The 144179-nt window shown below is 48.3% G+C and overlaps 1 protein-coding gene across 4 annotated transcripts; it reads right to left on the bottom strand.

Moving 5' to 3' along the window:
* Positions 1–69928: 69928 nt before the first annotated feature.
* Positions 69929–141276, bottom strand: NUAK1 (NUAK family kinase 1). Of its 4 annotated transcripts, XM_087868788.1 has the most exons (9): positions 140715–140851; positions 139249–139307; positions 139023–139122; positions 108836–108956; positions 91422–91573; positions 88693–88758; positions 79433–79552; positions 77332–77464; positions 69929–74536 (listed from the first exon to the last, which is right to left on the bottom strand). In XM_087868788.1, the coding sequence occupies exons 4-9, from the start codon at positions 108906–108908 to the stop codon at positions 73383–73385; spliced, it is 1698 nt and encodes a 565-aa protein (XP_087724914.1). In that variant the 5' UTR covers positions 108909–108956; positions 139023–139122; positions 139249–139307; positions 140715–140851; the 3' UTR covers positions 69929–73382. The 4 variants fall into 4 exon arrangements, with proteins under 4 accessions (XP_087724914.1, XP_087724912.1, XP_045635426.1 ...); XM_087868786.1 differs by having other exon boundaries at positions 139023–139307; XM_045779470.2 differs by lacking the exon at positions 139023–139122.
* Positions 141277–144179: the final 2903 nt, after the last annotated feature.

The raw sequence follows: 144179 nt of genomic DNA, 5'->3' as shown, positions 1-144179 counted from the left end.
CATTTAATTTACGTGAATCCACCCATTTGCACTTAGTGAAGAACAAAGAGGAAGAAATAAAAACAACTATTTAAATAGTCCAGAAGATTCTATTTGACAATCCACTCAAAGCACATGTGTCCCTGAATGATCTTAAAACCAAAGATGTGGAACGGCGCTTCTCCCCCTTTCTGGTTGTGAGCAACTTGCTGCATTAAATGAGTAAACAGTTGTACTTTGGGAAATGTACTCTTGCTAAATAACAGGCAATATGTTACTGTCTCCAGCCACGTAATTCATAAGTATTCCACTATTTGGTTGCAATCACCAAACCTTTTAAACTGTACTTTATGGATGATTTATAGGAGTTTCCAGGGAACTTTTGATTACACCCAGTTTTTGCCTTAGACTTAACCTTGAAGCTTACCCCGTAGCATTTGGATTCTCTCACAGGGTTATTGTAAGCCAGCAATGTAAGTACTGTGAACTGGAAGCACCAGACAAAACTAGCTGTTATCCTGTTCTCTGCTCTCTCGGTATGGCTACTCTTCTCGGCCAAGGGCAAGAGACTTGATTACAACCTACACCTCTTTGATTTCCAGGCTTGAGCACTGGCACCTATATTACAACTTAACTCAACAAACACCTGTCGAGTAATTATTAGGTGCTCGCTAAAGTGCTAGACACAAAGGGTGGTATGAGAAAAATAGAAGGCGTGCTGCCCTGACCACCAAGAACTCCGTGATTCACACAGACTCAACAAGCGTTCGGCCGGCCCCAAATTATGGCAAATCTTGGCCTCCTATCACCTCCCAGGAGCATGGGGGGGGCACTCATACATATAGATAGAATCGGCCCCCTGTCCTTGTCGCTAAGGCCCATTTCTTCCCTGTTCCAGACTCTTAACTGTTGTAACTATATTCCCTGATTCAAAGCTGCCTTCTTTCCATTTGATTTCACGGGGTTCCAAACCAGGAAGAGGTACAATGTGATCTCCAGCCCCCATGTTCTACCCACACCCCATCCCATGTCTTCCTTACCAGGAAGGCCCTCTAGTCCCAGTGGGAGAAGCAGAGACGTTAGATAAAATCCCATATTCAACTGTAAAAGTGTTATAAGGGCAAGAGAGGGGGATGTGGTCCGGGATGAACTAGAGCTTGAAAAGCACGTTATGGATTGTTTGTCTGCTGATTTTCCTCGTCCTACATCCATTCAACGCTATTCTCATAATAGGATCCTGATTTCCTTTGGAAATTGGAGTTAGGAAAGACCTAACTCCCTAGTCTTAGGGGAGAGCAAAGGATACAGGCCCGGACAATAATAGGGAAGGCGTCCCCTTGATTATAGTGATTAGTTCATAGGTGAATGTGAATGTGTCTCTAGTAGTCTGATCAGGCCCATCCCCAGGATGGCTGGGAAACATGCAATCTCTCTCCATGCAGGAGCTGATGCGGTAATGTAGAGGACCGGAGCCCATCCCGTGCCTACCTGGAACTGGAGCCAATGTGAGAGAAAACAGAGTCAAGCCTGAAGAAGAAACAGACTAAGACCAGGTCCTGGAAAAATCATTTGAACCCCTGGATCCAGTTATACCTGTCTTTGAAGTGAAGTGTTCCTGGATTTTGACTTACATTACTCAATAAATGTAGTTTTTTGCTTCAAGCAAGTTGGACCGGGCTTCACTTAATTGTGGTGGAAAGAGTCCTCACAAATGAGATAGTCATAACAAAGAGGGGCGGTGCAGACGTGAAGAACGACAGGAGCAGAGACCTCAAAGCAGGGACATAGGCTTTGGGGCATCTCCCTCCTATTCATCAAGAGCCATAGAAGATAAAGAAGGGGGAGCATATAATGAAAAATACTGAGTGATAGAAACAGGCATTCGGACTTCACTTGAACTTCTGAGAACCCAACTCTGGAGCCGAAGGTAGGAAAATACATGCCTGGACCCCAAGACATCTCACGAACTGGCTGGTCCAGTTACAGTTCTCATTCAGGGAAATCCCTACCACATGCCAGATGCTGCCCATCTGTGGCTAGCATTGTTCCTTTAAAGAATAGCACAGATTCTTCCTCGGGCAAGCCACAATTTTCATTAGCTGTGGTCAGGAGGGAACTGTGCTCCTTCAGACAAGTTTCAGCTGACAGACTGCTCTGGGGCACGTCTTTCGGGGAAGCTGATTCATCTTCTCCGTCGGCTGGCCGTGGGGGCTGCACACCTGTGTCCTGGGATGACTTCAGAGAGAGGGGAGACAAAAGACCACGCCGGGCTCCAGCTGCAGAGGCAGACCCTCGTGCGGGGAGCCACGCCTGGTGGGCAGTCACCAGTGGGGCTGTTTATGTTCAGCTCCTGGGAACCCCCACTGGGGACTCTTCCTCTGAGTTCTGGCCCAGCCTCCAGCTTGGGCTGGGGGAGACTGACTGACGTCTGGGCTGGATGTGATCCCCCACTGACCCACCTCTCAGCCATCCACACGCTACTCATTCTTCAGCTATTGCAGAATGCAGGCCGTTCCAACACACTTTGATGGTGGAGCCCCATCCAGGGCTGGAGGATTGAATTCTGCTGGATGGGCTTGGTGAGAGGGAGAAAAGAGAGACCCAAAAAGAACCATGTATCATGGATGTGAGTGACTTGACCTTCTTCCATCCCACTCACAGGGCAGCTGCTCCGAGGTGACTTTGAGAGGGTGTGTGTCACCTGCAGACTCAGTACTCGTAGACCTCTCATCCCATAAAACCTTGCCTTGCTGAATATAGTCGTCAAAGTATGTAGAGCTGCTGTAACAAGCAACATCGAATCTAAGAGGCATCACACGATAGAGGCGGGTGCCTTGCCCACTGTCACAGGGGGGAGTGTGTCTGGACGTATTCCATCCCTGACACCGCCATACTCAGCACTCCAGAAGGGGATGACAGCTGCCCCAGAAGCAGACTCTAGGACTGAGATGCGAAATCAGGACGTTTATCAGGGAGGGCTCCTGGGATCAACACTTGCTGGAAGGGGAGCCAGGATGCAAGATCAGGCAGAGGGAAATGTGAGCTGCAATGCGGCCCCAAAATGGTCTCCATGGGACCAGTGGAAACTTCTGGAGCCAGGTGGCCTCTCAGAGCTGTCCTGAGTTGGGGCAAGGTGGCTATGCTGTTAAACCTCTGAGTTAGGAGTCAGCGAATGCAGATGAGGACCCCCTTCCAGCAGCACACCCCACGGCTGAGGAATTAAGTTTTCACTGCTAAAGGGAGAACTGGGTGGTACCTCCCAGCAAGCAGCCCCACGAGGACTAGAGCAGAGGTCGGCAAACTTTTGGTAAAGGGTTTTTCGCCAGATTTTCCCTTTCCGATTTAAAAATTTTTAATTCCAGTATAGTTACCGTGCAGTGTTATATGAGTTTCGGGTGTACAATATAGCGATTCAACATTTCGCACATCAGGTGCTCGTCACAGCAAGCGCGCTCCGTAATCCCCATCACCTGTTTCCCCCAGCTCCCCGCCCACCTCCCCTCTGGGAACCAGCTCTTTATTCTCTGTACCTGAGTCTATTTCTTAGTCTCTCTCTCTCTTTTTCTCTTGTTCATTTCTTTTGTTAAATTCTACATTGAGTGAATTTACGATGAGTGAAATCATATGGTATTTGTTTTTCTCTGACTTATTTCACTTAGCATGATATTCTCTAGTTCCATGTGTGCCGTTACGAATGGCAAGATTCCATTCTTTTTTATGGCTGAATAGTATTTCTGTGTATATCCCTCTGAATTAGTGTTTTTGTATTTTGGGGGTAAATGTACAGTAGCATGATTATTGGATAATAGGGTAGTTTTAGTTTGAACTTTTCGAGGACTCTCCATACTGTTTTCCACAGTGGCTGCACCAGTTTGCATTCCCACCTACCGTGCAAAAGGGTTCCTTTTTCTCCACATCCTTGCTAACACTTGTTGTTTCTTGTGTTGTTGATTTTAGCCATTCTGACAGGTGTGTGGTGATATCTCATTGTAGTTTTGATTTGCAGTTCCCTGATGATGAGTGATCGTGAGCTTCTTTTCATGTGTCTGCTGGCCATCTGGATGTCTTCTTTGGAGAAATGTTTGTTAGTTTCTCTTGCTTATTTTTTATTTGGATTAGTTGGGGTTTGGGTGTTGATTTGTATAAGTTCTTTATATATTTTGGATACTAACCCTTTATCGGATATGTCATTTGCAAATATCTCCTCCCATTCAGTAGGTTGCCTTTTAGTTTCATTGATTGTTTCCTTCACTGGGCAGAAGATTTTTATTTTGATGTAGCCCCAATAGTTTATTTTTGCCTTTATTTCCCTTGCCTCAGGAGACGTTTCTAGAAAAATGTTGCTATGGCCAATGTCAGAGAACTTACTGCCTATGTCCTCTTCTAGGATTTTTATGGTTTCAGGTTTCGTGTTTAGGTGTTTAATCCATTGTGAATTTATTTTTGCATATGGTGTAAGAAAGTGGCCCATCTTCATTCCTTTGCATGTAGCTGACCAGCTTTCCCAACACCATTTGTTGAAGAGACTGTCATTTTCCCATTGGATATTCTTCCTTTTGGTAAATATTTTAGGTTTTGCAGGCCATGTGGTCTCTGTCACAACTACTTGTGTCTGCTGTTATAGCATGAAAGCAGCCAGAGGCAACGTGTAAACAAATGAGTGTGGCTATGTTCCAATAAAACTTTATTTACAAAAACAGGCAGCAGGCCAGATTGGCTCTGGGCCATAGTTTGCCAACTTCTAAACTAGAGAACGACAAGATGTATTTAAGATCCAACCCCAGCGATGACACAGATCACTCCTGTCCATCTTCCATTGGCCAGCACTCAGTCACACGGCCCAATTTAACGGCAGAAGGCGAGGAAACGGAGTCTTTCTGCGAGTCCCAGAAGAAAAGCAATGGAATTTGTGAGCGCCCAGCCAGACCCTGCCACAGTGTGATTCTTGGGTTGAAAGCCATTTTTTAAACATGATACAGCCCTGAAATATATTATACAGTCCTACATATCTATTACTAAGTAAAGTAGTATACACTTGACTTCAAAGGAGACTTGGAAGGTTTTCAAGAGTATTTTTCACGGTGTGTGAATTTTGCTCCATGCACTAACTTTGGAATCTAATCTCCATGTGAACTGTGACTCCACATCAAGTGAAATTGTGGAGAGCAAAAGAGGAAGGAGTCAGACAGACCCGGGTTTAGAGCTCAGGGCTGCTGCTAACCAGCTCTGGGGAGCCAGCCTCATTTCCTTCTCGATCCTCAGTGTCTCCTTTTCTAAAATGAGATGTTAATAGTGCCCAGTCCATGTGGTTTTGGGGAGGATGAAAGTGATACAGGATAACTAAAGCACTTAGCAGCCGGCACAGAGTAAGCACTCCACAAGTAGCGAAGACTATCGATCCTTTATTAAGTAAAGGCGCATATAATGTAGGTGATTGAAGTCTGCTGGGTTGACCAGTTGTGACTTTCTGCATCTTCCAGACCCTCAATTACATCTGTAGAATAATGACACCGTTCCCTTAGCACGTGGGGCTGGGATAAGAATTTCTGTGACTCTTATAATTAAAAGTAAATAGAAAATGGTAGTAACACTTATCTGACGGGGTTGTTGGCAAGCTAAAGTTTAGATCAATAAAAATACATGGAGGGCAGAAATATGCCAGGCAAGACAGTAGGTTCTGGGGAAACAAACATGATGAGACATCGTATTGGTTGTACTGCCCCAGAGCACCATGATCTAAAACAACAGCTCTAGCGCCAGAATTCTGTGGGTTGGCCGGGTGGTTCTTGGACTAGTTTTACTTGGGCTCACTTGCACAGCTGCAGTTACCTGGTGGCTTGGCTGTGGATTGTGTTCACAGGGACAGCTGGGAAGCCTGTGTTCCATGAGAGTAATCCTCGGTTTACGCCGTGATTGCTGACATCCCATTGGCCACATCAAGTCACATGGTGGAAGGGAACCATACCAGGAGGAGGAATTCATCTGGGGCTATTATTATAACAATTTACCATAAGTATCTTATATGCTCTTAAGAAAGCTTCCATGAAGAGCCCCTGGCTGGCTCAGTCTGTTAAGCATCTGCCTTTAGCTCAGGTCGTGATGCTAGGGTCCAAGGATTGAGCCCCATGTCAGCCTCCCTGCTCAGTGGGGAGTCTGCTACTCCTTCTGCCCCTCCCCCCTGCTCATGCTCTCTCTCGCTCACTCTCTCTTTCTCTCTCTCTCTTTCTCTCAAACAAATAAAATCTTGTAAAAAATAAAGAAAGAAAGAAGAAAGAAAGAAAGAAAGAAAGAAAGAAAGAAAGAAAGAAAGAAGAAAGAAAGCTGCCATGAAATGTCCATCTTTCTTCTTAATTATAATTCTCTTTTTTTTTAACATGAAATGCCCACCTTGCCCCACTAGATTCATTGCTCTCCACAGCTCACCTTCCTTGACATCTCCCAAGGAAGCACTGATAAAAGAACCACCTGGTGAGCTTGCATAAAATTGCATAGGCCCGACTTTCCATCCAGAACATCAGGCATCATAACATCCATCTCACACCATCAAATCACTCCTATTCAGATCCCATTGGTCAGAACCCAGTCACGTGGCCCCAGTATAACTGCAAAGGAGGCTGGGTAATGTGGTCTTCCTGGAAGTCCCAGAACAGAGAAATGGTTCAGCTCTCATGGAGACTCTTACACTGGTATTATTTCTGCCTCCACAGGGTCCTTCACACTCTGGGAAGCTCAGAGTGGGATCTTCCTTTACTCATTGTCATGAGTTGGCTGACAGTGTAGCAACTAGGGGGAGATCGTAGGATCTGTGGAGGCTGGACAGTTGCCCAGGCCTAGAGTAGAATGGGTTCAGAAACATCCAGACATTGTACCATGGTCCCAAAGTCCTGGACATGAGCCCCTCAAATGGACACTGGGTGGTACAGCCCTGTAGAATGTGTCCCTACTTACCTTCTGGGAAAACAATGTAGGGAGAGAATTGGCCTTACTGTTTTCCTAGAAAGGTAGCAGTCCATGGGTTGTTCTGCCTCAACACCAGGAATCAGTTAGGACTTATCTTCTCCTACCATACAAAGGACAAGGCCCCTTGGGTCTTGAGAGTGACCCCTAAGTCTCTATCCCACATGGGGTCTCCCCTCCACCTGTCCTCTACCTCTCTTGTCTTTCCTTGGTCCTACAGTTCTCTCTTTTTAAGCCCCTCCCTGTACAGTATCTCTGCTCTGCTTTTTCCCCCAGACATGCCAACCCTCCTTAAAGAATGGGAGGCGGGTGTCTCACAGAGTGATGGGATTGAAGGATACGAAGGAAGGCAAGAGAATGAAGAGACTGCCAGGCTAATAAGACTCAGGGGACAGAGGAAAAGACATTTAACTGGTAGAACCAACAGAATTTGATGATGTGGGGCTCAACCCATTTCCTTGATGGGACCCAAGGCCAGCTCCATAATTTGCAGGCCCTAGTATAAAATAAAAATGTGGCATCCTGTTCAAAATGGAGGAAGAAAAGTACCATCGAAAGTACTAAAATGTTGGTTTTTTTCTTTTCTTTTCTTCCACCATTTGTCTGATGACTTTTCATGGTACTTTTTATTTGCCATTTATTGTCATTCTACGTATAGAAAATTAAAATTTTAAATCAGTAGCATGAATTTTACCATTCATCTTCATATTGTGCAGCGTCGGTTTTAAATGCGAAGAGAAGAGCATTTACCTCTTGTGCAGAATCACCAAAAGTGCACCATTCTCGTTTCCTGGCTCCTACATGCATATGTATTTCATTTTTACCAGAACAGTGGAAGTGCTGCACTCAACTAATTCAGTTGCTTTCATTCCTTGATTCACCCACATTCTACCCAGAATGATGAGGAAGGAAGGAACGACGGGGAAAGGAACTATGGGTTGTCTGTCTCCCTTTCCTTCTATACCTCCATTCTCAGCCTAAGTAAGGCTATGATAGGCTTCCTTGTTTGTGTTTCTTAGAACACCATTGTCTTCTTTCTGTGTTCTAAGAAAGTTGTTTTAAATGGAGGTATGGCTCCTTGGGGTTGTCAGTGCCCTCACTTGGCCAATCATAGATGTAACCTATCTACCTTATACTCACTTAGAGTCTCACTGAACTCCCACATGTCATGAATCTACTAAAATTTGTGCTCAGGGACGTGACAACTACCATATGTGAGTGGGGTGGTGAGGAATGGCAGGCTACATGCTGGGTGTACTTCTGCTCACACGCATGCTCCATTGTCCAATCCGACTTCACTTAATTATTAAGAATTTCAAGATGGCAATAGGAGAGCATTCAACCAAGCACAAGGCCCATCCTTCTGAGAGAAGAGCCCTGCACAGGCCCATGAAGCTGAAATAGGCATCTGGGATTTTCACCAACACTTCCAACTAAACATATCCCCAACTGATGTTTTGATCCACCTACCATGACCACCATCAAATATTCTCCTCATCTTCTCCTCCCCATCTCAGTAATTGGTTCCACTGTCCACTGTTGTGCACACACCCGGTAGACACCTCCCTCTCCCTCACCATCAGCCCCTTCCCTCTACCACATCCAGTCCACTGCCAAATCCTCTTGGATTTTCACCTCCAGAATACTTGCCCAATCTGTCCACTTGTGTTTATCTCGTGTAAGCCACTAGTGTAAGCCACCATCAACTCTTGTCTGGACAACTGTAATGACCTCTTAATTGGTCTCCCTGCTTCCTTCCCTGCCCCTTATCCATCTGGCTTTCAGACTGATCAACCTAAAATGTGAAAACTCCATTCAACCCTTGTTACTGAAGTCCCTTCGTTAACTGGCTCCTTCTGAGCCTTCAGATCTGAGCTCAAATGCTCCTTCCTCAGAAAGGCCTTCCTGGGCCCCTGAAACAAAGTAGGGCCCACCCCACACTTCCCCCCTTCTTCTCTCTCAGAGAGCCTGTTCTTTCCCTTTGCTATGCTTATCACAAATTCTAAATATATATTTGTGGGTGTTTCTAGAGCCGGCATGTAAGTTCAAAGAAGACAAAGACTGTTTCATTCACCACCTATATGCCCAGCAACTAGTGCAGGGCTTGTTCCTTGATGGGTGCTCAAATTTTTTTAAGGAATGAATGAATGGATTCATGAAGTGGAGGAGAAGGAAGGGTCTAGGCTAACTCTCAGGTCCCTGGCTAAAGACGACAGGGAGCTAGTGGTGGCACACAGAAGAAGGAGCAGTTCTAAGGGGAAAATCATTCATTTGGAAAGAGAAGGAGCTGATGTAGGTGAAATTGCTTTATAAGCTACAGATATTATAAATGTGCAGTAGGAAGTAACAGAAGCCAACTCTAGCTGGTGTAAGTTGATGTGAGTATATCATCAAAACCAGTGTACTTTAAGAGCAAATGGGATACTAGAAATAATCATGCTTGGATAATAGGCATCAACCAGGACTGGCCAAGCAATAGGACATACGGTCACCCTAGGAATAGATTATAAAGACATAAAGATACAGGGTTCTGTCCCAGGGCCCAAGAGCAAGAGTGCCCTGCTTTGGCCACGTGCCAACCCCTAGGTCACTCTACTAGGACCAGGGCACAGAAGACCACTTCACAGACACGGTTTCCAGGTAGTACATGAAGCTGGGCAGATATTGATCTAGAAGAAACCAATCACAAGATATTAAAGTATTCCAACTCAGCTGGCAAGACATGATGAGGCATCAGATAAGTGGTAGTCATGTATTTGCAAGCTCCAAGCCAGGAAAGGTAGTCAGGGAAGACTTCCTAGAGGAGGTGATCCTTGATAGACTGGAAGACTTTGGACAGAGGCAGAGGAACTGGAGAAGTGTTTCAGGAGAAAGGAACAGCAGGAACAAACACCAGGAGGCAGAAAAAACGAAGTTAAATTGGTCATTCTCGTTTGTCCTTTGATATTCCCTGACGCCACCACCATTGAGCTCACAGTTCCTTATTGTGAAGTCATTTTTCTGGTAACATTCTGTTTGAGGATTTGAAGCCTTGCTCCCCATCATCGTCCTGCTCTGTGTGGGTGAGCAGCAATGAGCAGCAGACTATAACTGGCATCGTCGGTGGGGTCCAGGGGACTGGGCCTGGGACTGACTAATTAATGAAGCCATTTTATGAGAAGCTGATGAGATCATTTACAAAGATGTCTATAACAGAGTTTTTCTAATCATGCATGAGTAGGTCAACCAGGTTTTTGTGGGTTTTTTAGTAATATAAAATACAGCAGAAGAGAACATACCAGAATTAAATGCAAAAGTAATGATAAATATTGCTATGTGAAACTTTTGCTTCAGTCACATTTACATGAATGTGTGGGTCATGGTCAAAAATATTTAAGAACGTTGTCTGAGTCAGAATCTTTTTATTAACTTCTACTCCCGAGGAAATGGCTCTTTGGGAGAAAGTAAGCTGGAGGTCCCTGATGTTAATTGGATGCTTTTCTAAGATTCGAAAGCAGACTGAAGAGAATCCTCCAGCTTTTGGATTTTGCACTCTAAAAAGGATCCAGAGATGTACGTCATGCTAAATTATAAAGTGCTGCTCTTACCTTCCTCTCCTTCTCTACTCCTACCCTCCTTCTAGCCATTAATAGGTCCATCCAGAAGGAGCAGACAAAACAGAGACAGCACGGGCTGCTGGGCAGTACTGACGCATGGAGCGGACAAGAATTCGCTGTTCATCAACCTCAACATGGATTCCTCCGATGGGCTGTTCTTGGAAATGCCTTAACAGTGACTGATCGTGACCCTCAACTGTCTCTCTAAGATACCAAAAGACCAGACCTCCCCTCCGTCCATAAACAGATCAGCCCTAATCTTCAGATGGCCATGCCGAGCATTCAGGTTCACCAGGTGGCTCAGGGTGATAAGCAAACTCAGCAAATTCCCAGGGTTCCAGCTACTAGGTCAAGATCCTAAGAGCCAATGGATCCTGCTGTACTCTTCCCCACCCATGGAACATTGCGGCTCGGGTCACTGCATAGGCCACTGAACCAATGCCCAGTTGGCCCGCGAGCCACGCCTTGATCACTTCGCTGTGGGAGGTCAGTTTCCTTTTTCCCTAAGAATCCAACAGTGAATTCCCCAGTCCGTCTTTTCCCATTATAGAAGCCAGCTGTTTCCTGCAGCCTCCTGCTGGGATGAGAGCCCTGGGCCTGGAGACCTGGCCCCGAGACCGGACTCCAGCCCTCTCCAGTCCCAGCTCTTGCAAGTCCTCTGTCCTCTTGGAGCTCCATTTCTTCATCCGCAAAATGGGAAGGCCCTCCCTTGCCTTCCCTCTGGGCCGTGGAGAGGATCTGGCGGCATGATGGCCACTTTGTTCCCCTTCTGCAAGCAGAAGGTGGTGGTAGTGTTAGAAGCCACGGTTCCTGGCTGCAGTCTTGCGGGGGAGCCCGAGGGGTGGGGGCGAAAGAGAGAGGGGGGGGGGCCGGGTTGGTGCTCCCACGAAGCGCTGACCCACTGATACCTTCATTGTACTTGGCCCTTGGCCCACCCACAACTTTCCCAGCAATCTTCCCCTGCCGCACCTTAAAACCACCCAGCAAGCAAAGGGGGAAACTATTGCTCTCAGGAAAGCCCTCAGGTCCTCCCTCTGAAACCAGAGCTTCGGGGAGAGCAGCGAGCGAGCAGTGACTCAGTGTTTAGTCTGTGGCATTTCGCGTGCATACGGACTCCGGAGGGTCTAGCTGAGCTCCCAGCCCGGCCCGGAGGCATCTGTGGAGGAACGGAGCACACTCAAAGGGCCTCAAAGAGCCACCGAGCCCAGGACACCCCCACCGACGTGACACGCTGGTCCAGGATGAGTGAGGATAGAAAGGGTTCCAAGGCTGCCCTGAGTGGGCAAGTTGGGGTCAGGCAGAGGATGGGCTGGTGTCAACCAGGGTGGCCATCCAGGCGGAAGTTTCTGGAGCCAATGGGAGGCAGCTTGGCGGTCGGAGAGCTTCTTTCCCCGACAGCTCCCTGGCTGTGAGAGTAAACAGCGTGCGGTCTGGTCAGGGCCTCCGTGCATGACTGAAGTAGAGGAAGAGCTGCCGGCCCACCTCAGGCTTCTGGTCAGACCCCCCACCTCGAGCCCAGGATGATGTCCCCCCATCTCAGCTACTCCAGACGCGGAAAATACAACATGGGAAACATCTGCTCCTCTTCACGGGAGTAAAATGGCCTCTGTGTGTGATTCTCTGTTTCCTCCTCGTGCCTCCCCTTTCCCATCTCTCTTTCCTCCCGACTTTTATAAACACAAAATGTGGTGCCAGGGCTTGCAAACCAAATCCCAGAGTTATTTGGGTGGGTTTGACGTGAGGCTCGTCTGCTACCACAAAGGCCTGCCTGCCGGGGGTGGGGGGAGACATGTCTGTGAAGAGAGGGAGGGAAGGCCCAGGAGGCAGGGAGCACGTCAGAGGTGTGAAAGGAATCCGGAGAATGGGGGACGAGTTAGACTCACACCTTGGAGATATCACCACCTTCTCAGCCCATATGCTTCGTGAGAACCGTGGAAGCTTTGCCCTGTCCCGTCCGCACATGGAAACCCCCTCAGCCCCAGGCCATGCCTTCCACCTGCACCTTATTTCATCCAAAGCTTACTGGCAGGACTCAGCAAGTCATAAATAACAGTAAAATAAAGAACATCCAGTGGATGTTAAATAGTTCAATAAATCAGGCTAACTAGACTTCTTCCTGCTCTCACTGAAGGGCCCGTCACAGCAAAAGCAGCTGCTCCCTGCTGGCCACTAGCCACTCGCCATGCATCTGGACCAATAATCAGATCAAACTGGAGCACCCGTAATTATTTACTTCTAATGTGATTGCAAAGGCCAGCGACTCTCTCAGGCTTGGGCTTTTATCTCCCAGCCTCCCATGTCCTAGTCGTAGGAGACCAGACATGCTCCTGCTGATGACAGGAGTGTCTTCTGAGCAGTGTCCTGCTGACTCAGAAGCTGAGATATGAAAGGAGAGTGGTGACCTGAACAAAGGGGTCACTTGCTGACTGGTCCGGATATGGGGAGATACGACCGGAACAAAAATAGTCTTTGTGTCGCAGCAAGAGAGAAGATGCTCAGTCCCCTTCCTTCACAGCATATCGCGCTGTCACTGCCTGCCATCAGAGCTGACGTTTACATGTGTCTTCCGGCTGTTCCACTGTAAGATAAGCTCCATGAGGGCAGGGGCCTTGACTTGAGGGCTGATTGCTCACTGCTGTAGGCTAGCGCCCAGGACACGGTCTGACCCTGAGCAGGCTTTCAGTGACTATTCATTCAGTGGCTGAATGGTTGAATGAATCTCTCTGATCAGATTGGATCGGGAGTGACAAGTAAAATGTCTAACCGTACGTACGCGATGGGCACAGACACGCACGCACACCCACACACCCGGGGTAGGGAGGGTTTGTGAGTGAGGACGATAAGGATACTATCAATTCAGATAACAGTGGCTAAAAGTCAGGCTTTTCCATGCCAGGGACTGTGTGGAGCATTTACGAGCATTGACTCCGTTGATACTCGCAATGCTTTGTCCTATTTTAAAACAGATAGAACTTTCAGGGGCGCCTGGGTGGCACAGCGGTTAAGCGTCTGCCTTCGGCTCAGAGCGTGATCCCGGCGTTATGGGATCGAGCCCCACGTCAGGCTCCTCTGCTATGAGCCTGCTTCTTCCTCTCCCACTCCCCCTGCTTGTGTTCCCTCTCTCACTGGCTGTCTCTATCTCTGTCTAATAAAATAAAAATAAAATCTTTAAAAAAAAAATAAAATAAATAAAAAATAAAACAGATAGAACTTTCAGAGAGATGAAGTGACTTGGCAAAGTGAAGACTTAGTTAAGAGCAGAGCCAGACCTTGAAGTCAGGTCCATCTGCCCATGAAGTCCTTGCTTCTTAACCATGATACTTGCTCAAAGTCCTCGTTTCAGTCAGGCATTCATCTTATCCAGCAAAACGCTATTAGATGATTATGATTTGACTTCTCATGGGAACCTTATCGCCATCACTAAATTAGTACTTCCTCGAGTTAGGGACTAATATCTTATTTCTTTATTATATTCCAAGCAAAACCTACAATGACCTGGGCATAGCAGAAACACAATGAGTGTCTATTCAATTAATTAATTAGTATAACCGTCAAGTTCATAGCAAAAGAGAAGTCAACCGCAGATAACAGTCAAAGAAAGAAAGAAATGAGAAGACACAAGTGTCAAAATGGCCCTACCTGGCTGAAATCCTCTGCTCAGTAGGGCTGGGTTTTATTCCTTTTCATGTTTTTGGTTGTTCACAAAATTCTTGGCATCATGTTCGATGCATGAATCAAGAAAAAAATGGTTCAAAACCTGGAGCCTCCCGGAGTCATAGAATTGAATAGTCCCGAAGGGTGTTTTATCTAGACTTTTAAAGGTTTTGATGAATCAGCACCTAGGATGATGTCTAGCATACAGAAAAAACTCATCGAATAAATCGGAAGTGGTCTCATAGTACCCGGCATGGTATCTGACACAGAGGGAGTACTCAGTAACTGGTTACCAAAATGTATGATTAAATGATTTTTGCTGGTCTAATAAAAAGCATTTCCATTTTCCTAGCCAGGCACATTTTTGCATTTATTATCTCGTTTAATCCTCATATCAACTCTATGGAGCAATAATAATATAGGAAATTAAGGGAATGGCCTGTGAAAGCAGGCCTGTACAATTCTGTCTAGGCCTTGCCAGATGCCTTATCAGTATTGTATAGGTAAAGCTGAGGTGCAGAAAGGTTAAGTAATTTGCCTAAGGTCCCACAGATATAAAGGGTAGATATAGGAATTGAACCGTTGGACTCTGAAAGTTTAGCCATGATGCTTGGTCCTGCCCCGTCAGCTCCTTCTGGCAGAGGCACTGTGTCCCGACATCATGATGGTCCTGGGAAACCCCTAAGCCCCATGAGCCACCTCCTAGAAAGAACTTCAGATACATGGCAGTGGCTTAAGGTGGCACTCAGTCTTCTGACTTCCCTCATGTCCCACAGTCAGAATCCTCCATGCTTTCCCCGCCTGGCCGTAACAACTTCATAGCATGGGAAAGAACACAAAACAATTGAGGACTCGGTCCAATGAGGTGTCCAGTATCCAAGTTCTTTGAAGTAGATACTGATTTTATTCCCATTTTATGGAGGAAGATACTGAGGCTGGGGGAGGTTGAGATACATGTCTAAGTTCACACAGCTGGTAAGTGGCAGAGCTGGGTTTGAACTCAGGTCAACTGGCTTCCCAAGCTCTTAACCACCAGAACTGCTTTATTTACATTTACGGCGTTTAGAAACTACCAGTTAAGACATTACTATGAATATAATAATGATAATCACGGCAACCATGGAGTTGCTTATTGTTTGCAAGGCCTTGTTCTGAAAGCATGTTCTTTATCTGATCCCTCTGCTAGTGCTACGGAACGAGTACTGGAGCCACATTTTACTGACAAGACACCACACTAATGCAGGGAAGTAACTGGTAGAACCAGGATTTGAAGCCAGGCCTGGATCATTCCAACAGTTGGATAACTCCAGCCCCTTCCTGGTATCCACGTCCTTCCCCCTTCAATTTTCTGGTGTTCCTAGTTTGACTTGGCTCTCGCCCTTGAGATTGTGCTGTACCCTTCATCTGGTCTATATGCCTTATACTACGTATTTCTTAGAAACTACAGTCAGGAAGATTACAGGGAAATACAAAGACTTGATGTTGATGGCTCCTCTACCCTCTACCTTTCACTGCATCTATCAGCCCTGCTTTTCTGCCCTTTTCCACAAAATTATCAGGGCTACACTCCCACAAGGACTTGAAAGGACATTGGAAAGCTTCTCCTGTCCCACGAGCATACACTTGGTTAGGAAAAATGTGAGGTGGGGCATAGCCTCGTTAATGAGCGGAGTGGCTTCATCAAGGAGAATCTGTTTGAAAACATCCCTTTAACCAATCACTAAGCAACAGAAAGAGAAGTAAATATACGTGCAGATTCAGAAGCGCAGATGCTAAGTGGAATGCCCTTTAGCATGTAGGTTTGGTCCCTTTCAAATTATGTTACAAAACCTATAAAAACCTGTTGGAAAATGCATAATTCAAAGAGATGCCTCTGGGTGTTTTCCAGAAATAAGCATGTGGTGTTGTTATCATTCGAATCAACATTGTCAGAGTGAGTCTTACACATTAATTGAACTAGAAAATGCATCTGACTATAACTTAAGCAATCAAGGAATGATAGTAATAACCCTTAACACCTGCATGAATTTATGGTGTGCAATGCTTGTTCACATATATTGTATTGTCTTGTCCTTACCACAACCCATTGAGAGCTACAGGATTTCCTTTTTTTAATTTTTTAAAGATTTTACATATTTGTTTGAGAAAGAGAGAGAGCATGAGACAGGAGAGGGGCAGAGAGAGAGGTACCAGCAGACTTCCCGCTAGCAGGGAGCACAATGTGGGGCCTTGATTCCAAGACCCTGACATCATGACCTGAGCCAAAGGCAGATGCCTAACTGACTGAGCCACCCAGGCGTCCCAAGATTTCCATTTAGATAGAAGAAAACTAAGGTTCAGATTTTAGGTTTCCTTTTTTTTTATATATATAATAATATTTTTTATTATATTATGTTAGTCACCATACAGTACGTCTCTGGTTTTTGATGTAAAGTTCGATGATTCATTAGTTGCGTATAACACCCAGTGCACCATGCAATACGTGCCCTCCTTACTACCCATCACCAGCCTATCCCATTCCCCCACACCCCTCCCCTCTGAAGCCCTCAGTTTGTTTCTCAGAGATTTTCAAATCTCAAATCCATTGTTTCTTCTATTACTCTTAAATGTAATAATAATAATGATAATGATAATGATAATGATAATAATAAAGGAAATTAAGGGAATGGTCTGGGAAAGACAGACTCCCCCTCCCCCCCACACACACACAATTCTGCCTGGGTCTTGCCTGATGTATTGGCTTCTTGTATTTTGCTCAGGGTGATGAAAAATGAGTTAAATAGGTGTGATTCCTCCCTTCTGGATGACTGCATTTCCGTAAGGCAATGGTGCGGCCCATCTAAAGAGTATGCATTTATTCATTCATCAGATACAAGGACACACAGCTTTGCTGGAATACAAGGAACTTTTGTGCAAATTAGAAAAAGGTGCTTCACCTTCTGAGCTGATGTGACCCCAGATAGAGGCACAATGACCGACCAGCAGAGCCCTGGACAGAATGTTAGCCCCCACTTGTCCCTCTAGCCAGACATCTTTGTCCAGAGCACAGATTCCACAACCAGAGGCAGAGACTCACAGTCTAGAGGACGAGAAGACATCTATAAATGGATCATTACGGTGACGTAACGAATACCATAAAAAGAGGTTTGAAAAAGATGCTATGAGAGGTTACATTAGGAGTTCCGCTCAGAACTTCACTTTATACTATTGCTAAGGTTTGAGAGAGCCCAGCTAGTGGTGTCCGTTTTCCCTGCCTCTGAGCCAATTGAGAAACAAGCTGCTCTCGGAGGATGTGACTTGCGGTCTATGAAGAAGTAGACTTCTTCATACTAAGCCCCAGAATCAGACCAGCTTACCCACCTGGTCAGTTGCAGGCAGTTTAGGATTTTTACTGCATACGACCAACCTGGACCCACACTGGGGCCTGGCCAGGCCAAACTCAGTTTTTGGAGAAGCCAAGCAGAATGTGTGCTTCCTGCAAAGGGGATTATATACCAGAGAAAGAGGGAAGTAAGGGTTGAGATTCTCGTTTCCAGTTACCAATCCAAAATTCACAATTTCAAAACTTTGAACGGCCGGGAGCCTCCATGGGAAGAAACACCAGACGTGGGGAAGAATTTCCCCTGTACCGCTCCCCGCGCGACAGATACGATGATGTATTCATTCTTACTCCCAACACCAGCCCACGAGCGGGACCATACCTATGCCACTTCCCGCTTTATCTCCATGGTACCAGTAGGTGCTCAATAAATATTTGTTGAAAAAATCATGATTGAGGGGCACCTGGGTGGCTCAGTCGGTTAAGCGTCAGCCTTCAGCTCAGGTCATGATCCCAAAGTCCCGGGATTGAGCCCCGTGTTGGGTTCTTTGATCAGTGGGGAGTCTGCTTCTCCCTCTGACCCTCCCCTCTCTCACACTCTCTCCCTCAAATAAATAAATAAAACCTTTAAAAAAATCATAATTGAAGTGTTGGCTGAAATGATCAGAAAAGGCATTCAGAAAGGAAATAATGTTTCGGTTAGGCCTTAAAGAATCACTAGCCCCAAAAAAAGCACCAATTAAGGGGGAATTGCAAGTGGTTCAATGGGACAGCAGACATTGTGAAAAGGGCAAGATTGGAGGTGGCACGGGAGAAAGCACGTCCTAACATGTCTTGTGTGCCAATCAAACAAGTGTTGGAACACAGAGAAAATTCAGCAAGGATGAGCCATGGATTCGTGGAGCAACGTCTGGGTTCCCGTGATAGCCGTTGTGACATTACAGGTGTGCCTCTTCCACGCCTCCCGTTCACATGCCCACGGAGAGGCTCCAAAAGGTAAAAACATCTTCAGCAGGGTGAACAAAATATAAGGAAAAATTATAAATTACATAAACTCTGGAAGTGAGACATGCGGTGAAAAAAATTGAGAAACAGTAGAGCCAGGTAAGGGAGTCAAAGTGCTAAGTTGTAGGATGGTGGGGGAGGAGCGGGCACGGTTTCTACCAGAGCGTCTAGGGCAGGCCTGCCTGCGGAGGTGGCATTTGAGGAAAGATCTGAAGGAGCCGTGGGAACGAGTATCTGGGGGAAATATGCCAGGCAGAGGAACAACCAGTGCAGCAGGCCTCCATTGGGGGTGCCATTCCAGGCCATTCCAGGAACCGCATGAAGCCCAGGGTGGTTGGGGAGGAGTGGGCAAGGGAGGGTGGCTGGAGATGAGAACAGGGGGTAAAAAGGGACCTCACCACAGAGACCCTGAGGGCCCTTGAAAGGCCTTTGACTCTTTCTCTGCAGGAAACTTGAGACTTGGGGGTTTTAAGAGACAAGGGCGTGCAAGACTGAGTCCATCTAAAAGGGTCACTCAGGGTGCTGTATTGAGGCTAGACCATGGGGGTCCAGGATGGAAGCAGGGAAGCAGCCTAAGGGGTTATCACAGTAATCCAGTTCAGAGAAGGCAGTGGTTTAGACCACGGTGGAAGATGGGAGATGGGCTTATTCTGGGCCTATTTTGAAGGGAAAGTCAGTAGGATTTCCTGATGGATTGCTTAGGCGTGTGACAGCAGGATCTGTCTATATGACTGTAACACCGTTTGAGGCCTGAGTAACCAGAAGGATAGAATTGCTATCAACTGATGAAGTTTGGAAAGGCTTTGAGGGAGCAAGCTTAGCAGTCAAACATGTAGCTCAGTTTTGATATGTTGAGTTTCAGAAATCCATCAAACATACAAGGGGAGATGTTGGGCGTGCAGTTGGACGTGTGAGCACAGAGTTCAGGTGAGATGTCTGGGATGGAGATTTCGATCAGAGTTTTCAGCTTATGAATGACATTTAAAACCATGAGTCTGGATGGGATTATGGAGGGAAGGAGTATAATTGAGAAGAAGACCAAGTCCTATTCTTAGGGCTCTCCCATAGCAGAGGAGGGAACAGCAGGGGAAACAGAGAGGGAGCAGCCAGAGAGACAGTAAAAGCAAGAGGGCAGTACTCTGAAAGTCAAGGGTGGAAGTAACTCGAGGAGAAAGTGATCAGCAGTGTAATGTGCGGTTGATAGGACAAGTAAGACAAGAACTAAGTGAGCCTGGGATATGGTCTCAGGTTGGGCATCGGGGACCCAGCCCACAGTACTTTCAGTGGAACATGGGGCAGATCAGAGTGGGCTTAAGAGAACGTGAGAGAAGAGGAGGTGGAGACAGAGTATAGACAACTGTTCGTAAGAGCTTTCCTGCAAAGGGAAACACAGAATAGAAAGGCTCTGCAACAGGAGTCACCGGAAGTTCACGTGTTTTTAAGATAGAAGAGATAAGGGTACGTGTTGGTGGGTTTGATCTAGCAAAGAGCAAAGATTGATGATGGAGGGGCAAGGGGGCGAATCACTAGAGATACTGTTGAGTGATCGGGTTTAGACAGAAGCCTGAGTAGCTCGTGTAGCGTAGGGACAGGGCAGGTGAAGAGGGTGGGTGTGGACCCAGAAGCAGCAGGGACGGCAGGGCAGGGAGGGCACAGAATCGAGGGCTGGGTGTGAACAGGGACACTAGCTAAACATGTTATGGTATTTATGGATAACGCGTGTACCTACTTAAATCAAAAGCCCAAAACTATAATAAAAAATAAGATTTATATGGTTTCACAAAAACATAGGATAAAACAGTAGTAGTGAGGAGAAGAAGAATCTGGCTCTATAACTTCAGTTTAAAGTTGAAAGAAAAACCTAGGATGTAAGTGGTGAAGGGAGGCAGAAGAAGAAAAGATTCAAAAAATCCTTACAGATTCAGGGATTGAAAGTAATTGGCCCTCAACTCTGATAATTAGATGACTATGGATTTCAAGTATAATATCATTTCAGAGATAACAAAAGCTGTAGTGGAATATGAAACAAGTATTTGAAATCCAGATGCCCTAAACATCTGAGAAGTCTGGTCACTTGTCCCTATACGCCACGTGGGACAGGCCAGAGCCACACCCAGAAGGCGGCCCCAGCGGTTGGACGGGCTCCGTTGGAGAAGCAGAGGCTGAGAGGCTAAGCAGCTTACTTCACTTTCATTTTTCCTCTCAGGGGATATGAGTCATTTGTGAGATTTGCAAATTTGAAGGCAAGCAGAAACTCCCACACATCCCTTAGGTACAATGGACAGGTCTGTCACCTGTAGCCATCATCACTGTCATCAAGGAGCATAATCCTGGGACGTCCACTGAGGGCTGACTGCAAGAAGGTCTCTGCTCCTTCTTAAAGACAGGAAAAAGCCCATGCTCCTAATCTCTGCACTCTCCCAGAGCCCTGCTCCACCCATCCTCCCTTCCTCCCCTTCTCCCCCACTCCCACCCCTCCCTACACACACACACACACACACACACACACACACACACACACACACACACAACACCCAGCCCCACTCCTCCCCAGCACACAAGCAGCTGTGTTCTCATGACTGGAATGATATGAGGTCTATTTATTTTGGGTTAAGAAGAAAATGTTTATAATTCACAAAGTCAATGAATGGTTTCCTAGCAACTTCTTGTATAACTATTGCGAAATAATATTCTCTCGCTTTTTTTTTCTCTCTCTCTCTCCCTCTCTCTCCCTTTCTCTCTCATATCTTCTTCCTGACCACCAAGGATTTTTTTTTTCTGTTTTAAATAACAGAACACATTGAAGGTTTGATAAAAACTGGGACTCTCTCCCTAGGAAATACATGTGAATACATACATGTTCCCTCACAATTCAGCTGCAATATATTCAATTCTATATACAATTCAAGGAGTTCATACAATTCCTGAAACCTACCCATGGACCCCAGTTAATAAAACAACTTTTCTCTGGATCTGGACCTACGCACAAAAATTTGATGGACTCAGCTCACTTCAAAACATGTTTTCCACCCTTCCCCAACATGACACATTCGACTCCCAAAGCCTCAGTGGTCCCGCCTGGAGAGATCTGATCTGCCCTCTTCTGCCTACACTCCCCCAGCCGGCCAGCACTTGGGAAATGTGAACAGGCTTTACAATGGCCTGAGGAACATGCCATTAAGATAAGGCAACTTGAAAGCATTCCACAACCCAGCAGAAATGGCATCAGTGGTCTCTTCAGCAGGCTTCATTCTAGGCTCAGCCACCACTGGACATGGACCATCTGTGAGCACCCAAGAACCAAGGCCAAGTGCAGATGCTGAGTCGCCCTTCTCTCCCTCATCCCTTAGCACAGCCCGAGGTTGACTTCATGGTTTCATGAGGCCCAGGGGCCTCGTAAATGTCAGTTGGACGGGAGTTAGTCTTAGTTCCTTGATCACATCAGTACTGGTCACCAAGTTGGAACATCTTGACGGAGTCCTTTATAAAATGAAAAACACATTGAATAAAGGAAGATATTAACCATGATCTTCCTTAGTCCTCAGAAACAACCTTCTGAAGTATCACTTGAAGGAGTCAATATGTCTCGGGGATTGAACAGGTGGCCTCTAGAGACAGAGTCACTTGGTTGGAAACTCCTTGCCATCACATATCAGCTGTGTGACTGTGGACAAGTTGTTTCCTCTCTGTGCCTCATTTCCATCTGCAAAAGGAGAGTAATAATGTTGAAAAATATCTCTGGGATAGGATTGTCCTCAGGATTAAATGAGTCCCTACATACAAGATATCTGGAACAACCTCTGGCAATAGTAAATTCTCAGTAACCGAAGCTGCCACCGCTCTTCCCGTTTTAAGCATTAGAGACTGAGGCTCAGAGGGCAAAGTGACTCTCTCAAGGTCACACCCATAAACGGAGTCTTTAGCAAGTGATTCTAAGGACTGGGATCATAGCCACTCAGTAATGCTTCTGACCTTCTTGACCTTCGAAACCATCACCTTTTTCAAATTAGTCTTTATGACACTGCATTATTCCTGGGATATTCCTGTCCAAAATGCAAACCTGTATCTTACTATAGAAAGAAACATCACACAACCCAAATTGAGGGCCATTCTAAGAAAATAACTGGCCCATACTCTTGAAAGATGTCAAGGTCATGAAAGACAAAGCCTGAGGATTATTCCATATGGAAGGAAATTAAAGAGATAGAACAATGAAGTTTAAGACAAGATCCTGGATTGGACCTAGAACCAGAAAAATGGGGGAGGGTTTGCTATTAAGGACATTATTAGGTGAATCGGCCAAATTTGAGCAAGGTCCACAGGTTAGATACAGCTTTATACCAACAGAAATGGCCTGGTTTTGATTATGGTAAGAGAATGCCCTTGTTACTTGAGAAAATACACATTGAAGTATTTGAGATAAAAGGACATCATGTCCACAACTTCCTCTCAAGCAGTTCAGAAAAAAATGATATTATATATATAGAGAGAAAGAGTGATAACATAAATGTGGCAAAATGGCAACATTTGGAGAATCGAGGGGAAGAAGTTAGGGAATCTCTGCTATTCTTGCAACTTTTCTCTGGATCTGGATTTACTTCAAAATAAAAACGTTTTGGGAGGGACGCCTGGGTGGCTCAGTCAGTTAAGCAGCCAATTCTTGGTTTCAGCTGAGGTCATGCTCTCAGGGTCGTGAAATCTAGCCCCGCATTGGGCTCCAGGCTCAGAGTCTGCTTGAGATTCTCTCTCTCCCTCCATCTCTGCCCCTCTCCCCACACTCTCTAAATAAATAAATAATCCAAAAAAAAATAGTTTTGGGAAAAGAAACACAAAGACTCAATCTTCTCACTGCCACTGACGGCCCCTGAGCCACCGTCTAGAGCAGAATTTCTCCTCAGTGTCTCCTACAGATGAAGCTTCGTTCCAGAGAAGGCCTCCTTGTTGATGTTAACACAGTAGAATTGTTTTTCCAAGAGGAAAAGTACTCCGAAACCACTGAACCCTTAAAAAGAGACATTTTAAAATAAGAAGATATCATTCTCTGTTGTCCAGAGGACATAGCAATTTCTCACCCCTTCCCCCACTCCTAAAAAAAAATGTCCATGGTTACACTCATCATTTGACACCCACTCACAAAACCCTTTTTTGTCTGCCAGATTTTCACAGGCTTCTAAAGAATGCGGTGAATCTGCTGTTCCTGAATGTGGTTCGTTTGCGCAAAATTCCTCAACCCCTTTTCCATCCACGCTTTCACCATCCATGCCCTTTTGTCCGGTAGGCCAATTAGAAACAGCACCACGGAATGAGCGGATGGCCCGGGCTCGAGCAGAGGCCACAGGTCGCTCCGCCGGCAAGCATTCATTTAGTGAGCACCTACTAGGCCCTGCCTACCGAGCCGGGACCCAGCAGGGACGGAGGCCCGCCTGCCTCGCCCTCCCAGAGCCTGCACTGGGGAACGGAAGTGGCCACGGCTAACCGAAGCCTGGAGGGCGTTGCAGAAGGGGAGGTACGGGGTGCTGGGGGACCTGTACGAGGGGAGCCAACTTACTCATAAAAATACACATCCATACTTTCTTGAAACAAAACAAAATAGCACCAGGGGTAGAAAAGGGAGTGATTCTTCCTTACCTTTTTAACTCACCGGGATAGACATTCCCACACTCGACTTCCCCTCCTGCCTCCCTGCCAGCATCAGGTCACCCGGCTGCACCCAAAGCTGGGTGGTCAGTGGAAGGAGAGCACCTTGGTTGGCACTCACCCATCATGGCTCATCCCAGGGCTGAGTGAGGGCTCAGCCCTTCCAGAACAGCACAGCCACCATTACGCAAAACCACATTGTTGTCCTGGTAGTGAGTACGGTGACAATGGGGCCGCTGGGTAGGAAACCAAAGGTGCCTGCCATGTCCCAAGCCTGCGTCTCTAGCCTTCCCTCACAGCTCAGACAGCCTCGGGGCGGTGGTTCTCCAACCTAACCACGTATCATTGTCACCTGGGGACAGAAGCTTCTATGCTCGGGACCCTTGCAGATGTTGGCCTGTGTACTGCTCGTCCGGCTGGTCATTTGTATCTTTGATAATGAGATAGTAATCGCGAGTATAGCCTATTCCTGAGTTCTTGAGAGAATTATCACCCAGGAGACGGAAGCGGGTCATGGGAATCCCCGCATTTGTAACCAAGTCAGACAGCAGCCCAGTTTTTGTCTGGGTACCTGACGCATCCCAATGCAGAGATTCTAAGAGCTGGATATAGTCTCCTCCGAGCTCCACACTGTTGCTCAGTCTTCCCCTTGGAAGAATTTTAATCAGTTATGCAATATGAAACCAAGGTGGCATGGCCAAAGCCAAACCCACCCACAGCCCCACTCCTGCTTCCTGCTCTTCCTCCTCCGTTCTCCAAGTCAGCAAGCTGGCGAATGCCCCGCCGTCCCCCGAACACCAGAGCCGGCAAGCTTTGGCACATCCTTGCTGCACTTTCTCCTTCATGCCTCATCTCCTGGTCACCGTGTCCCAGCGATTTCTTCCTCCTACAGGATACAAATCAGCTCCTCCTCTTCTCTCTCCCTGCCTAGAAGATACCCCACTGCATTTTTCACCCAGGCCAGCTTACTAACAAGATTTTCTGCCTTCCTCCTTCAACCTTACCCGTATATGCCACCCTACGGAGGCAGACAGTGTGTTCCAAAGATGATGACAACACCATCTCCCGCGTCACCTGTTCTAGAATCTTGCCACTGTTCCATAAGAGGTAGGGTCTCATTCCCCTTCTCCTAAATATAGGTACATTTTTGTGACTGTTTTAATCAAGACAGTATGCAGAAGTAATGCGACATGATTTCTGAGGCTAGTCCTGAAGGTGACGCGGAGAACCCTTTGCCCACCGTGACACTTGCTCTTGAGACCTTTGGTCTCCACCTGTGCCTCCATGTCAGCAGTCAGCTGCCCTGAGACTGCCGGGCTGGGAAGAAATCCAAATTAGCCCACACAGAGAGGCCACGTGGAGTGGCTCTGAGGTGACCCAAAGGAGAAGAGACGCCTTGCAGGCCCTCAGGGGCTCCAGCCACTCCGCTCTTCTCCAGCTGCCATTTGGCTGCAACGGCATGAGAGCCCCCCAACCAGAACTGACCCGCTGAGCCCTTCCCAAGGTCCTGAGCCAAACAAATGATGAGAGATGATAAACTAATTGTGAGGTTTTAAAAAAAGATTTTATTTATTTATTTGAGAGACAGAGAGAGAGAGAGAGAGAGAGAGAGCACAAGCAGGGGGAGGGGCAGAGGGAGAGGGAGAAGCAGCCAGAGGTGGAGCTCGATCCCAGGACCCCGGGATCATGACCTGAGCCAAAGACAGACACTTCACTGACTGAGCCAGCCAGGCGCCCTCCAAAATAATTATGGTTTAAAGCCAGGAAGTTTCTGGAGTGGCTTTTGTATATGGCAACTGTTAGCTGGGGCAACCATCAATGGGCACCCAGTGGCCGGAACGGTATGAAGCGAGGCTTCTCAGAGTGTGGTCCCTAGCCCAGGGCTGGACTGTGAACTGATTGCTCTCAGTCCACACGGATTTTGAGAGTCAGTGCTCTTAACAGGGTGATTTCCTCTTTGCTGAATCTTGTCATAAAAAAAGGAAACAGAAGGGGGAATGAAGCCTGAGAGACTATGGAATCTGGGAAACAAACCGAGGGCGTCGGAGGGGAGGGGGGTGGGGGATTGGGATAGGCTTGTGATGAGTAGTAAGGAGGGCACGTATCGCATGGAGCACTGGGTGTTATACGCAACTAATGAATCATGGAACTTTACATCAAAAACTAGGGATGTACTGTATGGTGACTAACATAACATAATAAAAAATTATTATTAAAAAAAAAGAAACAAAACAAAACTTGGACTTGTGCTTTGTCTGGACTTGGGCATACCTGGGTTTAAAGAAACTGCTTTTGCTGGGTTGATCAGACACTGCCCCTCTTGGAAACTGCGCTGCATTGAAAGGACGAAGAGAGGCCATGGGGATGGAGGGAGAGGAAAAAGCACACTGGGCAGAGGCGGTAGTATGGGGCCGTGGGGGGGGGGGGCGGGGAGTCCCTAAGGCAAGAAAAAGCGTGATGTGTGCCTGGGACTGCAAGGAAGTGAGGTGCCTTTACACAAGGGCTCACCTTGGGAATCCCTTTAGGTGCAAAGAGTAGAAAACCCTGCTCCAGTGGCTTAAACAAACAAAGGTTTATTTTTCTCCTTGTATCAGAATATCCTCTTGGCCCTCGACGACATCTGCGCACACCAGCCCGTCTTCCAACTGCCCAAACTTGCAACTCTTTAGGGGCTTTCTCCCAAGTCACAGAAGGTCACTCTGCCACTGGGGGGGATAACTGAAGGGTGTGTTCCACACTGGCTCCCGCCACCCCCTCGCAGGACGAGGCTCCAGGTGCCCACAAAGGATTGTACGTAATGATCACCCTTTATTGCCTTTCTCCCCATCTTTGTCTCCTGTCGCCTCTCCCTTTTCAGCATTTCCTGGGACCATTTGCCAAATCAACTACTTGCATTCTATGAAGCTAAAGCAGCCGAAGCAAGATGGAGAATGGCAGGTGCTAATGCAGGAAAAGGAGGCAGGGACCAGGGAGGCGAAGGGTCAGGGACTTGCCTAAGGACACACAGAAGTTAGTGGCCGCGCTGGAATTGGCCCTCACCCCTGGGGCGGTGCACCTGTCCATCTCCGGCTGCCCTACGCTCACTAAGGTATCAAGAAACAAAATCACAACTGCAAGTTACTCCAGAACAGTCTTGGGGGTTCTTCCTACAGATGACGTCACCTGAACTCTTCTTCTCGTGGCTTCCTCCCACCAAGCAGCACCGACTGCAGAGCATTTCTCTGGTAGTGAGACTATCCGTAGACCAAAACCAAACCAAAGCAAAGACTCCGTGGGAGCCGGGAGTGCCTGACAAGTGTCTCCCCGTCAGTCAGCTTAATGTGAAAGGAAGGGCACTGGAAGTCAGACGGCTCCGTGTACATGCCTCCTGCACCTGCTAGCTGTGTGGCGAAGCGTAATGTCGTAACCTCTCTGTGCTTCCTCTGTAAATACAGGCATGCTCATCATGCTTCCGTACTGGATCATTTCAAAATAAAACGGATAGTATGGAAAAGTGCCTAGATCACGCCTGACCGCACTATACACTCTGGAATAGCCAGGCCCCTCTCATCTCTTCCTACACAACAGAACGGAAGACCGAGTAGGGATGTATTGGCCAAATAATCAACTCCATTTGTCTGTCGTTTCTCGGCCCACTTGCTTCACCCGATTATTTCAATGAGGCTACTACCTCATTACAATAACACAGCACTCGAATACCAGTGGGCCCATAAACAGAGGCCCCACTAAAATAAAACCATTATAATCAAGGCTCAGATTTAATCACTGGCTAGTGGGCTCCCTGGTGGTTTGACCAAGAGCCAGGCAATAGTCAAATAATCAAACTGCAGCTGCTGTGATAGCAAAGAAGCTTAAATTTAAGCGGTGGCAGAGGCCCAGACTGCAGCGGGGAGAGAGGGGAGATGGGGGGTGCGGGTTTGCACAAGGTCGGAACTTCCCTTCCGTGGCCTCCCAAGTTAATTGGCCCATAAAATAACCAGGCTTGTTAATGAATAATAGGCTCATTCCGGAGAGGCTCCTAGGTCAGGCAGTCACTCTGGGCCCACTGGCTGTCGACTCTGCACTTAGAGCTGAGAGGGATCCCGAGGGTGACATGAAGACACAAGCATTATGATCTCCATCCCACGGGTTGCTCACGGGCACTCGGCTGCTTGGGAAGAGGAGCCAACAGTGAGAGGGAAGGAGAGCCAGAGGAGTTTTGGTGGGCTGACGCTTGGACAATTTGGGAGCCCTCTTTGAGAAAAATAAGACAAAAACTGTGCATATAAAATATTTTTGACCATCCGGTACCATCTTGCATGAAAGAGTGGTCACCCCAACACCAGCCAACCCAAGGAGAAGGTTGAGGGAGGGGAAATGGAGTGGGAAGAGTTAGCAGTCTTAGCCCACCTTGCAGTTCAAATATCCTACAAAAACACGGGGCCACGTAAACATGCAGCTGGAGCCACTCCTAGACAAGTGGGGGGCTCTGAAGCTTCCGTAGCTTCGTGGGAAGCCCACCTCAATGGGGAATTAAGACCATGAACTCCTGGGGCGCCTGGGTGGCACAGCGGTTAAGCGTCTGCCTTCGGCTCAGGGCGCGATCCCAGCGTTATGGGATCGAGCCCCGCATCAGGCTCCTCTGCTATGAGCCTGCTTCTTCCTCTCCCACTCCCCCTGCTTGTGTTCCCTCTCTCGCTGGCTGTGTCTATCTGTGTTAAATAAATAAACAAATAAATAAATAAATAAATAAATCTTAAAAAAAAAAAAAAGACCATGAACACCTGAGTTGTTCACATTTTGCTTCCTAATGTCATTCCGTGAAACCATGAACGCTGGTGCTATCTAACTTCAGAGATGGGCTGACGTCACTAAGAGCGTGGTGAGCAGAGTCTATCCCAAGGCCAGTGTCTGAGAGCACATCAGGCTCTTTCCAAAACCAACACACCAAGGGCTTTCGAGTCCCCGGGTTGTAGTTCTCTCTGCTATCCGTAAGAAGCTGTGTCTTTAAAAACTAGGTGCTTCATGAAATAGGCAGACCTCGAAGCCCAGGGAACCTGGACGTCCAAAAAGAATTGCTGTTCAGACCCTCAGCGGGCAGGGTGTCAGTGGCTGGACACATCATGGCTAAGATTAAATTCAACAGATTTGGGTTCGAGTTCTGGCTCAGCCACTTGGGGCTCTGTGACCTTAAGTAACTTACTTAACTGCCTTTGACTTTGATGACCTCTTAACATAAAATTGAGGTAATGAAAATATCTGTTTCGTGGTGCCTGGGTGGGGCTCAGATCATGATCCTGGAGTTTAGGGATTGAGCCCCACATGCGGCTCCCTGCTTAGTGGGGAGACTGCTTCTCCCTCTCCCTTGGCTCCTCCCCCCACTCATGCTCGCACTCTCTCTCTGTCTCTCAAATAAATAAATAAAAACTTTAAAAAAATTATCTGTTTCATAGAGGTGGAAAAGGCTAGTTAAGGTCATTCATTTAAGCCATTTAGCCTCACTTCTGACACTTAATCCTAGGATCCTGAGATTCTCTGGGATTAAGAATAAGCCTTAATTTTAATCCTTAGCCTCTGCCCCCCGCCCCCCCCCCATTCACACATTGAAGCTCCAGCCGCCAATGTGACTACATTTGAAGATAGGACTTTTAGGAAGGTAATTAAGGTACAGTGAGGTCATAAGGGTCAGTTCTCTGATCCAAGGTGATTAGTGCCCTTATGCGAAAGGACACCAGGGAGCTCTCCACCCCATGAGGACACAGGGAGGAGGCGGTCATCCGTAAGCCAGGAAGAGGGCCCTCATCAGAAGCAGATCTAGGATTTCCAGCCTTCAGGACTGTAAGAAAATAAATGTCTGTTGTTAAGCCACTCATCTGTAGTATTTTGTTACGACAGCATGAACAGACTAATACACTTCGCATCTGTCTCTTCCCTAGATACAATTACTAGCCAGTAGACCCCGTATGTCCTCTCAGACATTTGCAGCCAGCATGGAACTTTCTCTTTGCACATGAGATCGGGCCAGAAGGAAAGCACCATGCAGGGACACTTTAGGCTGGTCCTTCCAGACTGGGTTCGCAGAGTCTCAAGAAGGAAGCAGACATGCACACACAACTTCCAGTGATGGCCTTCTTGCAAGGAACCTTGCAAATGGGAGGTGGACGGAGAAATTGGCACACTGAACATCAACAGGATGATAACCGCATCTTACTCTTCTACTCTGAGATGCCTTCAGCATGACGGCAAGCACTGCCCACCAAGGCTCAGAAAGCAACTTAAGTGAAGGGACCTGTCTTCCCTAAACTGAGCCGTCACTTGTTCTTTCTATAATAAACACAAATTTTGATTATTCAGGATCCCTCCCAGGTGTGGATACACTCCTCCCCACTCCAAGTGCTCTGTGGGGACAGCCAATTCCCCCCCCCCGCTCCAGCTCCAGGATGACCCATCAGAACACTTTATTTGCCTCTCCAACCACAGTGATCGCACAAGAGGTAGACACATGACCTGAGCCAAGTCAGTCAGTCTTCACTGAGACTTTTCGGCTAAAGCAGTCTGGGAAGATGGCTTCCTGTTACAGGAGTGGATGTGAAGTCATGGTGTCTAGTGGTCATCTTCCTCCATCACAGGGAGTAACCTGTCTGTAGGAGGAGAGAATGAGAACCATGCAGAGAGTGAGGGAAAAGAGCAAAGAGATGAAGAAATAGAGTACTCTCCGAAGATGGCTGAGGCCTGGATCCAGCTATGCCTGAAACCTATGCAGACTTTCCAGTCTGTAAACCAAAAAGTTTTTATGTTTTCCTTGAGCTAATTTGACTTGGTTGTGTTGGTTCTTGGTGGTGGTTGTTGCTTCTGTCATTTCTATCAAAAACAGTCTTAATACATTTCCCACAACACACAACATGACTAGAAAGTTCTGGCACCATTTGGTCAGGTGGGTCACTGTGGGGTGGCAAATTTCTCACATCACTTCATGCTGAACAGTGGCTAAACTCTCTTGCAGCCTCTTCTTCTGTCTCCCAGTCTTCAGCTGCCAGGTGGCATGGGTGGCATCACACCCGCAGACCTAGGAAGGCGTGCTGCCAGCACCACAGCAGGGGAGGCAGAGTGGAAGCTATTCCAGGCACCTTTATATCTGCAAATCCAGTTTTAGTGGAGTCTGCCAACCGAGCAGGGTCAGCCGGAGGGAGCAGCTGAAGTTTTTCTGTCATCCAGATCGATGGCTTCCAAAGCGGGCACCCCATGTCCAGTGTTTGCTCTGGACAGAAATGCAGTTTATCTGCCTTGGCTCGTCTGTATGTTACGGAGAGCAGAGGGAAGGAGGAGCCGGCACCTCCATCCACAGGACACAGAAGTGAAGTCAGCTTGCATTTGAAGATCATCCAAGCACTGTGACATGTGACCAGGGCACCAAAGCACATTCCCACATGTTTATTTGACAGCCCAGGACATACAAAACAGACCTGCTCCTGGGCTGCCACGTCACCGGCCCAGCCTTGTTGGGGACAGACAGCAGACCGGGAAACAAGAATCCAGAGCCTGATGGCATTTCCTTCCCTTATGATCTGTGAGGGGCTTTCACAGGCGTCGGCTCCCACCAAGTTTGAGGACATGCTTTCCATGGAGAGACGGAGTTAAGTGAGATCAAATTGCTTTCTCAAAGCCAAATTGTCAGTCCCGTGCCTCACCCTCCCTTCCTCAGCCTGTCCCAGCTGTACCTCATCTTGGCCTACTGGTCTACCCACCCACAAAACGCATGAAGAAAGATTTAAGCAATCCTGCAGCATCCTGCCTGACCAGCCTGGATGGAGGCCAAAATTTCTCCAACACACACACAAGCAAACCCCTCAACACACACACACTCTTACACATATGCATATACACATGGGCATGCCCTCACTCCTGCATTCACACACGTGTACATATGCACTATGCATACATGCGTAGAGGCTGTCGCAAGCACACGTGCAAACATCCGTGCAAATACGTAACAGAAAGACACACCCACACATTCACCTCGGGTGGAGGTTAGTTACCTGGCACATTTTTTAGTCAAGTTCATAAAACCGATGGCTGCATTCCTCCATTGAGCCGAGTCACTGAGCCTGTAAATCCCTTCCTTACACCCCCAGATTCCAGTGATTTCTTCCGGGATGAAGATCTGAGTTTTTCTTCACTTACAGCCTCTCACTGTTGCTCTGAAGATACAGTTCTGTCATGACAGCCGGAACAAAATCTGTCACTAACATATGTGGAGATGCAATAGAGAGGAGGTAGGATCCCGTGGAAAGACCGGGGACTCACTTGTGCCAAAGCTAGACAAGGGGAGCACACGAATAAAAAACCATAGTCCATATTCACCAAAATAAATCATAAATTCCCACTGAATATGAACAGATCAGACTCAGCACTCTAATAATAGAAATACAAGAATCGTGAATAAGACATCTATTATTGTAATTCACTCCATTAACATTCAAAAATATTTATTGTGTTATTTGAATGCTCATTCTTTGCCAATGTAGCATTGGCTCAGTTACAGAGAAATAGAGCAGAATAGATGGATGAATATGCTTGATCCTATAAATATATAAATGGAACAGGAGATTCCAGACGCAGACCCATATAGAGGGAGCAACTTTAATGGTCAAGGTGATAATTTAATCAGAAAGAAGAAAGGAAAGACCATCCAATACGTGGCACTGGCATAACCCTTCATTTACAAGGGGAAAAATAAAATTAGATCCTGCTCAACGTCATTCAGAACAATAGATCCCAGATGTATGAAGCTTCAACATAAAAACCCAAACCAGGAAACAGACTTAACTGTAGAGAACAAACTGATGGTTACCAGCGGGGAGATGGCTGGGGGCGAGGGGGGGGGGGGCGGGTGAACTCGGGGAGGGGGATTCAGGAGTGCACTTGTGATGAGCACCGGGTAATATACGGAAGTGTTGAATCACCCTATTGTACACCTGAAACTAATATTACACTGTATGTGAACTAACTGGAATTTAAACAAAAGCTTAAAAACACAAAACCAAAAAACCCCAAACTTCCAAGTATGCCCTATGGCAAATAAATTCCGATAGTTCCCCCTTCAGCATGGTAACACTGACCCCACATTTTGAGTGATAATACTTCCGGCCCCACTTCTAGCGTTATGATGGGGGTTTAGTACACTCAATGGGAGAACATTCTTACAAGTTTAAGATGCGGAGATGCTCTTTCTAAGCAAGATGCAAAACTGGGGAGCTGCAGAAAGAAGACCGACAGATGTGGCTAAATCAGTATTTAAAGTTCTATCAGGGGCTGGCTCAGTCGGTCAAGCGTCTGCCTTCGGCTCAGGTCATGATCTCAGGGTCCTGGAATCGAGCCCCGCATTGGGCTCCCTGCTCTGCTGGGAGTCTGCTTCTCCCTCTTACTCTCGCTCTGTGATCTCTCTCTCTCTCTAATAAATAAAATCTTTAAAATAAATAAAATAAAGCTCTATCAAATGAACACCAAGTGAAAGTTCAAACGTGAAACACTGTAAACATTCCAAACATTTTTAATGGAAAAATCATTAATAAATGTGATTACGTCATTTATTAAAAAGCCATTTTATGGAATCTTACGTAGTGCTTACCAAAAAAGATGCAAAGTTGTATGCACAGCTTTGGTAAAATTTCCAAGACACAGAGCTAAGGGTCCAGAACAAGTCCCAGAACTGGCTCCATAGACAGATGGGTCCCGTTCATGTTTAAAAAGTGCACGTGAAAATCATCATAAAATTTCATGGAAAATGGACTATACTTACCTATAATGAACTGTTCGTGGTGGTTTATCTCTGAGGAGGAGGATGGGGTCCGTGGGTGAAGGATGAATTTCACTTTCTGGCCTATAAATTTCTGAACTGCTGGGTTTTTACAAAGAGAATGGATTCATGTGTTTCCTTTGTGTCGTATGTAAGAGACAAAGCAAATCATCACATTTGGAATCAGATCGTCAGGCTGTCATCCTGGCTCTCATGAATTTGAGCTTTGTCACCTGTGGCAACTGGCTCAGTCAAACCCAGGCAACAATACCTGCCTCCTAATAATGCTAAGAGCACTGAATAAGATAAATTATAACTACTGTTTATTGAGCACCTACTGTATATCAGGCTTTGTAATGGACCATTGCCTTTTAAATACACTATCGCGATGATCCACAGTGGCAGCCTCCTAACATAGCTATTGCTAGTGATTTGCATGTAAGGAAACAGAGGCCCAGAGAGAGTGAACTAACTTGTCCAAGGTCACACAGCAGGGGATGGGGGGTGGGGACCTGGATCTTTTTGACTCTTAAGATCAAGCCAGTTCCCCCATGTTCCCCACTCAAGGTCCTTTTGTTTTCTCTCTCAGAATGGTGCTGGCACTGGGCTTAGCCTACACCCTGGAATCAACCTTAGGCCAGGTCCCACACAGCCCCCAGGCTGGGCCCTGGAGAAAGGGGACCAGGAATTCCTGACTCACAGCCGCAGCCGATTGCTCACAGGCCGTGTCTGGAAGCGCCCATCTCCCACTTCCTCTGAAATAGATAACAGCGATTTTAGCCTCAAATGCTCCCGGCATAAACACGTGAACAGTAATAAATCTAGGCTGAAAAAAAAAAAAAAGCCTCCTTGTAAAATAGCAGCCAGGGACTTGCATTATAAAACTCTCTACCCCACTACAGCCTGCTGGAACCCTACTCTGAGGACCCCTGGCCAAAGAAAGGGAAGGAAGGAGAGAAGATCAGGAGACAGGTGTCACAGTCAGTAGGGGTTAATTAGAACCATCAGTGGCAGAGGCTAAACGGATGCTACAAACAAGGAATGGATAATTGGGTATTTGAATTGTTTACAGCAGTGTACGCAACCTGATTTCTCTTTGTAAACCTGAACTTTTCAGTAAAGCCCCCTATACCTACAAATATCAGCTAAGCCCTTTTAAGGGCTTACTATGTGTCAGCAGCTCTTTTAGAAATTTCCACAAATTAATCCATTCGATTCTCATGACAACTCATTATCCCAATTTTCCAGATGAGGAAACGGAAGCCCAGAGAAGTCAGGTAAGGTCCCAAAGCACAGACAGTCAGTGTCTGCACCCCTAACCACCACTTCGACTGCCTCGAAAACGCCCGGCATGGGGAAATTGCTTGCATTGAAATCAAGGAAGGAGCTGGAAGTCGAGTCTGGATTTACATGGTGCGGAGAGGTTAACCTCAACACAAAACTGACCTTGAGTATATCAAGGTACTCAGAAGTCTGGGGAAGAGAGTTGGACTGCCCAGGGAGTGGAATAAGCTTTCAAGCTGATCTGATCTGGATGGGAGGATTCCGGAGACCCAGCTCTCATCTGGGTTATGTTTCTGAAAGATGTTACTACTGGGTTATGTTTCTGAAGGATGTTACTACCCCCAGATCCCTCTCAGGGGTCAAGAAGTCCTAATGTGTGCTGAGCCCGGTGTCCTCTGGTCCCTGGCCGTTGAGGTCCTCCGGCCCAGTTCTACTATACCACTGTCCTTGCTTGGTTGCACTGGGACTTAAAGGAATCAATCTCACCTCTGCCCCACTGCCCTCAGGGCAAAATACATCTAGAACTATAAACGCAGAGGTCAGGTGGGGGGATCAACTGCCAGCTCCATTAGTGGGATTGCCTGAACAGAGAACATGGCTGATACTCCCCCGCTAATGGGTTTCCGTCAACTTTCCCGGAAGTGGAGCCCACTGCCGTCCAACAGAACTTTCCGTGATAAAGAGAATGTCCTGTATCTGCTCTGTCCAAGAGGAAGCCACAAGCCACGTGTGGCTGTTGAGAGGCTGAAGAGTGGCTAGTACAACCGAGGAAGTACATTTGAAATTTGTACTCAATTTTAATTCTAAGAGCTACATATGGCTAGCGGCTACTGTTAGGGACAGCACAGCTCTAGACGCTGGAGCACACCCTCTGGGGAAGAGCCAGAGACCGTGACGACAAGAAGGGGAATAGCAGCCTAAGACCAACGGAGTCTGTACTTGTTTCCTATTGCTACTGTAATAAATTACCAAAACGTAGCGGCTCAAAGCAACACAACTGTGGTACTCATGGTCCTGGTTGTCAGAAACTCAACACGTATTTATTTCACTGGCTAAAACCATGGTGTCACGGGGCTGCATCCCTTCTGGAAGCTCTCGGGGAGAATCTTCTCTTCCTTGCTTGGCCCATGGCCCCTTCGGCCATCTTCACAGCTAGCAGCACCATGGGTGCAAGTCTCTTTCTTTCCTTATCACATCCCCTTCCCTCTTATAAGGATGTTGCGATGACATTGGGCCCAACCAGAGACTCCAGGATAAGCTTCTCATCTCAAAACCCTTAACTGAATCATATCTGCAAAGCTCCTTTTGCCATGTAAGGTAATATATTTAGAAATTCTGGGAATTAGGATGTGGACATCTCTGGAAGTGGGAGGTCATTATTCAGCCTACCACAGAGCCCTGTACTAGTACAGTGAGAAATGGACTTCCAGATCTGCCTCAGAAGACTGCCTCTGGGGCCTGATCCAGAGGTGTTTACCTCATTGGGGGCTGAAACTGGAAAAGAATGCAGGGCACCCTGCTTAACTCTAGGGGATGCTATTTGCTCCTTTTATGCAAATGAGACCTCATGGAGTTTTGCAGTACACAACCTGAGCAGATGTACATGGGGCTCTGGGAGAAACTTCTATCCTGCAAACAGGCCCTCGTGAAAGGAGAGAGAGAAGAAAGGTAAGAGCATACATACTCAATTCCTTCTCCTGGTTTGGCTAATTAGATTAGGCCTGCTTCATCTCTTGGTGGAAGATTCAGTGAACAAAAAGTAGGAAATGCATTTTTTCCAAATACTTTTCACCTCCTAGAAAATGGAGTAAAAGTTCCTCATAGAAACATGAGGATAGGAGAAGTTTCCCCTAAAGGACTGTCTAGCTCACAGCATCCAGCTCCTAGTTGGCAGGAGTAAACATTCTTCCCCACACCACAACACATACCCAACACCTCCCCACCCCAAATGTTCCTGGACCGATGCAGCCAGAAGACTGATAAGACCAAAAGTCCCTCACTGGCAAGGATTGCCCTTTATAGCGGGCCCACAAAAATGTCCTGTGAGGTTGACCTTTCCCCACTGTGGAGAACTGAGTGAAATCAGCATTCTTTACAGCTCTCTCTGCTTTAACCATACCCCAGCTCCCTTAAAGAAGAGGATTTGTCATTTTAGCCACAATTTCCCCCTCCACCTAGTACCAGTAACAGAATTTCTCTGGCTCTCTCCCCACACAGATGGGGAGAGCTCCAACTACCATCAGACTCCTGGCCCAGGGAGTTCTGAAACTCTTTGGGGTTGAGGGGGGCACTCACGTGTGCTCACCAATGTCCCCTCCCAGCCACCAGGTAGCATGGGACATTCTTTCTCTGATGGTCCAGCAATGACATCTCACCATTCTTCTGATGGTCTGGGTGCATTTCAGCCTCTGCGACTTCTCTGATGGTGTCTCAAGCTGGGCCACTTACAGCCTGACCACTCTTTGTTACAGTCCCTCCCACTAAGGCCACCACCAGAGCTGCCTTGAGTCACCAGGACCTGACGAGAGCTAGCGGCATTGTTCCCTTAACCTTGCCTCCTACTTTGTTACCATGACCTTTTTCCGGGGCTCTGCCTTAGCGATAAGTGTCAGGAAGATGGTGAAACACGGAGATAAGTATGTGACTTGAGGGCTGCAGGAGGGCAATTTTAACAGAGCGGGCATAACGTCTTCTCTGAGGAATAAGATTTGAGCCCTCCCTTAACCGGAAGGATGAGAAGAGGCAGCCGTGCAAAGGGCTTGGAGCAAGAGTGGCCCAGGCAGAAGGAGAGGTTGTGCAGAGACCCCGAGGCCTGGGCACACTGGCTTTTGTGCGAGGACCAGAAAGAAGAGCAGTGTGACTGGAGCTAAGTGATCAAGGACAGAGGGCCCGGAGACCAAGTGAGAAAGCGCCAGAGTAGAAAGTGGTCAGATCATCAGGGCTTTGTCAGCCATAGTAAGACATCCGAGGGGCTCATAAATTTGGGGGTCTCCAAAACTAGGTAGATGGGGCACCATTCACGGAGGTGGTGAAGTGGGAGAAGAGAGGAATGGGCTCATGAAGGGTGTGAGGTGGAACTAGACTTTCCGTCAGAAGGAGGTAGCAGGAGTCTGGACGCTTGGGGCCGTTTGCCCAGTACAAGAGATGATTTGAGCAGGTTGCCCAGTGTCTGCCCAGAGATCTCTCTGGAAGTGGCCAAATAGTCTCCCAGCTGCAAAAATAGAATGAGACTCACAGACGCATTGACAAATGACATTCCCACTCCCTTCATTAATCCCACCCTCACTAAGTCAGCTAACGGACTACTGTGTAAATCAGCCACAACTTAAACCAGGTGGTCTTGTGTTCCTGCTGAAAATCTTCTATTAGGCTCCCATTATATTTAACGGAAAAAAAAAAATTCATGCTCCTGATCCAGGTGTTAAAGCAGGACTAGCAGCTGGATCAGGCACGTCCCCAAATCTCAGCAGCCAAACTCATTAGAAGGTGACTTCTTGCATATATGCTTTGGACTGAATGTGTGCCCCCAAAAGTCATATGTTGAAGCCATCATCACCATTGTGATGGTATTAGGAAGTGGGGCCTTTGGGAGGTAATTAGGTTCAGGTGAGGTCATGAAGATGGAGCCCTCATTATGGGATTAGCGTACTTCTAAGAAGAAGAGACTAGAGTTCTCTCTCTCTTGCTCACTCTCTCTCTCAGCCACAAGACGATACAGCAAGAAGGCAGCCATCTGCAAGAGGGCTCGCTCCTGAGCTTGGACTTCCCAGCCTCCAGAACAGTGAGAAATAAATGTCTTTGTTAAAGTTACCCAGTGTGGTATTCATTATAGCAGCCCAGGCAGACTAAGGTAATACATAAAGTCCAAACAAGTGATCCTGATGAATGGGCAGCTGACCTTCATTAGTGATTCAAGGATTCAGGCTCCTGCCCTCTATGGCTCCACCATCTTAAACAGGTTGCTTCTAAGGTCACTATATTAGAAAAAGAGCAGCAAGCACTGCGCCATTGGAGATGCCATTGGCTAGAACTCAGTACGTGACCAATCTAACTGCAAGGAATGCTGGGAAATGTAGTCTAGGTCTGTGGCCAGGAGGGTGAGGCATACAATACCTCATGGGCTCTGCCCTCCATGCTTACAGAGTCCCTCACAATCTGGCCCCCGTCTACATCTCCAACGTCATCTCCCACAATTCTGTCCTCACCTGCCGTGCCTCAGCTTTCTTTCTGTTTCTTGCACATCAAAACCCAAACCTTCCAAGCTTCTTCCTGTCTCAGAACCTTTATACTGATGGTTCGTCTGACCTCTCACTGGCTGATTCTTCCCAACATTGCTCCCCTTCATTCAGAGATCACCTCCTCCACCCCACGAGACCCCAGCCTCCCCCATCAGTTCCCAGCCCTTTACCTGACTTTGATTTTCTTTATTCCATTTTGTGCTATCCAAAACTATATGATCTATTTGCTTATTGTCTCTTGCCTATTAAAATGGAAATATCAAATTAGTATTGTTGTCTGTCATACGCTCTGCCAGAACAGAGTAGGGGCTCAACAACTATGTGTTGAACAAAGGGATGAATATCCCCAGGGTTGCCTCTCTATCAGTGGTCCCCTCTGCAGTTTCAAGGCAGTTTGGACTAGGGCTTAGCAACCAAGCAGCCGGGAATCAAGTCTCATTTCCACATGATCTGGGATGATAAATACACACGCCTCTAAAGTCTTAGTTCCCTTAGCGGTAAATCATAATTATCCTGAGGATTAGAAATGATGTCTCTAAGATGCCGGAGACTTCATAGGAGCTCAAATAAGTGGTAGCAGCCTGCCATGGCAAGTGTCGAGAGAAATAAGTTGCTATTTTAATTACCTTTTATAGAGATCCCACTCCATGCCAGCCGCTGGGCTGGTAAAGGCCATGAGTGATGAGAGGGGGGTGCTGCTCTTTCCTCTGTACAAAGTAATAGGGTTGCCAACTTTAGAGAAAGAAACACAGGATACTTGGTTAAATTTGGGTTTCAGACAAATGAACGATTATTCAGCATAGGCATGTCCCATGCAGTATATACCTACATACATACCCGTGCTGTAAAAAAATGAAGCACAACAGTGTAACTGTGTTTTACATTGAAATATGCATTGCATATCTTACAGATGCCAGGCATGGTCCAGTAAACCAAGGTAATAAAACAGAATCCCAGCCCTGGAGGAATAATGTTGCCCTTGCTGAGAACATATGGGTCAGTGTTTTGAGGGGAAATTTTGCAATGAATGTCAATGGTCTTAAAAATATTCTTATTCCTTGACCTAGAAATCCCATGCATATGAATTTCTGAAGTATTCATTGATTTTCTATGTCCTTAGTATATTTCATAATTTTTTGGCACAGGTTACATCAAGCTTCATCAAGAAAAATAAAAAAGAAATGATTGGAAACAAACTGAGGGCTTCTGGAGGGGAGGTGGGGGGATGGGGTAACCGGGTGATGGGCATTAAGGAGGGCATGTGATGGAATGAGCACTGGGTATTATATACAACTGATGAATCACTAAATTCTACCTCTGAAACTAATAAATAAATGAATAAACTTTAAAAGAAAAAAAATGAAATGATCCAGACTAATGCTCTTATAGGAGATTGGGAACTATTATGGATTGAAATAAGAGTCTTTACAGAGACAATAAAGGTAACAGGAGATCATTAGGATGGACTTTAATTCAATATAACTGGAGTTCTCATAAAAAGCGAGACCCAGAGACAGACACAGGAGAGGGCTGATGATGGGAAGAGACGCAGGGAGAAGGTGGCCATCCACAAGCCGAGGAGTCTGGGGCAGGTCCTTCCCTCACGGTCCTGAGAAGGACCAACCCTGCCAACACCTTGATTTTGGACTTACAGCCTCCAGGACCATGAGACCGCAAACATTGTCTAAACCTTTCTCTGTGTGGTATCATGTTATGGCAACCCTGGCAAACTAACACCAGAACATCGTAGCTCAATTTTCAATTTCTGGGATGAAATAGATCATGAGTTTCTTTTTCTTCTATTTTGTTTAATTTGGCACATGATTTGAAACCTGTCTTCTCCTTGGGTTAAACGAATTGAGGTGCGATAGAAAACTTCGCAGCCATAGCTATGAACAACAGATTAGGACGGCAAGATATTCCCATCTATCGTCAAATGAAAAAGGTTCGGGGTGAAGCTTCCAAGATTCAAATACTGGCTCCATGACTCATGGGCCGCCTTATTTAACCTCCCCCTGACTCAGTTTCCTCATCCCTAACCTGGGGATGGTCATATTCATACCTACCTCATAGTATTATTTTGGAAGATTAAGCAAGCTAAAACACACACAGACATTAGAGAAATACCTGCACATGGAAGGTCTTCTATAAATACCAGCTTTACAATTAGTACAGTTTGAACCCATATTTGGAATCAAAAATCACTTATATAAATTATATAGAGGGTGTCAGGGAGATTATATATATATATATACGCAATATATATACATATATATATTCTAGATAAATAACAGCTAATCGTTCTGGATGGTGGGGTTACAGGTGATCTCTATTTTCTTCTTTTTCTTTATATTTATTAACTGTTCTACAAGAAGCATGTGTTGCTTATACAACACATTTTAGGGAATGTTTTTATTATTTTAGAAATGTTCTTTTGACATTCCTAAAATTATATTGCAACACAGGGATATACAAGGAGTTGATCGACAGCCAGTTAACAAAAGAACATTTCGTCCCAGTGACCTGAGCTTGGGCTTTTGGTGGCAGGGAGAGAAAGGACTGCACGTCTGTCACTGGCCGAGCTTAGCTCTTCTTCCCGCTCTGCGGCTGGTTAGCCCGCGGAGGAGGGCTGCGAGTACAAAGGAGAAGGGCTCGTAGACCACAGCCCGTGAACAGAGGGAAGAGCTAACCTCTGCTGGTAGGTGACCTGACCTTTGCTGAGTGCGTCCTCTGTCTATGGTGGGTGTCTCCACGAACAAGGCTTCAAGCGTTTACCCCCTTAGTGCATTCTATTTATGCATATTCAAGAAGCATTAAGGAAAGCTGTCCTACACGCCAGGTCCTGTGGGAAGGATACAGAAGAGGACCCAGAGGTAGTCCCCGCTCTCAGAAAGCTCTCACCCCAATGCCAAAGACAGATGACAGATGCTACGCCATGAGCGGTGACAATACGCACAGATTGCTGAAGGGATGACCCACGGGGGAATGCAGACCCTCAGCAAGGCCCCTTGAGCCACAGAAGCTGTGGCCCCCAGCTCTTCTCCAGGACCCCTTCGGAGCCCGTCTGGTTGATTTGGCGTTGTTAGGCCCCCTATCGAATCCCCGGCACCCCTAGCCCAGGGGAAGGGTCAAACATCACCCTTGATGTTTTGTTCTTTGACATTTACACAACCAGCGGAGGAGAGGAACCCACACATTTGAGAATGAAAAGCATTCCAGTCCCACAAAAAGCAAACGTTCCATTTTCTGACGCAGGTGTGCTCCTGCCAGGTTAATAATAGCTAATAAAAAACATTGGCAAAGCGCTTTGCAAATTTGATAAAAGGCATATGAAAGATCCTGGTCAGTGTCGAGAGATATGTAAATGTTCAATAACAAGCTGTAATAACTGGAGAGCATTCTGTAAACTCACTCCAGAATCTCGGGCCTTGGACCAAGAAAATGCCACTGCTTCATGTCACCGTCTCCGGGGCCCTGCCTTCCTCCCAAATGCTGAGCCGCCTCCTTCTAAAAAGCTCGCCCTGTGGGTTGTGCTCTTGGCAACCTGCACTCCCTGCTACCCTCCAGATGCCTGCAAAGACCCAGGGAGGGGCTCTGAAGCTGACGTAGGTCAGAAAAGCAAACAAAGATCTGAGCTTGGGAAGGAAGGAGGAGATTAGTGAGTCCTCCTCATCACCACCAAGGTCAAGGCCACCTTCACCATCATCATCCTCTCCTGGAGGAGATTTCATTGAGCACCAACGCTGTGCTCAGCATTCCTGGGGCTACAGCGTGAGCGAGACGGAGATTTCTGCCTTTGTGGAACTCCCATGCTCGTGGAAGAGGGACAATAAAAAGTTTTCAGAAAATTCCAGACAATGGTAAATGTTTGAGAAGAGGTAAAGCAAGGTGGTGTGCTAGAGAGGAGCTCAGGCAAGGAGAAACCTCAGTAAGGAGATGAGAGACCTGTCCTTGGAGGGTAGAGCCTAGTGGTAAGAAGGGGCCATGAGGCCAAAAACCCATGAGGAGAGGTCTCAGTGCAGAGGGAACAGCATGTGCAAAGGCCCTGAGGTAGGAAGGGGCTTGGCATGTTTGAGGAGCTGAAACAAGACTGGTGTGCTTGCACAGTGTGCAATAAACTACTAGAAGAGGGTAGAAGACAGGGCAGGGAACATACACAGGGCCAGACTATGTGGGGTTTGTAGACTGTGACCAAGAGACTGGGTTTTGCTCATAGCTTTATTGTGTCCTACAAGGCAAGAAACAACAAATGTTGGAGAGGATGTGGAGAAAGGGGATCTCTCCTACATTATTGGTGGGAATGAAGCTGGTACAGCCACTCTGGAAAACAGTGTGGAGGTCCCTTAAAAAGTTAAAAATTGATCTACCCTATGACCCAGGAATTGCACTCTGGGTATTTACCCCAAAGATACAGACGTAGTGAAGAGAAGGGCCACATGCACCCCAATGTTCATAGCAGCACTGTCCACAATAGCTAAATCGTGGAAGGAGCTGAGATGCCCTTCAACAGATGACTGGATTAAGAAGATGTGGTCCATATATACAATGGAATATTACTCAGCCATCAGAAAGAACAATTACCCAACATTTGCAGGAACATGGACGGGACTGGAGGAGATTATGCTAAGTGAAATAAGTCAAGCAGAGAAAGGCAATTATCATATGGTTTCAATCATTTATGGAACATAAGAACTAGGAAGATTGGTAGGAGAAGGAAAGGAAGAATGAAGGGGGGGTAAACAGAAGGGGGAATGAACCATGAGAGACTATGGACTCTGGGAAACAAACTGAGGGCTTCAGAGGGGAGGGGGGTGGGGGACTGGGATAGGCCAGCGATGGGTATTAAGGAGGGCACGTATTGCATGGAGCACTGGGTGTTATACTCAATGAATCATGGAACACTGCATCAAAAACTAAGGATGTACTGTATGGTGACTAACATAACATAATAAAAAATTATTATAAAAAAATAAAGTTTTGTTTAAGAAGTTCTTCCCCCAAAAAACAAACAAACAAAAACAAACAAACAAACAAACAAACAAAAAAGAAAACTATTGTGTCCTAGGCCTTTTAGAGACACTATCTCTTTAAATCTCCATGTTAACCACCCAACGTTGACGTAATGACCACCACGTTAGAGATGACAACAATATGACATAAGAGGTCACAGCATGTGTTTTATCTCCCACAGTAAATGGCAGAGCTGGAATTTAAGTCCACATGTGTATGACTCCAAAGCCCATGCAGCTAACCACTACCTCATGCTTGGTAAAAGGGTAGGATGTTAGTGGTGACAGCGCCTCTGTGGGTTCCCCCTCCTCCCTCCTCTTCACAGCCCTCCAATGCCTGTCCCTCCTCGTTTCCCCGCTCTTCCCCTCAGACATCTGTGGTATGCGAATAATTGGAGGGCCAGGGCAAGAGAGCCTCCCTAGAACCTCATGTGACTCCCAGAGCCCAGGACTCCGCATCCACGCACAATCCTGATGTTTCCCTCCATTCAGCGCAGGAGCTCCCCTAGGGTAACTCTCTCAGCTTCCCTGGACCCCTCTCTCCCCTCCCTCCAAGGAAGAAGGGGTGACTTAACATGCTTGGAGAGGTGGAAAGGAAGCCCCTTCCCCTTTCCTTCCCTCCTCCCCCCTCTCCATTCTCCTTCCCTTCCCCGTAGGACCACGCAGCTCACGTGCAATATTCGTTCTGTTCTCCTACGTCGTAGGCTCTGACCGCACCGGGGAGGAGGTCCAGAGCTGCCTGTGGCTGGTGGGTAAATCTGTCTATTGCAGGGTTAGTTTCAGGACACACGAGTCTGCTCTCTGATTCACAGCTAACCCACTTCCGCTGCTTCCTGAGGAACAGACAGTGTAGTGACAATTGATGTTCAAGGATGCGAGGCCACTATGAGGCCGCCAGTGCCTGCCACCATCATCCACGGGCCTCTGCTTAAGTCCCCTGAGCAGTGGTCCCATAACAGGAACAGCTGAGTGAATATCTTAGCTCTGCTTACCTGCCTACGTTACTGTGAGAACGAGCCAGAACAAGATAGTGAATGACAAGGTGGCCCTTGAACCAAGAAGGCCTATTAATAAGGGTAGAGGGAGAAGAAATGATTAGTACAAAGAGACAGACATGCTTGAAGTAAAAGGATCTCCAAGCCAGGAGTAGCCAGAGAGTGTGATGAGGAGAGAACGTGGGGCAGCATGCCTCAGTTGGACCTAGCAGAGGGGCAGGGCGTTGGGGTTCAAGATATGGGTCAGAAGTTTGGTAGCTTCCCTGACCAGCTGTGACTTAGGCAAGTGATTTAACCTCTTGGTCTAAGTCTCAGTTTCTTCATCTGTGAAATGGGTGAGGCATCTGTTCTTCTGCCCACCCAGCATCCATGCCCCTCTCCTAGTAAGAAGTTCCTGATTTTCCTTGTAAAATCACCTGCCCCCACTCTCAGGCCATGGTCTAAAGCTGATCTCACCCTCAGGCCCAAGGTGGGCATTTGACAGAGACCTGAACAATTTGAGTAGGAAATTGGACTCATAGCCAAGGTGAGGTAGCTCAGAAACAGACCCATGAATGTATTTGCATTCTGAGACTTTTATTGACATCCTTAAGAAGAGGGAATGTCTTCTGATCGTGAAGTAGGGGGATTACAGACCTGGAGCTGCTGGAAGAAAATTTGTCACAACAGGCAGCCTGATTGAGAAGCAGATCCTAGGACTTGATGACATTTTCTGAACTCCTGGATCTAGCCATACCTGAATCATGAAACTTTTCCAATGCAAATAAATAAATTATCTTTACTTTGATGAAGCCAGTTTAAGATGTCACCTGTTACTGAAGGTTTCAACTAATAGAGCATTTAATTTAGTAATAGATTCCAAGTGCTTTAAGCCACGCCTGGCACACAGTAGCTCCTCAGAATCTGAAAGCCATTATCCTCACGCTCATATGAGTCCACCTTGGCGATAAGGCCTGAACCGAAGGTCTTAAGGAGGCTTAAGTTAAGTCTGTGTTATAGAAAGCAAAGGCAACACTGGCCCCCTTTACAGCTCCTTGCCTCCCGCACGGAGCCTGTGAAGCATCTCTGATACTGCAGCCTCTGGCTGCCGACCGAGTACTGCCACCCTAAAGTTCTGCCATCCTTGGGGCACTGAAGGAAAGGTCCCACCCCTTCCCGTACCCTAAAGCAGAGCCAGGGACTTCCTTCCTCAGTCACATCTATGTCAGGGTTTCTTAACTTTGGTGTAATTAACACTTTGGGCCAGATAATTCTTTATTATAGAGACCTTCCTAGGCATTCTAGGATGTTTAGAACGTCCCTGGGCTCCATCCCCTGGGTATCAGTAGCGCCCCTAGAACTGTGACAACCTAAATGTCTCCAGACCTTGACAAATGTCCCCTGGGGTGGAAATCATCCCTGTTGAAAACCACTGATTTAGACCAAAGCCATGAATGTTCATTCCACTGAGAGTAAGCTTGGTGGTGAAATGTGCAACGCAAAGACCCCACAGTTTTCAGAGGCACAAGCTGTGTGAGGTTTGGAGAGTTTAATGGATGGCTTAGAAATGCAAATTACATGATAGTGATGAGAACAGCAACATGGGTAAAAAATACAACAACGCTTCTAAAGAATGGTCATTGTCTGACTACGTGGGGACCCAACAAACACATAGCAAGAAATGGCTATCACAGGGAAGCAGACACGTCTTAAGTATCAGCACAGAGATGTGGAAGCAAATAATATATTAGGAATGCTCGACGCGGGGCGCCTAAGAGGCTCAGTCAGTTAAGCCACTGCCTTCAGCTCGGGTCATGATCCCAGGGTCCTGGGATTGAGCCCTGCATCGGGCTTCCTGCTCAGTGGGGAGTCCGCTTCTCCTTCTCCCTCTGTGCATGCTCTCTCTCTCTCACTCTCTCAAAAAAATAAATAAAATCTTTTTTAAAAAAATAAATTAATTTTTAAAAAAAAGGAATGCTTGATGCAATGTGTTACATAGAACACTAAGGAAATAAGACTAGAAAGGTCAATTGGGGAACATGCTAAGGGGCCTGACTTTATCCTGAAAGCCAGTGGTTCCCCAACTATTTTGCTTGCACACCCCATCAGTAGCAAACTTTTGTGCATGCATCCACCCCTAATGTGTATATATATATACATATTTGCTTATGTATAAATTAAATTATACCAAGAGCTACTATTGTAATATGCTACACTCATTAGGAAACAAGCACTAAAAGACAAATGTTAGAAGATAAAAATGAAATAAGTAATATTTTCCCCCAATGGAATTATTTTTCATTAATTAATATCTATTAATATCTATTAATGTGGACCAATGTTATCGATCAATAACTTCAGTAAATTCCATAATAAACAAATGAATATACTATGCTTCTGTTGCAAAAAAAATTAAAAATAAAGGATTGTCATTGTCACCGTCATCATCATCATCACAAACTAGCATGTATAGTGTGCTACCGGGCACTTTCCACTTATTATCTTTTATAATCTTCATGACAGCACCATAAGAGGGACAAATATTAGACATAAATCACAGATGGGTAAACAGAGCTGTAGAGAAGTCAAGTAACCTGGCTGAGGTCATACAGCCAGCAAGGGCAAAGGATATGTCTGACTTTACAGCCCAAACTTTTAACCATGATGCCATCCTTAGATTTTTTTTTTTTAAAGATTTTATTTATTTATCGACAGGATAGAGACAGCCAGTGAGAGAGGGAACACAAGCAGGGGGAGTGGGAGAGGAAGAAGCAGGCTCCCAACAGAGGAGCCTGATGTGGGGCTCGATCCCAGAACGCCGGGATCACACCCTGAGCCGAAGGCAGACGCTTAACCAGACGCCACCCAGGCGCCCCCCATCCTTAGATTTTGTCTGAGATTCCATCAACTGAGTGCTGAATTTATTTGATAATAATCATAGGTGACATCTAAGGAATTCCTGAGACATAAGCCTAGATAGATAGACAGACAGATAGATAGATAGATAGATGCATAGATAGATGATAGATAGATAATAGAATCAGAAATACGGAGCCCGAAAAGGTGCTAGACATCATTACAGTCTGTGAGTCCCATCCTGGAGTCTGGGCATGCCAACTTACCAGATGCTGATTAGAAGCCCCATTTGGCTATCAGAGGCATCAGAAGAATTCCTTAAATGTGATTTCATTATATAATCAGAAGTATTTCTGTATCTGAATCATAGATGGCAGGAAAGAAAATTGGTTACTATTTAGCAAATAGTCCAGAAGACAGTATCTTTCAGAACATGGGAAGGAAAAGAATCAGGAAAAAAAAAAAAAAGTCCCAGGTACTAAAAAGTGTGAGACCCTGCTCCAGTCCAATCTTGTTGCTTCCCATGAAGGTGGGAAATTATGTGAGCCAACTCGGACAAAACCATGAAAGGAAAAATTCAATTTTCCTAAATTCGTAGTCCTGAGGACACTGTCAGAGGAAGACGTATGCATACAAATGTATTTCTTTTTTCTAATTCTATGTGGATGGAACTTTCCAAAGAACTTCTTGCTATGGCCAACCAGTTGGCCAACCTCTCTAGAAATGGAAACATTCCCATAGAGCCTCATAAGGTGATCATGTGACCAGCAGGTGGATCTGGAGAAGGCAAAAGAACAGAATCACCAGCTTCCTGCATCCTGCCCAGACTGGGGCAAGAGTCGGAAGAAAGCCTGGCTTGTCCAGTTCACACAGACCATCCACGTGACACATGCACATCTACAGTTGGAAACTATAAATCTTGACCGTTTTGCCTATTTACTGATCTCCCCTCTCGAGGACGATTATAACCTCCTCTTGTATCTCCAGTGCCCAACACATTTCTGGCCATACAGTAAGCATTCCAAAAATGCTGGCTGAATTAAGTCATCTGTATAGAAATGTAAACAATGATTAATATGGACTTAAAAGCCCTGGGTTCAAATCCTGACTCTTACTTGAAAACTTTGTGATCCCATCGAGGCCTCATTTCCTTATCTGTCAAATGGGTAATTCATAAAGTAAAAACTCGACACCATGTTGGTGGAAAGGTCAAGGATTATGGACGCATCAGGAGGCAACCCGCCAGCCCTAAGTGAGATGAAACGTGTGCATGTCCCACTGCACACACACATCCCAGAGAAAGTCTGGCTTATGGTAATGGGCGACACCAGGGGAAAGACAAAGTTGAATGTAATGAATACGGTCCGTGGGAAGCAATGGTGCAAAAAAAAGCAAGAAACTAGATATCCCTAGAGCAACGTGCAGAGATTTCCGCACAGTATTAACATGCAAAGCAGGCAAGCAGCCAGAAACACATGGAGAGACCTACACAAATAAGTAGAATGGAAGCGACCTAAATGTCCAACGACAGGAAAGGGTGGAAGAAACTATCGTGCTTTGTCCCAGTGGAGCACCAGGCAACTGGAAAAAGAACGAAGATCTCGATATACCAATTTGAAATAACTCCAGGATCTATTGTTAAGTGAAAGAAAAACAAGCCTAGAACGGTGTTTATACATCCAATACATTTCCTAGAATAAAGAGGAATACGAATATATATACATATATATGTAGATGTGCTGCTTTTTGCCAAAAATCATCACCACAAAGAAAAACCAATATTAATAATGGTTACTCTTTTTTATTCGACAGAGATAGAGACAGCTAGCGAGACAGGGAACACAAGCAGGGGGAGTGGGAGAGGAAGAAGCAGGCTCCCAACAGAGGAGCCTGATGTGGGGCTCGATCCCAGAACGCCGGGATCGCGCCCTGAGCCGAAGGCAGACGCTTAACCGCTGTGCCACCCAGGCGCCCCAATAATGGTTACTCTTAATGGGAATGAGAGCCAGAAAATAGGATCGAGTGGGAGGGGTGGAAGGAAGATACCTCCAAGCGGAATTTGTAATTTGCTTTTGTCTTTTCAAAAAATTATGTGTTTTACATTGTCAAGAAATAAATAAAAAACATGGGGGAGACACACTACAAAATTGAACGCAAGCCTTTAACACAATGTCTTAACTCTTCATCCTGAGTGGGCTCTATTCTAAGAACCACAACAAGAACCCAAGAATTTTGCAAAGAAATCTTAAACTTCACTCAGTAGCTTTATTGTGAGTAATAGTATTTGTGTTTAAAAAAAAACACAACATAGTATTGGGTGAGAAAACAAGGAAAGAAGATTTATAGCATAATGCCATCTGTGAAAGTTAGAAACACATACGCTGGTACTATTTTACAAGGACACACCCCTATTTGAGGATGGAGTTTGAGGGAGTGCCATTGTAGGAAGAGAGGAGGTCATGGGTGTTAGGAAAAAGGGAGGAAGTGGAGCAAAAGAGTCTTTGCAGGGACTAAGGGTGACAATGTGCTATGAGCTGAGAGGAGCGAATTGCAAGAGTCTCTGAGCACGATGAGAAAGGTAGGACGGACATGAAATCAAGTGAAATGAATGGGCTGGCTTGAGTATTGGCAGGAATAATTTCTCTTTGCTCTCATCTAAATTTTAAATAAAGACAAATTGAGAAGACCATGAACTACATGATGTCATTCTTTTGCTTCCAGACCACAGCTGCTCATGAAATGTACACCGAGGAGATGCTCGTCAGCTATGACTTGCACTCGACTGCCACGTGGAAGATGTCCAGAGGTAGGCAGTCCAGGACAAGTATGGTGGATCCCTGGTCATGAGGGACACACACATTCATCTTTCTGTTCCACTGACCCCATCCTATAGCTTTTGTCCTCAAGGTCACTTCATGGTCCAATATGCATGCCAGAGTGCCAGCCATTTCATCTACCTTACAGGCCAGATAAAGAGGGAAATGTGAGAGACCAAAAAGAAAGAACAGTTTGTCCCTCCTTTTTAAGGAAACTTTTCAGAAGTACTAAACAAATTTGCCGTTACATTTCATTTGATAGAACTTACTCACTTGGTCGCACCTAGATACAAGGGCCCAGTAAGGGAAGTTCGAAAACCTAGTCCCTCATTCTGGATGATGTGCCCAGCTGGAAATCGGGGTTAGTTACTGAGGAAAGATAGTGACAGCTAGCAGGAGTTGGGTGGGCAGCCAGTCGTCTCTGTCCCCGGAGAAGGAAACAAGACTTTTCGAGTACCTACTACGTCCCAGGTGTTTAACAGAATTTATACGCCTATCCCACGGCCGTACTGCCTGGGAACACTCACACTAAAAAAGTCTTTATCTGAAATCCAAGTGGCATTGGACAGGCTGTATTTGGTTCGCGGAGGCTGGCAGTTGTATACCTTTCGGGTGTGGTGGAGGTTAGCAGTTGACTGGGCGGCGTGTGGCTTAGTGTTAAAGCGAGCAGACTCCAGTTCCAATCCGCACTGATGACATGCACTGGAGTCATTTCTTAGCTTCTTCCTATGCTTCGGATTCTTTAAATGCAAAATGAGGGTAATAATAGTCTCCATCTCTTAGGGTGTGGTCGTTAGGATAGGATGAGCCGTGCGAGCAAAGGACCTAGGACAGACAGATGCAGGAAGTGGGCTTGGGACAGTGGACCCCATCCATCATCTTGTAGTCCTGCCTCTAGGACGCCCCAAAGGGCTGTGGTCCAGGTACCACCTGTTACCGTTGACCTATACATTTCACAGTTTTTACTATTACTAGTAATGATGATTAATCATAACAGCAGCAATTTTAATCATCCATCCACTGCACTTTGCAATGTAGGAGAACAATCTCCCTCGCATCAGCTCATGCCCTCAGTCCCCATTTTACCATCTATGAAACATCAGTGGGGACATCCACTTCAGAGGCTGACGCGACGAGTGGAGGAGAACCTGTGTGCTGAGTGCCTGGCACGTAGTAGGTGGTCAGCATTCAGCAATCCTCGGGCTTCATCCCCACACGCTACCGCATAGCCCTGGGTGTGCAACAAATACCAAAGATTTATATATTGGGTGTTTCTTTTCTGTTTCACTATTAAATGTATATTTATATGTGTATTGAATATATATGTATATATTAAATATTTACCAAAAATAAACATCTAAATGAGCCCGTTCTTGCCAGTGCTACTAGTCACCCTCGCAGATGACTTTTATTGGGGTTCCCCTACTGGGAGTTCTGAGCGTGGCTTGTTTCCATGTAGCCTGGCCCTCACACCAGTGTAGTTAACTCACACCTCTTCTGATCAATGGCTTGTGCCTGGACGTGCTTCAGAAACCCCGAGTCCGGAAATAGGAGGGCTTTTTTGGTTCTTTGTGGTGCTGGCCTGGCTCAGAGCTAAGGGAACATAGGGCAGAAGGAGAGAACGACATGAAGGTTATCAGACGATGTCCAGGGCGCTGGACGCACCGTGATCCACGAAAGCTGGGATTTGGTCCCGTCCGGCCCGGGCACAATCCCGGCTGAGTGGGCTTCTCAGGTCTCCATCTCACCTCCTTGGCAAGGCCAGGTGGAGAAGGACAGTGAGCAGGGGAGGAGAGCTGATATCCAGTGGGGTGGGCGGGACAGAAAGAAGGGGGAGCCCTCCCCATGGCAGTCTCACCAGAAGGGACTCAGACGTCCCTTGTCTACCTGTGGGGTTGACAGAGGGCAGGCCGTGTCACACAATACTAGTAACAAAAGGGGACAGACTCAGAGTACATGTTAGAAGGTGTATTTCACCAAATAGGGAAAATCAAGCTCTGCCATGCCCGGACCTCACAAGCAGATGGGTCAGGACCCCATTCCTTCCTTCTCCCCAGAGTCCCCTGAGCCAAGGACTAAACGGGGTCCACCTGGCTCCTCTTTCCTCAGAAGGGATCTGAACCTTGACTTTCACCAGCTGAAGTCACAGCAGGGCCATCCCATGTGATGAGCTCAAGACTCAGGTGAGCTGGGTTCAAGTAGCTTTACCACCCCAAGGGGACTCAGTTTCCTCCCCTATTAAATGGGGATAATAAGAGCCCCCTGCTGGGTCATTAGGTGGATTCAAAAAGATGACATTGATGATTCATCTTTCCTTGTGGGTCAGTTTTTGGCTTCCCAGCATCCGAAACTTCTAAGTCTATGACCCAGGTCAGAGCAAGCAGACACTTCTGCCCAGGATTTCAAATCTCAGAGTAAGAATCCCCGGAAGCAGGGTAAGGGAAGGGTTCATTTTGTCCACTCTGACCTGGGCCGTCTCATTGCCTAGGGCAGGGGTGCCCCGTGGCCAGAGGTCCGACCAGGCCGTGGTGGCAAACAGCCAAGAAGTTACTAGTGCTGGTCTTCCCAGCACATGGGCTCTGTGGCCCGATTTTGGCTCAGGTCTGGCCACTTGCTTTCTTTATATTCCCAAGCCTTTACTTGCCAAGCCTTGTTTCCCAGACTTTCTGGAGATTCTGGGGAGTTGCCTCATATTCTTTCATAAATTCCTTTTCTGCTGAGATCATCTGGAACCCCTTCCTGCTGCTTGGCGTTCAGGGCCCAGTCTGGCCCAACAGTGGGAAGGACCGGCCACGGCGCCTGGTCAGCGGCAGGTGCGCTGGGCACACTCCTTTCCATGGGAACTGGCCTTCTGTTTGCATGAGTTAAATTTAGGAGCTTAACACAACACCCATTCGCTATCTCACAGCTCTGTCGTTCCAACGACTGGCTTGACGCGGCTGACCTCTCTGTTCACGGGCTCACAAGGCAGTAAGCAAGGTGCTGACAGAGCTACATTCCTTTCTGGAAGCTCTAGGGAAGAACCCACTTCCGAGCTCATTCGCAGTGTTGACAGAACGCAGTTCCTTGCAGCTGTAGGACTGGGATTCCCGTTTCCTTGACCTGTGGCCCCCTCCATCTTCGAGCCAGCCATGGTGGCCACCGAATCCATCTGGTACTTCGCCTCTCTGTGGCTTTCCCTTGGCCCTCCTCGGCTGCTCTGAAGGGACCGTGTGAGGGTACCTGACCCATTTGGGTGGTCCAGGATCATCTCCATATCTTAAGGTCAACTGATTCTCACCTAAATCACATGGGCCAGCTGGAATCTCGTGGGGGCCCCCCGGGTGCCCACCATACCCTCTTTCCCAAAGTCACTCTGCAAGGTGTCAAATTTCCCTCCTTGCTAAGACTGTTGGTGTCACCTAGGAGATATTTTGAAGTGAGGTCCAATCTGTGTTTCTGAAAGACAGCTCCCAAGGCGGCATGCCGGAGAGAGGGGAGAAGGGGCACAGCAGTTGAGGAAACAGCCCCATGAAAGAAGGTAAGGGTGAGAATGAAGGGTGGTGGCAGTGTGGAGACAGAGAGGGGGAGGGGAGGGGAGGCAAGGAAGCAAGGCTGGCTCTTCCCAGGCTTCTATCCTGTGCCTCCGGGGCCATGAAGCAAAATGGGAAACCGACAAGGACGGGGAGCAGGTTTGCTGAGTGGGAAGAAGTGATTCGGATCTGAACGTAAGGAACTGGAGAGGCCTGATGTGTATCAGTGTGCACATGCCTCCCCAAGCCCTGGGGGGCTGCAGGCGCAACTTGAGAACACCGAAGCCAAAGCAAGAAAGAGTAGAAGCAAACTGAGGGCATCAGAGGGGAGGGGGTTGGGGGACTGGGATAGGCCGGTGATGGGTATTAAGGAGGGCACGTATTGCATGGTGCACTGGGGGTTATACGCAAGTAATGAATCATGGAACTTTACATCAAAAACTAGGGATGTACTGTATGGTGACTAACATAACATAATAAAAAAATTGTTATTAAAAAAAAATTCTTGCCAGCAAAAAAGAAAGAAAGAAAGAAAGAAAGAAAGAAAGAAAGAAAGAAAGAAAGAAAGAAAGAAAGAAAAGAAACAAAGTGGGGAGCGAGGAGGAAGCAGGAGAAAGTGCAGCGAGGCAGGAAGGAGGGAAAGCGTCTCAAACATATGACAGCGCTGCTGGGGAGTCAGATGCTGCTGGCGCCACCGACATGGGACTTGAGGCTCCCATCTGCTGCCGCACCGGGCATGCGGGCCTCTTCCCGGAGCACACGGCTCAGCTCGTAGGCTTCCCTGGGAAGCTGAAGCCTGGCACGGCCTCTCCTGATTTTGCAGGAATAAATGCTGCTTTGGGACTTGATGGGACTCCAGATGGCACTCTGGGATTCCTGCCCACATGCCTTATGCTTCCCAGGCCTGAGAGCATCGTCACCACCTGAATTTCTCTCCATTCCTGCCGACCTTCTCCAAATGTCCCGCTCTCCTTCAACTTCATCTTGCTCTCCTTCCCCCTTCCTCTCCCTCCTCATGCCCCCGCCCCATGATACAATGGAAAGACTGTGGGCTCTGGAATCCAATAGACCTAGGTTAATACCTTACCTAACCAGCTGTGTGACTTTGAGCAAGTTACTCTACCTCTCTGAGACTGAGATTCTTCACACATAGAATGGAATCCGTAATACCTGTCTCAATGGGCCTCCACAGGGAACCTGCCTAGGACCCTGGCACAAAGCAGAAACCCAGCTGATGTCAGTATCCATCCTCCAGCCAGGCGCACAGGCCTATGGGTCTCTTGGCAGAGGCGAGAAGGTGCAGCCAGAGGCCCCAGGGCCAGACTGACTGGTGACTGCGAGCTTTATAGTGAGGGGAACCCGTTGCCGTCTGTCTTTGCCGCTTCCTACAGATATCATCTTGGGCTTCCTACAGATACCATCTTGGAACGGAGATGAGTGGGCCAAGGTGGTTATTTCCAAATCTTCCCCCTGCAGAATACCGTGCACCAGCTCCAATCCCGGCAAGGACTCGAAACCCTTCAGCCCACGGCATCTTGGTATCGGAGTTGCAAGAAGAGCACAGAACAGCCAAGTACTGGATGGAACAGGGCTTTATGCACACGGAGAAGAAATAGAACAAGGTCAGCTTCCATAGCGGGCATGGGTCCCTCAGGGCCAGTAGGTCTCTCCCAGTGGCTGATACAGGGAAACTGGCCTCCATGTGCCCCTCTGTGCCACCGCAGAAGAAAACTGTCCCCTCCCCTCCAAGGACAGATAACAACTGTGGGGTTGGCCACGTGCCACAGGACACACATGCTTTGGACAAAAGAGTAGCCATCGTGCCTGAAGCCGGGAAGATATTCCCACACAAGGTGATAACCGGGCACAGGCTGTGTTGAGTCCTTATCTCTCAGGAAGGAAGCATTCCAGGCCCGAGAAGTTTCTTCCATGGCGAAGTGGGGCCTGAAAAACTGCTCAGGAGACAGCCTTTCCCCATGGTCACCTCTGGCCAGCCGCTTCGCCTCATGACAGCTCCTGTCAAGGAGGCCCTGCTGACACAGCTGTGTCCTTGCAGCCCAGGACCCGCCCCGTCCTCACACCTTCCTCACCATCCCTGGGTACCGTGTCTCCCTGGCACCTGCCCTACTTCCTGCCCATCCCTTCGGAAATTGTCCTTTTATTAAAATCTCCCCAAGTGATCCTATTTCATGCCAGAACCGTGCCGGTGAGGAATGAATGAATATATGCCAAGGGCTTAGAACATTTGCTGGCACAACACACTAAAAAATGTTCACTCTGATTGTGTTATTTCATCAGGTTTTCACGAAAATGCAATGAGATCACTTTTATAAAGTGCTTAGGAGCATGTCTGACGCAGAGGAAGATCCCAATTAATGATGGTACCAGGAGAGCACTTACTGCTTCTGTTTTGACAAAGGAGAGAGAATGCCCTTCTTACTCAACAGAAGTGAATATTTTTAAGAGGGGCGTATATTGTCCTTCTCTTTATTCCTGTCTCCTACGGTGCACAGTGATTATCTGGCTAGTAAGACCAGAAAAGGGGAGTAGGGCAAGCTCGCCGGGAGCCATTTTGGGTGACTGTTTGGCTCACTACTTACCCACAAGACTTCCAGTTTCTTCCCTTGGTCCCAGGGGACACCCAGCTTCTCTGCCTCTCATGGCTTTGCTTGAAGAGAGAAAAAGCAAAGATACCCGTATGGCTTGGGGTCCAAGCCATAGTCTCTAATTTTGCTTTATCAGGAATAAAACTAATAATGAAGCTAACACGGGGTTGGTTTCTCAATAGACTCGGAGCCTAGAGCAGAAAAATGAGATGATTCATTACCTTATCAATCTTAAACAGAAGTTGATTTTACCTCGTGGTTATGAGGATGATTCTACTAAAAGGTAATTTGCAAGCAAGAAAGAATCAGCATTTGAGATGTGGGCTTCATGAGGAAATTGGCCACATGAACCCACTTCGCAAAGCTTGTCCAACCTGGGTTTTCCATGCACCATACTTAGCTGTTTTTGTAGTTGGGGCTGAAGATGGTGTGTGCTTAAACTTAACCTTCCCTAATACGGTCAACAATGTGGGTATCTGTCACCCGAGCTGGCTACCTAACATTTTTAAGGCATGTCCTATGTCCAAAGAAGTTCCCGTCTTATGAAGCATAATGCAAGGTAGAGGTTACTAGAAACCAGATGGTCACTTCCCTTGCCACCAGAGTGCAGACATGGAACCCAGAGCCCACCAATGAGACAAATCCATGCTTACCTTTGAGCCAGAGCCAGACCCCACAGGGGGGTCTATTCCGGGAAGGGTATGGTGGCTACCTCCAATTTTCAGAGTCAGCCACTGCACCAAATACTGTTATCAGTGGCCTGTCCCCAGCATCACCCTGTCAGATGTTGGCAGTGCCGGGGGCAATGTCTGTGACCACTGGGGGGAGCCGGGGATGGGGGATCTCCAGCTGACAAGTTCCACAACAGAATTCTGTTTCTGCACCTGTAGTCTCAAAGTCTGCTTCTGTGCTTACTGGATAGCCTTCAAGAATTTCCATTTCTGCAAAAAAGGAACTGCAGAACTTGTGTCTACAGTGTCTAAACCTGAAAACTCGGACTGACAGAGCCATTGAAGTGACAGCCCCTGGGACCATGAACAACGTGAGGGCAAGTTATCTTCACCACCGCCGTACTGCTTACGAGTTTCTCTTGGCTTTTTATTCCATGTTATGTTCAGAAACCATATCAGTCAAGAATCCTTTGGTTGCAAGGGACAGAAACCCAAATCAAACTAACTGAGCCAAACAAAACAAAACAAAACAAAATCAAGGGCTAAGTCTCATAACTGTGAAGTCCTGGGTTAGTGTTTGCTCTAGAGACAGCTGGACCCAGAAGTTCAAGTGAAGCCAGAGTGCACTTTTAATTCACTTTCTCAGTCCTGCTTTGTTCTCTCCTGGCTTCTTTCTCAGGCCATCTTTCTTATCACCTGGTGATAAAAACGGCCGCCATCAGCGTCTCTAGGTTTACATCATTCTCGTGGCAATTCCAGAAAGAAAAGACAGAAGGAAAGGAACACAATCCCTTCGCCCCCGACATCCACACCTAATCACCCAATTGGCACTGGTTGGCCTTGTTCGGGTTTCGGAGTAAACCCAGGACCTGTGGCTGGGGCCAGGAGAAAAAGAAATCCAACCGATTAGGGTGGGTGAAGAGTTCATTCCTACAGGGCAGAGGTGGTTACAGCCGGGAGATGCCCCACTGGAGCCCCCCTGCGTGGGGAGCGCTAGGTCCCCAAAAGAAGTGGTGCAGAACCAACAGAGAGAGCAGATTTCTACTACTGTCAGCGAGAGCATTATTCAATAAAAGTTACTAGAATGGAAACTATAAGGGGTTCTCCTTCTAAGATTAATACCTCTCTCTTTCTCCTCTCTGTCTCTCTCTAGGTGTCTCTCCCTCTCTTTCATTCTTTCTCTGTCTCCCTCCCTCCCTCCATCTCCCTCCCTATCTCTCTATGCCCCCCCCCCACCGCCCCCATCTCACACAAGCAGACAAGGAAGAAGTTTCAAACAGCCCCTGTGGCACTAACAGGGAAATGGCCGTGAGGAGCCATCCCAGTATTACTCGGGGGACAGAGCTAAAGTCTCTGGTTACATCAAGAGGAAAAGAAAAATCATGAACTGAAGCATAAACTTCCGAATTGTAAGGACCGTGATTGGCGGGCAGACAAAACCTCCTGGTTCTCCAACAGACCATCACCTCCAGGAAGCCTTCAGTACATAACCTGCTACTTTGACATGAATAAAGTGAGAAGAAGCGAGCTGTGCTGCCCCAGGAGAGGCTGAAAGAGAAAAACAAAGCTCGCTTCTGGTACCTCTTCGCGTCCCCCTCCAATCCAGACACTGAACTTGAAGCACCACCATGAGCCAAGGATCATATTCTCGAAAAATCTGCCAGACATTCCTGCCATTACAGCTTTATTGAATTACTATGGAGTGCAGGCTGAGAAATATAAATCACGGGGAAGCAGGAAGTGCGTTTATTTCATTAGCCCACGTAGCCTCCATCTGAGGCCGGCCGGTGCCTCTCTGAGAAACAGCCTTGCAACCGCGCCCTGCAAAGAGATGGCATTTTGTTCTCCAGCAGCAGCAAGCCCGGGGCTTTGTTCCTGCTTCTCCTCAAACGTGCTTTCTGCCCAGTTCCGTTGCCCAGATGTTGCGCAGAGCTTTAAGATGACATCTTCGCGTCCTTTCGTTTCTCATCTCTTGGTCTCCCCGGCCGCCGTTGGCCAGACCTGCTTTTCACCTCCATTCCCATCCGCCAGCCACACAGGGGCCACAAACATCTGGAGGACATGTGAGAGCCCTGAGGACCTTTGGCGCAAAAAGCAGCGCTCTGCAGAGGGGCTGCCCATGCAAACTGCTTCACGGAGGGCAGGGGTGAAGAAGGCAGAGATCGTCTGGTCAAAGCAAGCGACTCTGCACGCTGAGATGACCGAGCGGAATGAGGGTGGGAAGCCCCGGAGTCAGACGGACTGAGTTCAGATCTGAGCCACGCACTTACCAGCTGCATGACTCGAGCCCCTGACTTCCCTCCTCCAAGCATCCATTTCCTCAGTGGTATTAAGGTTTACTTCCAGGGAGGATTGAGAGACAGCCGCAGGGACAAAATGAATGTGTGGGGGGGGGAGGGGGACCTGTAACCTGCAAAATGTCACTCACCTTTGTCGCTGTTATGACCCCCAGACCAAAGAAGGCGAGAGACAGATACTGAAGTGGCTCAGCATGAGGCAAAATCCCCCTCTTACCTTGTCACCTTCTTGTGCGAATTCCCCGGCCTTCGCATCCTGTCCTGTCACCGCCCCCTCCCAGGCCTGTGCTGTTCTCCATTCTTACCCCCGGTTCGCACTGAATGAATCTCTCCCGAAATGTTAATGGCTGTCCAAGGTTTAGCTGACAATGGCTTCATGTGTGATTCCTCCCCAGGGTACTGGCATTTATTTTGATAGGGAAAGAGCCCCTAACTCTCTCTGAACCACTCAGAAGTCCCCCCCCTCCCCGGAGTCCAGGGAGACATCTCTAAAATGTCACCATCTGAGCCCTTCCCACCTGATCATGTTGCAAGTTTGGGAGAGCAAGCCAGGAGAGGGGGAAGACAGCAAAAGAAGACCTTTAGGAGTTTCTTCTTTCCCAACGTGCAGAGAAGCCTAGTGCCAGAAACGTGGTACGTGTTCCATAAATAAGCATGAGTGGATAGATAAATGATAGAATTAGTGAATGAGTCAGCAAATAAAGGAAGAGCTGCCCTGTACTTTCTCCACTCACTCACAAGGAGAACTCATTCACTTCACCTCTGAGAAGTAGCCCAGCGATAACAGCACATTCCCCAGCTAATCCTTTTTACTGTAATTAACAGCAAGTAGAATAACCAATTTGCTTTTCACTGATAGGGTTTTTACCTGACTTCTTTCTGGAATGCGAGATTTAAAAAAGAAGAAAAAGGTGTGTAAGGGGGAGAACAGGATCTTGATAAGAGTGAAAAGCATAGGCTTTGATGTTTGTCATATCTGAGTTTAAGACCGTGTTCTGCCATCACCCATCTCTGTGATTGGGCAAATGGCTTAATTTCAACTTTTACTTCTATCCATGAAGGAGAAACTCCTATGAAATGCCCCCTCCACCCATTGAAAATACAAAATACAAGACAGAACAGATTATATGAAACAATTACTGTTTTAGACAACAAACAACGTAGAACTAGGATCCCCAATAGAAAGGAAAAAAAAAACAAGGGAAACCCTCCAATTGCATCAGCTTATCCTGGGGGCAGTTTCTGATGAAAATCTTTTCACCAGAAGAAGGAACCCAAACAGAGATCATGGAGGCCAAGGTCAGCCAGATTTGGGGACACAGAGCACTAGAAAGGAGGGCACTACGTTAACAAAGAGCTCCAGAAATCTACATAGGGACACTCTGAGTCTTTAGCTAAATACTAATCCACTCATGTATAGGGAGAAAGCTGATGAAGCTGTGCAAAGAAAGAGAACAGAAAAAAGAAGAAGGAGGAGGAGGAGAAGGGGAAGAAGAAGGAGAATCACTGGGGAACTGCAAGCTGAACAATTCCGAGAGCTCACCCAGGGCTGGAAATATTCAAGTTCCCACCAGCTAGAGTACAGAGGCATTGCTGAATGCATATGTATACCAAATGGAACTTTTAGGGATGAAAAACACAATATATGAAATACAATTTCACTGGATGAGATTAAGAGCATATTAAACACTACCAAAGAAAAGATTAGTGAATTTGAAGACATACCAAAAAAAAAAAAAATCCAAAATGAAGCACAAAGATAAAAAAAAGACTGAAAAATGTTGACGCCTTATCGTCAAAAATGTCAACAATATTAAGTGGTATAGCATGTATGTAACTGGAGTTCCACAAGGAGAGGAAGGAGAGAAATAAATATTAAAAGTATTTGAATACACAATGGCAATTTTAAAAATCCAAATTTTGATGAAATCTATAAACTTATACATGTAAGAAGGTCAAAGAACCCAAAGAAGGATAAACACAGACCAAAAAAAAAAATATCAAGAGAGATCATAATCAAATTGCCAAAGGAAAAAAAATGATAAGTGGAAAATATCAGATGTTTCACAGAAAAAAAAATGTTATGCACAGAGAACAAAGAGAAAAATTACCAGGGACTTTTAATCAGAACCTACCCAAACCGAAGATAGTGGAGTGGTAACTTCAAGGAACAAGAGGTAAAAGCTGTCACCTAAGATGTTATAACCAGAGAAAATATCTTTCCAAAATAAAGTTGAAACAAAACTTTTTATTTCAAACAAACAAAAGTTGAGAGAAGTTGTCGCCAGCTGACCTTTACTACAAGAAATGTTAATGAAAGTTCTCCATGAAACAGGAGAACAATACCAAAAGGCAGCTTGGAACACAGAGGAGTGAGAACACAGCAAACATACAGTTATGCATAAATATGAAAGATACTGTCTGGTTTTCAATTTTTTTTAAAGAAAAGTGGATTTTTTTAAAAGATTTTATTTATTTATTTTATGAGAGAGAGAATGAGCACAAGCAGGGGGAGTGGCAGGCCGAGGGAGAGGGAGAAGCAGGCTCCCTGCTGAGCAGGGAGCCTGATTCAGGGCTTGATCCCAGGACCCTGGGATCATGACCTGAGCGGAAGACACATGCTTAACTGACTGAGTCACCCAGGCCTCGCTGATTTTCAATTTTTAAGATAATTCAATTTTTTACTTAGTTATTTAAAAGATAATCTGAAGGTTATTTAAAACCAAAACAGTACAAATGTATAGTCTTCTCAACAAATTGCACTCCAACAGCTGAAGATATGTGTGCAGAAAAAATGAAACTCAACCCTTTTCCCACATGGTAAAGAAAAGTTACTTCAAAATGGATCATACCCCTAAGCGTAAAAAATTAAATGTAAAGCTGCTAGAAGAAAACAGAGAAAATGAGTACAACATTAACGTAGGAGAAAATTTCTTAGGACATGAAAAGCACAAACCATTAAATATTTTACAAAATGGATTTTGTCAAGACTCAAAACATCTGCTTCTCTTTTACTCTGTCAAGAGATAAAGAGGCAAATCCACAGAATGGGAAAAAAATATTTGCAAATATATATCTCAAAAGCCTGTGTCTAGTATATATAAAGAACTCTCACAATTCTGTAATATGAAGATGATCAACCCATTTTCTAAAATGGTGGGCACAATACTGGGGAGACACTTTACAAAAGAAGATATTCAGCCCAAAAGCACATGAAAAGATACTCAATATCATTAGCCATCAAGGAAATTTACATTAAAACTGTAATGAGATACTACATACTCACTAAAATGACTAAAATTTAAAAGACTGACAACGTCAAGTGTTGGAATGGGTATGGAGCAACTGGAACTCTCCTCTGTATGTTTTTGGTAATAATGTCAAACGGTACAACCACTATGGGAAACTCTGTGGTTCTTTTAAAAGTAAGCATCCTTGTCCCATATAATCCAGCAATTCCACTCCTAGGTGTTTCCCCGTGAAAATGCTAACATATGTCCACATAAGGATTTTTATACAGATGTTGAGAGAAGCTTTATTTTAATAACAAGTTGTAGTGTGTTCATACAATGAAACAGCACCTAGCCACAAAAAAGAATGGACTACAGCTACTCGTGACCACATGGATGGATCTCAAAAGTACCGTGCTGACTACATCAAAGACTAAGGATATACTGTATGGTGACTAGCATAACATAATAAAAAACTATTATAAAAAAAAAAGTACTGTGCTGAATTAGAGAAGCTGTACACAAAAGAGTACATGCCATGTGCTTTCGCTTATATGAGATGGTGTCAGAAGGCAGATTGGTAGTTTACCTAAGACCAAAGCTGTGGAGGGGGTCAAACTGGGAAGAAGTACTAGAAAGACTTCTGGATGGTGAAAATGTTCCAGATCCACACGGTGGTGGTAGTTGCAGGCATATATGTATTTTTCAAAACTCCTCAAAACCGAACTCATGTATGTTTTATAGTATGTAAATTATGCCCTGATAACGTTTATTTTTAAAAAGACACCTTTTTCATAATTGTGTGGATAATGAAATGATAGCCTCTAGCCCTCTAGGTTGTGGTGGTGAAGACGGAAGGAAAAGGCATGCGAAAGACAGTAAATGCCAGGATAGAAAGTGAATTATTTTCCCCCTCCAAAATGTTCACTCAGGAAAGAGATGGTCGCCCATTGTGCTGTTCACCTGGCATTTCCACTGTCCCAGAATAGGACTGCATTTCCCTGTCCCTCTTCAAAGGACTGCATTTCCCGTCCCTCTTCAAAGACGGGATACGTCTGTGTGACTTGCACTGTCCCATGAGATGTGAGCCCCACACCACGCTATCACTTCCAGTGGAAATGTGAAGAGCCAGGATGCGTTTCCCACACTCCCTGTCCACTGGTGCACTGGACATAGAAGCCCATGTCCAGAGGCCCTCTCGTTCTCAATCGTGACAGCATCATCCCACGACTCTGGATCCCGAAAGGATCTGAGCATGTGATTATGAGTTGTTTCTCTGAAAAGGGGAGTTAATGTTTCCCAAGCATCCATGACTCTTTACTTTATCACCATGGTGCCCAGCTTTACATGTTTACCAGAAGCCAGTCTGAGCAGCTTCCATTGCCAGGAACCATCTGTACCTCATAGGGACTGAACCCACAAGCATGGCCTCTTAGGAGCTGACCAGCAGGCCTGGTTCAGAGGTCTGCATCTGGCTTTCTGTTCTGCACACATCCTTCTGTCTGGGCTCCAAAGCCTGATGGCTGAAGCTTCTGGAATGCCCCAGGCACTACCGCATCAGATGTTTCTCAGCTTCAGTGATTCACAAATTCCTATTTGAAGGACTTTCTCAGGATAGCTATATTCTTGGAGCCCCTTTTATCCAGCTGCCTTCAAAATGAGCTCTTGCCCACCCTCAGATTCATCTGACAATGAGGTGTTCCTCTGGAAATCGGATTTGAGGCTCTGCCTGCATCATCACCCCACTCTGGGCTTTGAAGACATGGCAATGTTCTGTTTTTCAGGACAGAAGTTGTTGCTGTGACAGATGCCAGGCAGGTCTGTACAGCCAGCCTGGCAACCTGTGTTTCCATATGGCTCCAAAGCAGCTGCTTTGAGCTCTCGGTCCCCAGAAATGGGGCTCCCCTGAGGCCCATCAGCACAGGAAAGAGTCTACAGAGCACGGTTGGGTGTGTGTGAGTACACAGCTTTGGACAGAAGAAACCCAGCCACTGAAGGCCCACTGCCCCACAGCATGTGCTCAAGATGGAGAAAGACTCACTCCTCCATCCTGTTCCACTCTAGAGGAGTTAAGAAACCTAAACGAACTCTATTCATTTTATCTACTGAGACTGAATCTTCTAGAACCTGACACCATATATGTTTGGACAGTGCACTGACTTGGGTCAATGTCATCATCCCTGATGGTGTCCATTTAGCTCCTCCAGGAAAATGCCATTTACATGGACAAGGATGGTGACAAGATGGGGCTTATGATCAAGAAATCTGACTTAAGAATCATCCCAGGGGCACAACAGAACAGTTAAGAGCTTGGGCTCCGAAGCTGGTCAGCAGGCTTGTATTTGAATCCAGCTCCACATTTAATAGCTGGGAGACTTCAGCAAGATACTGCACTTTCCCAACACTGTTTCTTCATCTGTAAAAATGGAGATCAGGGAATATTAAAACATTAAAGGAGCATTACAAGAAATGATGCATGTAAAGGATAAGCAGACTGCCTGTAGCTCAGTAAACACTCAGTCGATATCTGTTGATATCATGCTGGCCCTCCCTGTGCGAAGCAGACGGAAGCTGTAACAGAGCCATAGTGATGTGCCCATCTGACTCCATTATACTGTCGACTTTTTAAGTACTGCAGACTCAAAGACTTCCCAGGAAGTCAGGTTGGGGTCAGGTGACAGTTGTGGCCAGTGGTAGGAGGGTACACCTGATGTACCCACATTCAGGCCTGACCCTTAACAGATCCTCACTTGTGCTCTCTCTATCCCTCATTTGCACAGCTAGAAACAGAGGACCCCAAGATGGCTCACCCATGGGAAGGATGAAGCTCAGATCCCTGAGCACCTGCGTGGAGAAAACATGACAAAGGGAGCTGCCCAGTGTGTACTGGACTCGGTGATAATAAGAACTAATCATTTACCATATTGAGCCACTGCCATCTCAGGGCTTGTCACTTTAGCATAATAGAGCCCACCCAGACTAATGCACAAATGAAAACTAGCACAGGGAGTGGATGGGGAAACTAGCAGGTCAAGACACAATGCATCTTTCCAGTCAGGTGGAGATGAACACCATGAATTTTTCATCACTTGGACAATAATTGCCACAATTTTTAAAAAATTGATTGCTCACGTCCCCCACAAGTCCCCACTGCAGCCAGACAGTTGTGACAGCATGTGGCAGGTTTGGTGACATGAAAACTTAGTTTGCACTTTCCGGTCTTCACAGAGCACCACTGCTGTTCCACTTCATGCCCCAAGCTTCGCATGATTCTGTGGATTAAAAACATCTTCTCCATAAATTTCAATAAATTGGCAGTGAATTTCTGCTGTGGAAACATATTCTTATTTAAAATTGCACATCATGGCATGTATCTCATCTGGGGACCACCTGTCAAAGGAAGTGGTCATTTGTAATTAAGGGTACACAAAGTCCTAAATGATCATAGCCAGTCCACGTGAGAACTCGGCCACATATGTTTAGCAAAACACCACACTCCCTGAACCGTGGTTGTCCAATGCCAATGGACCAAAAATTAACCCTATAAAGCTCTGTTTTGAAGACTCCAGGGCCTTTGCATATACAGTTCCCTTTGCCTGGAATGCTCGCTCTTCATATAGCTAATTCTTCAAATCTCTGCCCAGTTGTCACCTCTCCAGAGATGGCTTCCCTGACTACTCTTTCTGCAAGAGGTATCTCCTCCCTTAATTCTCTGTCTCTGCACCCTATCCATTTCCTTCACAGCACTTATTATAATCTGTGATTTGGGGGAGGATAATTTGTTTATTGTCCATTTTCCCACTAGACTTAAGTAACCATGAAATCTATCTTATTTCTAAAATTCAAGGCATATGAGCTAATAAAACCCTTTCAGTGTTTAAGCTGGTTTCAGCTGGATTTTCTCATATTATAACTAATTTGACAGGTAAAATCTTCCTAATGAATATATCTGCTCTCTATAATTTTATATTGTTGTCTCCCCTTACACTATAGGTATAAACTAGAAATCTTCTAACATCAGACCATCTGGGTGGCTCAGTTGGTTAAACATCTGACTCTTGATCTCAGCTCAGGTCTTGATCTCAGGATCATGAGTTCAAGCCCCATGTTGGGTTCTGCTGCTGGGCATGGAGCCTACTCCAAAAAAAAAAAAAAGAAAGAAAGAAAAAGAAAAAATTTCTATGTGTCAAGCCCTGTATTAGGTACTTTATTTTATTTAATTTTCACAGTAACTCTGAAAGCCAGGGATTATTTAATGCTATTTTATAGATGAGGAAATTGAGGCCCAAAAGGTGTAACTTTGCTTTCTTAGCTCTGCGTCCCTTCTCTGGGCAGAGCGCCCTCCCCTGACTTCTCGTGTGGTTCTGAAGGAGTTGTCATTCAAGTATACCACAAGGGCGGGCACGTGATCCAGGAGGGCCAATCAGAGCCTCTCTCCAGCTGGACCCTAGACTAAGCAAGAGGGAGCAAAGCCCCAGCAAAGCCGATCACACTCCTTCCTTGGCACATAAATGCTAGGATAGTAAGCATCTCTCTCTGACTTCAGGATCACACACTAAAAGGACCTCATAACGTTGCTACTACCAGAAGCTATCTTACCACCGCGTGGAGAGAGCCTGCCTAAGAATGAAACCCACATCCGGGGAGGGTGTAAAAAAGGGGCCGATGGCATCTCTTGAACCCCTGGATCTAGCTGTGCCTGAGACATACTCCTTAGACTTCTCAGTTACATGAAGCAGTAAATTGGTCTTGTGACTTAACATGGTCTAAGCTGGTTTCTGCCACTTGCCACTAAATAAGAATGAAGTGAACACCCTGTAGAAGCTCCATGTTAGTTCTCTCAATCTTCCTCCTTAAAGTGACCGCTTCTCTTTAACCTCACCAACCTGTAAGTTGACATGTAAGCCATGCCACTCCAGCCGCTATTTCCTGCCTATCCCTTATATGTCAGTGAATGTTGCTCTGTAATGACAGGATTATGGCTTCCCATTCATAATGAGTTTTATACTCAAGGCAACCTCATAGAAATTCTCTCATTCCTTCTTCATCGACCCGTTAAAGTTGGGTAATGATAACAATCCATGTACCCATCAGACAGATGAGAAAACAGAGGCACAGAGACATAAGCAGGTTGCCTCAGTAGCATAAAGCAAGTCCAAATTGGAGTTGAGATTCTTCCCACCACAGCCCAGCCGGAGAGGCACAAGACAGGTCCTAATTCGGCAGGCCACATCATAAACATCCATTCCCCAACCCTCTGGTCATTTTAGCCAAATAAGCTCCGTCAGATTGGGTTGCCAGATAAAATATAGGAGGCCCAGTTAAATTTGAATTTCAGGTAATTAATTTTTTTTTTTTTTTAGTATAAGCATGACCCAAATAGCATGGGACATACTTATATTAAAAAATCATCTATTGCTGGGGTGCCTGGGTGGCACAGCGGTTAAGCGTCTGCCTTGGCTCAGGGCATGATCCCGGCATTATGGGATCGAGCCCCACATCAGGCTCCTCCACTATGAGCCTGCTTCTTCCTCTCCCACTCCCCCTACTTGTGTTCCCTCTCTCGCTGGCTGTCTCTATCTCTGTCGAATAAATAAATAAAATCTTTAAAAAAAAATAGTAAAAAAAAAAAAATCATCCATTGCTTAACTGGATGTCCTGTGGTTTTATCAGTTAAATGTGACAAGCTGTATCAGATGTTCTCCCAGTAGACCAGATAAGGTGTGTAAGTTGCAATTTCTTTGCAATGTCAGACTTTTCTTGCACAGATCCCCAAACACTGCTATTCAGCACAGGGCATGACTCTAACGTTTGATACTAAGGTAGGGTTTGATGTCATTTGCTATAGTGACTGGGATCCAGTCTTACGCTATTATTCATCCTCTTTCTAAGAGCTTCCTGGAGGGTCTGTTCTTGTAAGGAATAATGGTAAAATGGGACTTAGGATGCCATTTTATCACAGGCAGAGCAGTAGCCTTCCCCATTGGGAAAATGGCCCATTGATCTTGGATTCTGAGCAATCAGATTAGCAGTCTGGCTGCCCTGGGAACAGAGGGGGCTGCCGAAGAAGGGACAGGCAGAGGAAGCTGAACCAGAAGAGAGCATGACTGGGTGTTAACCTTTGATGCTGTCTCTAGTCCAATTTGAAGGAACCCAGTCAGGCTTCTCCCCTGTAACCCAGAACTGAGAATATGTAAATTTGGAAGCTGTGGGGTAAACCAAGGTGGGTCATAAAATCAGGGAGAAAGCTAGGCTACAAAAGGAGGAGGAGAAGAAAGTTGGTGTGGAAAGGGGAGCAGAAAAAAGGGCCTGTAGTTCTCTTGGCTCCTCCTTCTCCAGGTCTCGTTCCAGCTGCCCTGCTAGCTGCATTTCCTTTTCTAAAACCTTCCAATAAATTCCCCCTTTGTGCTTAAGCTAGCTTGGGTGGGTTTCTGCTACTCATGCCCATTCTGTCACTTACTTCATTAACTAAGAGGAAAACAACCAAATAAAGAAACAAGGTCCCAGTTTAGTTCAGTTCATTGCAATTTATTTAATTTAAAAATAAAAACAGAAACAAAAAAAACAAAACAAAACCGAAAAAAAATTGAAACGAAAAACAAAAGTCAGTTTCCAATGAAAATACAAACACTTTGGGTAGTTATCCAGCTTTTTCCCCCCTGTAGGCTGTTCTGGGCTCGAATCAATCAAATGAACAAAAACCAATTTTGACTGGAGCCATAAAGCATGTTGCACCAATTAAATTACACCAATATATTATTATAATACCTTTGAAATGCCTTTCAGACCAATAAATTAAAAAAAGACAAATTCAAATAAAAAGTCAACTTTTTATTACCAAAACAAAAAAAAAAAATAGAAATTAAATAAAAGTCACAACACGGATTTAAAAAAAAAAAAATGTGCAGTCAAGTTTCTCTCTCGCTTTTTTTTTTTTTTTTCTTCTAGGAATGATACCATGCCAGTAAATCCCTACAGAATGTTTCCAGTTTGGCAATAAGCAGTCAGTTGATCATTCACATTTGTACTCAAGACAGCAGGCTGGGGCGACACTCCCCTGAATTTCCCCCTGAAAAGTGCTCCCCGTCATCTGAAGAAGCAGCACCTTATAACAGGGATGGAAAGTCAGGGAGCACTTAGCATTTTCATTTCGCCTAGGGTCTGTCTTGAAGCACTTCCTGAAAACTGATCATGCCTTAAAATTTACCTGTAAAAAGAAGTATAATTCTACTCCTTTGGCAGACGTGTAAACTAAGACATGTAAAGGCCCGCAGAGGCCAGGAAAGGACCAGGAGAGCTGACATGGAAACTCCTGCTTGGTCCATCAGGTCATAAAAGTGTCTTTCACTTGTAATTCCATGGAAATGAATCAAGCGTGACTTCCTTGGTTGGGGATTGGCTGGTATGGATGATAGGACTTAATCAGGAAGCAGGGAGCCGCGTGTCAGGGCTTTTCTCTCTATTCCAGGTTTTTCCTTGAAAGGACAGAGTCAACATGGCATGTAGAATCAGAGGATGTTAGCAGGATGTCAGAAGCAGGCAGGGCCTGAGACACGGGCTAATCCACCCCTCCAGCCCTCGTTAAAGGAAAAACTTAGCCCCCAAACACTGCAGGTGCCTCAGGTCACCCGCTAGTTAGCAGCACACCCAGGACTCAACTCAGAACCTCTGCCTCTGAGTGGAGGACTGTCTTTGCCACAATCCACTGTCTGGGTTGATGGACAAAAGAGAACATGCATGTGTGGGGTTTTTTGGGGAGAAGGGGAGACGCAGAATGATTTTCCTTAATAGTGTCATTTTAGAAGGATGGAAAATACTAAACAGACACAATCACTTGGCAAAAGGAAAAAACACATCACCCAGTAGATAGGTGTTATACCGTAGGCATACTGACAGCTACCAACTTGGGCAGCTGCCACGCATGCGGGGCCAGCAGTGTGGCAATACAGGCTGTCCAGAACAGATTTCATAAAATGAGACAAGAAGTGGGGAGCGTGGAGGCTGCAAGATGCCCTCCATGCACCCACACTTCCCACACACACAATTTGCTATCTACAGACTTTTTTTCCCTTTGAACCTATATTGGAGCTCAGGAAGGAGGTGCAATTGAATGAAAGAAAATGGAGAAGCTTCCATAACACACCACTCAGCTCGACCTGAAGGCATGCGTAAGCCACGACCCCAGAGCTGGTGGCAAGGGAAGAAACGGAGCCATTTCCTTAGGAAAAGAGCAGTTTCACTCCAATGGATGTTCTCAGTGCCTTACAGTGAATTCTTTCCCATCTCCTTATGAACTACTGTCTGTTGGTTTTCCCAAAAATATGCCCCCCCCAAGACTAGTCCTCCTTATATATCTTTGTGGCCAGGAGAAGTCCACCATCTTGAAATAAGGCTTTCAATTTGCCCAGGCCAATAGGATCTGAAGTCTTCCCAAATTCCCCAATGAGACCATTCCAAACTCAGTATCTGAAGATGTCCCATTGTGGGACATCTTATCACCTGTAATCTGGGTGTCTAGAAGTTAAATACCTAGTTATATTACTTTTTATGATAAGAGTCCTGCTATACCTCTTCCCTGCCTCCTCCAGAACCATCTGGATGGCTTCTTGGGAAATGTTCCCTCTTCTGTACGCTTCCTCCCAACCCACTCTGCTCTTTCAACACCTTATTCATTTGAATGGGTGGAACTTTCTTTTCCCCCAAAGCCTAGGACTTCAAACCGGCGACAGAATCCCTAGATATGGGGAGAGCACCTTATGCCTACCTTTCTTTTCCTCGTCCAAATATCCCACCTACACACTAACTCCCTAGAAGCCAACTCGCCCGCCTCTGTGGATTCTACACTTGGTGGATAGGGAAACTGTTTGCTATTAGTAAACATGGTAAATGGTCGAGCCAGTTACTCCTTTGGAGACTGTGGACAGCATTGCATCCGATTCGTGCAGGTGAGAACCCAAGAGGCAGCATTCCAGTTAATAATGAGATGTTAAAGAAATCGACAAGTTGCCCCCTTGCTAGTGTAGATCAATTTCCATTCATCTGCACAAAGACCACAGAGGGTCCTGAGCTCCGTTACACACCAGAGTTTTGACCTCTCACACCACCATTCTTTTCCCTGTCCATCCTCGGGGGATTGTGCTGAAGAGCAAGGCAGACATCAGGAAAGAAGTGGGAGAGAGCAAGAAGCCCAAAAACCACCACGGGCCGACTCTTAAGTCCTTAGCGGTGTTCAGGGCATTCTCCCTCTGCCCGAGGCCCTGTCTTCCATTCCAGATAGAGTAGCAAATTAACATAGGCCACACGAGTAGCATGAAAGACAAGCACAGATCCCATAGGACGCCTCAACCTAACACTTTCAGGGTTTAGCCAAGTCAAGGATGGCCACCGTGTGGCAAGAGTGCTACTGCCCCCCTTCCCGGTCCCAAGGCAGTCATTGCTATTCAATCACAGCACTCCTTCCCATGTGCCTAGGCTACTCACACCAGCACACCCAGCAGCCACTACCAATCGATCACCGATTCAAAGTTCAGGTGGCTGAAATCTACCTGAAGAGGGAGGAAGCGAGGTCTGAGCTCACCCAAGGCAGATGGCCCCAGTCTCTCTTGCCCCTCCTCCAGGAGCCTTTGGACGACTTTAGGGATATGTTCCCTCTCCCATATGCTTCCTCCCCACCCTCTTAGTGCTGGCCAACACCACCTCCCCTGGACAGCTGGTCCTCTAGGAGGTGCCACAAAGTAAATGCCAATTAGGACCCAAATTCTGACTGGCAGTTGGCAGAACTGGCAGAGAGCCCACTTCTCCCTTTTAGGTGCTGGCTCAAGGCTGCAGACTGGGCCAACCAAGATGGCACCAATCCTTTTTCAGTCTATTGTCACAGCCAGCAAAGAGGTAATCAGCTCCCTAGCACAAGTCATTGCTCCCACGCTCCCCCGCACCCACCCCCAAGCCAGCCCCGCACCCTGGGGAGCTAGTTCAGCTTGTTGCAGATCTCCAGCGCTTTCTTGTAGACCTGAGTCACATCGTCCATGTCCATGAGGAGGGAGAAGCTGCTGTCTCCCAGCCGGTTCCGGTACCGCTTCAGGTACTGGGGTCGGGGCCGGTTCTGGAGCCCCTCAAAGTCCTGGATCTGGAGGAAGTTTTCAGCAGAGACACAGCTGCGGATGCGCTGGCGGGCAGGGCGGTTCTCCTGCAAATCCAGCAAGTCGAAGGAGTCGCTGGACAGGACGCTGTCATCACTGATGACGCTGGAGGGCCGGCTGTAGCTCCGGGACAGGCCCTCGGCGGGGACGCCGGGCTCCAGCAAGGATTCCAGTGTGGGCGTTTCAGGGCTGACGAGGGCCGGGTCCGTGGTCCCCGCGGAGTACTTGCTGCTGTGTTTCAAGATGCCCTTCCTGCGGCAGGAGAGGCCGTGGGACGTCCCCCTGGCGGGGTCCGGGGGGCTGGGGGAAGGGAGGCCGCTGCCCAGCCCGTCGTTACTGTCCAACAGCTCCGAAGACTCACTGCGCTCCGGGGACGAGTAGTAACCCGACTCTCTCTGCTGCGTCTTCTTCAAGATGCCCTTCTTGGGCATCGTGGCCGACTGCTTGGGGCTGAGCTTGCCCGGCGCCTCCGCCTCGGGGGAGCTCGGCAGCGGCACGGCGGTCCGGCACAAGTCGGGCTCCACCTTGAAAGCAGCGGGTAAGGCGGGGCTCACGACGCCTTCGATGAAGCCGGTGCTGTGGGAGCGATGTTCGCTGTTGCTCCGCTTCTTCAAGATCCCTTTGGGCCTCTTGGAACTCAGCTTGGATGGGCTCTCGGGTACCGAGTCCTGGCCGGACTGCGCAAAATCGTTCTCTTTCTTGGACTTTTTCAGGGACCGCTGCCGCTCCAGCATGACCTCGGAGGCCCCGGGCTTGGCCAGGCCCTTGATTTTGGCTTCAGCCTCAGCCTGCAGCCCCGTGGAGCGGTGGTGCCAGTCGATGATGCGAGCCAAGAGCGGCGACTCGGAGTTGTGGAGCGCGTCGCAGTCACAGACGCTGCTCTTGTAGCCCCAGTTCACCCACCAGTGGTTGGCGATGTCCTCGATGGTGGCCCGGCGATCGGGGTTCACCATCAGCATCCACCGAATGAGTCCTCGGGCGTCTGTGGCACAAGAGAAAAAGAAGGATGCATCACATGGAAGCCTTTGGCCTTGACGGGGCTGACGCTGCAGGGGTAAGGGGACGTGCTCACTCCGGCAGGAGACCCGGTCCTGCCACACCAGGGAGCAGGAGCCGAAGTCTTCCAGACAGTACACGGGAAAGCATCATCAGGACACAGAACCACAGCCCAGTGCACCGTCACACCCTGGCATGTTTTTCCATAGAAGCAAAGGGATGTCCTAGAACTACTGAGCTCTCCATCAGCTCAGATCTTCATTAAATGGGGAAGGCCAGGCAACTGGATTCCAGCCCCAACCCCAAGCAGGGCCCCACCATTCCTTCGGTGGATATCATTTTACCAAAAGGGAAAACACGGGGAGATGACCCCGGCTTTTCTGTAGTCACCCAAGGTGGGCTTGTAAAAACACGCAGTGCTCAAGGTCACCGGGAAAGTGTGTCGGCATGAAAAGGACATCTCAGGCTGAAATGGTGAGAAAGAGGCTCCTTATCATAGAGGGAAAGAGAGAGGACGGCACACGTGGGAAGTGAAGGGGCCATCCCCAAGGCTGGCCTGACCCCAGGCCTTCACCAGGTCCTGAGACTCATGCCCAGTGAGCTCACCTCCTCTCCCTCTCTGACACAAGCCGTGGCCCACCGAGCTGTCAGCTCACAGAACCCACCGAGATCTGCTGTCTGCTTACGGCCTGGCTGAGACATTCCATGTGCAAATTTCTGCTGCCAGAGAATTAGGGGAAAGCCCCTAAGGGATGTTGACGAGGCCACAGGAACCAACTGACTCTCACAGCTTATAAACTGACTTTTAAGATCAAACTGTGCTCCACCAACGGGAGGTGAATTATATCCTGGGGAGGCACCGCCTCCCCCTCAGCCACTTATGTGGGCTAATGAGTAGCTGGCAGGGGTCAGGCAATGAGATCAGGGGTGAGCTGCTCCCCCGAAAAGTGACAGGATGTTCCTTCAGTCATTCAGTAAATATTTTGTAAATTCCTGCAATGTGCCAGGAGCTGTGTTGGTACAGGTTGGGTCACCTGAAAATTCTCAAAAAAAACCCAAAAAACAAAACAAAAACAAAAAACAAAAAAAAACCCAGGCTGGCCTATTGAAAAAAATGAAATGAAATGAAATGAAATGAAATGAAATGAAATGAAATGAAATAAACAAGTAAATATATATATATATATGCATATGTATTCATTATTCACAGATTCTGTATTATAAATTCTCCTGCTCACTAAAACGTATTTATAGCCCCAAAATCAATACCCGGGCACTCTCCCTGTCATTTGTGTCCATTCGCAAAATGGCAAAAAAGTTGAGTCACCCCAGCGTGTACGTATGTTCCCAGCTAAGGTCGAAGGAGGCGACACTGCCCTGCCTCATTTCCACTCTCGTACTGTAAACACGTGTACTTTTCACAGCCTGTATCGTCCATGTCTTCCACATCACCACTTGCTCGTTGGTGATTTCACTGTGTAAAATGGCCCGAAGTGCTAACTGCGGTTCCAGAGTCTGAGAAGCCCGTGATGCGCCTTGTGGAGGAAATGTGTGTTCAGTGGGCTTTGCTCAGTATGAGTCATAGTGCTGCTGGCTGTGAGTCTGATGTGAATGAGTCAACAAGATATTTTAAATGAGGTGTCTCTGGACAGAACTATACATAAAACAAGGTTATATATTGATCAGTTGACACCAATACTGTGACCAGAGCTCGAGCCCCATATTTGCCCTAGGAGCAGGGCTGCCTCAGTATTCACTCTCCCCGTGCTCACAGCAACTCTGTGGAATGTAACTACCGCCAAGGATGGGAAATCAGCTGTGCGTGTGCGCGTGGGCAGCGGGCCTATACACGAAGGTCTGTGTTAACAACTTTCCAAAGATGGCCACCTGGACACACACTTTCCATCCACACATCACACTCTCCTAGCAAGAATGGAGCTTATTATGATCTTGGTTGCTTTGACCCATAAAGCGTGGCAGAAGTGACATGATCTGCCTGCCCAGCACAGAAGGCCTGGAAGCTTCTTCTTCCTCCACCTGAGAGCCCTGAGCTTCCACGGAAGAAATCCAGGATTCCTCCTAGAAAGAGGGGCCCTGGAGAGGCACCTCATGGAGAGGGAGCCCACGTGAACGAGCCCTGAGCAGCTGTCCCCCAGGCAGACCCAGCCCAGCTGCCATCTGAAGGCCACTGGAGGAGAAGCCCAAGCAAGGCCAGAAGAACTCTAGCCAACCCAGGGAATGGAGACATATGGTACCTAGTTGTTGTTTCAACCACCAAATTGGTTCAGGGCGGTGGGGGAGGGGGGAATAGAGTTGTTCTAGCAATAAATAATGCAACAGGGCCCATGGGCGGTGCCCCTGGCTGGAGGCACAGTGGTGAAAAAGAGCAGTTGCCACCCTTGTGGCCCTGAGTCTAGTGAAAGTGGTTTATATGACCACAGGACTAGAAAGGACTTCATGGGATATCTCTTCCAAAATGTTAATTTATAGTGGAGAAACTAAATCCACATGGTAAGGGTCTCGTCCAGGTTCACACAGCAAGCACACAGGACTCCTAGCTTGCCGGGTGTAGAGGACATTTGTTCAAGAAAGTCCATTCGGGAAGGTGTGGGCAAAGCAGCCTAGCAAACCAGCTTTGCCAGAAGGCAAAAACCTGGAGAGAAAAAGAAGAGGAAAAGCAGGCGACTCCTTACAGATGTTAAAACAGAAGCAAGAAAGTGTGAGCTACAGCAGGTAAGCCAACCACTCCCGCTTAGCCTCTGACCCTCTGAGGGCACACACCTGACGGCTGCGTGGGCTCCCGGTACTCTCCGCTGCTGATCTGCCGAATGAGGTTTTTGTGGTCGAAACCATCGAAGGGCATCGTTCCATAAACGAGAGTGTAAAGCAACACGCCCAGGGCCCAGCTGTCCACCTGGAGCGGAGAGACAGGACATACAAGAGCTCAGAAGCAGGTTCCGGGATGCATCACAGCGTGTGAGCAGCCACCCCCAACGACCCCAGGAACAGAATTCAGCACCTGGCAGATGGGTTCCCAGCTCAGCCTGACAACTGCTATGCAGGGTGGCCGTGGGCTGCTGCAGAGCCTGACCTGCCGTCTCAGACACCAAGAGTCCCAAACTGTATAAGGACTTTCTTAAAAGATTATCTCCCTGGATCCTCAGTACGATGTTATGAAACAGGGAGGCCTGGATTCTTTTCAACCCCATTTGACAGATGGGAATACTGAGGCCCAAGAAAGCTAAATGATTTCTCCAGAGCTCCTCTCTGCCTCCAGGATGGGTGCCACACTGGGGCACGGGGCTGTTCACTCCGAATCCAGGTGTCAGCGCCTTCCTGCACCTTCTTCCAATGGATCGGGGGCTGCCAATTCAAATGCTTACAAGAGCCAGGCATGCAACCAAGATGAACAAAGCAAGAGAGAATGTGGGGTACAATGTGGGAGTGCGCGGATCACCTGACGTATCAGGCAGCCTCCCCTTGGCTAAGTGCTACCACATAGGAACGTAGGCCCAGCACGGCCAAATCCTTTCGGGAAGTCAGAAACCAGACTTTTCTGTGAAATCTCCCAATTATTGAATGTTTAGTTCATTTTCTTTTAGAAAGACTAATGTGGCCAGATAAAGCAAGCTTGCTAGCCAGATCACAGGCTGTCAGCTTAGAACCTCGGAGAGAGGTCATCAAAGATCAAAGAAACATTCATTGCCTACGATAAATGGACAGTGTCAGGTTTCTAGAGTTTTGTAAATTGAATCCAATGTTCCTCCCTTACATTCTTATTTTAGAAAGAACTTCTCCTCACTGCAATTGGTAAGAGGCCCTTGGCATCCTTCTCTTCACCCTCCAGCCCTATCTTCAAAAACTCTCCAACAGATAAATATTTGGAGGGAAACATTTCAACTCACTGAGCAGCTGCTATTTAAAGGATAAAGAGTGGATGAATCCTTGTAAAGAGAATAATCACTCGCAATCACCCATTTTCAAAATAGCATTTTCACATACACATCTCTTACGGTGGCCCTGAGAGCTTTAGGCTTATAAAGAAATGCGTTTCTCTTGCATTAGAAGGTGTGACTCAAATTGTATTTCCTTAGTGGAGGCTGGGTGGCTCTGTCAGTTGAGCGTCCGCCTCTTGGTTTTGGCTCAGGTCATGATCACATGGGTCGTGGGATCAAGTCCTGCGTCAGACTCTGCCCTCAGCGTGGAGTCTGCTTGGGATTCTCTCTCTCCTTCCCCCTCTGCCCCCACACTCATGCTCTCTCTCTCTCAAATAAATGAAAAAGCTTTTTTAAAAAAACTATTTCCTTAATCAAGGAGACATGCTGTCAAAGATATATGCAAAAAGATATTCATTGCAGAGTCAGGGTTTTTTTCCTTGTTTTTTTTGGTTTGTTCTAACAGGGAAAAACTGAAAACAATCTGTCTAAATCTAGGGAAATGATGAAATTATGGTATATTCATACAATAACATTATATCGTCCTCAGAAACCACATTTTTAGTAATAACAAATTCAAAAAAGGCACAATATAATTTTAAGTCAATAAAAGGCCATATATACATATGTATACATGTATATATAATGATTGCCACTATTTTTTGAAATGCAGAGATCGACACTGGAAAAAAAAGTCTAAAAGAAAAGTCACAAAAATAGTAAGTGGTTATCTCTTGTGGGGGAAACTGCAGGTAACTTTATTTTCTAGATTGTTCAAATCTTCTCCCAAGTGTCTACATCGTGGCTTTTATTATCATATAAGGAAAAGCTTTCTCCGCTTGCTTGCTTTTTTGTTTGTTTGAAGTATTTCTTATATCCAGTGTCTGCCTTCCCTCCTCCCTATCCTCCCCCACCCCCACCCCTATACACCCCAACAACTTACTCACCTCCGGCCCGCGGTAGGGCCTCCCATTGACGATCTCAGGAGAAGCGTAGAGTGGGCTCCCGCAAAAGGTTTGCAAGAACTTGTCCTTCTGGTACAGGTTGGAAAGCCCGAAGTCAGCAATCTGCAAAGGGAAGCAAGACGCAGAGAGGCCGGTTAGCGTTCCAGGGGGTGCCTACATTGGATCCTCTGAGCACTTAGGGCACCTGGGTCGGTCTGCCGGCTGGGTCACCATTTTTTCTCTAGTCTTTGGTCTTCTTAAAAGAACCAGTCCACCCACAGGGCCGGGCCAGTGACCCCCCAGCTGCAGTCCTTGGCATCCAAGACAGATTCTGCTGTATCTGCACACTACACGTTGTCTTACTTACTCAAAACCACTCCCTGCATGGACTTGACCTTCGCTTCGGTTTAGACCCGCTCCGAGAAATATCCCCAGAATCATGGGCTTGACGTTTCCGACGCACGGGACGGTACACAACTCTTAATCTGGGAATTGTCCCTCCGTAACCCACCTAAAATCACATTGCACCCACAGTGACTTTGGAAAAGTCACACTTTGGAAAACCGTGACCAGGGCCACTGATACCACCCCTTTCTCATCCACCCCCACTCTACCCAGAACTCTGTTTTGCCAACATTGTGACCCCAGGTGAAATCTCGGACCCCAGAGTCCTAGATTTTCAGCCCAAACTCTGCCACCAGTCATCTCTGTGACATGGAACAGATCCCTGAGCTACTCTGAGCCTCAGTTTACCACCAGAAAATGGGAACCCAGGATCTTTTTCTGTTCTGGATCACAGGATTAGTGTGAGAAAAAAACAATCAGTCGATCAATCAACCAAGAAAAGACCATGAATGTAAACCTTTAAGTCTTCAAATTCCATACGATGTTCCCCCTAGCCCTGCTTCTCTGGTACTGCCACCCCTTGGAATCACTCTCTTCTGTCCCGGTTTCTCGAAGCCTTTTATTCGTTATCCTTTGTGGTAGCACTCTTCCCTGTGTGAGCGTGGGCGTGCATGCATGTGTGCATTAGTACATATAATCACATGGAGACACATGACATCTATACGTATAATGTTATGTACGTACATATACACACATGTACCACATATAAATATATACGAATAATAAATTCTCCTTGCCTATTAGACTCTGAGTCCCCTGAGGCAGGTGGCATATTCCATACGGTCCCCCAACTTTGTGTCATCCACTGCTTGGCACCTGCCCCCACCCAAGAAATACCTGTCACTCGAATAGGCAAAATACTTTGAAAAACACAAGACAAGTAATAGAATATGCAGAAGAAGAAAGAGAGACTCGGTCACCTCTTAAGGAACAACCTCCAATTATCAGGCACTGTTCTGAGCACTTCCCCCTCTCTAATCTGAGCCCATGTGCTCAATACCGTGAATATACTTCACGCCGCTGAACGGTACAGCTAACCATGGTTAAAACGGCAGATTTCATGTTCTGGCTAATTTGCGCAATGTTTCAAGCAGATCGGGGAAGTGGGGTGTAGGGAGATGTGGTGAGGCCTCTCAGGAGAGCTGACGAGTGGGCAGCGTGAAGCCGAGCCTCCAAAGCCCACTGCAGCCGTCCGAGGTGAGTCACCACGGGCTCCTGCCATTCTCCAAGCGGATTTCCACTGGAGGCTTAGAAATAGCCTGACCGATTCACATGCCCAGAGAGCAGCCCAGCCCCGATGGTGAGGCTCTGTTTTGAATGCAGCCCCAGAATAAGCCTATTTTCTAAAAGTCGCCCCTGAATGAATGAATGGAATGCCATTGAAAGCAGCTGGTGTATAACCGCCCTCAGAAAACGCATTCTCTGGGCTCAGATTGCATTTAATTGCCCTGAATTCCACTTTCTTATCAAGGCCTCTGATTTGCTTGCAGGAAGTTGGTTGGAAGCTTATGAAGTGTGCCCCGTCCATCAGAAAAGGAACGGAATGGCCGCAGCCCAGGAGCACGTCCCAGGGCTTTGTCCTCGGCAAGCACGGCCCAGGCGAGGCCCCAACATAGTGCAGTGGGGGAGGCAGGGGGAGAGATCCCCTTCCCACCCCGCGATGTCCGAGGCATCCAAATACACGCACCCCGGAGGGGTACCCAGCACCGCGGCGTGTGAATGCCTGCACGCACACACTCACACCGGAGTGCTCCCAGGCCGGGCGCCCTTGCTCTCTCTGCAGCCGTCCTGAGAAGCGTGTTTATGTTAGGGCCCACTCCCATCCCCACAGACCGATGTTTATCAGCCTTTCCCAGTAAAACTATCATTGCCGCTGACAGAAGATTAATAGAAATGTAGATTAGCCTGCGTTCTTGGCACCTCAACGGAAAAGAAAAATTAATCAACACACACACACACACACACAGACAGAGTTCTCAAACCTTGAACCACCTAAACGGGGCTACAGCTCTCAGGTTTCACGCCCGATGGAGTGTCTGTCGACTAGAAGAGTGGAAATGGCCACTGGTTATAAAACTTCTCCCAGCCTCAATTTCTCAGCCGTAAAGTGGAGGTAAGAACAGCACTGACCTCCACAGTGTTGTAGTGAGAATTAAACAATGAAAATTATGCACAACGCTTAGAACACTCACTGGCACAGAGTCGGGCCTCGAAAAATCTTTGCTTCCCACCATTAAATTCGTTAATAGTAGCTTTATCAACCTCACGATACTCAAAACAACACCGGCTTTTCCATTTCAGGTAATTATTTTAAGACTTCTTTCTCAAATAAATATACTTTATAGAAGGGAACGGAACTAAATAAAAAGATTAAGTAAAAGCGCAGGAGATTCGAGGAAAAGGCAAAAGCCAAGAAGACAGTGAAAGAAAAGAAATTTGGGAAATTTGAAAACGCTGAAATTTGGGAAACAGTGATTTTAAGCATAACGAAACAAAAGTAACTGAATGAAAGTCCTACTTTGCTGACACATGGGTAACCTCTGGAGAAAGGTAACTACTCTGCGTTTTTGCTGGTCATGGGACTGTCCCCCTGCCCTGTATGGGCTCCAAACCATGTCCCCAGACTGGGCTGATACCCCAGGCAGCCTGGGCTCTGGAGAGGGATCTGAGAAGCCAACACCCAGGTCCTTAATTTTTGGAGTTTTTGTTATTACCAAGCCGTCTAGAGGTGTGCACTGCTGGATAAAAATCAGAGTTAGAAAGATAAAGTAGGGGCACCTGGGTAGCTTAGTCGTTAAGCATCTGCCTTCGGCTCAGGGCGTGATCCCAGGGTCCTGGGATTGAGCCCCCCATCGGGCTCCCTGCTCCGCTGGGAGCCTGCTTCTTCCTCTCCCACTCCCCCTGCTTGTGCTCCCTCTCTCACTGGCTCGCTCTCTCTCTCTGTCAAATATATAAATAAAATCTTTAAAAAAAAAAAAGAAAGAAAAAAAAGATAAAGAAGGAAGTAATTATTCACATTTCCAAACTATTAGCCTCACTACAACATGGGTGCACCATGGAGACACCAAGCTAAGTGGAGCGAGCCAGACACGGAAGGATAAATGTTCCATGGGTCTGCTTCTACAAGGTACCTAAAGGGGAGTTAACCTCAGATCTCTGTGAATAATCACTGTGAGCTCACCAGATGAAAAAGAAAGTATCCGGTTGCTGGTGGGTAAACGCTGGGGGAAAATACTGATGAGGTTGAGAACATAAGCGACGGGCTTTTGGTCTTTTGCAATGTCTGAGAGGAAGTACAGTGGATGGACAGATCAGAAGAACCCGGGGCTGGCCTTGGACTTGGCCCTACTGGGTGATGGGCAGGTCCTGCCAAGTCACTCGGTCTCCTCATCTGCAAAGTGGGAATAAGCATAGAACCCAACTCAGGATGCTGTGTGGGGACCGAAGAACAGACATGAAAAGCCCTTGGAACAGTTCCCGTACCAGCTGACTCTAGATGACAGCAGTTGCGACACGGCTGGTGGTTTGATCTGCTTAACAATTGTTTGCTAAGAGCCAGGGCCCACCCCAGAGCCCAGAGAAATTATCGTCACTCACTTCTGGAATAGGCCTGCCCAGAGTGAGAGGCTGCACTGCACGATGGGAGAAGGAAAGGATGCAGGGCTTGAGGGTTTGTGTTCAAATCCCAGACCGACCTCTTACCAGCTCTGAACTTAGGCAGTTAACTAATCCTTCTCTGCTCCACTGAGGTCCGTGGACCAGCGGCTTCAGCACCAGCTGGGAAATGGCACTAAGCTCTTAACTGAGGGCATCTCCAAGAAGCAGTCTCTCAGGGGACCCTAATGAGCCACCTGTCATGACTCACCACACATTCGACTCGGGCATCCCTACATGGGGGCTCTGGCCACCTGCCACCTGCCACCTGCCACCGGCCACCATCAGCACTTGGAGAGGCCCTCCCGGGAACAACTGTCTGCAAGCTGCCCACAGACACGGTAAGGCAGCCTGAAGCAAGGACCCACAATGGGCGCTTGTGTGATGCTCTCTGAGATTTGGGGCAAATCTGGGGGGTAGCGGTAGAGGGTAGACTTTATCAGGTGCCTGGTCCTTAGAGTCGAATGGCCTTAGGTTTGCAGCCAGCCCCTTTGCTAATATTAGCTGCAGGAACCTCCTCACCCGTAAAATGGGGGATAATCAGACCCACCCTGGTGGAGACACTCTGAGATCCAAATGAGATAAGGCACGTAGAAGGTCTGGCACAGGACTCCGGCTTCCAGCAGAGGCTCAGTAAAGGTTACTTTCCTTTTCCAGCATCCATGCCTGGTTCCTGTGCTTGCTGCTCCTTCCCTGTAGAAGGCTGTCAGCACATTTCTTTCTATCAAACTCCTACCCAGCCTTCAAAACCCAGTTCAAACACCACTGCCTCAGCAAAGGCTTTTTGGTCCGTTTACATTTAACAGACCCACCACTGCCTGCTCAGTGCTTCCAGAACACATTACACAGGGCACTATGAGGCACATAGCAGGGCCATCCGACCCTGCCAAGAAAGGAGGATCAGGAAAGGCTTCCTGGAAGAAGAGGCATTCAAGCTGAGACTGAAAGGAGGGGCAGGCAAAGACCAGCGGGAAGAGCGTACTAAGCACAGGATCCATGTGTGCAAAAGCCAGGAAGCCAGAGAGAGCTCAGCGGACTTGAGGAGTGTGAGTCCTACACAAGTTGCTCTCTCTGACCACCCTAGCTAAAACAGCCCCCGCCAGCCTCCACCCTCACTCTGCATGGATTCTCTCCGCTGACAATTAGTTCTGTATTTATTTGTCTGCTGCTTGCGTCCCCAACTGGAATTCTAAGTCCACTATAGGGCAAGTACCTTGTCTTCCTCACTCACCTCACCTCTGTATCCTTCTCCTGGCTGAACAACTGTGAGATTCCGAGCTCCAAGACAAGGACCTGGCTGTCTGGTTCACCGTTAAATGCCAGCATCCGGCACAGGGCCAGGTGCATGGTAGGAACTTAGTAAGTGTCTATGGTCGAGTATCTACTGCCCCCAGGAGATTCCCAGCTTGCTGACCGCGTAAGTGCAGGAATAGATGAGTGGATGCAGGCATGTGTGGATACACACGTGTACACAAACACATGCATAACGGGATGAATGAACAAACAAACCGAGGGACTAATTAATGCACGAATGCAGAGTTCTCACACGCATATAATCAAAGCCCAGGGGCCATATCCCGAGCTGCCCCATTTGGCCTTGTTAAGCCTCCGAGATTTCTAGCTCATCTTAGCCCTGGCCATTCAAAGCTTCTTTTCTTGTCCGCAGCCGCCGTGATTCCATTGTCATCAGGGGCAACAGGCCATTTCCCCTCTGCCCCTCTCCTCTGAGCCCTGGGAGCTCACCAAATTCCCAGCCCTCTTTGAGGAGGCGAGCTGACCCCAGTGCTTGGACCTCTTCTTATTGTAAGACATTTTTACAGGACCCTTCTATGGGAATTGTCGGCATTCCATTCTCCCAGAGAGTGGGATGTGAATCTGGCCCATTTTTATTAATTGCAAATTACTGCTATGCTGGGTGTCTATTTTAGTAGACATAAGGCTTTAGCAGGCTTCTCTGGAGCACGGAATGCAACCCAAAGAAGCACATTGCTCTCATTCTTTCTGCCAACAGACTATGTGAATATTTTTAGAAGCCACACCCTCTCGCACTAGCCAGATAAATAATTTCCAATGCCAGATGTGCTCTTTGCAAATCAACATCAGGCAGAGAGGAGGGGAGGAACGAGCTACATGGCTCACACCAAACGACAGCAACATGTGACAAGTTTAAACCAGTAGCATTTTTACAGGCCCCCCACCCTTGGAATAAAGAAGATGGAACCGCAGCTAGAGAGGCACCAGAAGGGGCTCCAAGAGGGACCTGGCTGCTCATATCCCATTGGCTTTCCCTCCCCACCCCCCACCCCCCCAAGGGCCAGACGCTGATGCCTCGGGCTCTCCTGAACATGGAGGCCGACGTGTGGCCATGTGTCCGCTGCCTTTGCCACCGGTGTCCTTTCTAAATATGTTTCCAGCAAAATGCTGAGTCAGGAAGAGCCGGGCAGATACAGCCGGAAGACAAATCCACACCAGCTGAAACGCATTTTTAAAAAAATCTTGGAAGTGCATGAGAGATGATGAAAGATAATTTGCCCAGGAGTCAAACATGGGAGTTCTCCTCCTGGCTGTCATCCCTTCACCCCAAACCCAAACAACTGAAGGGTACCTACTGAGTGGCGAGCGCTGGGCCACACTCCGAGGAAACAGAGACACAGGAGCCCACAGTGATTCCCTGCATGTGACCTTGGGCCTGTCACCTAGACCTACGGGGCCTTCCTCATTCAAACAAAAGGCCTGGAAAACGACCCTCAACGTTCTTCAAGCGCTAAGATTCTCAGATCCCAGCAGCATCCCTTGAACAAGCAGAAGGGAGAATTAGTGCCAGGGAATGGGAAGGTCTGGTTTCCGCGTGTGTGTACGCACGTGTGCGTGTTTTACCCTGGGAAATGCCAGGAGCAGAGATTAAGGAAAAGACAAGGAGAAAAAAAAAAGCATGACCCAAAGTTCGATTTTTATAATGTGTCTGCTATTTACCTATACGATGGACAGGGAGCGCAGAGGGAAGGACTGGGTCCTGGGAGCTGGGAGTCCCAACACCACTGCCCCATTGGTCATGCCCCTGTGCCATTTCCCGGGGCTCCTGCCCCATTGTTCCCAGCACAATTGCTTTCAGAATTCTAACTATTCTTCTCCTCCATTGGGAAATTCTATGACTCCATAGGAAGCTATGTGCCTTATCACTGCTGGGACTACATCATGGGACCCAGAGGTCACACTGTCCCACAGAACCCAATCCCCCAGCCAGAGGCTCACATTCCAGGCCTTGTAAAGACTGCTTGTCGTTGGGAGAGCTCTGGGGGCAGGTGGCAGGAAGAATCTGCAGACAAAGTTACCAGGGTGGATGACACGAACCCTTAGAAATGTGCCCCTCAGACCAGAACCCACCACTCCCGAGGACCCAGGCACCTTCAGGGCAGCTGGCCAGTGTCCTCTCCGGTGACCAACTATTGGCGAAGGTGCCTTGGATACTGAGAGTTGAGTGCTAAGTGCCCTGTGTATTGTCTAAAACCCTCACATTTGCCCTTGACTCCCAGGCGCCCCAGGCACAGAGCACGGCACACATTAAGTGCTCAGGAAATACTCACTGAGAAAATGAACAAATAGACAGCCAGCCCCAGAGGCAGGACTGGCGTCCCTACTGGACACACCAGAAAACGGAGTGTTAGGGGAGTCACTTCTCCAAAACACGGCCATTAGTCAGGGACAGAGTCGCGATTCAAATTCAGACTGCAGGCTACCCAACTCCAAAGCCACCGCTCTTGATCTTGACCCACTGCACAGTGCTCAGCTAAACACAGGGTATCTTGTTTAGTCCTGAAAACAAGCTTGCGAGCGTTGCCGTCACCTCCGTTTTACAGTCACAGAAACAGGCTGAAGTGGCTTTCCCGATGGCCAGCAGCGAGGAAGCCACACAGGAGGGAATTTTCTGGCTAGACAGCCAGTGTTCCTGCTAGAATAATCCAGAAAGGGAGAGACCTTGAGATCTCACTTCCTGATCCTAGGAAGAACTGCTTTGACCAACTGTTTCCTCCGTATTCTGTGGACTAACACAGAAAGAGGTGACCGTGGTCAACTACTCGCAAAACCAGGAGGTCATCCTGACGTGACTCCGAGGACCCTCTCAAAGGACAATGGTAACTAATGGTCCCGCCATGATCCGCAAACAGAATCCAAACGCGGAGCAAGGAAACAGTCTCCCTGTGATGCACCCCGTCCACTGAGAGCGAGAGCAACCAGGAAAGGGGACAGCACAAGGTCATTCCCATGCTTTGTCCGGGGACCAGGGATGAGGCACTAACGTCACCAGCCGCCAATTAGAGGGATCCCCTGGTGTCGGGAGTACTGAGGCCATTTCATAATGAAACCCATGCGGCAAGCTCCGTTTATTTTGAAACCGTATTTGCTTATTTTGCAGACGTGATCAAAAGGACATTCAGAGGATTCTGCAGGGGGTGCCTGAACCCCGTGGGCCAGGAGAGCTTGCTTCAACTCCAGCGGCAGCCAGCAAAAACACTCTTCGTGGAAGTAAGCCCCATCACCGGACGGTACGCTCCTTCCCAGCAGCACACACAACCATAGCCAGGTTCCCAGTTCCACCGCTAGTTTGGGGGGTGGGAGGGCCGGGAGAGACAAAGAGGAGGCAGGGCACGGCAGTGACAGAAGGCTGGCAGGGACAGAGTTCCAACTCTTACATAACCTGGGGCGGCGCTGGCAACTCAAGCCCTCGTGAGTCAGACACATATGGGCTCAAACCCCAACTCCACTTACCGCTGTGTTACCTTGAGTAGGTAACTTAACTTCTCTGTGCCTCACTTTCCCTATCTGCAAAATGATGTCAATAACAGTGCCCACCTCATAGGGTTGTGAAAACTAAAGGTAAGCGATAGCAGGCAAGCATGTTATGAAATACACAGGCAATATGTTCCGGTCATAGGTGGTTCCACAGTGATGATTGCAGACTACGAGCTTCCCGAGGACAGGGGCTGTATTTTAATCATCTTTTTATCCCAGCACGAAGATCAAGGTCTGGCATGTAGTTGGGAGATCAATAAATGCTCATCGAACAGAAGGGCTGGAACTGAATTGAGGTGACTCCCCTGCACCCGCCTGCCGGGGCAGGACTCCGCGGCCCAGTTCCAAGGCCGCAGCCTGGGGCACCTTGAGGCCCCCGCCCTGCGTATCAATCCACCAGGCAAGAGCTTTACCTTAATATTGCAGCTGTCATCCAGCAGGATGTTTTCCAGCTTCAAGTCCCGGTGGACCACGCCGTTCTGCAATGAGAAGACAGGCGGGGCGGTGAATGGGGCGCCGGCAGGAGACACAGAAAGGGGGAGTGCGAGGGTGAGCAAAGGGAGGTATTTGACAGATTAAAGAAACGCGCCGCCCCGGTGGTCTTTGCCTCCATCCTTCAGGGCTCCTCTCCCTGTCACGAAGCTTCCCGCCAGCCAGCGACCAGCGACAAGAGAGCATTAGTCACTTGCTGTGTGGTGAAGGGAAAAATGACTGGAATCCCTTCTCCCCCAGAGCCTGTAAAACAGCAGGGGGATTCTTCGTCGGAATGTGAGTCCACTGTGTGAAAGCAGCAGAGTCGGGGGCGGCGGTGAACAGCGTCAGTCTGACCTGCGCTTCTCAGGGAAGCAGATTTCTCTGCTGGAGACTCAGAATGTGGGGCTCATGGGCCTCGCTTGTCTGTCTGTCTGTCTGCCCACCCCCACCCCCCCGCCAAGGCTGGGAAGGGGATTCACTCAATCTATTATTCTGACCCATGAAACGACTCCAGATCTGTCCAGAGGGTAACAGAAGCCCCCCCACCCATGCACGGGCAGTTCCTGAGCAGCTGGGAAGGAAGTTCTGCAAGTCCCCCTCTGCTCAGCTAGACTCAAGGGTGAAGGGTGAAGGTCGGAGGGGCTGCGGAGACCCTAGCCACTGGGCAGACCCTAGCCACTGGGCTGAGCCCAGCAGGTCGCTGCCCTACCGTGGGACCTTTCCATGCAAGCAAACCCTGGCAAGGCTGGAAGCTGACCTGCAGGGACGGGCAGACAGCCCCGCTGAGGCTGAGAAGGACTCGTTAACCCATAGGCTGCTGGTCTATCCCACAGTAACAACTGGTATGGACACGCAATTCTTTGTAAAACCCAATGATCTTTTAATGGCGGGGAGGGGCACAGGCAGAGGCGGAACCCAAAGAACCAGCTATGTACCTTGGGCCTGGGCGGACAAATAGCGGGCAGTAAGTTTTTCCTATCCTTCAGCATGAAGGCCATTTACAATTGAAGCTGCCCTTTTAAGCAAAGCAACTGGCTAGAACATCTCTGTCTTTCGATAGAGATTTCTTTAGGCCAGAATCGGCATGTTTACAGTTGGTGCCTTATTGTTTATTTTCCTTTCCATTTGATAATTCCCACTATCTCCAAAAGCACAGGCTGAAGGGATGGAAGCTATATTTCTACTACTCTTTTTCTAACGCGCACCTTCCAGGATGTGTTTTGACCTCAGGAAGGCACAAACCAAGCCTCCTGGGGGAGAAGATAGAGAATCAAAGGTCCCTGATGTTTTTCTAGTTTTAAAGATTGGGAGCAGTTTTGGTTTATAGTATTGCATTCCTGGTTTTCAGAGTAGGATGGAATGAGTCTGATGAAGACCCATTCATGCAAAATCCCACGTATTTACCCACCTCAGAAAATGAAAATATGATCTGAAAGTGCTTTATGGTGATGCCTGATGATAAAGTGCAAAATACTGTTTGATCTCAGTCATCAGTGCCTTTTGAGTCAGCAGAGAGAAGTCCAACGGTGTTGGCAAGGGTTAAGGGTTTTAGATTTGAATAATATCTTCTAGTTACTTACGGAGCCGCTCTCAACCAGAATATTTAACAAACCAGAAGGCCCCATGTTGCAATCATTTGAACGAAGACGCTGACTCTATTTTGGTTGCCATGTTGGATTCAAGTCACTATTGCACTCAGCGTGAAAGACTGTTCCAGGTGTGACCGTGCTGGGGGAAAGTGCAAATACAATAGGACTCATGAGTATCATGATTAATAACGATGATGGCTGAAATAGGTCTTGGAATTAGCTGTGTACTTCACTTCCTTCTCCAGAGACAAAGGGTAGCTAACCTGGCTGTATTATGAGCACATCCCATTAGGTGTGTTGCAATAAAATGTATGTGTAGGTATGTAACCTATGTGGATATGACCTATGCAGGGAAAGACAGCAGGAGCGCAGGAAAGTTCACAGCCAGTAACTCCACTCCAGGAATTGCCTTCAGGTGAATCATTCAAACGAGAGGAAAAGGTTACTACATAAAGGTGTGGGTCACTCTATATATTAACCAGAAATTGGAATCAGCCTTCAACGTCCAACAATCGCAATAATTACAGAGAACTTCTAGTAACATAGGAACGTGTTCAGATTAAAATACTGAGTGACGAGGCAAGACACAAATGTAAAAATACACACACTTTGGTACTCTGGATCTTGAAGTGGAAAAAGGTCATTGGCAGAGAAACTGGGCAAATCTAAATCAAATCTGGAGTTTTGTTAATAACAGCGCCCGAATGTTGGTGTCTCGATTTCAACAAATGGACTATAGTAATGTAAGCTGTTCCCATTAGGAGAAAGCGAGTGAGGGGCATACGGGAACTCTCCGTACTAGCTTGGAAACGTTGCTGTACATCTAAAATTATTCAAAATAAGAAGTTCAAATAAAAAAACAAACGTTGGGAGTAGGAGGAAGAAGATGGGAAAGAAACGAACGAAAACGTCCATCATGGGTTATGCCTGGATTCCAGAATTATGGGGGGATTTTCTTCTATTTCATAAATTCTCCATGCAGTTGACAGTGAACAGATATCACCTGTATTCTGTGGAAAGAACCACATGGCACCATCACAACCGTCAGTGACCAAAGCTCTGGCGGGGCGCAGCCGTACCTTGTGACAATAGTGCACGGCGGACACGATCTGCCGGAAGAAGTGTCTGGTCTCCCTCTCGCTGAGGCGTCTCCGCTCGCTGATGTAATCATACAACTCCCCCTTGCTGGCGTACTCCATGATGATCACAATCTTATCTTTGTTCTCAAACACTGTGGGGGGGACAGCAACACACAAACACCCCGTTTATCCAACAAGCTCACTTATGACTACAGAGGGTGCGAGGGAGGACAACGGAGATGTCACTGAGCAGGGGCCAAGAACAACCGGTCAGGACACAAGTCAGGCCATTCCACGTCACGAGGAGCTGGGCGAGTGTTCCAGCCAGGTGGACAATGACACCACCACTATTGTTACCAGACACACCTCTGCAACCTTACTACGCGAGGAACCTCCATCTGCCCGTCTTTTCTGAGGGCCCCACGTCCCTCACCAGGATCCTTCTCCGGACCCCCCACCAGAACGGCCCCCCGTTGACAGGACAATGGGTGATAACAAACAACTAAGTTCTATCTATGAACCCTTCGATAAGGACCAGTTACCCGGACCTCACAAGCTACTCTGAACGCAGAATGGGCAGCTGGATTTGTCACCTCTTTGCTCAAAACCTTCTCGAGTTTCCATCTCACTCAAAATAGAACCCCAAGTTCCAAATGTGGCCCAGCAGGTCCTGTGTGATCCCGTGGATCCCCCCTAGCCCCAGTCTGTGTATTCCGTGTATTCGTTTAGTCTCCCCCACTAGAGTATAAACGAGGGTTGGTCTATTTCATTCACGGATGTCTCCCCAGCACTCCGAACGCTGACAGAGGGGCTCAATTCACAATTATCCAATGAGTGAACTCCAAACTTCCGAACTGCATTCTGGGAAATTACAGGAAATAATTACGTAGCCCTTACTGTGCGCCAGGCTCCTGTAAGGTTTTGAGTACCTGACATGTACTGACTCATTTAGATCTTGCAACAAACTTTCAGGGAAATACCACTAATTTTACCACCGGAAAAATGGGGACACTGAGGCCTGGAGAAGTTCAGAGATTTGCACGGTTTGGCTGAGCCGCCAGACTGGATGGGGCTCATCTCTGGCTTCCGGCATGGATGGGGACCCATGATGCCACAGCCTGGTGGTGTGTCAGGACCCCTGCAATCACCCCAAGCTGGGTTCCCTGCTTCAGCCCCTTGCCACCCAACCCCCACACCACCGTGGAAATTGTTTTCCCAAATGCTTGTAAATGCTTCTCTCTCCCCAACTCTGATATTCTAGCGGTGATGTTCACATGCGGCTTGACTAAGTCGTGGGAGGAAGGGCCAGGCAGATGCCCCTAGGGGCGGGTTAGGGGAAGCCAGAACACAGGCACGATCCAGGTCCTCGACACCACCTCCACCAAGGCCATCCCCTTGCTATCTGTTTCCTACTTTGGGCTTTCACATAGATGTCCTTTGAGCAAAGAAAAAATAAATAACTGTTCTGAAACCCATCCCTCCCATGGTATATATTTTATACATGGTATAAAAACTTTTGTAGGGTACCCAAGATCATTCCTGAAGGACCCCTGCCTACGTCCCTCTGTCTCGTCAGCTTCCACCATTCCCCATCAGGCCCCCGATGTTCGCAAATGCTGGACCATTTGCTGTTTCTCACAATCCTGTCTCTGTCTCTCCATCTCTGTCTCTGTCTCTTTCTCTTTCACACACACACACACACACACACACACACACACACACACACTGCTGTTTCCAGCCTCCTTCTCTCTGCCTTTACCTGCCCTACCTGTGGGGGGAACTCCAACCCATCTGTCAAGATTGAACTCAAATATGACTTCTGTTTTGCCTTCCTCTGCCTCTCGCTGTGCTACTCGTTACTTGTATGATAGTACTTTCAAACCGCATGGGTTCATTTGCTGGTTTACATACCCATTTCCTCTGCCTGGACTGTGAGTCTGGACTTTTAGATGTAAAAAGTTTAGTTTTAGAATCAGATACTCCTAAGTAGGATTCCTGGATCTGCCTCTTACTTGCTGTGTGACTCTGGGGGAGTTGCTTGCCCTCTCTGTGCCTCAGTTTCATCAACTGTAAAATGTAAATAATACTAGTAAGTACTTCTTAGAACTGTTGCGAGTGTTTATTGATATTGGATATGTTAAATACTTAGAACAAGGCCTACATTTACGGCATGCACTCCGTGATATTAGCTATTATTGTTACTATTGATATTATTGGACCCCAGGGCCTTAGCACTGAACCAGACTCCTAGACACACTCAATGAGAATGGAATTGAACTGGAACATGCCTCAGGCCTGGGTCCTCTGTCCTCCCACACCTTGTCACTGGCTGTTAGAAGCTCAAGCCCCTCCAGTTCCTTCTTGGCTCCTTCAAGTGCGGCCAAACCTCTCTGATAAAAGGAAGGGGAAAGGAGGAGGGCAGGGGGGAGGAGGAAAGAGAACAGCCAGATAAAATTGGCTGCTCCCGTGTCTGCTGGCCTCGGTGTACCCTGCAGCTGTGGCTCCTGCCAGGGATTGCAGCCTGTTATGCCCTTTTCATTAACAATAAACTTTGGAAACTGGAAAAGCTGCCTCGGGATGCATGGCTCCGGCTCCAAAAATGATGGAGTGATAGGCCCGGGGAGGGCAGCGGGCTTTCTAATTTTAAAAAGTGGGGAAGGAAGAAAGAGGGAAAGTACTTTGACAGGGAAATAAACAAGGAGGCTCACACCCCCAAAAAGTCTGATGTGTCCCTAAAGGAGGCCAAAGTCACTGGTCCCTTCAGTGACTATCAGAAAGGATGGATCGCTGGTCTCATGAGGACAAAAGGACTGTTTTGGTGACGGGATTCCTCCCCTTCCAACTGGCCCGCTTGGTATCAGGCAGAGATAAACACGATTCATTTCAACACCAACTATTTTACTATGCAAGGAACCTCCATCAGCGAGTCCTGCTAGGCCCAGCTCTAAAATGCATCCTGATTCTGTCCCCCTGTCTGACATCCCTGTGCACCCCTTGCTCTGAATCTCCATCCTCGCTGGTTTCCTGCCTTTCTCTCTTGCCCCTCAGCTGACTTTCTGTATTGAGACGGGGCTGGGGGACAGTTCCAGGTGCACGTGCCATGGAGCACGGGTCCTGCAAGATATTCTGGAGGAAAAAAGTGTCCTCTGATTAAGCGTCTGCAAAATGTGTTTTGCACAATGCTAATACCTGATTGCCCTTGGAGGTCTGGTGTCTTTGACTCTGAGTTTTGCAGGTTGATTGGGCCATTTCAACATCCCTCCTGATATCTAGAGGAACTAACGGGGAGCCAGTCTGGTAAACAATGGGTGAATGAGAAGACAGGCAGGTCTTGTGGGCAGCCAGGTGAGAGACCTGCCTGAGTGGGCACGCGGGGCTCTGGGACCCCACCCCCACCCATCCCACAGAACAGAACAGCCAAGTCTCACGTGAAGGCCCTGACTGTAACCCTCGATTAACTGCAGGCAAATGGCAGTTCCAGACTTGATACATCAATGATTCATCAAGAAGGCCTCGTGGTGTTAGGTATGAAGCTTCTAGTCCTTCCTGACAACAGCAGCACTTGCTGAAGGCCTACTATGTGCAGGCACTGAGCTAACAAGCACTTTGTATGAATTATGTCTTATGGCTGAGAAATTCTGAGTACAGCCAGGTTAGCAACTGCCATGGCCACAGAGCAAGTCCGAGGGGAGCAAGGCCTAGGCCGGCAATCTGACTACACCATTTTACATATATGTGACCGCACCCCCCCCCCCCCCGCCAACCTCGGTCTCCTCATCAGTCAGACACAGGGCACTCGGTGAGCTCACGGGTCCTGCTCCTTCGGCATGGTGCCTCGGCCAGGGCTCAATTACTCAACTGCCCCTTAGCCAGCTCCTGCAAAACAAAGCCCTAAGACTTTTCTCTCCCCACTGCCATCACTCTTTAAAACGTGTTATGGCTGGAGCACCTGGGTGGCTCGGTCTTTAAGTGTCTGACTTGGTTTCAGCTCGGATGGTGATCTCAGGGTCGTGGGATCGAGCCCAGCTCTGCACTCAGCATGAAGTCTGCTTGGGTTTCTCTCTCTCTCTCTCTCTCTCTGCCCCTCCCCTCCGCCCCACATGCACACCCGCGCACTCTCTCTCACCCAAATCAATAAATCTTAAAAAAAAAAAAAAGAATGCCTACTTCTGAGAAACACTTGCACATTTTAAAAAAATAAAAACAAATTTTAAAAAGTAAAATGTGGTGTGGCTGCCACAGAATTACAAAATTTTCGAGCAGGAAGGGCCTTAGAGATCAACTATTATTTTTCCAGAATAGCCCAGGAATTCTAATGTATAAAAGCAAGGCCTTGGGAATTTGTCCTGAAGAATGACCAGCTTCCGCACTCTTGGCCCAAGACTCCTTGCCCACGTTAAGGTCACTATCAGCGAGGTGATAGGCACACTCTTGGCCATTCTTCTGGCAAAAAGGGCTGCTTCCCTTGGGCACTTTTACAACTGGTTATTTATAAGCCCAGAAATCTTGTCTGTGTTTATGTTATTAGTCACTAAGCAAAAGCTTATTTTCCACCAGTTGGGAAGGGTTTCCTTTATGAAAAATGAAAGCCTGTGTCTCTTGGCCAGACAGTTTTACCCAGAAGCCCGGTGGCTCCAGAATGGTAAGGAAAACTATGGCCCTTGACATGCCAGGCCTACCAGGAAAATCAAAACCCTGAATAGAAACTTAGCTCAGCCTGAGTCAGCTCCCAGCATGGGGGCCGTGTCCATGGGCTGCAGATGCAGGTTTTAGTTCTAACAATACACTTGTATAAAGTACCCGCTAGGGGACTGGCACTGGGGATACTGAGAGAAGACTTTACTAGGGGAAGCAGGGGGAGGCAGGCCAGGCAGAGGGAGCAGCATGAGCGAGCGAGAAACAGGAGCAGACCCACCCGTGGTTGGCAGGTGCTGGGAATTAAGGGACAAGAAAGGAGAGGCCGCTATGAATGAGCCAGGGAGGCCCTGAACACCCACGAGGCGCTCTGTGGGGGAGGAGTCAGATGGGCCCAAACACTGCCAAGAGCAATAAATAGATGGAACAAGGGACAGGGTGGCACCCAGGATCCTGGGCCTATGAAATAGCTCAGAGCACTCTCCCTCCCAAGAGCCTTCCATGCCAGACAGTGACCTCTCCTTCCTCAGCAGGCTTATTTGTGGTAACAACAGATAACATATATTGAACAATTACTGCATGCCATGGATTGTCTCATTTAATCCTAACTATCCTAGGAGATAAGTATTAACATTACCCCTCCTTCATCAATAGGGAACCAGCACTCAGATGGAGAAGCAACCTGGCCAGGACTGGGCAAGGCCTACCTTCTCCATGTCTTCTTTCTGACACTAACCATCTCCCCAAGGATATACATAAGCCGCTACCATGAATAGGATGACTGTAAGTCAGTACCCTAGATAAATGTTGCCAACTGTCTAAAAATGGAATCATGCTGAATATTTTGTTTTGTGTCTGGCTTCATTAGCTCAACACTGTAAGAATAATCCACGTGTGTTCTGTGTCATGGAAGACTGGTCGCTCTCGTTGCTGTAGAGTACTGTGCTGTGTGAATGTACCACGGCTGGATCCACTCTACTGTTGGTGGGTATTTGCGTTGTCTCCAGGTGAGGGTCATTATGACGAGTGCTGCTGTAAACATTCTTTCAGTGCTCATCTGTATGCATTTCTGGTGGGCGGATAACCAATAAGCTTTGATCCCAAATGTATGTGACTCAAAAGCTTCTGTTCTTCCCACGACTCCCCACCACCTGCCTCCATCATCCACTTACTTTCCTTGCATAATACTCAATAAAGAGTCTCCTTCATTAGGGGCGCCTGGGTGGCACAGCGGTTAAGCGTCTGCCTTCGGCTCAGGGCGTGATCCCGGCGTTATGGGATCGAGCCCCACATCAGGCTCCTCCGCTGTGAGCCTGCTTCTTCCTCTCCCACTCCCCCTGCTTGTGTTCCCTCTCTCGCTGGCTGTCTCTCTCTCTGTCGAATAAATAAATAAAATCTTTAAAAAAAAAAAAGAGTCTCCTTCATTAAAGAGACCAGCATCACTGTTTTTTCTTAAAATCCTTTTTTTTTTTTTAATCAATCTGGAGCATTTTCTGCTTTGTGTTAAAGGGGATACAAACGCAACCGAAGGAGCAGTCTTTGTCCTGGAGGCGTTGCAGTGTCGCTGGATACCACCAGTAGTGTTTATAAAATAAATGAAAGGCTAACCTGTACGATACAGACTTTAAGTCCCTAGGTGATCGGAGAGAAAAATCAGTGAGATAACACACATGCCCTGAGAAAGTTCCTAAACAAGCATACAACTGAACTGCCCAAAATGCCTTTGGTTTTGCTCGCTTCAGATGGTTTTACCATTGTTTCCGCATAGACTGATATGCAGACTCTGTCCGCTTTCTTCTACTGTCCCACAGAAAGGCCTTCTTCCCAGACACCAACTTGAATGATTTCTCTTGTTTTCTGTTTATTTTCCATTTCAAGGGAGAGTGGGGATTGGTTCCTATAGCAACGGCTACTTCTCCAAATTAATTCTGAATTTCATCAGATGTTCGGTTTGACAGTCCAGCTCTGCCTTCTGATTGTCTGGCTTTCCCAACCCCACTAATTACCCAACTCCTAACAGCTCCCTCCTGTTGCCCCAGGGTGAAGAACACAACTTGTATAACTTGAGCAAATGCGGATTACAAAACAATGCTCTGGCCTGGGAGAAACGCTGATGAGTGAGGAGATCTTGGGATTTAAACCGCCTGCCAGCCGTTCTAGAACCAAATATACGAGGCCATTTGGAAGAAAATGGGCTTGGGAAGGGAGAGGGTGGGAATCCCTTTATAGGACTCTCCATGGACAGCAGGTTAGAAAAAAAGGAGGATGTCTTTCTGGTTTACATGTAACCTCAGAAGAGGAAGATTCGTTTGTTAGTTTTAAGCAAAAAGGCCGAGGGCCTAGAGAGGACCAGTCAGGATTCTCCTCATGCCTATGCCTTCCATTAACTCCGTGTCTTAAATTAGTCCATTCTTTCCATGGGGTTGCCTCCCCACATGACAGCATTTTACTGCCTTCCCGAAACCTCAGACAGATGGACAATTCCACTCCTCAGGGGTGGGCTTTTGTTAAAGGTCGTATGATCTTCATGGAAAGTAGCTTATTTTTCATTGCAGAAATGGAGTGATCTTTCCTTTGCAAGAACTGTCTGCAACCTAATTAGGGCCTTTAGTCAATGCAAGATCCATTCTTCAAGAGTTTCCTCCCCAGCACTAAATTTCAAGCACCTCATAGGCTCAGGGCTTCACAAAATGGTCTTCTGATCCCTTAAGTTTGAAAGCCCATGGCAGTGAGAGTGAGAAAATTATACTGGGCTGGCAGCTCTCCCACTGTCAATGAGTTGGTCAGAGTTGAATCAATGTGTTTCCTGGTTTGGACAATGAAAGGCTCTGTAGTTCACTAATTGTCCTTTCTTAAACCAAAACTCTCTCTGGATGTCGGTTGGCATGTGCAAGGAGAACCATAGCCAACCAAGCCACCCACTACCAGCACTGGACTCCACAGAAGGCAAAAGAAATGGTAAAAAAGTGTATAAGTTACCTGCAGAAGAGGGGATGCCAAAGTCTTGCCAAGAACCATTCATTCCTGCTAAGACCATTAGTGCTATTTGGGGGCCCCATAACAAATCCTAGGCGGGCAGGGGATGTGGCCAGGATAAAGGAAGGAGCTACATGGGAGAGAGAATCAATGGCGCCATGTTGGCCCAGCCATTGGATTCCATCCTCCTTCCACAACCATCCCTGGTGGTATTTCCATGGAAACAAGCAGGACTGTGAGGTGATACGCTCCACCAACCATCACCACACACTCATCAGCCACACCCCACAGTCTCTCTGATCATTTTCTTTATTGCTTTGTCTGGGCTTTTCTCTCTCACACACACACTCAGCAATCCTGAATCTGAGAGCACTGACAATGGGTCGGAACAGCTCAGAACCACCCCAGGCTAACGCTAATGCTCTTATACTTGACACCGTGAACTCTGAGAGAAAGCAGGCTCCTCCAATTCAGGCAATGAATGTGGTAGAAATCTACCCTCTGTGAAGACAGCCTTACCGTTCCCCTCCCCACAGGAGGCTTTGCTATAAGCGGCTCCACCCCCCCCCCCCACCAGCAGCCAGGCTGGCAAAGGCAGCCCTGTGGTTATCACACCTCTGCTTCTAGCCATTGCTTGCCCCGGCGTGTATGGCTCAGGACTATCCTGTCAGCTCTAAATTCTGGTCCCTCTCATCGTGCAACGCCATGTTGTCGTGAAGAGGCTGACTCCCAGAGCCAGGCTTACCTGGGTTCAAGTCCAGGCTCTGCCACTTACCAGCTAAGTGACCTTGGCAAGTTCCCTAAACTTTCTGAGCCTCGGTTTCTTCATCTGTTAAGGTGAAGACCACCGACCCTCGTTGTGAAGGTTATCACAGCACGTGGCTGTGTGTTAGGCTGTTGTTAATAGGCAGCACGTCTGAAGCAAATCCAGGATTATGAAGGACAGGTACTGGCAAAATCCGCACCTGAGCTCACCCGCGTGCCCTTGAGGGGCGAGACGGAGGTGGGAGAACAGAGACATAGTAGACCAAGACTCAGGGACGTCAAAGGACTTGCAGCCAAGCCTGAGGGGGACAAGCTCAGCTCTCCTATTTAGGGTCCGTTCTTCAGACCCCAGCGGTATTCCAAAGCATGGCTCTCACCCTCAGAGCTGCCCCTGCCAGGTGAACCCACTGTCAGAAATGATCTGGGGAGCGGGCCGCTTCCATACCCCACGAGCCTTCCTCGATGCATGCTGCCGACCACCAAGGCCAACGAACAGAGCCGTCACACTTGAGCTCGAAAAGATCCCGTATTACCAGACAACACGGTTCCATTTTTTTTTTCTTTAAAAATTAACTTCAAGTACAAGTGGTATTATTCGAGGCTCTCGAAAATAGTGAATTCCAGGAAACCCGAGAGGGCGAGGCAGGACAACTAGGGGGTAGCGTTGGTTTTCAGTTGGTTTATTTCTAATCTCCAGCCTCTAGAAAAATGACTTGGGTGTAATCAAATGGAAACAATGAAAATAATACACTTGGAGGTCAAACAGCTAACTTAATAGGAAACTCATTAGAAACGCGGCTGGACAGCTTCACAGCTGAGAGCTCGTGCGTGTGACTAAAAGTGAGGGAGACTCTGGTGCTGTTATTAACCAGGGCGAGTCCTTCCTCTTGGATCCCCTCTGCAGAGACTTCACGTGGAACTTGCGGATCCGGCAGCAAGGGGAGTGTGCTAAAATGCTCAGCGATTCGCCATGGGTTCAGAAGAGTAAACACAAGCATAATACGCCGCTTTGCCAAGTTCAACAAACTGTTTCATGGGGCTCTGAGTCCCTGATGAGGGCAGCAACCAAATGGCTAAGTAAGTAAACCCAAGCCCAAAGGTATCACTCACTGCTCACTGGTGATCGCTGCCAGACACACGTTCTTCTCCGGAATTCACTGATGACAAATGATCAGACCAAGACAAGTTTTGAGCGCAGGGCTCATTTCCTCTTGGTTGCAGGATTAAGTCCATATTTCTCAGTCTGGCCAATTAAATCCGAATCCCCCCGGGGTGAGGCGAGGGCATCAGCATTTTTTACATACGTCCTATGAGATTTTAACGTGTATCCAGCACTCAGAATCACTGATGTAGGCAATCTGGCCACGACCTTCTCTTCTAACCCCTCCCGAGAGAAGGTGATATTCCAGCCATTAAGGACCTCTCAGAGCCCTAAACATCACAGCAGGGATAAGCAGTATTGTTTATGGAGCGTGTATCTGCCACTGTGCTTAGCGATTTTATTCCTTATCTGATTTAATCCTCACAACCTTCTCTAGAAAGTAGTGAGCTATTGGCCCCATTTTGTAAGTAAGAGAACCGACCCTCAAACAGGTTAAGCCCCTAGCCCAAGGTCACATAATAGCAACTGGAAGAGCAGTTGGTTCCCTCAAATCAAAGCCTGCTTGATATGATAAAACCAGAACAGTACCTGGGACATAAGTACTCAAACCATTTTTGCAAAAGCAATGAGTGATCACATGAACGAATGAGAACACTGGGTAGAAGTAATGACCAACAGCCCCTATCAGATCAACTCAGCCATCCCCTGCCTTTGAAAAGGCTTCAATCAGGATCTGCTTGCTGGCTGAGAAGGCCGGGTTAGGGCCCTTGAACCTGCAGGTCCAGGGTCCCTCTGAGACCATGCATTGCTGGGCACTTGATCACGCTCCTGCCACTCTCGAGGGGTTACTTTGCAGGGGCAGCCACACTCTGGGACTCTGGGACCTCTGCTATATCCTGTGGACATGTCCTGGACCAGCCCCACTGCCCCTGGCCAAAAGTTGAGGGGGAAGGAGAAGGCAGGAGGTAGAAAGCCCTGTCATCCAAGCCTACAGCTCACAAGACAGTCTCTGGGCTCTTCCACAGACCCTGTCTCTTGGTTTCTCCTCTGCATCTCTGGATTGTTAGAGCAGTGATTTTCACCACCAGGCAAGAACCATATGCCCTTCCAGAAAAATCTGTCAAATTCTCAGGAGGCACAGGTAGCTTGAAAAAGCATATTATCATGTATACTTCTAGGAAGATGGAAGGATCTTTTAACTGATTAAAAAAAAAATGCATCCAAAGTGTCTTTATAGCAGGAATTCGGAGAATTTTCTAGAATATGGACTCCTTTATGTCTTCTCCTAGGCAACAGATTTAAAGCTCACCAGACACACATGCTTATCAAGGGAGGCACATTTGTTTGTTTCATTTGGCTTTTTCAAGTTTCAGAAACTCTCCAAAAGGTGAGAGATCACAGCTGACCAATGTCCAATAGGCTTCCCACTTTGTTCCAGAAAGGCAGGATCAGGGGCGCCTGGGTGGCACAGCAGTTAAGCGTCTGCCTTCGGCTCAGGGCATGATCCCGGCGTTATGGAATCGAGCCCCACATCAGGCTCCTCTGCTGTGAGTCTGCTTCTTCCTCTCCCACTCCCCCTGCTTGTGTTCCCTCTCTCGCTGGCTGTCTCTATCTCTGTCAAATAAATAAATAAAAATCTTAAAAAAAAAAAAAAAAAGAAAAAGAAAGGCAGGATCAACCTTACCTAAGACAAGGGACATGATGAAAGGGTTGGCCCGTTCTAGCATATGGCAATGCAAAAAGCCATTGAAGCAATGTAATCTTGCAGGGCCAGGAAGGGAGATTTCCAGGAACAAAAAATAAGGGCATACAAGTGAAGGCAGCAGCAGAATCTCCCCCACTCACTCCCCTGCCTTTTCCTTCCCCTCCCCCTTTCCCAGCGGGACTGTTACCAGATGGGGTGCTAAGTTTCCCTAAAGTGTTGTGTGGCAAGACATTCATTCTCTCGGTTTTGCAGACTGGGTCTCCTAGGTTTTCAAAGGGGAAGCCAGGGCGAGACAACGAGACAACGTGCCTTTGATGTTTGCGCTCGGGTCCTGAAATCAGAACGTCAGGCAAAAACTGTTTTTATGTCCTTCCACCCTAGGCAGCCACGCTGAAAGCTCTGGCGGGCACTTCCTTTTCGGCTGTTCTTTCCATACTGTCAATTCCCACCCTGCTGAGAGAATGGAATTCCTTTGACTGGAAACAGGGGTCCATCTCAGAGATGGTGCCAGAGATTTCTCTCTTCCTTTTCTTTCTCCGTTAGGTTATTACCCTTAGCATCACACACTAGAAGGTGTGTGCCCACCCTCTTTTATTTACTTAGCATTAGAAACCAGTCATGGCTTGTGTTTACACAGAGTCGACAAATTTGAGGGTTAATCACCTTCACCTGCAGGTCAATAGGAGCGTAACCCCTGGGTCTAGTTCGAGAAAGAAACATTTGAAAGGAATTATTTTTGAGATTTGGTGAACAGCAGCGTTAATTCAGTGAAGCCGCAGATTTCTTGAGCCTGTGGATATTGTGAATAATGTACAAATAACTTACATTTCCACAGTCTGCAGTTTAGAAAACACTTGGATCTTTGAGTTGACCAGATTTGGGCCCCAAGCTTCTTCCTGAGATGTATGCAGAAATATTTTCTAAAATACCCACGAAGCTGGCATTCAATGCCCTCACGTATTTCAGACAACAACCCCCATGAACGCCAAGAATTCTCTGTATCACAGGTTCCAGAATAATGCTTGCCCCCAGTTAGGGGTCCGTGCAGACCACCAAATGACCTGGCTTGTCTTAGGCCCACGAGCTCCAGAGTGACTAGGTTCAGAGCTTAGATCTACCACTTCTTAGGTGTGACTTTGGGAAATGTACTTGGCCTCTCAGATAAAATTTCCTTACCATAGAATAGGGATGTTAACAGTTTGCATTTCAGGGACATAAGGATTAAGTGAGATAATACAAGCACACATCCTAGCACAGGGTAAAACTCAGTAACTCCTAGCTATTATTCATATTATTTTAAAGTGTAAATAAAAGCTACTTTCTTCCTCAAAATCAGTGGCTTTGCCCTACTCCTGGAACAGAATCCGCAGCCCTCCTTAGCCAATCTGGTCAAGATCCGGCCCTCCCTGACTTCCTCTCTCCACCACCTTCCTACTCACTCGCTCCCTCAGCCTCACAGACCCTTTGTCACTTCTGCCCACACAAGCTCCTTCCCTTCTCTGAGCAGTGTTTGTTCGCACATGCCATTCCCTTTGCCTGGAATGCCCAGGTCCTGGGGGGTGGGGGGTGGGGGGGGGCACTCACTCCCCGATCCATTCAGTCCTCAGCTGGGTAGCCACTTCACTGTGGGCATTCCTATTCATGGAATGTCAGCCCCATGAGACCAGAGCTTGTCCTGTCCACCCCAGTACCCCTAGTGCCTAGAACAGGGCCCTGCATGTAACAAACACTCAATCTGTACTGTGGTTTTTTGTTTGTTTTACTGAATGAATTGCCTTTTCTCTGGAACTAGTATTCAGTATCACTGGATAGTACAGTCCAAGATGGTGCTTTCCCGCTCTGGAAAGCCCAAAGTTCCTAAACACACAGGGTTAGACACACCCTTGCTTTGCCACGTTGCTGCTTTTGCTGCTGTCACTGCTGCATGGGCGTCTGTGAGTGCGTGTATTTTAAATCACAAAAGTCCCAGCTGAAGAAGAACTCGTAGGGTTCTTCCACAGTTCCATTCACTTGGCTAATGTCCAAACAGCCAGTTAGATGGCTGGGCACTGATTTTTCATTTAGCAAAATCTGTGCGGTCTTGCACACCGAAGGCTCCTGATTGGCCGGTCAGACAACCAATCAGCTTCCAGGGAGAAGGTTCCCTTTCACACTGAGCTTGGCCAGACTCGGGCTCCCCACCATTGCTGCCACCACACCGTCCCTATCACACCTCGGGGCAGAGAAGGAGTGAAAACGCCAGCCTGGGAGGGGTGGGGGTGGGGGATGCCTGGGGCACGCAGGTGGGTTGCCGAGCCAGCAGAACAAGACACTAGATCAGAAACATAGCTCAGAGGCCCAGTGGAGGAAAAACCAAATGAGGTCAGGAGCCATGTGTGCCAGGGCCACCAGCTAGCCATGGTACCCAGTGTCATGAATTGAATGGGGTCCTCCAAACTCATATGCTGATGTCCCAACGCCCTGTACTTCAGAATGCGACCCTGCTTGGAGACTGGGCCTTTAAAAAGATAATTAAAGTTAAATGAGGACATCAGGGTGGGCCCTAATCCAGTATGACTGGTGTCCTTATAAAAAGGGAAATTTGGACACAGACACAGAGGGGACAGCATATGAAGATGTGGGGATAAGACGGCCATCTATAAGCCAAGGAAAAAGGCTTGGAAGAAAGCCACCCTCTGATACCTGAATCTCGGACTTCTAGTCTCTAGAACTGAGAAACAACACATTTCTGTTGGGCAAACCACCCAGTTCGTGGTATTCTGTTGTGACAGCCTTGGCAAACGAATATACCAGGCGAGTCTTAACGTTCCAGGGCCTCAATCTGCACAGCTGCAAAATGGGACACCTGGCCTGCCCCTCCTACAGGTAAGCTGTAGGGATTAATTGAGGCCTGAGGTGGGGGAGCTTTGTAAACTATACAGAATTCCACGGATGACCTCGGGAGGTCATCACTCTCAGGGCCAGGTCCTGGGGTCCTGGGCAGCAAAGCAGATAAAGTCAGAAGCCCCTGGAGACTGTGGGGTCGCAGTTAGAGGTGCAGAAGCTGGAACCTCGCCTTGGCAATCCCCTGCTCCAAACCTCCGGAGAAGGGAGGGGGGCTGCCCTCCTCCACAGCTATTTGGTGGATGTGGGAGAAACAGAACTTGCGTGGGAGAAGGGAAAGAGAACAGAGCAGAAACCAGAGGTTTCTAAGAAATGGAAAAAAAAAAAAAAGCCACATTTAACTCCCTGGGAGTTTTCTGAATAAAAACAATATATTTTATTTGTATGGTACTCTGCAGGTCACAAAACACTTGATGGCAATAGAGATTTTTTTTTAACCTGTTTGAGGTCAGGAATCCCTCTGACAATCTGATGAAAGCTATACACCCTCTCCTTAGAAAAAATAAACCCATGCACTCGACATCTAAAACATTATACACCAGCATGGTCCTATCCTGCAATGATGAAAAAGTTCTGTATCTATACTATCCAATATGGCAGCCACTAGCTGCATATGGCTATTGAGCCCTTGAAATGTGGCTATAGTGGGACTGAAGACTGAATTTTTAATTATTTTATTTTATTAATTTTAATTTAAATATCCATCTATGGCTCATGGCTTCTATATTAGACAAGGCAATTATACAATATTCCAGAGGACTTACAGACACCCTGCAGTTCCATTGACCCTTGCCAATGGACCAAGTTAGGAACCACTTGTAATGATTATACAGTCTTCACAATAATGACATTTTTGAGTTTGCCAGAACATGTATCATCTAATTTAATCCTATCAACAACCCTAAGAAAGAGGTAGAACTGTTATCCCCATCTTATAGGTATGGTTACTGTGTCCCTGAGAGGCCCCCCAAGTTGCCCAAAGTCTCATGTCAAGGCCACAGTGAAGGATTTGAGAGTAAAACCCAAGAGCCTGATGTGGGAACTCAAGCTCTTTCCTGATTCCCCAAAACCTGTTGATAGGGTTTTATGAATTGAGGTCCAAGCTGCCACCTGACGTCTCAATGGAAATTATTTCCAGTCACCCAAAGAACTTTAAATTATGTGGTACCTATCTTTAAAGTTATAAGCAAGGGTCCTTCTCTATGCCAAGAAATACCAAACACAGCACTTCTCACAGAACATGTGACCCATACTGGTCCATACTGTAGAGGTCAACCTTCAAAAGTGCCTTCAAGTTCCCATGGTAACCAGGCCACCGGGAACAAAAACACTCAGAATTTTATAAAACTCACTCTCCTCCTGCATTGTATATCTCCACTCACTTCCAACGTCTAGAAGTTCCCCTCATTTGCAGGCATATTCAGAGGTGTTTTATCAACCTGGAAATCTACTTTCCCCAATTCTTCCTCAAAATAATGCCTTCAAGGCCCAGCCTGTATGCCACGAAAACTTCTAAGCTCCAGGACTCCATGGTTCCAGAATATGTTGCTTGCATATCTACATAACATTCTTCTGTCATGCCTTGTATGGTGCCTTGAATGTGGGGTCCATAGCCTGTTGTCTCTTTCAGTTTCTAACCACACTGAACACAGTGCTTAACCAGACACGGTCACTTGGTAGACCAGTGATTCCACACTTGTCAAAACATGGACTGCAGGGCCCCATCCCCAGACCTGCTGAGTCAGCAGGTCCTCTTTAGGGCCCTGGAATCTGCATTTCTAACAATCCCAATTTATACGGATGTTACTGGTTCAGGGACTGCACTTTGAGAATCGCTGCAAGAGATGTGTGTGGAATGAATAAATGATTGAATGAATGAAAATTTCCCTTAAGCACCCTCTCCCCAAGGGCTCCAAAAATGAACTTTAGAAAAATCAGGATAAAAATTATTACCCACATTTACTGCTAGATAAGGAACAAAAATAGTAGCAACGGTGGCGGGGGGGGGGGGGGGGGGGGGCGCGGGAATGGCCAAAAACAGCAGGGAACCAGGAGAAGGAAAACTTAAGATAGATATCAGAAAAACTTTCAGGTTACCATCTGGTTTCCTCTTAGCCATTACTGTGTAATGTATTATGATCAGACCATAATTAAAAATACTATAATGAGACCAAATTAAAAATAGGTTCATTTTTCTGACTCTACCATATATTTAAAAATATTATGGAGAAATACTCTGACTCAGTAAGTCCAAGCCTAGAAAATTTTTCATAAGAAAAAAAATAATAATTATCAGAAATGAATATAAAAACGATTATGAGAGTCACGAACGCCCTGCTTATAATCACCAGAAATTTGAAGCAACTAAAATGTTTAACAAAAGGAATTAGATTCAATAAATTATGGCACATCTATAAATGGATTACTCTAAAGCCTTTTAAAACGTCCTTACAGGGAATATTTATTGACATAGAAAGAGATGCGTGATATAAAACATGAAAAAAAAATTAAGTCAAAAACTAGTATAAACAGTATGATCCAGCTTTGGATAAAAATCATACACAGATATAGAGAGATAGATAAAAATATAAATACAGTTAGAGTGCTATTTATCAACCGGGGGGTTAGAACTGAAATTATTCTGAAATTTTAACTTGTGTATTTCTGCAACAAATACATATTGCTTGAGTAATTTTTTTACAGATATTAAAAAAAAGAGAGATAAACTAAAGGAAATTTATACTCGCCATTTCTTCCCAGGAAGGTTCAACGAGTTGAAGCACGAGCATTTTTGTAACTTTCTCCCAGCCCCACTTTCCTACAAACACCAACTACAACTTGGATTCCATTGGCGAAGCATGTGCCCCACCAAGAGATCCCTCTTCTTTCTTGGTACTTCCGGGAGCTGCTCAAAGATAATTTCCAACTCAAAGAGCCTCCACTTGGAATAGCTCATGACTCCACCACTGGGGCATCTGCCTTAGGGAACAACATTGACAATGGATCCACCGTGACCCTGGCCACCCAGCAAACTGCCATTTTTCAGAAACCATGGCTGTCTCTCATACTGGCTTTTAATAAGGCGGGTTGCTTAGCAACTGCCAAGAACTGGCAGAAAGGCAGAAGAAGTCACCAGCCGGAGCTATTTTATGACCAAAGTGAGCTGGGCTACGTATGTCTGGTTGCATTCAAGGTAACCCAATAAGAGATAACACCCAGCTATTTTTGCATCATGAGGAAAAATACTTGGCTCTTGCCCAGGAGGGCAATTACCTAAAAATCTTGGCAGGCCCCATAGTATGAGAAATGGTAACGGATACGCGGGTGAAAAAAAAAAAAATCACTGACCTTCATAAATACTGATGATATGAGGATGGTTGAGGGATGACATGATCTCAATCTCTCGTCTGATGTGAACCATGTCTTGTTCATCCTTAATTTTGTCCTTACGAATGGATTTTATAGCAACCTATAAAGTCAGGAAATGAAATGTTACCCAGAGAACTAAACAGATGCAAATCAGCCATTGGGGGAGTTTGGAAAATAAATACAGATGTTACTTGTTGGCAGAACCGACAATAACCAAAACAAAGCTTCGAAATACCCCCTGTCACGTCTTTCATTTATAGCAAAAACACCCTTCTCCCAACAACAGAAAACATCAGGTTCCAACAGCCTAGGGTTTGGGATGCTGGGCTGGTTTGTTGTTTTTTTGAGGGTTTTTTTTTTTTTTTTTTCCCATAAAGCGGAGGCTGCTTCACGCGGCCAGATCCATTTACTCTAGGAATCCTGATCCTTTGAAAAAAAGAAAAAGGAGAGCTCAGTTTACAGGGTATCGATGATGGAACATGGATGGGTGAAATCAGTATAACTCAGCTCCACTGGGCAGCTGCCTCAGCAAAGGCTAACGAAAGCTCTACTGCATGGGGCTTCTCGAAGGCCCATTCTGCTCAAACGTACGGTTCTAAGACTCCAGCCTATGCTGCGTGTTTGTGTGATCGCTCTGTGGCCAAGTTCTTCCTTCACCCTTCCTCTTGCCCAAGGACCTTTGATGCACGTGATGAGACAAAAAGTCTCTGCTATAGAAAAATCAGGATCAAACAAAGGGAGTGACAGCCAGACTCCCTGTCCAGCCCGTTGATTCCCGTGCCAGTGTCTGCAAATGCAAACTGTAGAGGGCTGCCAGGGCCAACGCACAGAGCGGTTACTCAAAAGAAACACATAAATAAAAAAAGCATTAAATGACAATGGGAATCTAATAAGGAAAAATGTGTTTGCCCATGGATTCATCTTTGCTCATAAACAAGTTGCTTCGTCATTTAATCCGCCCTGGCTTGAAGGGAGGCAAAAAGTACTTTGGAGGGGAAAGGTGTCCCTGGGTAAAAAGGCCCATCAACCAAGGTGCTGCCACCTCCAAAAACCTGCTTAGTCCCCTCCAGAGTGGTCCTTCTGTGATGTCAGCTCTCACCCGCACCACCCTCTCCCAGATGAAAGGTACTCAGCCCGTCCCCCTGGATCGCAAAGGCATGAAGTGCTCCTTGTTACCAGGAGGCCACTGCGACACCTGGAACTGTCAGCCTCAGCGGGAATGTACTTCCATCTGTGCACGTTAACATCTTCGGGTTTACACCAGGTCTCCACCAAGCACGATACTTGGGAACGTTTGTAAAATACAACTGGTCCATCTATAACTCAGTAAGAGTTGGGCACCTACTATTATTGTTATTATTATTACTATCGTTATCATTATTATTGTTTTTGCTACTTGCTGACTTCCCAACAAGTGGGAGAAATGGCCGAGGAGGTCCCCATATTTCTCCTCTCCTCCCCAGCTGTAATGAAATTAGTATTCGTGTCATCACTTGGCTCTATACCAGTGGGGATCTAATTCACTGCTTTATCTCCAGTGCTTAACTCCGGGTTGGCACGTGGCCGGCCTGAGAAAAGCCTTAGTGTGGGCAGGTGGGGAGGTGCCAGGTAGACAGAAAGGAAAGGGGGAGGGAGGAGGGGAGGGGAGGAGGAGGCGGGGGTGATGGGTGCCGTGAGGTTATGAGAACCTAAACTGGAGAAGTGACAGTGGAGTCGGAGCCGAAAAGGAAGGACCACCCTAGACAGACACCACCGGCGAGACAGGCACCCTAGGAAGACGCTTACTTTTCTCTTTGACATCCTACCTGCAAGAGGAACAGAGGAATGGACAAAGCAGACCGGAAACACGGGATGGGAGGCCCTGCTGTAAACCGAGGGGCCGGCACCATCGTCCCTTAGCCTGGGGGCAGACCCCGAGACTGCATAAAAGGAGGCTGCCCAGAGATGAAGGAGCTTCCAGCTTCAAGGCCCCTTTTCACCCGGGTGCCCGGCTCAAAGCCGCGCCAGGCCCTCCCGACAGCCCCATTCCGTATGCAGCAAGAAAAGCCTCTCTGTGCTTACGTCAAATGTAAAGATATGACTGGAAGGCTTTATTTTGTCTGAGCTGGGACTGTGATCCTGGGAGCTTGTTCTCGGAGGAAGCAGACAGTGAACACATACAGGCCGCGGAGGATGTGGGTGGCTGTTGGACCAACTCCTGCATTCCTCCAGGAACTAAAGATGGGCCAGGGGAGAAACCACCCCTTTGATTATGCAGCAGGCTGAACTTGGCCTCAAGGAGGCCCTATTGTCAAATGGCAAGAGGCATAAATTTCTTCCCCCATCCAGGGTCAAGGGAGGGTAGTGACGTTCTGGGGGGTAAGAAAATAAGCCCACTTGTCAGTTCCCCCCAACAGTGGAGCAGGAGGCACGTCTGCCAGGGGGATGCTTCCAGGCCAGTAGGAACAGGAAAGTGCTCACATTCTAATAAAACCCCACTCAGCACTGAGGAAACTAAAAGGGCCCCCATAAACGTTACTAACCATGGTGGCGTCGGGCCACAAAAGCTTCCCTCTTCCCGCAATGAATCTCCTATTGAAAATGTAAAAGAGGGCTCATTCTGCCCTTTCAGAGGGTCGGGAGGAAGTCAGCTGGAGACAAATGCTAGAAATCGCTTAGAACCATGCAACTGTCAAGGCCGGGGAAGGCTCTCAGCTCAACTCCCAAGAGCAGGGGGCTGTCTCAGCCAAGGCTGCAGAGCCCGTCATGGCACAGCCCGGATAACTGCACGCCGTGTAGACCTGGCGGGAAGGGCTCTTCGCTCCGCGGGTCTTCACAGCCTCATCCAGGCGTCCACGCCAGGATGCCTCGCGGCGGCCCTCCCCGACCCCTCTCGCCACCCCTTCCCCTGCTTTCTCTTCCTTGGGACCTATCACGCCATCTGACATTCTCCTGCTTCTTCGTTTGCTGCGTCTTCAGCCTGTGACCAAATCCAGCTGGTGGCCTGTTTCTGTAGGACCCAGAAAGCTAAGAATGGTTGTCGTATTTTTAAAGAGTCGTTTATAAAAGGAGACAGAGCTCCATAAACGTAGCTCCTGTAACGTGAGGTGGTGCCTGCTTCACGAAGCCGAGGGAGAAACTGAGCCAGCCACGCGGGGAAGCGGTGTTGCGTCCCGGTCAGGGGCATGGCTCTGGGTCCTGCTGAAAGCACGCACAAGCGGCTGTGTGACCTTGAGCGGGTTGTGCAACCTTTCTGTGCTCCAGCTTCCTCACCCATCAAGGAGGTACCCTGTGAGGATTAGGGTGAACAGGGGAATAAGATATTCCCACTAGAACCAAAAATCCATCTCAAGATACCCACTTCTCTAGATTTGGACGGTTCGTTCGTTCACTTCTTTTTCGGAGCACCTACCAGGTACCAAGCACAGCACTGGCACAGCCCAAAAGGAACCCAACAAGGTTCTGTCCCAGCGCTCAAGGTTGGGGGGAAGTGAGGGGTGGCAAAAATTACACAAATAATTACGTAATTTTCCTCCCGGCCAAAGGCTACCGAAGAGACACACAGAGGTGTGGGCATTCTGGAGAAAACTTCCTCTCCAGTTTTCCTCAGTCCTCACCCACATCGACAAAGAAAGATAGAGGGAAGGAAAGGGCCCAGCAGGAAGAGATTACCAAATGTCTGAAATCATACACCCTCCAAAAAAAAAAAATCCAATTTGTTGCACCACATGCCAAAAAGATGTCACTCTGCCTGCAAAGTGACGGGAACTCACGGGCAGTACAGCCACTTTCATAAACGTTCCCAAGTCTAGACAGCACCGTGTGCCTTATAAAACGGTCTGCCTTTAAATAAGGCCACCCTATAGTTTAATGTCTAAACCGTATGCAGCAGCAGGCCTGGCCGGGGACCTGTGAATTCTGCCCTGCGGTGCCTGCCTCCTTTGGAGGCCAACTCAGCCCAGCCAGCCCCCAGCCCTGGTGAAACGGAGCCGGCCCCGCCTCCTCTTCCCTTCACGCACTTTTTCCTTTTTGGAATAATCACCACAAACCACCTGTTCTGCAGCCTGCTGGGAGTCCTTGCCCGCAGTGGCTGCCTGGAATGTTAAGAGCCTGGTGGCTGGGCAGGGATCTGGGAGGCAGCGGGGTACTGCGAAAGCTCAGGCTTTTGCTGGCTACCTGACCTCGGGGGAGCCCCAGCATCACAGGTCTGTTTCCTCATCTGTAAAACGGGCCTGGGAAGCCCCCCTTCCTTGGGGCTGTTGTAAGGAGTGGGAACAATGTGAGTAAAGTATCTGGCACACAGTAGGTGTTTACTGAATGGTGGTGATGATAGATGAGGCCTGGCAGATACGGGGTCCCAGACCATGCTTTAGGGGGGATGAGCCCCCAGCAAATCATCTTATAGGCCTTCCCCCTCCCCCATTCCCCACACCTACCCTCTCCTTCCCCACATTTGTACTGAGGCAAGAGCAGGTAAAATTCATACCCAGCCTGCCTGCCCGCAGAGACTGGGGCAGCCAGCCGTGCTCCTGGCCCGCTCTGGGGAGTCGGGGACATTCTGGACAGGCTGTATGCTTGCCAGCCTCTAACCACGAGCATCACCGCCCTCCTCCCTCTAGAACCACTTCCCGTGGATGCGCGCTCACTGCCATATGTCAGCCTGCAGGGAGTGTCCTAGGACGCTGTTTCTCAAACAGGGGACACGCACACCTTGTTAAAATGCAGATTTGGAGTCCAGAGGTCTACCGTGGGGCCGGGGATTCTACACTTCTAGCAAGCTCCCAGGCGACGTCCGTGATGCAGGTCCAGGGCCCACGCTCCGAGTGAAGAGTTCTGAGTGCTCTGTGTTGGGCCCTGATGTACCCACCTTTTAACACAAGTGGCAATATTCTTAACAATGGCAGTAACTACCATTTCTTAAGTGACCTTATCTCATTTAATCCTAACTACAACCCCATTTTACAGGGGAGGAAACTGAGGTACAGAAAAGACAAACACTACCCAAACTCACATAGTTTGTAAAAGGAACAAGCTAAGACGCCCACTGAGGCTGCTGATTCTAGAGGCTCTGGGTAAAGCTGGCATGGACGGCAAACATGGCGGGTGACAGAACCTCTCCACGGATCTCAAAGAGTCTCCAAAACTTGGTGTGAGGGACCTGTCCAAGCAGATGAAGTTTTATAGGGTCCTATGTGCGGTGCCAGGAGGCAGCATTTGGGGTCTGAGTAGCAGGGAAGAAACAGAGCCATAAACACGGCATTAGCATCCTTCGTAGAACAAGCGTGCGTTCTAATCCCAGCAACAGGAGCTGGCAGCCTCCCTGCCATTCACAAGGTGTGATCTCACCCCCGGCCACGTTCCACGGGAGCTGCAGGGCACTGAGTCAGAGGCAGCTCGGGGATCTTTTCTCACCGAGGGGCCCGGAGGCCACTGGCAGTGGAAGTGAGCAGCCGAATCAAGTCGGAGGCCAGTGTAGGAGTTTCTACTCGTGACTGGTTGATGGTCAGAGTTCGGGGCAAGGCACAGTTCCACACCGGCCACACAAGAAAGGCTGTGCACGGCCATCACTGCGGCCATGCCACCCAGGAGGCCATCCTGCAGCCAAAGCCCCTAATTAATTAAATGACCTCCAGCTCTTTGTGAGCTGGCCAACTCAGGACAGCACTCGAGCAAGTTGCCATGATGCAACCCACCCCGCAGGGACCCAAGCCAACTCCGCCACGGGCCCATGGGCCTCTTCCTCTCCGGCCTGTTGATTCACGTCAGTACATGGATGTTTTTTCAGACAGAAGCAGATTGGGAGCCAAGAGCTGTACCAACAGGCGCTGAGGAGACGCACCCCAACGCCAGGAAGAGCGGTACGTGTAAGAAAGAGCTTTTTCTTCGAAGAACAGCATCCACCGTGCACCAACAGCAGCCCTTGAACCTTATAGAAGGTTCTGAATATAGAATCCTCTGTAAGTTGCTTCTCCAGCCTCGATTTCCCAAAACTCCCCATCAGAGATGATGTGGCCTCAGATGATGCTGATTTTTCTCCCTCTGTGAAAAATGTGTTCTATTTCCAGGGGTGCCTGGGTGGCTCAGTCGGTTAAGCGTCTGACTCTTGGTTTCAGCCCAGGTCATGATTGCAGGGTCTGGGATCGAGCCCCACGTCAGGCTCCATGCTCAGCAGGGAGTCTGCTTGAGATTCTCTCTCTCCCTCTCCCCCCTTGCCCTTCTCCCCTGCCTGCACTTTCCCTCTCTCTCTCCCCAAAATAAATAAAAAAGTCTTTTTTAAAAATATGTGTTCTATTTCCAGAATTTGAATAGCGAATCTGATTTTTATCTGACAGGCCTGCTCAAAAGGACCTCAGAGAGGCCAGGACATCTTTATCTATACCCATAGGCTCCCCACACCCCCTCTTCAAGAACGGCACTAAGCATGTCCTTATTACATGGGGTGATACCACAGGGGAAGTGGAAGTCACGGCTCAGAAACTGTGGGCACATTTACACTTCCCTGTACTGTGCCGGGGTTTGTAAACACCAGATAGTGGCCACGGCTGACCGGGCAGGAATCAAAGGAGCGGCAGACAAAAAAGAAAAAAGGCCCGTGGAAAGTTCACAACAGTGGCGATGCCAAAAGCAAGCAACGAGCCAGCTCAAAGCACACGATCTGATTCTCTGGGAGAGCAGGTCCTCCGTCAAAGAGTGCTGAGCACACTGCCTGCATCAGATCCGGGGGTCGGGGGGGCTGACTGTCAAAATGCAGCTTCTGGACCCCCCCCCCACCCCGCATCTAGTGAATTCCAGCATCAGCATTTTTTGCAAGCTCCCAGGGTGACTCTGAATTTGAGAACCATCGGAGTGAACACAGCCATGATGGCAAGTCTTACTCCTTAATTTAAACGCTGCGTAGTCATACTAAACATGAGATGATTCAGGAAAATGAATGAACTGCTCATCTATATAGAGAAGAATTAAAAACAAGCTGCTTCCCGGAGGAGCCTCTGTGACCTGAATTAATTGAACCCTGGCAAATGGAGGTTTGCTCCCGGGGGACACTTTGCTGGGCGTGTAAGGCCCCAGAAGCTGGCTGGTAGTGGGCTCCCCCTCATGCTCTGCACACTACCTTGGGGCTCCCACACCTGGAAACGTACATGTCTCCAAAGGAAGAGAGAGGAAGTGAGCCCTGGAACCTCCTGTTCGGCCTGCTCTGGGACAGAGGATCTGGCTGGGGCTTCGAGGAGCCTCCCCTTACCAGGATCCTCCAGAAGTCTCTCCAGGCTCTGCCCTAATGAATGACCCCAAGGCCCGCTGCATGCAAAGGCCTCCGGAAGCACAAGAGATGGGACCCAGGCAACAGCAGAGCCGAGGGACTGAATTCGAAAGGCTGTTTAGCTGGAACCCGAGGGGCCAAGCAGCTGTTTATTTTTGGACTTTCCCTTTTCTGAACGCCAAATGCAACACCAACTCAGAATTCTAAAGTACAGCTGCTTTTCCTCCAGGTTCCAACTGTCCCGGGAAGGGAGAGGAAGGGCCAAACCAGAGGGCCGACACTGGACAGCCTCGACCGGTAGCATCTGATTGTTCTGACGCTGTTCATAACCCGGCTTGGCTAAGCTTAGGGTTGTGTAACTTTTATTTATCAACCTCCGAGCCCAGCAGAGGCCCGGCCAGAACGGCTGAGAAACCACATCAACACCTTGGCCTTGTCCTCAGTCATAGCAACTTGGCCAGGCACCCCTGCACAGAGGTACTCAGGCCAGCACGCCAGAGGCTCAGCTCCCTCCTCTGCAAATGAGGATGCCAAGAATGCCAAACCCACAGAGTTGATGGGGGGGGGAGGGGTCATAGCCGACTGCGTACAGCATGGAGGGCAGAGAAGGCAAACTGTCAAATGGCACAAGGTGAATGATCAGCAGATGTTAGAGCTGCAAGGACCTCAGGATGTTCCATCCCAACCCCCTCATTTTACAGGTGAGGAAACTGAGGCCCAGGGAGGTTAAAGCACAGACCCAGGATTCACAGAGTTAATAGCAGCACCGGAGCTCCAGTCTGGGCTTAATACTCCCGGCAAGGAGTGCTCACCAACTTCCAGGCCACAGCTAGCAGCAGGACTAAAACTGCCACCCAAAGATTTACCATGCACCTGGGAGGCAGGTCCCAGCGCGGCCAGGCCCCCGGACTGCCGCATTATGAACAAGCCTAGATGGGGAGCGACAGGTACTCCTAAGCGTGCTGGCGAATTACGACCCAGTTCCCAGCATGCCACCTCCCTCTCATGTCAGGGGCTGTCCTCTCACAGGCATGCCGGAGACACGGTCTGTAGTCCAACTCGGTCCAAACCTCGTTCCAATTTCTGAAGCCTGACTTGATATCACATATGAGTAGGCGTACTTGGGAGGTTTTTATTCCATTATTTCTTAATTCACTGAAAACACTGCTTTTAAATATTAACTTCGGGCTGCTATTGAATCATGGACCTTGGGAACAATGAACAAGGGACACAAAAGACCTAAGAACCAACATTAGTTTTCCAAAGGGGGGGGAAAATTAGTCAATTGAATTTAGCTGACCCAGATGAACAGAACAAAGAAAAAAAAGTTTTTTAATTTCTTAAGATGGTAAAATATATAAAACATGCAAAGAAAAAAAAGCACGGCTTTAAATTATATTGCATATTTTAAGCATGGATGATTTTATAATTAAGTGGAAGGGAAGATTCTTCAGATGTTATTTTTACCCTGACAAAACTCTTGCTTGGAAAGCTGATCCGTGGCAATGGGAGTGTGCGAAGACATGCCGGACAGGTAAGGAACAGCTGTCAGGCTGTAATCTGTCCCCCTGGATGCCTCCTTCAGCATCTCCTCCCAAGACAGAGCTTCTTTTCCTTCTAAAGGAAGCTCTCACTGTCCATTATGCAGAGAGCTAGCGGGCTGGGCCCTGCTCCAGAGCCCTGCTGCAAATCCCCCCCCCCCACGATATTTAACAGCCCACTAATTAGCCCCTGCAAACCTGCCCGGGAAGCTCGTCACAGCAGCGCCTCCAGCTATGCACGCACAGCCCCAGGCAATGCCAGCCGGACCCCCAAGGAGCACGCTCAGTCCCCCCGGGCATTTCCTGCCACCCCTTGAGGGAGGTTAGCTCTGCGAGCTTCATCCAACACCCACCACTCAGTTCCTACCCTCGGGAAGATCAGGACAGGGGTCTGTGGCTCTTATGGGACCCCAAAGAACAACCTGGGCAGAGAGTCATTTTCTCTGCTGGGACCCCTCCACACCCGGTCATCTGCAACGAATGTCTTCAGCTGACCAGCTCCTCCGTATTCATCCCCGGCGAGGAGCCCCCCTAATGCACATACAGGTCTGCTTCCCTAACCTCGGTCGCCATCCACACAGAGACCATCTCTGTTGTTCACCGTCTCTCCAGTGCCTCGCAGGTACCTGGTAGATGCCAAAAAGCTGTGGCTCAAATGGGCTCCAAGTATTAAAAAGGACCCTTAACATGTTGCTAAGTGAAATAAATCAGACAGGGAAAGGCAAAACCTGTACGATCTCACTTACTCGTGGACTCTAACACAGCCAACCTCATAGAGGTAGAAAGTACACCGGTGGGTGCCAGGGCCCGCGGGGTGCGGGAAACAGGAGATGCTGGTCAAAGGACACAAATGTCCAGCTCTAAGCTGAATACGTTCTGGGGCTCTCATGTGCAGCACAGTGACTTCAGTTAACAATACAGTCTTAGGTACTTGAAAGTTGTTAAGGGAGTAGATCTTAAATATTATCACCACGCATGCGCACACACACGCTGATGATGAGGTGAGAGCATGGACGTGTTAACTAACCTCACAGTGGTAGTCATTTTGCAATATATCAAATTGCAATTATATGCAAATGTGTCAAATCATCACACCATACACCTTAAACTGACATACGTTGTATGTCAATATCTCAATAAAGCTTGGGGGAGGAAGGACGCTTAAAAAAATGTAAAATCACAGCAGGACATCTTATCATTCCATAGCCACCGGCCTCTGAGTCTTCTTTTACTTACTCATATCTCAAGCATTGAAACCCTACTTGACCTGAAATCACTGAGCCTGAACTTGCCCGTCTCTAAAATGGAGATAGTATGATGGTGTTTAGAAATGGGCCCTTTTGGGGTTGATGAGGTCCTGACGGGGGAGCTCTCATGAAGGGGATTAGTGCCCTTCGTAAAGAGACCCCAGAGAGTTCCCTTGTCCCTTCTGCCAAGTGAGGACATGTGAGAAAATGGTTGTCTGTGAACCAGGAAGGGGGCCATCTCTCCAGACACAGAACCTCTGGGTGCCTGATCTTGGACTTCCACCCTTTGAAACTGTACAAAATAAATTTCCATTATTTAAAAGCTAATAAATAAATAAAATGGAGATAATAACAGTACCCACTCCAGAAGGGCTGGGAGATAATTCACCACAACAGCTAACAGTAATCCTAATAATTACCAGCTATCAAGCCCTAGGAGCCAGGCACTGGGCACCATTCTGTTGCTCAATCTTTCACTCGTAAAATTCTTGCAGAAACATTATTATTTCTGCCTTCTCAATGAATATAAACTGAGTCTGAGGCAGGTGATGTAACTTGCCCCAGGGCACACAACTAATAAAAAGGGAAGCTGGGTCTCACAAAACCTCATAACCGTACTCTTAAGCTCCAGACCGCACCCACGACGCAAGTGCCACGGCACCCAGCACACAGCGGAGATCTGATAAATGTGAGCTGAATCCGAGTCCCTGAAGACACCACCTTGTCTCCGCCCTAAGCCTTGTTTTAAGCTACTTTTTAAACTGCTTCCATCTTCAAAACCACATCCATTGGCGTTCCTTGCTTTTCTCTGTGAGGCCAGCCAACACAGTTGGACAGAAAGCAGAACCGGAGAGGGGGGTCTGGGAGGTGTGTCCCTAAAAATGATGCAATCATGAGTCAGTTCTCCAGCAAGCGATTGGGGCAAATCTGCTCTGGATAAGGCACTGATCCAGGCCCTGCAGAACATGATCCAGACATTCCCTTCAAGTGGCTTACAATCCTACTGGAAAGGCCAGTGGACATGGGGGCTCCTCCCTGCCCTGCACCCATTCACCCTTCTACTGATGGAAACACCCTGACTTTGCTTTGGGGATCCCAGTACATACAGTTTTAAAGAGACTGTCAGTCAAGATGAAGCACCCTCCCAATGCCAACAGGTGGACTCATGATCCTAGGATTTGGCTAAGATGCTCTTTCCCCAGAATTGAGTATTGAGTGGCCTGAAAATGGCTGAGCCATTCATCCCAACAGCAATCTCTGAAAAGATCTGGTTCCTTGGGGTTTCCTTGGGTTTTGTCTTTTCCCCAGCCTGGTCCTGTGGGATACACCAGACCTTCCAAATTCATTTTCTCCTTAATGAGTCACAGTGTCCATTTCTGTCACTAGCAGCCAAGACCCCTAACTTCTACGGAGGCATCAATGGGTCGGCATGGGAAGAGAGAACAAGGCTACTAGGCAGGCAAGCACCCGCTGTGTTTGGGACTAGAGAAGTCAGGGTGGGCTCCTGGGAGCAGGTGGGATGGGGCACTGGACCAGAAGGTACACGGGCTTTGGCAAAGACAAGGAGACAAGCAGTCAAGATACTTCACCCTCCTCAAGCCAATAGGCAAACACATGAGCCTAGAGTGGGGCCAAGATGATGCTTTTTCTAGGACTCAAGACCCTTCCCAGCAAAGTGTCTTTTTTTGAGCTCACAGGTGAATGGATGTAGGTGTGCAGGGGTGGGGGCCTCCTGATCAGTCCTTCTGTGCATCACCCCCACCATTTCTACCTCTGTGTCTCACTCACGCTCCTAAATAACACCGAAATTGAGTCTCACTTTGCTCATTCATTTTTCCATCCCTAAAAAGGACACATCTCCACTGTCCCCTTTCCTCACACATACTGCTTGTCTACGCTCAGTCCTCTCCTCCGTGAAATGGGCCTTGTCTCACTTGACTGGTATGAGTCAAAACGCCAACCTTCAGGGACCACCCAGATGTAACTTTTACAGTAATTTCCTCTCGTACCACAAAACAGCCATATTAAATTGTTGTGGAGTTTTGCCTTTTTTTTTTTTTTTCTGGCTGGTTGCAGGTTCCGTAAGGATTATTTTGACCTAAGTTGCAGAAAGGTGGAGAAAGTCTAGCCATATTCTCTGCCAAATAATGTTCACATCTATAGGTACCAGTTGTTATAGACTGAATTGTGTCCCCCCAAACTCATATGTTGAAGCCCTAACCCCCAGTGTGACTATATCGGAAGGCAGAGCCTTGAAGGAGGTAATTCAGGGTAAAGAGGCCGTAAGGGTAGGACCCTGATCCAACAGGACCGGCGTCCTTAGAAGGAAGGAAGAGACACCAGGAGCATGCAGCACACACCCACGACAGAGCATGTGAGGACGCAGTGAGGAGGTGGTGGGCTACGGGTTAGGAAGACAGGCCTCACCAGAAACCAACCCTGCCGGCACCCTGATCTCGAACGTCTAGCCTCCAGACCTGTGAGAAAATTAATTTCTGTTATTGAAGCTGCTCGGTGTGTGGTATTCTGTTACGGCGACCTGAGCACATTAATACCCTCGTCCTTGTCCAATTGGCCTAAATCGCAGTCAACATATAATCCAACCAAAGGGAGGGTCATTCACGGTCAATACCAAGCAGGGCAAGCAGAGCCTACAGGACGGAACCCTAACCGCCTTGTTCGTATTGTTGAGTTGAAAGTAATATCTTAACTTTTATAAGAATGAGAACACCCATCCACTCACTACCACCCACTTGGCCCAGTAACTACAAGTTGCTAAAGTCAGACAACCTACCCAGATGACATCCCGGATTCCACTCGAGTCCACATCACTTCTGTCCCTGTGGGAAGACCACAAACCCAGGGATGCAAGACCAGGGTGTGTAAGGGTCCCCCCCACTATGTATACAACGCCATCCCACTTCACTGTACTCTCCCCACCAGCCCCTGAGACAGGCCCCTCATTTTGCAGGAGAGGAAAACTGAAACTGAGATGAAGGGACTCCCCAAGTCACAGGTCATAAAGGCCAAGTGTCAACTGGGTACGTAGATTTTGTGGCCAATGCTCCCTCCGCTGGCCCACACCTGTTCCCACAATTTCATCAAATCTATAGAACCGCAGGGTAAGGAAGAAACACCCTGCATCCTGGCATCGTGATGCTTCCTTTCTCGAGAGGTTAGGCCTGGGGGGAAACTAGCTCAGATATCAGACTGCTCAAATTTCGTGGACGAGCCAGCCGGGGAGCTAATCAGAACAATTTGAGCGCGCGGCTAAACAAGGACACCCCTTCCTGGATCAAGCACTGCCTTTATGGCAACACTTCATAAGAACCATTCCCTTACAACAAAACTGTCAAACCCAGCAACCGCAGGCCAGAAACGTCCCAGCTGAGCCCCACCAAGCTGCTTTCTGATGTCCTGTACACACAAATACCAGTACTCCCCAGATGTTCTCTATGTAAAACATTTGGTTTGAGACACGGCCCTTCTTTCCCAAAAACCCTTACATTTGTTTAATGGACTCATACAGTTCAGCTAAAATGTCCTGGATCAGACATCTGAAGCCAGCCCGGCTCTGATGCAAGCATCCCATCTGCAGAAAAGACGAACAAGTAAATAAGACAGTCTCCCCCAAGATTTATGCGCCCTGCATCTTTAAGCAGGTCATAAAATGTAAGCTATGTATGGCTAATAATGCAAGTTGCTTTCAAGTGTGTTTCTGAGTCCATCTCCGAATTAATCTAAGACTGCTGTTCCCACAGAGAGTGGGTCTGGCCAGCTGAACAAGAGGCCACATTGGGCTTCTTACTCCTGCGGGAAAGAAGTTGACAAAGATCTGTCATTTGAGCAACATTGAGGTAAGGGTGGGTTTTTCCTGGTTTTAGTTATTCAGATACAGTAGTATCCGCTTTGTTCCAATGCCTCTTACCCCCTAACCCACGCTTCGAAACACAGGTAAGAGACGGTGAAATGGAAAATGTGCTCGCTGAGCGACCCTGGCCAGCCCTACTCCCCTCTCAATGGCTCATCCTGTCACATGAGAAACGGAAGTTCACGAGATTCACAGTCAGGGCCTGTTCAGCTGTGAAGATTATAAGAGAAAAGGAAATAAACCCTTAGAAAAGCCACCCAAGAAATGTCATTGAATCCATGCACTAAGCTCTCCCAGACGGCAACCCACAATCTTCCTACTAATATTTATAATAAGCTTGGTCACAGCAAATCTTTGGGGAAGTGGAATAATGGAAGGAGAAAGCCGTCAGAGGGAGCCTCACAGATAGAACCATGACAGGACAACTAATTTTACCTTCCATCTTTAACTTCTGAGTCTTGTGAGTTTTCAGTATGGGGCAGTCATTACTTTCGCTATCGGAAAGAAGAATTCTATCCTCTAAAAAGGTCACAGAAAGGAATGAAAGTTGATGAGGGAGAAGACAAACTATAAATAGCAGACATGAGAACCCCAAAATAAAGTTCTGAGGACCAGTTAGGAGAAGTTCCCCAAAGACACCAAGAAGAGGTCTAACATTCAAGTACTTTGTTTTAAGAAGGAAAGAAAGTGTATGTACACTTGAAAAAGATTTCCATGGGGAATGGCTATAATTTTTTAAAAGATTGGCCCTTAAATGGGTACGCTCCAATCACCTGGAAAAACACACTTCAAGCTCTCTGTGATAACTCAGTATGTCCACTTACCCAGGGCATCAGATTAACCAGTGTTCTCCATTTCTTTGACTGAAGCTCATGGCAGGTTGAACACCAGGGGCTGCACGGCTACTCTCTGCTTTCCCTACAGCCTTCTTGTTCAATCAGCCAATGACCAACCACCACCCCAGCCAAGTCAACTGCCCCAATATGGTGGCCTCTACAGTTCACGGAACTCCTCCTCCTCCAACAAGGCCAGCAAATCGTGACACGATTGTAAGCCCTTCCATCCTCAGGATAAAAAGCCCCAGCTTTCAGACTTTTCTTTACTCTCTCACTGCCAAGAAAAGGCAAAATGCAAAAAGATAACACACAGAAAATACCCCGCAGGGGTCCCAACAACATTCAGTGCTCCAAAATGCTTTTACGATTATAGTTAGCAAAGAGCCCTTATGCAGAGATATATGTAAGTAAGAAAACGACTCCAATGAGACCTTCAAAATCTTGAGAGGTCGAGAGGACAGTGTCAGAGGGCAGAGTGAGAAGGGGCTGGGGGAAGGGGAGCAGCTGGGGCCGCTTTCGAGAGGACATTTCAGGTCACCCCACTAAAAGAAGTCCCTCCAAATGTACTTCTGTAGCCCCCAGGGAATTGATTTTGCAGGACGGAATTATTTCGCTGAAATAAACAGACACACAAAGGTCGCTTCAACTGGGGCCTAAAAAGAAAACAAGCCAGCTGCCGCATTTACGGGCAGTCTCTGATGCAACAGGAGCAAAAGGTCCCGGCCCAGGTCCAGGGGGACGGCTTTGGACACACCAGTCCTCCCCGGAGAAAGAAAGCATACCGGGGGGCAAGGCTGGGGGCAGGGGGGGGACTCGCCTTCCTGTGGGCAAGGTCCCCACTTGGTCAGGCATTGATGGGGGCGTCTTCAGGAGCGCAGATCTCTGCAGTCAGCGTGCGCCAGCCAGTGACCTAGGGGACTGTTTAAAAATGCTGGTGCTCGGGCCCCATCCCTAGAGAGCTTTTAAAAGGTTATTCTAATGCTCAGCCAGGACCGAGAACCAGTGGCGCAGCGGGACTCGCCCTCAGTGGGGTCGGATGGAGTCAGTGCAGGTGCGGCCTTGACCCTGCGGATGGCTCAGCTACTCTTTCCCAGCGTCAACTTCTTGAACTGCGAAGTGGTAGTTGGCAGTCACCCCATCACAAAGCTGCCGTGAAATGAGAGGACACGTGTCAGCTGCCTCCTTCGGGGTGTCTTACAGAAGGCACACATGTGTACACTCTAAGTGTTGCCCTTTCTCTCCTGCTTTCAAGGTTCTCGCAAGTGGGCAGGGAATTCCGGGACGCTCCCAACCCGAAGGGGTTTCCTGAATGGCTAAGTGGTTTAAAAAGGTGGGGAGAAAGGCACATCTTGCCTTATGGTGGACCCCCACCACACATACAAAATTCACACACACACACACACACACACACACACACGCACAACGAACTCCTACTGGGTGAACTGGGCAAATTCTACAGTGAAACTATGTAAAAAATCAAGAGTCACAGGCAGCAAATTGAGGGAATGCCTACTTTCTAAGATCTGCTTGGCTTTTCCTGTCCAGAAGAAAACCTACCCTGGGTGAGACGCTTTCTCAGGAAGCCCCTGCCTATCCCCCGTCTCCCCCATGAGGCCAAGTACAAGTGTCTTCCACCTGGCGGCCCTGTACAGGGCTGGCACATCGTGGCCCAAGGGAACGTCTGCCAAATGAATGAGTTAACTCTGCTCCTTAAGGCCAGGGATGGACATGTGTAGCTCAACAGAGCTCATAATGTGTTAATCCCCGAAACAGGCATTGCATAAACACACCTGAACTTTGATTCCAAGCAACTGGCAGAAAAGGATATGAAGGTCCACCCAACTCTCAGGAGGCAGCTGCTCAAAGCCCAGTGACCGTGGGTAGCAGTGTCACCAAATTTCAGGGTTTGAAACCCACTCACAAGTACTGCAGATGTGGGCAAGTGACTTAATTTTCTGTGCCTCAGTCTATCCACTGTAAAATGGGGATAGTACACTTCTTAGGGTTACCATGAGGATGAATGTAGGTCAGTGACTTAACACACGTAGGCTACAGCCAGGTATAATCACCACTATGGGATTGTTTGCTATTATTATTACTCCACGGGAAGATATCAGGCAAAGAGACCTCACGCTTCCGGCCCACTATAAGAACCCCAAGATCAGAGGGCCCTCTGGTTATCACGAGAGGAGATGTGGACTGAAGAAAATGGGGTGCTGGATCCCCAGATGAATATAGCAACTAGCTTCCCATTGTCCAGAGCTAAGTTCTTTTTTTAAGATGTGTTTATTTATTTGAGGGAGAAGCAGGGGAGGAGGGAGGACAGAGGGAGAGGGAGACAGAATCTTAAGCAGACTCCCCACCCAGCGCAGAGCCCAGCACAGGGCTCAATCTCACAACCCTGAGATCACGACCTGAGCCAGAACCAAGAGTCAGACGCTTAACCTACAGTACCACCCAGGCACTCCAGAGCTGTATTTTCCAAAGTGCAGATCATGGACCCACCCCACCACGTTCACTTGAGTTGCTTGGTTAAAATGTTGCAGATTCCCAAGTCTCCCTAAGTCCCACCCCAGCCCTGCTGGATCAGATCCTCTGGGGTAGATGCCAAAGATGGTACATTTTGACAGGCACACCCAGGAGAGTCGCAAGCCCCCCCCCCCCAATTTAAGAACTATTGGATTGGCTAAGCTGGAGGAGCCATGTCTGTATCCCCTGGAGCCTCGTACGATGCCTGACACACAGCAGGTGCTCAACAAACATCAGGTGAATCCACGCAACGGTTATAACTTTCAAAGTGTTCGTTCGATTGTTTGAAGACCCACTGGGTGTAAGGCCCATGCAAAGCAGTGCTGAATCAGACCTCATTCATCTCCTCTAAACATCTTTACTGGGTGCGTGCCACATGCCAGGCAGTGTTCTAGACACACGACACAGAAACGATGATGAATGGGGTTGCTCACTACAGATAGTGGCAAGTGCCGCGTAGGGAGCTGATAAAGCTAAAGGGCAGCAGGCTACTCTCGTTAGACTCATCATCCAGAGAGCACTGCCCTTCAGAAGTTCTATGATGATGGAAAAGACCTTTTCAGCACTGTCCCATGGTAGGGAGGCTCCAGCCACAAAGAGTTATCAGGCACTTAAAATGTGGCTAGTGTAACCAAGGATAAAAGTTTTCATTTTAACTGTAATTACTTTTAACAGCCACTGTGTCCTTATTAGACAGCGCAGGTCTAGAGGCAGAAGAAACAATGTAAACGGGAAATGATAACACAGGCATTATGTACTACGGGGGTGGGGGGAAGGGGGGGGCTGTGCTTAGAGCACCATGTGTTATCAAATGCCTCTCACCCAATTACCAGATGCCCTAATGTTCTCTGGCTCCGAGCACTGAAAGAACAAGGTCAGGTGCAAAGCATTGTACTTGGGCTGGAATTTTTATAGCCCATGATCAGTTGGAAGAGGTATGCAGCCCGGCCAAGCCCCAGAGACTGTGGTTCGGGAACACACTGCCGCCCGCAAAGCCTGCCCACAGCTGCCAGAGAGATCTCTTTCGGCCCCGCCGCTCTGCGGATGGTCGGTCATTCTGTCCTCCGCTAGAACGTCCCACTGGGCCCAAGACACTGCACGGATTTTATGAGATTTCTCCGCTTCAAGCCTAAGTACGAATACAAGCCTCTAAATTCCACCGGAAAATTGGTGGCTAATGCAAACATTTCATAAAATTAGAACTCATTGTGGGGCTGAAAGGAATTCAGGCTCTGCCGCCACCAGAGAAATGGAAGATATTTGTTATAATTTTTTCCTTCATGAGCTGTTTTAAGAAGCAAGTGCTTTTTCTGCTTACAATAAAGAAGGCATGCAGGGCGGGTGGGGGCCGGGGGGTGGGTTGGAGGAAGGGGAGAGTGTTTGTTTTTGTTTTGTTTTCTCTGTGGTTTGCAAAAAGCATCGCCAGATGACAAATCGGAGGGATCCTGCCTGACTCCCTCATCCCGCAGCTCGCGGAGATAATAAACCTTCCTTCCTAATCCTGGCTGCATCGCGCTCTTGTAAAGATGCTGTTTTTCCTGGAAAAGGGGGTACTTCTGCTCCTTCATTTTCTCCTTGGGCTTTAGCCCCAGAATGTTCACATCCAGAGAGTTCATGAGCAGGGGGGATAGATCCGAATCATTCATTCAGGCGTGCGTGTCGCCAACATTGATTCACCAAGCACCGGACTAGGCACTTGGGATCCACCAGCCAGCAGAATGGATGAAATTCCCTGCCCAGGAGGGGGCGGGGGGGGGGGAGTGTGCATTCTAATGAAAGACGACAACAAGGGAAGGTTCGGTGACTGCCACATCAGAGTCATGTGGGGACAGGACGTGAAGACCCGACAAGCGCAGACCCTGGAAGAGGCGGGAAAGGGGGCTCTGGGAGAGCAGGAACCCCATCGTCTGACAGTCACTCTCCCCTTTCACCCAGAGCAGAGCAGTGTCTGACACTCTGCTGGCCCTCAACAAATATTTGTTGAGTGAATAATGAAGCTTGACACCGAAATCTGTCCCCGAGCTCTCATCTTACAGATGAGTTAGGCGAAGCTATAGAAGGGAGGGGTCTTGCCCCAGCTCGTGCAGCTCAAGTTGTGGCAATGAGGGGACTGACCCCAAGTCTCCTGACACCACCCCCAGACTCCTGATGCCCCACAGCCATTCGGCAAGTATTGACTGCATTCTTATTGTGGGCCAGGCCCTGAACTAGGCACTGGGAGGACATAAATGAGTAAGACACAGAATAATTAAGATTATGGGACAGAGTTCTTTCCAATTACCGTTTTCACAAGCTTGGAGACAACTTCTCTGAGCTTTAAGTCTGGGTTCAATGGGTATCCACCATGCAGCACGCAGGTAAAAAGCCAAAGCGGGAGGGCTGCAGAAGCTTCCAAGGTCCCAGACCCATGAAAGGCTAGGGAACCCAGTGGTTATGACCATGACCCTGACGTCAGACAGCCCAGCCCTAAATTCCAGCTCTGAGACTTTGGGCAAGTCACTTGACTTTTCTAAGACTCCTGTTCCTCATCTGCAAAATGAACATCCTAATGACACAGGAGAGGAGGAGAGAAGGCACGTCAAGTCCTCAGCACAGCACCTGGCATACACCGGTCGCTCAATAAATGTTTCCTGCTATTAACACTGTTAGGAGAGGACTCTGCATCTGCTCTGGAGCCTCCGACACACTCAAGCAGGTGCACAGGACTCAGTGGGGATTTCCACTTAACTCCTCTCGTCTCCGGGATTTCTGCTACCAGCTGCTTGCACGCCCCTTCACACACCGGTTCCCTCCCTGCACGTCCCGTTCGATTCTGCCTGGGAAACAGAGATCATTTGACCATGAGGAAGATGCAAGGTAGGGTTCTCCCTAGAGTGAGCACGTCCCTGCCCTGCCTTTCCTCCCAAGCACACTCACGTGCTGGGCTCGGAGCTCACCGGATCAATGGAGGGCTAGCCTCTTCCCTCCACTGTTTCTGCTAGTTGAAGGGAAAGTTCACTTTCTAATCTACTAAGAACCCTTGCAAGGTAATTACACAGTGTCTAGGACCACTGAGAGTTTCTCAAAGTTTGTTAGCATCTTTTTAAATTGATGCTGAGAAACTCAAGGCTGCAGGATGGATGTACTTGAGGCCAAGGGATGAAATTCTGAGAGATTAGAGCAACGCCCCCCCCCCCCAAGGGAATCGGTCTCCTTAAATGGACCAGCTAAGACAGGTAAGTGTAGACCGCTAAAAGCGGGATCTGAAATAACTTGCAGGGGTAGCTGCAAGTTCTAGAACCAAGAGGTGGCTGAGCCCCCTTGGAGCAGAGGTTGTCTCTTGCTCCTTCTCGTCTCCCCAGTGCCCAGCACGGTGCCTGGCACACAGGAGGAACTCCTCAACCATCTGAATAAATACTTAAATGCTACGTGGGAGAGGCAGAAGGAACACCTGCCTCAAGAAAAAATGACAGCAGATATTTTTGCTCCTTCTTGGGAAGCTGTCTAGGCTCGTAGCAGAGAGCTGAGACACGTGATTTTCATTCCTGCCGTGATGCCCAAGGGACCAAGAGCGTGGCCCTGGGCCTCAGTTCCCTCCGCAGTAGGTAAGAATGGCCATAGCGTCTCTCCCGTAGAACGGGTCTAAGGACGACACGGACGTCAGTGAGGTGGTGAGGTGACACACATACCTCAAGGCCTGGCAAACAGAAAATGCTCCCTAAAGAGGAGTTTGATTGATCGATTGATCAATGGACTCCCTCTTTAAGGATAAAATAGTAGTAAACACATGAGTCAAGTCTTCCTTTTAAGTGAAGCTGCCACAAACATCTCTGCCCTGGGAAGAGGCCCTCCTTAGTCTCTTCCTCAACCCTCGAGGCTTGCCGGCACCCCGCCTGCTGCCAGGCTGAAGTTGCTGAGCCCTCCCGGGATGCCGAAGGCCCCCACCACGGCGAAAGCCACCGGGAGGGTAAAGTGTTGGCTGCAGGGAGACCCACACCGGGACCCATGGAAAGCCCTACTAGACACTAGGTATCTCAGGGATAAGCAAAGATCCCTCCACGCAGCCCCACAAAACACGAACTTGCCCTCCTCCAAACCTCGAATAATCACAGCCAACATTTGTCGGGGACTGGCTACATGTCAGACACTGCTCTCAGCACCGTCCCTGGATCCACAGGACCACCTAGGAGCCATGTTCTACTATTACCATCCCATTCTGCCCGTGTGAAAACGGATAGGTTCTTAGAAAGGGAGAATCTTCTATCTCACACAGAATCTAGCGCAGAACCCACCTCACAGACGTGCTTAAGAAAGCACGACCTGCCTTGAGCTGAAGGGGAGTACGTGTGCGTCGACGGGACCGGGAGCCGGAAAGTAAGAAGGCCTCCCCAGGGCAGGGGAGACTCCACATGCGGAGACTCTCCTTACGCTTGTCAAAGCCGCACCAGACAATCTGAAAGGAGTTTTGAGAAATAAAGATACTTCCCTCCCCCCGCAACAAGCCTCCTTCTGCCAAAAACCAGGCAACAGGAAATGAAATCTACATTTCACCAATTTCATTCAGTGAATCCCAGGATTCTCTTCCTGTGAGCATGGACACCAGTCTGGCTCAGCCCCTCGATTGACAGGTGAGAAAAGGGGGTTCAACCCTGGGGGGCCTACTACATGTGAGACACATCGCCCAGGCTGCCCAAGGTGCAGGCACAGCCAACGGGCTGTCCTGCCTTTCCCAGGAGGGTTCCTTCCAAGGGCAACACTTGAGGAGCATTTGCTGGACACCACACACATTTCTAAGCCCTTGACGCACAGCGCATTTATCCTCACGGCCACTCCCATTTCACAGATGAAGAAACTGAGGCAGGCTGACACTCTCAAGGTTACACAGGAGTTTCAAGGGGGCTCTCAAACCCAGGGAGCCTGGCTCAGAAGCCATGCTCACAACCCACCCTCACGCTCCCTTTCAGATCCACAGATGGGATCAGCCACTTCCCCTCCGCCATCCTGTAGAAGACACAAGAGGGTCCCTGAGAACCACACCTGAGCGGAGCCCAATTCTTGATGAAATGACAAGAGCCAAGAAGGACTCCCAACCTGTAACAATCAGCTGTCTTTATGGCTTTGAAGCCACAGGAATAGGAGGAGCTTGACCCCAGCAGAGGGGATGGGGAGGGGATGGGGCCCTTAGGACGTACTAAGACAAAGAAGCAACTCCCTCTAGTTCCCTGGGAAATGGCCCTCTGGCCCTAAGCCACTTGACTGCCATTCCCCTCCCCGCCCAGGGAAGGGGGAACCTACCACAGCTGCCTCCTAGCACCTTCGCCCAGAAACTTCACGCTGTCTCAGTATCTCTCATGAAAGTAAGCAATGTGGAATTCTTTTCTTGAGTTTAAAAGGCAAATCATGCTGGTGTTTTTTCCAGACAAACATTAACTCTGCACTCCAGCCGGTTTACAATTCTTAAAGTACTCGATTTACAACCCAGGGAGAAAATGTTTTGAAAATCTTGCAAACGTACTTTGTATCTAAAGCTTGCCTACTCTGCAGAGCTGATCATCAGGGCTTCTCAGATGGGGGGCTGGGGTCTCCTGGGAAGACGTGAGAGTGTGGGAGCAGCGGCTCAGGGTGGGAAACGGGCTCCCTCCTCCTCCCCCTCCTCGTCTCTGGCAGGGGTGCAGAGCTGCAGCTAACAACGCCAGGCTCTTGGGGAGCCTGGGTGGTTCCCTTGATTAAGTGTCTGACTCCTGCCTTGGTTTCCGCTCAGATCATGATCTCGCGATCGTGGAATTGGGCCCTGCGTCAGGCTCTGTACTCAGCACTGAGTCTGCTTCGGATTGTCCCTCTCTCTCTCTCTCTCTCAAATAAATAAAATATTTTTTAAAAATTAAAAAAAAAAATCCTGGGCTCTCCATACCTGTCTACACAGTGGTGAGGAGGGGGATGCGCCAGAAAGGGAAGATGGTGGGGACCCAAGGGGCCTCCCTTTCCTGCTGCCGCCCATGGTCCCAGAACCCCCCTCTCAGGATTGCTGCTGCACTTCTCGTTCATTCATTCATTCATTCATTGTTACCGAGCACCTACTAGAAGCAGGGTGCCAGGCCACAGGCCAGAAAGCAGTGAGGAGTGAGACAGCACCCCTGCTTCCCTTCTAACTGGGGAGGAAGGGGCAGGCAAACACAGACAAATCACCAAAGCTCATACTTCACATGTTCTGAAGAACACGGACAAAGGGCCACGACAGAGAAATAAGGAAGTGGGAGTCTGGACACTGGTAGGAGCCTTGAAGGACGCGGCAAATTCCAAGTTTAGTCGCCACACCACCCATGGCAGGGTTTAAGCAGGGAGAGCTGTGATCTAGGGTAAAAGAGCACCAGGAACTCGATGCGAGTACTTCTCACCGAAACAAACAGTAACATCAGTCCCAGTTTTCAAGAGCCTGCCGGGCACCAGGCTCTGTGTTAGAAGCTTCCAAATTCTATTTCTCGTGGCAATCCCACTTGGTAGGATGCTGGTAGCCACACTTTCTAGGTGAGAAAACAGAAGCTCGGAGAAAGCGTGTAGCTTGCCAAGTAGCAGGGATGAATTTGAACCCAAGTCTGTCTGGTCCTACAGCCATGATTCCTTCCCCTACACCTCATTTAGATACCTTGCATCGTTCCCAGATTATTCCAGATGTATGACTCCCATGCCCCAAGTAAAGTCTCAGTATCTCGGCGCAGGACTTGTCATGTTCTCTGAAATTGCCGGCAGTCCTGAGCGCTTAAGAGGCACTCACTCAATACATCTGGTTTACTGCTAGATTAAAAGGAAAAGGAGACATGCCAACCCCCAACATATGCTGAGTCTCTATTATGTGTTTTTAGTATGTTGTGTCTGAATATTACCGCTCAGCCGCAGAGCAGCGAGGAGTGGTGGCCAATAAGAAGAATGAGGAAGGCCAACAGCCGCGCTGCCAGGTAGGGATGTGGGGATCACACACAGAGGGCGACCCGTGGAGAGACAAGTGAATGGCAACTTGTTCTCCCAGAGCCACCAACCGGGGGCTGCTTTGGGCCAGGAGGGGAGCCTTTCCAAATTCACCCACCAAGAGGAAAGCCGTTTTCTAATTCAGACAAATGTACCTTTTAGACTAACCACAGCCCCAGACGCATTGAATACTCATCTACTCTGTGTCAGGCACTGGGCTAAAGGCTCAGCCATATCACATCATCTTACTGAATCTTCTCAACAGCCTGGAAAATAAGAACTAGTGTAAGCCCTGGATGAGAAAACAGAGGCTTCAAGGAGATTAGGAACGAGCCCAAAGTCACACCATTGTCAAGGGGTGGGATGGAATGTGGACACGGGCATCTGGTTGACCATGGCACACGGGACACTGCTTTCCACTTTCAACACAGAGTGAGCGTGAGAGTTCTGGGGACCCACAGATTGGAATCTTGAGGGCCTGACAGACATATGGCTTCCACACTCCTATCCCCACTCCCCACCCACTACCCTGAGCCCTGCCTTGCTTTGTTGGGTTTTTCTTATTTTTTAATAATAGCTTTATTGAGATCTAATTTACATATCACAAAATTCACCTATTTGAAAATGTACATCTCAGGGACTTTCAGTATATTCACAGAGTTGTGCAATCATCATCACAATCAATTTTAGAACATTTCCATCTCTCCAAAAAGAAACCCCGCCCCCATTAGCAGCTATTTCCCATTTCCTTCCAACCCACTCAAGCCCTAGGCAACCACTCGTCTACGTTCTGTCTCTCCGGCTTTGCCGAATTTGGACATGTCACAGAAATGGGATCATACAACGTATGATCTGTTGTGACTGGCTTCACTCCCTCAGCATCGTGTTTTCAAGATGCATCCGTGTTGTGGTGCGTTCGTAGAACTTCGTTCCTTTTTACTGTGGAACAATAATCCCTAAATATTCCATAAATAAAATTACGGAAGGGATCGTACACAATAGTCCATAAATACACCGAACACACCACATCTGATTTATCCGTCCATCAGCTGATGGACATTTCGGTTGCTTCCACTGGGGGCTCTTAGGACTCATGCCACTAGGAACATCTGTGTTCACGTTTCCGTGTGGACGTGTGTCTGCATTTCCCCCGGGCAGGCCTGGGAGGCGAACTGCCCATCCCCGTCATAAAGGCAGTTACAAGTTTACCGAAGAGCCCCGCCGTGAAGTCAACATCTGGCTGCTCCTGGGCCGTTTCCAGAGAATTTTATCAATACGGCCAGACTCCACTCACGGGTGGGTCATCTGGCCGAGCCCCTCCTCTTCGGGGGCCTGGGATCTTCTCATTCCTGCACCGTACAGTGTCATCTGGGCCAGCGCAATGATAAATGCATTCTGCTCTGAAACAGATACTTCACAAATCATAGCTTACAGATGCTCCGGGACTTTCATGTGGGAAACACAAATGAGACTTAGGCCGTCTGACTCCGGAGCCACTGAGGACAGGAAGCCACGGCCAGGAAGCCGACGGGCCCTGGACGGACGTCTCTTTCCCTCACGAGTGCATGAGCGCATGTAACAGACGGGGAATCCGTGCACGGAACCGTCTGCCTGGCTTCGCAGACTTCGCGGTGTAACCCGCCATTCATTCCCAGCCCGTTTTTCAATCCCAGCAAATCTGAGAGCTCCTTGAGGTCACAGACGACGACCGATGCCCTTTCCATGTCCTAAGATAGCCCCTTGCTCGGTGTATTCACATCAGTGTCCGTCCCACAAGCCTTTGTTGAGGACCTACTATGTGCTAGGCAAGCCGCTAGGCACGACAGGAGGTTTAAGACAGTAAGACAGGGTTTACCAACAGGCAAGACACCTGGCCTCAACCCCCATCTCCTGCTGCTTCCCAGGAGGAAGTGAGATGTCCTGCGTGGTATGAGTGCATTTCTATCTGCAGGCAGGAAAGCGAACTAGCTGACCTCTCCAGGCCTGCTAGGGATTCCAGAATCCGAGGCTACTCAGGGAACAAAGAACTCAGTGTGTGTCCAGGTGGAGAGCTCCCTGACTGGATTCATTAAAACAGACTCATGGCCCAACAAGCAGACAGCTCGCCAGAAGCAGACATATTAACGCGGTTCCGATCCTTATCTTCTCATACCTCAGCTCTTGCGAAAACCTCTAGGCTAGCCTCTCTGCTCCAAGCCAGCACACCAGACTGCTGGGCCCCGAGCCCCGCTGAAACCAGAGCCCAGCTCAGCCCACCTACAGGAAGAGATATGGTCAAGGTCTCTGCATTCACACTGCCTGGGTCCAAACCCCGGCCCTGCTGCTGCGTGTGACCATCACGGTCTGTGACTCAGTTTCTTCCATCCAGAAAATGGGATAATAACAGGCACATTATGAGAACCAAATCAGTTAAGATGTACCTGGCGATGTACCTGGCCCATGTTATAAACACTCAGAAAGTATTAGCTACTCTTACTATTATTATTATTATTACTACCCCCATCCTACCTTGTCAATCTTGCCTCCCACTGCATCCCAGCACAAACCCTGCATTCTACGTAATCTGGCCTGCTCACCCTAGAATCCCCCTTTGCCTGACATGCCCCATATCTCAGTCTTCTGAAACCCAAAGCAAGCATCATCTTCAACATCATCTGCCCTCCCTAATCCTCCAGAAGGCCGCAGCCCCTTCTCTTTAGCCCTTTCCTGAACAATGCAAAGAAACCCCGCCATGAAAACAATCACCCCATGGCTGGTCTTCCGACACCATGAACAAGGTACCACGCCCAAATCCAGAGGTCACCCGTTGTGCAACATAAGGAAGGTTCTCCATTTCTCTAGCGGCACTGGGTTTCGAAACAGACCACTTGACCCTCCAGCTGTATGACCCTGGGCAAGTTACTTAACTTCCCTGTGCATCATTTTGCCCATCTGTTAAATGGGTCTAACTCGAGTGCACACCTCTCAGGCTTGTTGTGAGTGTTAAATGAGAGAAGATGTCTGGAAAGCAGTTAGCACAGCATGACACATGCCAAGCTTTCAAAAATGTCAGCTGGTAGTAATCACAGCAGCTGTGGCCACGCGGGGAGGGGGTGTTCCTGTCCAGAATCGAACTCAATTGAACAAACTAAGCTTCAGTGAGCTACATTCCAACTGGAAAATCACCTGATATAATCCAGGCCTATATAGCAGAGGCACTCAGACCTAGCAACTGCTTATTGCGTCTTCCACCAGATGGGTAGTTCCATGGGCCTCGGTCACGCCTGTGTCCCAGCATTTAACGTGGACAGCAGCACACGGGAGATGGTAATAAATCTTGCAACTACACGGAACTAGCTCAACATCTGTAAGTACATTTTATCTTGGCTACTAGACTACGAGCTCCATAACAGTGAGCATCATGTCTTGCTTTAGTAAAGATTTATTAAATGAGTGATGCAAAAAATACCAAACCGAGAATCAGGTTGCTTAGACCCAGCTCAGTCACTTATCAGCTGTGCCACCCCAGAGAAGTCCCTTAACGCTTCTCTGCTTTATTTTTCCCCTCTCCAGGATGAGAAGTTTAGACCATATGTTGGCCAACGCGCCTTACTCCCTGAAACTGGGTTTGGGCCTTTGTTGCAACATGGCACCCGAGCCACCACAGATGACGGCCATCTGGCTCAGCAGGCCAGCTTACCATACGATAGCAGCCCTCATCTGCAGTTTTCCAGCACCAGGCAAGGAGTAACTTTGGGCCAGTGCTTAAAACACCCATTTGTGGTCAAATCACTCCCTTTGCTGAGTGGGGACACCCCATCACCCATGCTAGAACTCTGGTACCCCGGGACACCAATGGCAAACTGGGGGGCACACTCTGCCCACTGGTCCTGCCACTCCCATGCCAGACCCCTCCCAGAAACCTCGTCTCCTGCTCACACCACTCAGCGTACTGCTCATAAGAGATAACCTGGTGCAGAGGGAAAGTTGAACTTGGCCCTTGATGGGGAGGTGATCACATGACACCTCTCCTCAAAATGTTGTTTGTTTTTGGGTTTGGGTTTTTTGGCAATAGTTTGTGCAGCCTGAAGGTCCAGGCAGTTTGGCTCAAAGAAAACGCATGCCGTGTTCTGCCACAGGGGCTCCACTCAACAGCCCTGCCCAAAACTGTATCAAAACAAAAGTTGTGCAAGAAACAAAGCCCAAATTCAAGGCTTTAGAAATGCATGCAGATCCTACCAGAATCTGGCTGATGGTCTTGGCTTCTTATGGGCACGCTTTTCTGTGAACCTCGCATTCCCTAATTAACCCGAAAAGTGGATTCTTTGCCCTACCACTCTCTGAGTGATAGCACGCTGATTTGTCCAATGTACCCTGTCTCTCTGATGGTCTTAAAATCTAAGGGAAAAGTCCACGGAAGGAACTAAACTGGCTAATTCCACCTTTTGAGGCTTTCCATAGATTATTTTATTTAATTATTACCCAAGCCCACGAAACTGGTACTATTGGTAGCCCATTTTACAGATGAGGAAGCTGAGGTTTCAAAAGCTACAGAGCTCGCAGCAGCTCATGAAGCTGGTGAAAAGTCAGGATTTGAATGTCCGCCAGGACTCTTAGCCCTTCTGCAAGAGTGCTTCCTTGTGGGGTGTGTTAATCTCTGGAACAAGCCACTTGGAGTCCTTGTGTCATGGACACCCTCAGGCAGTGGCCACAAACCACATTCAGGAATTCAGAGGGGAGCGTGCCTGGACTAGGCCAGGCCGGGGGCCACTCCGAGCTCCTGATCCTACAACTGTCTTCGGAAGTGGCTTCCCAGAACACAGAAGACGCTGCTGCGTGGTGCTCTGTTTGATTCAGAAGGCCCTTCCAGATGTGCAATTAAAAGCCACAACATTTTCATTTTTAAGCACGTCTCTGAGCTGCTTTCAACGGGAGGGCTAATCCCACGGCATCTCGTGCCGGGACGCCAGCCACCCGCGCTGGCAAAGAGGCTGAAGGCCTCTGCTCCTCTTGAGGGGAGCCCTAAAAGACATGGGTACAAAGGACATGAAAACATCACTTTGGAATTCTACCCAAAGCCTGAAAAGGCAGACCCGAGACAGTGCTCTCCCCATTCTCCTCCACTGCACCCCAAAAGCAAGCTGTAGTAATTCAGTGCATCCTTAGAACCCATAGACAACTCCAAGTTCATACTTCAGATGAAAATGTCTTGTTGCTCTTGACAGATTCTGAGTCACCAAGTGCTGTACAGCAAGAACGACTTGCTGACCAATTTTTGTGTGTGTTTATTTTCTGTTCAGCCAGGCACAGGGAATTTTCCACCTGACAATTCCTGTTTCTCACTTAAGTTCTTACACCATCTGTGAGCACTGTGCTCCGCAGGGGGAGGACTCAAGGCCAAGGAGGGGACTTCCCATCACCAAACCTCAGTTTTCCCATCTGGTTAATGCAAACCTTTCACCAGATGATTCTGCTAACATTCTCAGCTTATCTACCGAAATAGAAAGGAGTTTGAGGATTGCCAGCTTCTGAGCCTGGATCTGCTACCAGATTCAAAAATCTTTACATAATTTTTGAGTAAAACAAGAGATTTAGCTGAAATTAATAGCACAATAGGAAAGGACCCTAGCTGGACAATAACAGCAGGACTCGAGTCTCCCTATGGAGAAGTGAGCCTCTCCCGTTCTCGGGGCGCCCCCTAGTGGCCATTCGACTAAGTCCCGACGGAATGTTCAGAGTTTCTGCAAATAAAGGGAAAAACACCCACCAAAAGAGAAAGGCAGGCTCCCGTCTACTGATGCAATCCCTTTCACTCTAACCTCGTCTGTGGATCAGACAGTGAGACGAATGCCTAACAGGAAGCCCCAGTGAAGCTCAAAGCAGTGTCTGCCTTGAGACAAGATTTCATTCTTTCAAACAGTTGGCGGCAGCTCCCCCGCATTCGGGCTTCTGTGTCCCCTGGCAGATCCCAGACACACCCTTACCACTCAACCCCTCGCGAGCTCACATCCTCAACCTGCAGCTCCCACCGCGTCTGTTTTTCATTATTCCGCTTTCCAACTTCCCAGTGCGATTCTTCAACAGCTATTAAGACAACACGAGCAAGGAGCCAGGCTTAGTTCTTGCTTATTCAACATCCAGCCTGGGGAATATCACCTCAGAAGAAAAGCATGAATGAAGTGCACGTTTTCTGCCTCTTCTTCCACAGACCTGAAAGTGTGTTCCTCAAAGGACATCTCTACAACCATCTCCTCCTTAAAATGTTCAACCTACAAAAAAAAAAACAAACATGGCACCTGCCCAGAGTGAATTCTTAACTACTTGCTGGCTATCGGATTTGTTTATTGGAGACCGCTTTAAAAATACAATGTATAATGTCTCAAATTTCCAACTAACCTATAACAGACTTTTTTTCTAAGCTAGGGAATACGGTTGGATCAACAGGAACAATGAAGCTTAGGATGAGGGAGTTATCTAGGTATCCAAATATTTGAGAATTCGGGGGCTAAACCTTCTGATTGGGGCCCCATTTCCTCCACAGAACGGTCCTTATACAGATTGAAAAGAAAAATACCAACAGCAATCTACCTACCATTTCATTCAGCAGTTCATTTTGCTTTTACCCTGGAGTCATTCATTAAGTTTATAAGCAACCCTGGGCCCCAAAACACCCCCAAAAGTGCACACGAGGCGTACCATAATTAGTTCCTGACTTTGGCCCTAAATCGATTAAAATACATCTGATCTGCTTCAAATCAAAGAACCATGTTAATTTTCTGCCACACACCACACAAAATCTTTCTGCAACAGTCAGTCACTTTGAACCCAACCCTCTGGCCACAAGCAGTGTGGATTTCAAGGGCCTGTTCCCCAGAAAGGTAAAGGACAACAAGCCAAGTTGGGGACCACGCAGAGACCCCATGGTGCTCGAGCCTCTTCCAAATGGGGCTGGGACCCTGGCAGGGTTTCAGCTGTCACAAAGAATGGGGCGGCTGGCCCAGTCTCCTACAGCAATTCAGTAGCCCGGCAACCGGGGCCTGAAATGCATGGGGTCTGCTGCAATTCAGCATGCGTGGCCACCCTTGCCCTGGGCATTTCAGTCCTCCCAGAAGCGGGACGCGAACTGTCACAACCCTCAGGCATGCAGCAGCCTTTACTTTTGCTCCCTAACCTCCTCTCTTAAAAAATAGGCGTTTTTTAACAGCTCTCTCTTGCAGCTACAGCGGCACCACGGTGGTGGGGAGGAGGAATGGGAGGGTGGGGGGTCGTCTTCACGCACAGGACACGGGACTCCGGGGACCAGCTCCCCGCTGAGGATGTGGGTCTGGTCGGAGTTAGAGCAGTAAGGCATTCCAGGGCTTGGTCTGAATGCGTGCCCGCGAGGGAGACCTCCACGGTCCCAACGCTGCAAAGTGTTTGCAAATCATAAACACTACTTTGCTGCTGGGAGAAAAACCCCCAAAATATGCGCAGACAGGATGTAACAAGTGTTTCGAGAGAGAAACACGCCTGAGTCACGGGGAGCCGGGGAGAGAATGAGGAGTCTGGCTGGGGGCTCCCGGGAAGCCCCTCTCGGACAAGAGAGTCTCAGTGCCCCAACCCCACGGCCCGCGCGCCCTGGGTCCGCAGCCCCGTCTGGCCCTCGCCCCGGCGGGGGGGGGGGGTCCCCCACTCACCACTCGGCCCGAAAACCTCTCGGTGGCCCTCTTGACTTTGCCGTAGGTGCCTTTGCCCAGGGTCTCCTGCAGCTCGTAGCGGTGCTTCAAGTTGTGCTTGTGGTGATGCCGCTTCACCCCATGCGGCTTCCTGGGCTCCGGGGCCGCCGCCGCCGCCGCCGCCGCCGCGGGGGCTGCGGTCGCCCCCGCCACCACCTCCGGGGGAGAGCCCGGAGCCCCCGGCCGCAAGTCGGGGCCGTCCCCGGCCGCGAGAGCCGCGGCCCCCTCCATGTCGGAAGGCAGGGCGAGCCGGGCTGGAGAGGGCAGGACCGGGCACAGCGTTCGCGGTGTCGGGGTCCCCGCCGAGGAAGCCGGGGCGCGCTCAAGGTCGCCCCCGCAGCATCGGGGAGGTGGCCCGGTCCCGCTCGGGCTGCGGCTCGGTCACTGGCGGCGGCGGAGACTGCACATCTGGCGCCCCCGGCGCGCACGGTCCGCGCACCGCCCCCCGGCCGCTGCGAGCTGCGGAGCGTCGGGCGAGGTGGCGGCGGTGGCAGGGGAGGCGGCGGTGTTTGCAGGAGGGAGGGGAGAGGGGTGGCTCCGAGCGCAGGCGGGGGAGTGTTATGTGGGGCGCCGCGCCCCCCGACCCCTCCCCGGGAGGACGCGCAGACGGGGCGGGGGCGGGGGCGGCGCGCTCGGTCGGCCCCCGGGGGAGGGGAGCGAGGGGCGGCGTGGCCGGGGCTTCCCCACCTCCCCGCCGCCACCCGGGGCCCGGGGCCACCCGAGCTGGGAGGGGGATGGGTGCGTGTCGCGACTCGCCCTTTGTGCCGCGCGGGGTAGGCCGCAGCGGCGGCCAGGGGGCTTTGTCCTCGCTCGGCCGGGACCCGGACCGGAGGCTTCCAAGCCCGGGCGCCCCCTCCCCAGGCTCGCCCGCCGCAGCTACCGCGGGCCCGCCGCCACCGCCGTCTCCTGCTCCGGCCGCTCGGCCTCCCCGCCTACTGGCGCCCGGGCGGCGGCGGCGGCGGCTCGCCGAGCCCCAGGGCGGGGGAAGCGGGAGCGCTCCGAGCCAGAGGCCGCCGGGGCTCGCTGGCGATCCGGCCGGGGGCGCCACGGGCCCGGGTGCCCCTTCATTTTGTTTTAGGTGTCGCCGCGGCCGCCAGGCCGGAGACGGAGGAGAGGCTGGGGGAGGGGAGCAGGGCGGGTGTTGGGTTACAGGCGGTGAGTCACGGCCCCTCCGCCGCAGTGCGCACCCCTCCCGCCCAGCCGGGGCTGGCACCCCGCCTCCGAGGCCCCCTCCTCCGGCTGGGGCGGCCGCGCTCTGCCGAGGACCCCAAGAGGAGCGCCTCGAGCCGGGCCCCGCACCCTCGCCGAGGAAAGGCGGAGGCGGGAAGGAAGGGAGGCCGGGAGGCTGAACCTGGGACCCGCCGCCGGACTGCCGGCCCTCCGACACCAGCCGGGACTCGGGCCGCCAGAGAAAGAAGGACAGTTGGGGGCGTGGAAGACGTGGGGCGCTAGGGGCGCCCACCGTGTCCGCGACGGCTGCCTTCGGAGGTGGGCGAACCGGGGACCTCAGAGGGAGCAGGGCCCGGAGCCTACAGAGCGAGAGGCGACTTGCAGGCCTCTTGGCCCCCTGGGGCCTTGGGAGTTTTCCCTGGACTGAAAAGGCCGGATCCTGGAGTTGGTAACAGCGCCTGTACCCCACGAGTTGAGGGTCAGGCAGGAAGGGCGCCCGACAGCGGTGAAACTGCCCCCTCCCCCCACCACCAACACACACACACACACACACACACACACACACACACACACACACACACACACACACTTTCTCCTCAGAAGCTGCAAGGCAAGAGAAAAAGAGGCCTTAGGGATTTTTTTTTATAATGGTGCAGTAGACTGGGATAGGAAGAGTGAGGTATGAAGAATGTCTTGTGCCTTTGGTTTTTACTTTTTCACCAGGGCGCCCCTCTCGACCTTCCTCTGCAGCTCTCAGGTCCATTCCCCCTGCATTCCTGCTGTCTTCACTCACGTCTCCCCCTTATCACCTTACCCTGGACTCCTGCAACAGCCTGTCCTGCCCTTGAGCCCCCTCCCCGCTGCTAGAGGAATGGCCTAAAATGCTGCCATCATCATATCCCCCATACCCATGCCTCTGCCACACTCCAGTCCTTATCTGTCCAAACTTTTCCCCTAAGGATGCTGACATAAACCCCTCTCTGCCCCTTCCTGCCTTCCCCAAGAGCACACTGGTCATTGCATAATACAAAGACAAAGGCCATGTCTATTCAATTCCTATGCTGTCCTCCACAATTGCAGGGCCTCTCTGCCCCCATTCTGAAAGCAAATTCTTTTTTTTTTATAAAGTCTGTAGACATTGTGCATGTAAATTAAAGAGTTGGGGTAAGCAAAGTGTGGGTTGATCCTGGCTCCCTGGTGGACAGGCTGTGTGACCTTGGTCAAATGACTTAACCTCTCAGCCTCTGTTTCTTCTCCTTAAAATATGGATTAGCAGATCTGGTTTTACAGGCAAACAGACTGTGTCTGTGGTGAGAATTGAAACTGTTCACCAAATATTTCCTGGTTCTTTCCTTCCCAAGGTTGCGGTAGGAATCCACTACCCTATGACTCACTTGGGCCAATGGAGTGAGAGCAGAAGTAATATGCATTGCTTTCAGGTAGACACTTCTAAGGGCCAATGGGCAATCCCAAGAGTTCAATCTGGGCAATCGTTTGTTGTGAACCATAGAAGTGCAACGGTTGAGCCTCTGCCAGCCCACGCGGGGCTCTGTAAAGATGGCTGAGCAGGCACAGCTACCCTGTATTAGAAAAGTAGCCTGAGCAAATGTTAAACTTGTGTTGCATTAAACCAGTGAGATTTGGGGTCGTTTGTTACAACAGCATAAGGTAGCTTATTCTGGTAATATTGTTGCTCCCAAATGCTTGGGGCTTCATCAGTATTTGTGGAATGAGTAGCATTCTGATACTATTCTGACATTATCCTGATACTATTTTATGATAGTATCTGATGCTATTTGATAATAGTAAACCCTCCGCTGTAAGGTGGCTGTGATAGTCCCTACTTTCAATTAAGGACACCATATCAGAAAAATGAAGTAATTTGCCTGAAATCGCACAGACCATAAAGAGCAAGGCCAGGATTTAAGCCCTACCTGTGCAGTTCCAAAGCTCACACTCCTCCTCTTTCTACACATGCCATGCTACGTCTCCTTAAATGGGAAGGATGGAAACACCCAGTACAATGCCTGGCACACGGTCCTACGCAAGGACTGGGAGTTCCTCTCCAGACTGAATTCCTATAGCATTTATGATTTGAGCCACACTTCAGCACAATGTTATCGTGCATTATGCTCAAGTGTTTTCACATAGATAAAGCATTTCCTCCGGCAAGATCCCAGGCTGTTTGATTGAGAGCTTGCGATCTAGCGTCAGACCGCCTGAGTTCAAATCCCTGTTCTGCCACTAGTAATTGAC

This window comes from Ursus americanus, chromosome 17 (genome assembly GCF_024610735.1).
Source record: "Ursus americanus isolate L20-20 chromosome 17, mUrsAme1.1.p, whole genome shotgun sequence".
Lineage (NCBI taxonomy): Eukaryota > Metazoa > Chordata > Mammalia > Carnivora > Ursidae > Ursus > Ursus americanus.
The sequence above is the reverse complement of the archived record's forward strand: the minus strand, read 5'-3'. Positions and strand labels throughout refer to the sequence as shown.

Bases quoted from the DNA above. Each gene is read 5' to 3' on its own strand.
- NUAK1 (XM_045779469.2), bottom strand. From the start codon at position 140,984: ATGGAGGGGGCCGCGGCTCTCGCGGCCGGGGACGGCCCCGACTTGCGG. The intron at 91,574-108,835 runs GTCAGTGATTTT...TCCCCCCCACAG, and splicing joins TATCATCAGTATTTATGAAG to TGTTTGAGAACAAAGATAAG. The intron at 77,465-79,432 runs GTGAGTAAGTTG...TCTCCGCTCCAG, and splicing joins GGCCCTACCGCGGGCCGGAG to GTGGACAGCTGGGCCCTGGG.